Consider the following 121,896-nt stretch of genomic DNA (forward strand, 5'->3'; position numbering starts at 1 on the left):
CCACTGTGTTCTCCCAGTCCCACCACATTCTCCCAGTCCCACCACATTGTCCCAGTCCCACCACATTCTCCCAATCCCACCACGTTCTCCCAGTCCCACCACATTGTCCCAGTCCCACCACGTTCTCCCAGTCCCACCATGTTCTCCCAGTCCCACCACGTTCTCCCAGTCCCATCCTGTTCTCCCAGTCCCATCCTGTTCTCCCAGTCCCACCACGTTCTCCCAGTCCTGCCACGTTCTCCCAGTCCCACCACATTCACCCACTCCCACTGTGTTCTCCCAGTCCCATCCTGTTCTCCCAGTCCCACCACGTTCTCCCAGTCCCACCACGTTCTCCCAGTCCCACCCACGTTCTCCCAGTCCCACCCACGTTCTCCTAATCCCACCACATTCTCCCAGTCCCACCACGTTCTCCCAGTCCCACCACATTCTCCCAATCCCACCACGTTCTCCCAGTCCCACCACGTTCTTCCACTCTCACCATGTTCTCCCAGTCCCACCACGTTCTCCCAGCCCCACCACGTTCTCCCAGTCCCACCACATTCTCCCAATCCCACCACGTTCTCCCAGTCCCATCCTGTTCTCCCAGTCCCACCACGTTCTCCCAGTCCCACCCACGTTCTCCCAGTCCCACCACGTTCTCCCAGTCCCATCCTGTTCTCCCAGTCCCACCACACTCTCCCAGTCCCACCACGTTCTCCCAGTCCCACCACGTTCTCCCAGTCCCACCCACGTTCTCCCAGTCCCACCATGTTCTCCCAGTCCCATCCTGTTCTCCCAGTCCCACCACGTTCCCACCCACGTTCTCCCAGTCCCACCTCGTTCTCCCAGTCCCATCCTGTTCTCCCAGTCCCACCACGTTCTCCCAGTCCCACCATGCAGCCGAGGTACTGCCATGCTCCCAGCCCTGGTGGGGCTTTCCCAACTCTCTCCTGGTCTCCAGGAAGCCCATCCAGGTGCCGAGTGCCCAGCCCTGACCCCCAGGCAGGGTGAGGAGCCTTGTCCCGTGCACAAGTGGGGAATTGCAGTGGGTCAGTCCAGGCAGGAGCGCGGCCGGAGCAGAGCCAGACCCCGCTCCCCACGGACAGCCTGGGAAGGAGAATCCATCACTTCAGCCTGAGGGAGCATCACCAGCTCTCCTCGATGAGGCACTTGATGCAAAGAACATTTGGTGACAGCTCTTTGCACACCAACGTCTCTGTGCGTTTCCCTCCTGGCTGGGCTGGGGTGGAGCTACAGCCCCAGGAAGGCCGGGAACGCAGAGCAGGAAGGAACGAAGCAGGGAAACACAGAGCTGGGAGAGACGGGCAGCACCGGGGCACAAGGGCAGAGTAACCAAAGCAGCACGAGGGGGTTTGGGCCACGTCCTTGACTCGTGGTGTCTGCGTTTGAGCAAAAAGCCAGCAATGGAGTGGTCACCCTGCTAAGAATTTTAAATGCAGCAATCAGAGATATCCACAAGCTCTGCTTTTCCATATAATTTCCTGAATTTGGCCCATTTCTTGCTGTGGGCTGTGCAACACCTGTGGCTGACAGCTCTTAATAGCAGCCTTCTCGTGCCTCCATCGGGATCTTGGGATGCAGCAGTGGGAATGTCCCATCCACCTGCAGTGCTGCTGGAGGTGGTTGGAATACAGCTCCATGTGAACTCACAGCAGCTGGAAAACATCCTCGTCCAACACAGGCTGCCACTCAAAACAAGGCTTAAATACCTTATTTGCAAATATAAAGAACAGGAAGAAAAAGCTCCCAGCTGGAGGGAAGCAGCTCCTGGATAAGAGAAGATGTGTGTCCATTCTGACAATTCCTGCAGGGAAACAATTGTTTTAATGAAATAAATCTGAGAAACCCAGAATGGGCTGGGTTGAAAGAGCTCTTTGCAGAGCCACAGAGCCTCCTCACAAACCCAGCAGGTGTTTTGCAAGTCCCTTCCTGCAGGAAACACTTCAAACCTCCAGCACCTTTCTCTTGTCAGCATCCTGCCCTGGGCTGGGGGCAAGGTCTGACACCAGCAGAAAATGTGCATCCCATTTCCTCAGCTGCTGGAGGGGGAGGGAGGGATGAGGGAATCGTGCCTGGTGGCCCAAGGAGGAGCTGGTGGGAAGACAGCAGTTTTCACACGAACCCGCAGGGGGTTTATTTGCCTCCGCTGAAATCCAGTGAGTAATTAACTGATCTTTGATAACATTTGCCTTGTCAGGATAGAATTCAGATTTTATCTTGTCTGACAGCAGCCTTTATGGTGTTAATGCTGGGAAAGAAAGGGAGATGCTGTAATTGTGGAAACCCTATTTAATTTGAGGATTCTGTTATCTTGTCACCAGGGCTGAGATTTCACTAATAGATTCTGACTCTGGCAAAATTATATGCTCAAATAGATGGGATTTTAACAGACAAGATCCCATTGATATTTCTGTGAAGATACAGCGGTTGCCCTGAGTGTTTAGAGATGCGGTTTTGCTTCGGGAAATCGTGGGAGCGAAAGGGTGGGAGCAGAGCTGGGTGATCCCAGGGTGGGAGCAGAAGGTCCTCAAAGCAGGAGGACACAGACCCCCTCCGGTAAAGTCTCCAAAGCACCAGCTGTGACTTGGTCATCCCAGTCCAAGTCCCCACCCTGGTGTGACCCAGACCCAGCTCCAGGCTGGGTCTATAAACAAAGGTGTATCCCTGGAAGGACAGATACCCACAGAATTTTCAATACCCTTCCCAGCTAATGTGAGATCAATTATTTCTATTTTCCCACTATTTATGGCAAAATCATAAACTCCAGACTCCAGGAACCCATTGCATCTCCATCAAGATTATTGATTATCTTGCAGTTTGCTAACAACCGTTCCTGGGAGATCCCCTCCCTCCAGCCCAGCCTGATTCCAGCTCAAATCCCACAGAACCTCGTCACCGGTGCGTGTTGGGTGTGCATGTGAATGTGCAGGGCTTTGGAAGACCCTGCCTGCACTTGAAGGATATTTGCCTGGAAACCGAAGTGGTGATAAAGCTGCCTGTGCCCGCTATCAGGCAGGAGCGTGGAGCAGGTATCTGCTCCACAACACGGCAACACGCGGCTCCAATAGCATAATCCAGCCATGCTGGATTTACCCAACATTTTTATCTGCCTCGCTGCTTCCCCCCACCCCCGCCTTCCTCTGTGTAAGATAAGAGCAACACTAAAAAAAATAAAAAAAAAATAAAAAAAAAAAAAAAAATAGCCTTGTTAGTAGACATTGGAGGGGTTTTATCACTTTTACTTATTTATTTATAGCTGATTAATTCTTATCGGTGATGCCAGCTGTCAGCAAGACAAATGTGACACCCCATTAACACCTGATTCCCTGGGAACTGCACGGATGAGCGATGTTGTTTTGGTGAGGCACCCGCTGGGTTTGGCTCAGGGCCCCGAGGTCCCGGATATCTTCCTTCGCCAGGAGCATCCCAGAGCAGGGGCGCCGAGGGAGCGGCCCTGCCTCCCTTGCCCTCCCCTGCCCTCCCTTCCCTTTCCCTCCCCTTCCCTTTCCCTCCCTCCCTGCCTCTCTCCCCTGTTTTCCCTCGGGATGTGAGAGCGGTGTGCGCTGTCTGCTCATCCTGTGGGGGATTTGTGCCTCCTGGAGAGAGTTTTAAATAGCCTTGGGCACTGTGGTTATTTCCTTTATTTTCTGATTTGGATGGGACCCGAATCAGGTTCGGCAGCCAGAGCTGGTGAAGGAAGGAGCAGTGATAGCACAGAGAGCTCGGGCAAGAGGAGCTCCCATTTCCCTTGGAAACACATCAACAGCGTGTCAAAACACCCTGCTCAAAACACATAAAACTTCGACTGAAAGCCAAGAAGCTTTCGTTTTCCTGATGAAATATTGGAATTTGCAGCAGGAAGCAGGCAGAACTCATGGGGGGAAAAAAAGATATAAATCATTCTGCCAAAAGCTTAACAAATTCCATCCTTGGTAGGGAAACCTCCTGACCACACTCCCCCCTCCAGTCAGAATCCTAAAAGGGTTTGGGAAAGACCTCAAAAACCATCCTTTTCCAACACAGGGACACCTTCCACTGTCCTGGGTTGCTCCAAGCCCTATCCAGCCTGGCCTGGGACACTTCCAGGGGTCTAGGGGCAGCCACAGCTTCTGTGGGCACAACTTGCCACAGTACACTTTCTAAACTTCCCCTGCCCCATGTCCCCAAGTGCCACATCCACGAGCCTTGTAAACCTCTGCAGGGACTGTGACAGCACCCCTGCCCTGGGCAGCTGTGTCAGAGCTTGACAACCCCTTCCCATGAAGAGATACCTCCGAACATCCAGTGTAAACCTCCCCTAATGCATCTTGGGCAGTTTTCTCTTATCCCATCAATTCTTACCAGGGAATAAAATCCTTTCCTTGGGGAAGAAAAACCTGTTTGTTCAGAGAGTTCCTTCTGATTCCATTGAGACAAAAATTAAACTCCCAGGAGTTTTGCTCCACTTTTTACCGGTTCTCTCTGCAATGGAGTTACTGAGATACTTTTGAAAGCATAGAGTCTTATCTTAACTTCTGCTCTCTTTTTGGAAATGATTCCGTTCAGCTCTCTTATCTGGGCAGAATTAAAGGCCTTACAGGGTTTTTGTACCCTGCTATCCCTCGTCCTAAGCCCTCCAAAAATGCTACAGATTTTAAATTAATTAAAGAAAATTAAGGAAAAAAAAGAACATAGCTGATGGTAAAATATTGTTCTTTTGTGAAGGGGGAGCAGAAAGCAAACAAACCTTCCACGGGTGGCTGCTAAAGAAATGAGGAAGGAAACAAAAGCTGCTCCCGGGGCAGGTCTGCGGGGAAGTCTGTGAAACCCTGCGGTGCGGATTAGCTCTGTTTGGTTTGTGTCGGCTCCATCTCGCCACTGGCGTGGAAGGATGAGGCTTTGCCCCGTGCACAGAGCTCTCTCTTGGCTGGGCTGGTGTGTCCCCAAGCCCTTCTCCTGGGATGCCTCTGTTTGGGACCTTTCCATGGAGGGGTTTTTGCTGCGTGGTTCTGTCGGCTCAGGCATAAACCCGACAGTCAGGCTGAGTTTGGGATCTGCATCTCCTCCCGTTGGTGTTTTTGTGCCTTATCTGTCGGGTCAGCTCTGTTATTGCAGGGTCTGGAGCTTGGAAACACAACCAGAGGACACGGAGCTGTTCCCGGCGCTGCTCCTGCTCCCACCACTCCCAGTTCTGTGGGAACATTGGGTTTGTGGGGCCAAAGGACCCTGTGCTCCCCACCCAGCCCTCACCTGCAGGGTCAGCTCAGGCACTTCTCCTCTCTCCACTCCTTCCAGTTCCACTGAGACAAGAACTGCATTTCTGCCCGGCCTGATGCCCTCTGGCTCCAGGGAGAGCCCTGAGCCTGGTGAGGAGTGTGGAGCACAAATCCCTCGAGGAGCTCAGGGGACATTGCTCATTCCCTTGAACACTCGGGAGCCGGGCTCGGCTTGCAACAGAATGGATTCAGTGTGAATCGAGGCTTTGTTTCCCACACCAGGAATGTTCTCAATCTGGCCCCCAGTCCTCTTGGAACAGCAGAACCAGGACAAGAAGAAGAGGTTTTGTCCTTCCAGGTGGAAAAGCAACCAAGTGTTAATTCCACACATTTGCCAAACACTGGATGAGATTTAGGGAGCGGGGCTGAGTGCGAGCATCCTGCACGAACAGCCCAGCAGGTACCCACTGCTTCACCCGAAATCCTCGTCCTCTCCCTCTGCTCTCTCTTTCCTCACAGCTCCTTGCTGGCAGCAGCATTTTCGTAGAACACAGAGGAGAGTTGTGATCACTGGCTGAGGAGTCACCGCCGTTTGTTTAATAAATACTGATGGCAGGGCGGTGGTGGGTGAGGGGAATTTCACCTTGAAAGCGGCCCCGGGCAGCCCTGCCCCGCTCGGGGCAGCCGCTGATGTGCAGAATGTGTGCGAGAGGAGTTAAACACCAGATGTCGCGGATGCTTGATGGAGTCGTTAGTGGGAGCGCTGGAGTGGGCAGTGCTCGGGGGAATTAATGAAATCGCTCAGCCCTAGCACCGGGAAGAGGGGAGAGGGAGAGGCTGATGTGAGATTTGGAAAGAAATGAGGATTTAATGAGGTGCAAAGAAGACACGACGGAGGTTTCTGCTCTAATGGGGAGAACGTGGGGTGGGAGAAGGGGCCAGGACCCCGCCACAGCCCAGGGGGTGCGAGGGGAGATTTGAAGCAGAGCTGAAGTGCTGGGGGGCACTGGGAGGTGTTTCTGGGGCACAGCACAGGAGCAGAACCCCGGGGAAGTGAAAGAAAAGGGGGGAAAGGCCACACCGAGAGCAAGCAGAACCCATTGCATTAATGCGATCAAATCTGCTTCTACTCGGGATGACTGAGCAAGGCACCCGTGCAGATGGTGAATTATTGGGTTTTTAAAGAACACATCTTCCAAGGCGCACAAAACCACGGACAAAAGTTTGAAGCTTTTTCCTTGAACAGTCCCAGCAATCTGAGTGATGATGAAAAGATGAAGGGCACAAGTCCAGGTGGTAAATCAGTCCGGAGAGTGCAGCACAGTGCTGCAGCCCTGCCCTCCCTTTCCCTCACTGAGCACTTCTACAGCCCAGGCTGAGGGCAGGTGAATTTGCATTTAAACTTTCCTTTCCTCTCCGGGGTGGCACTTTCTGCCTTCTGCTTCTTTGAATCAGGAGATGCAGAATTGCCAAAGGAAAATAAAATAAAATGTCATCTTTTTTATTTAATATTTAACTGCTGCTTAGACTCCTCCAAGAAAAGATCCTGATATTACTGTTTGGATTGAATTACGATGGCTCCACCTGAAAGCTATATATTGCTGGTGCTCCATTATTCATTAATCGTAGCTTTTCCTGTCAAGATCAACATGTACTTCTCAGCTGGTGCCTTGCCTGTGCAGTGCCGCAGATAGGGAGGGAATGTAAAAAAGATGCCTCTTAATTGTTTGGGGATTTCAGACACAGCTTTTAAAATGTCAGTGTTGGCTCCTGAACGATGGCATCCTTTTCCCTGTGAGCTCTGGATTGCCAACAGATGTTAACAGCCCCCAGCTGCACCAGCTCCTTCAGGAGCTGGAGAGGGAATAAACAGCATCAGGGCACAGGCAGCGAGGTCTGGGGATGAGCTCTGTCCTGGGGAGCAGGGACAAAGCCCTGGCACAGGGACTCCGTGCAGCCTAAGCACCACTCGCAGTGCCAAGGCTGGAAGAGGACCTGGCCTTTCACAGTGGTGGAGCTGTCCGGGAAGTTTAGGGGGAAGGAAATAAATGTAGGGAATTTTCTGTCCAGCAGCTTGAGGGTGAGCATTCCTGGGTAGATCCTCCCTCTCTGACAGACCTCACCTGGGTCTGAGGGCACCTCCGTGCTTCAGCTCTGGGGGATGAAGGTCAAGGTTCCATGGGATGAGGCCCTGCTCTGCTGGAGGTGCTGAACACCTGCCCATGGGAAGCAGGGAATTGATCCCGTGGTCTGCTTTGCCTGTGTGTGCAGCTTTCGCTTTCCTGATTAAATTGAATTTATCGCAATCCATGAGCTCTCCAGATTTTACCCTCCCGATTCTGTCCCTGATCCTGCTGTGGGGAGCAAGCGAGAGGCCATGAGGGGCTGCGTCTGAGTGGGGTTAAACCATGGCATTTCTGCAAGCAGGACACTCCCAGTACGTGAGGTGGTGCAGTGGGGAAGGAAAAAACACAGGTTTCACTGGAGCTGGAGTGAGTTAATGACTTCTACTGAGGCAAAATTGTTGCCCAGAGCAGCTGTGGCTGCTCTACCCCTGGAAGTGTCCAAGGCCAGATTGGACAGGGCTTGGAGTCATCTAGGACAGTGGAAGGTGTCCCTGCCATGACAGTTCCAACACAGAACAATCCCATGACAGTCCCCAGAGGCACCCCGGCGTCTGGGGGTGCAGGGTGGGCACCCTCGGGGCACAGGCCAGGAGCAGAGTCTGCCTTGGAAGCAGCTGGGCTGGGAGCTCGGTCCCATGGCCATGGTGCTGCCAGATCTGCCCTGTGCCATCCTCTGCCCCTCTGTGCTGTCCCGGTCCCTGTTCCTGTCCCCATCCCTGTCCCTGTCCCTGTCCTTGTCCCCATCCTTGCCCCATCCCTGTCCCTGTCCCCTACCCTGTCCCTGTCCCCGTCCCTGTCCCCGTCCCCGTCCCTGTCCCCATCCCCATCCCTGTCCCTGTCCCCGTCCCTGTCCCCGTCCCCGTCCCTGTCTCCCTGTCCCTGTCCCCGTCCCCGTTGGCAGCACCAGGAGGGCAGAGTTCAGCTGTGCCCCCTCCCCAAGGGACAGCCAATGTCCCCAAATGTCCCTGGGACACCGGAGCCGTTTCCACAGTCACCGAATGTGTTTATTATGGGGCAGCCAGGATCCCAGGGTGCAGGGACAGCCCTGCTCCCCTCACTTGTCCTTCAGTTTAATGGGATACAGGCATAAATCATAGATCTGATACTGCACATGGGCTCTGCCTATATTTTTTTTATAAAGAACATTTGCTCTGATTTATAGAGCCCTGGGTTTTGAATTAGTCTAGCTTGAAAACTGAATCAAATCTTTCCATCAAGTCTGTTTTTTGCATTATGAATGGCTTAGCTGTTTAGTAATGGAATGCCAATCAGCCATTGCTGCTCTCCATGGGCAGTGCCGAGAGGATCATTTCGGAACATAGACTCTGTGATTACCTGAAATGAACTGTAAAATTGTATTTTGTTTAAAGCTTTCTCTTCTGCTGGGAGGTTCCTGAGCAGATTGTGGAGTCGCCTTGCCGGTGGCGTGATGGGGGTTAAAGCAGGAGGGGGACACCGAGAGAAGAGGCATTCCTTGAGTTTCTCACGTGTGGAACCAGGAGGATCTCTTCCTAAGCCAAAGGAATTCAGCCCAGATCACACCTCTGGCCTAGACACACAGTGGGATAATGGCTTTTTCCTGCTTCCTGCCTGTTCTCCTGCTTGGGGAGGGAGAAGCGTGCAGGAACAGCACTGCCGGCACAGAGGCTGCTGGAGCCATGGATCCAGCCACGAGCCTGGGTCCCCTCAGAAACCTCAGCTGCCCCTGGAGCTGCTCGCTGGCTTTGCAGGCAGGACAAGGTGCAGAAGCTGTGCAAAGGTGCTGGGAATACAGCTCCACATGGGGCTGGGGCAGCTCCTGGCACAGCTGGAGATTCCCGGGGACAGGTAGAAGTTAGAGGACGAGGAAAACCCTGGAGTGCTTGGTTCCCACTCCCCTCAGCATCTCAAAGCTTGGCCTGACACAGAACAGCCTCCCATGGACACGGGGCTGACCCAGGACACTCAGCCAACACTTTGTGCCCCGAGCTCAGACCCTGCGAGCACCCCGAGCTCCCCAGAGCTGCTGCAGCCCCACCAGAGCATGAGAGATGAGAAATACTTAACAATCCTCAGAGTCAGCCAGGCTGACCCTCCCCTGCAAAGCCCACACTCCCTCCAGGCTGAACTTGTCACAAGTCAGCTTTAATGAAGCTGCCTCCACGGAAGGCCCTCGACACCAAGGTGACAGAGCTCCCCACCTTCAGCTCATATTTTCACTTTGTCACATACACAGGAGCATAAAAAATAAGCTGTTTTTCAATCAAACAACCCAAGGTTGTCCAAATCTTTCATATTCAACCCGAGTGAATTATTCAGTGAATTATTTTGCTGTATTTAATGAGTTCCAGTTTGATTTGACGACGTGTAAGTTTACACTCTCTGTCTGCTCCCATCCATCTCAATATGAGAGATTCGCTGAGATATTCCTTTAAAGTCACGTTTAATGGTTTTGGGTTCGGTCTCATTAATACAGAAATGATTTTACTAAAGAGCTCACATGCTAAACCCACTCTGCAGGATACATCAGCAAAAACACTTTAAATGAGCTGAAATAAATAACTTTCTGGAGCTTTCATATGCAGCTCCAGAGCAACTAAGCTGAGATATACTCGAATGGTTACATCAAATCCTTGTTTTGGAGAGAAAACTGATGCAATTCCACGTGAGATCATGTCAGGCCAGGCTCAGGGGGACAGTTCCAGGCTGGCAGTGGGGAGGGAAGGGGTCTCATCTCAGCTGTGCTCACATAAATTTGGGTGCTTTGGCTCATGCCTTAACCCCTTTTCCAGCCTTCCTGCATGGCTTTTGCCTATTGCAGCAGCATCTCCCCTCCACACCCCTTTACACACACAACCACAGGAATTCTGAAAAACCAGGAGGAAAAAAATAATATTAGCATGACTATCTGACTCCAAATTGGCTGTTTGCTGCAGCTTTGGGTCTCATGGGGACTGTGAGTTCTGGTTGAAGCTTTTCCTGCCAGATTCTTGTTAAATCTCGTTTTCCTCCCCCATCCTGTGCCACTGCTCCAACATCTGATGGAGCTTCACTCAGGTCACCCCTGGGGACTTTCTCCTCTGCTCAGCTGACAGAAGGTGGCAGAAGCATCGTGAACCTCAATTTCTCTGTCAGATTTACTGGGAAATAACTAAAACATTCAAAAATGACAGAGGTGGGAGAAAGCAAAGACCCACACCCTCTGCTCTCAGTGTGGAGTTTCTTTAGAGCTCAATTTCCTTCAGAAAGCAGACAAAACACCTGCAGGAAGTTTCCAATTTACAAATTGTGTGCGGGGTCTCACCAGGAGGGTGTGCCAGCGGTCAGTGAGAGGCACAGCAGAGAGTGGGGCTGTCCCTGCCTCAGTTTCCCTGCTGGAAAGCAGGGCTGAAGGTTCGAGATCCTTTTTATTTTAATTCTCTTCGAGGCTGCCACATGAAGAGCTACCCAAGAGCAAAGCAGTCGCTATTGAGCGGTGGATTCTGTACCTGGGAACAATAGGTGCTTGATTGTGCCAGTGCCAGGAGATTGCCTTCCATGGGGGTGTCCCTGGCAGGTGCTGGAGCTGGGATGTCTCCCAGCGGGAGGAGCCGTGAGCTGCGATGTATCGCTGCACTCTGGAAGCAGTTATAGCATGTTCCTCGCAGTGGGCAGCTGCAAAGCAGCTCCTTAAGCTTTTATCACAGCAGGGCAGTATCGACAGCCAATGAACTTCCCCCTCCCGAGCGCTCGCAGAGGGATGAGCGTTAAAATCCTCCACCCGTTCAGCTCCCCGTTGATTTCCGTCCGTGCTGAGCTCGTCACGGGGCTGTGTCTCCCCACACAGGGGTTCTGCTCGAGGACAGAGGGCTCAGCAAACCAGCTCCAGCCACTAGATATCGGGGGGCAGCGCCCTTGGGGTGGGGAGAAATCCCCAGGGATTTTCTACAGCTGGGAAAATTAGTGGGAGCTGCAGGATGACACCCCAGACCCCACTGCAGCCCCTACCCCACACCCTGCCCGCAGCGGGGATTGTCAGGGAGAGTCCCATCCTGGCACAAATTCCATGTGAGATGAGGAAGGGGCCCCCAAGGCAGCCTCACTCCTAGGGACTGACGGGCTTGGCACTGCGTGTGGTGAGGGAGAGGCTTAGAGCACGGAATAAGATAAATCGGGACAAGCACAACATGTTTGATACTTTCCTCTGCTCCACCTGGCTCCTCTTCCCCTTCTCTGTTCTGTCACAGATCTCCAGCCAAGGGTCATTAAGGCAATGAGCAGATTTCCTGGTATCCAGGCGCTCGGGGTCAGGATCCCGTAGTGCCCGGGCAGCGAGCGCAGCCTGCAGCACGTCCCCGTATTCATTAGCGGCATCATCGTTATTGACGTACCGCTCACGATCCCGCCATCGATCCTGGCACACCCGCCGGGGCTCGGGGCTCGGGGCTGCGCTGGAATCGGAGCTCTGCTGCAGCCTCGGGATTGATGGGCAGCGAGCAGAGGCACTTCCCAGAAGCACAGGGGTGGAACGGCGGCTCTGACGGTGATGTGCCAGGATTTTGGTAATTGCAGGGCTCGTGGAAGGGGTCTGGAAGAGGAGAGAAACAAGAGCTGGAGAGCTGTGCCAAGTGGGTGCCTGCTGGAGATGGCCTGGCGCAGCACTCAGGGCCCAGATGTCCCTACATTTGCATCGTGCTTTCAGTTTGGGATCCCTCAGGACAAGAGGGACACAGAAGGGCTGGAGTGTGTCCAGGGCAGGGAATAGAGCTGGGAAAGGGTCTGGAGCCCCAGGAGGAGCTGGGAAGGGGCTGAGCCTGGAGAAAAGGAGGCTCAGGGGGGATCTTGTGGCTCTGCACAGCTCCTGACAGGAGGGGACAGCCGGGGGGGTCGGGCTGTGCTCCCAGGGAACAGGGACAGGAGCAGAGGGAACGGCCTCAGGCTGGGCCAGGGGAGGCTCAGGGTGGATTTTAAGGAAAATTTCTCCAGAGGAAGGATTGTCAGGCACTGGCTCAGCTGCCCAGGGCAGTGATGGAGTCCCCACCCCTCTGGGCATTTTAAAGCTGTGTGCAGGTGACCTTGGCAGTGGTGGGTGGTGGTTGGACTCGATAATCTGAGAGAGCCTTTCCAACCCAAATGATTCTATGATTCAATCCTTCTCCCTAAAAAACTGCTGAACCTGCTGTTCCAAAGCTCCCAGATCACCGTTCCAGGACAGAGCAGGGCTGCCCAAGCCCCAGCAACCCAGCTGAGGTTCTTACAGACGAACTCACCCCCTTGCAGCCAGCTCCTCATCACCTTTGGGTGGCTGCAGACATCTCAGGACACTGCAGGGTCCTGTGTGCCCGTGGGAGGAGTGGGATGCACAGATTCCAGCTGGCCAGCCTGATTCATGTGGCAATTCCAGAGGTTCTGAAATCCAGCGTTATTTACACAGAAAAAGCCAATGCAGTGACTTTCACAATAACTTTCTCTTATCATTCTGTTGAATGATCCTGCATTCAGGCCCCAGGAAAGGGGACATGAGCAGCTGGAAAGGCAAAAAAAAGAAAAGATATTTTTAATTTTAGGGGTTTTTTTCCCTGCTCTGAAATGTTTCACCTCCGAAGGCAGAGCCTGGGCAGGCAGGGAACACAGCAAGGTTATCAGGAGCCCTCGGCATGGCCAGGGCAGAGCTGTGGCCTCACAGGGAGCAGGGCAGGGCTGCTGCAAAAACAGTGCCCTGTCCTTGTCACCCTCCACATGCAGCTTTTGGGGGTAACAGAACCTCTCTCTCTGCACACTGCCCTAAACTCCATCCCTGTCTATCTCCCCGTGGAGACCTCCAGCTCCTCATCTGTGTGCCTCACTAGATGGGACAGAGGCTGAGCTGTAAGGACAGATGGAGATGGATTGGTGGAAAGCTGTCCAGCCATCCATCTGCTCCTGCACCCATCCATCCTGCCTCCTGAGCCCTGCTGCACTGCCCATCGCAGGCAGTGATCTCCTCCCAGATGAAGACTGAGAGGAGATGGATGGATGGTTGAGTGGATCTTTATTTAATGCATCCATCTCTCTCTCTTCTCCCAGACTGACCCATCAGACCATCTCCACATTTTTCCTCTGCCTACTTATGCTCAGAAAGCCTGATCCATCCAGCTCCCAGTTAAGGATTTTACAGCTCCTCTCATCAAAGAGCAAATGCGTTTGACCCCTCTCAGCACCATAAAATTTCTTGCATCACTCCTTGGGTTTGTTATGGTTTTAATGGAGAGGAGCAGAGCCTGAGAAGGAGCAAATACCAGGTGCTGTCCCCAATTAAGTGTCAGGTTAATCATCCCCAGGAAAGCATGAGCAGCATTCCAACAGCCAGGCAGGGTTCGGCAGGGGGTGCATGAGGGACCCAGCCCAAAAAATCCCATAAAAGCCCCATAGCTCCGCTGGCGTGGGTGGGTCGCATCCATTGGGATGGCACCAGCTTATCCACTGCTGGGGAAAGCAACCCCACTGCGGGAGGAGGGGCTGGAGATTTGGGTCTGACATCTGGAGGTGGGGCTGATGGATCCCCCAGCTCCCTCCCCTCTCCAGGCCATGTTGGGTGGCTCAGAACACACATCTGGGAACATTCCCTTTGCTCTTCCCTCCCGGGATCCCTGTTCCCACTCCAGAGAGAAAGGAGCGGAGCGAGGGCTGCTGCCCTGAAAGGGTTGCAGCCAGACTTTATCACACCTGAAAAACCAAGAAAATTAAAGAAGGGGAAAAAAAAAATTGACTTGGAGGCTACTTAAGTCCTCAGCACAAGACTGGGCCTTTAGAAAATGCCTGTTTGGTAAAACTGAACTTCTGCACAGAGAAGGATGCATCCAACTCCCTCCTTTCTGGCTGCCTCTGGGACATTTTTGTCTTTGTTCGTGTTTCAGCCTTGATATTTGCAAAATAAAAGACATTTCTGGTTTGAAATGATTCTGCATTTCACAATGTCGAGCTGATTATCGTGAAATTAATTATTACAAACAGAAAGTTAACACGGTAGAAACGGATACAAAAACCTCCCCAAAATTGCCAAGGGAATTATTTGCACAGATCAAAAGCAATTTACTCTGCCAAGCTTTTATGTTGCAAATGGTTTTTGAGAGCTCCTCTTCCCAGCCCAGCGTGGCTGGCAGGGGAGCTTTGCTGAACCTAAAACATTTGGCAGGGCAGGAAAATTTTCCCTCCTCCCGTGTAAGTAAGGTCAGTCCCTGGAGGTGGAGGGATCACAGGGAGCAAAACAGCCCCAGGAAGGGGCTGAGGCATCCCCCTGTCCCCACATCCACATCTAATGGCAATATTGCAAATTAAAGATGAGGCCGTGAGGGTGGGAGCGCCCGGCTGGATGAGGCAGGAGCCCCGCACATCAAGGGGGATGCCTTGGGAGCAAAATATTCTGGGAAATGCCCTGGCAGCAGGAGGGCCCGGCGGGCGCGGCAGGGCAGGGAAAGGGCAGCTGCCTGTCTGCTCATCTCCTGTCCCAGGCAGTTTGTCCTTCATTTCCTGAGCTACAAATTCACTTGGACACATGTTCTGAATTTAGAAACAAGCACATTCAGTGGAATTCATATTTCATGAAGCTCCTTTTAGGGGCATATTGTAAAAGAAATTACTAAATCTGATTTTTCCATTCTCTTCAATCTCTTAAAACTTCCTAACGAGTGTCAGGGAACATAAAAGGACCTGCTTAGGCTGTGCTGCGAACCAGGAGGTTCAAGAGCCTGTGAACATCTCGGAATGTACCTGTACCAGTGAGACATTTAGAATTAGGATATCGTTTCCCCCACAGCAGCCCAGGAGAGCTTTGTCATTACCTTTGTCATTACCTCAGGCCTGGGGAGGAATCCAGTCAAACATTAGAGAGCTGCAGCTCCAGGAGTGTGTTCCACCCCTGCTGGGTGGTCCTGGACACGGGCTTCCCATCTTCTGCTTTATTCTGCCTTTAATCTCACAAACCGCACACACAGAATCACACCCAAAACAGTGCAGGCTCTAAAGTCCAGCACTCAGACCTCTGAGAGCTCAATTTTGCCATTCTAATCTCACTGACAGAGAGATACATGCTCATCTCTGCACTCCAGCTGTCCACGTAAGTGCTGACAAAATGTCAGGGCCTCACCCCTGCAGGTGTGGCTTGTTGCTTTCCCACAGGATAAACCAGACATAAAATGTGGATGTGCTGCAGGTGCAGGAAGCAGCAAGCCCTCTGCCCTCCCCCAGAAATGGAGGAGAAATGTCAAACCACAGCTGCCTTTGGAAATGAGGCAGGATTTGTGTCTTGGGCTATGTCTGCATTAACGCCAATGTCTTTGGAGTGGCCCCAGCCCTGTCCCATGCTCTGGACATGGCTGGGATGCTCCCAGAGAACCTTCTCATCCAGGAGCTGAACAGCAGCCAGTTCAAGCTCTCCAGGATGGCTCCAGAGTGTGGACAAAACTGAAGGAGATACATCTCAGTGCCAGCTAAAACACCCAGGGAGATGTCCAGGAGGGCCAAGTCCCCACCCCTCACCCCCAGCCAAAGCTCAGAGGTTTGGGAATTCAAATGTGCAAACTTTCTCTCCACCTTCTCCAATCCATAAATCACCCTTCAGACATTTGGGTTGGGGAAATAAATAGTCCCTGCCACAAGCAGCGAGAGATAAAGTTGTAAGCGTTCAAACGTGTGTCTAATCCCTTTAATAGATCTCTTGCTATTAATTTCAGCACTCGCTGTGGCTCTGCCAGGCCCTGTCATCATTCCTGGGATGATATCTGCAGGTGGCCTATCTGCCCCATCCAAACACTTTTCATCTTTCAGACTCTGGGCAGTCTTTGCATTCAGCACAAAGCAGCCAAACACCATGGGAGACACTGAGACATAAATCTGCCACCCATCCCATGGGGAAACAAAGGGCTGGAGGGGACAAGGAAGAGGGCCCAGGGTCATTTGGCAGTGACAACCTCCCACACAAGTCCAGGCTGGCACAATTCTCCTGTTCACTGAACGTTGGAAGGTGCATTTGCTCAGGATCTGTGTGGGACAGTCCTGGGCACAGCACCTCGAGACCTGGAGGGGCTGGAGCATGTCCAGGGCAGGGAATAGAGCTGGGAAAGGTCCCCAGGAGAGGCTGAGGGAGCTGGGAAGGGGCTGAGCCTGGAGAAAAGGAGGCTCAGGGGGCCCTGTGGCTCTGCACAGCTCCTGACAGGAGGGGACAGCCGGGGGGGGTCGGGCTGTGCTCCCAGGGAACAGGGACAGGAGGAGAGGGAACGGCCTCAGGCTGGGCCAGGGGAGGCTCAGGGTGGACAGCAGCAGGAATTTCCCCATGGAAAGGGAGCTCAGGGATTGGCACTGCCCAGGGAGGTTTGGAGTGCCCATCCCTGGAGGTGCCCAAGGAACTCCTGGAGGTGGCACTGAGGGCTCTGGGCTGGGGACAAGGTGGGGATGGGCACAGCTGGGACTGGATGACCTTGGAGGCATTTCCCAACCTCAATGATCCTGTGACAGCTTGGTAAAGAGTAGCACTGACCTGAGAGTCTCCAGAACAAATCTGGTTGGTTTGTGCCCTCATAACCAACCTCCCTGGGCACACTGAAGGTCAAGTGGTGAAGTTTCCTCTCTGCTCTAATCACCACTGGATTTTTAAGAGACAACGGAGAGCAATCGAGGCGCCTCCGTGTCCTTCCCAGAAGTTAACGGGCCCTGACGCCTCATCCTGGTGCCGAGAGAGCTCCGCAGGGGCTCCAGGGCTGAGTCTGCAGCTGCCATGGCCCCGTGGGTGCCCAGGTCAGCACCTTCCCCCCGGGAGGAACACAGCCAGGAGGGATTTACAGCCCCGGATTCTCCCACCTCAGCTGTGCCCAGCAAAGGGCAGTGCTGCCCAAGGAGAGGGCAAAGGAAAGAACACAGCGAGGACATTGGGAGTGCCGCGTCCTCCGAGCGCGTTCCGGCCTGTTTGAACAGCCACGTGTCCTGTGACCAGATGCTTCCAGCAAAAAACTGCTCGGCATTAATTCACAGGCAGCTCGGCTCATAAAGCTGGGCCAGGCACAGGAATTGAGCTCTGCATCCACTTTTCATGTCCCCTGTCCCTCTCTCTGTGCCTTTGTTGGGATGCCAAAGCCAATCAGGAGGTGCTGGACCTCCCTGGCTCATGTTCATTTCTGGTAAATAATGACCATTAGTATTCAGCCCAAAGACCTCGCAGCATTACCCAGCTCAATATTTGCTGCCCTGTAACAAAGACAATCCATTTCACATGCAGAACGTGGGAGCGCAACCTTTTGTTACTCAGGTTTCCTAAATTTTTATCTCAGAAATCAATGAAGGGATTGGAATTCCACATCTCATTTTATGACCCAGAGAAAAGGAGGGAAAATTATGAAAGAGAGGGAAAGTAATGAAAAACAAAACCCAAGCTCATCCAGATATCCTCATAAACCCTTTAACAATTTAATTACTGGACATTCTGTGCTTTGGTTTTAAAGCTCTGAATGAGTGCTGGGGTTATTGTGTTGTGGCTTTTTCCCTCTCCCCAACATAGTCTATAGAATTGCTTGTGGTTTGTAGTTGATCTTCTTGGAGAAAGAAATTATTCTCCACCCAATTAATCTAATTAGAACGTAATCGAGTTGTAGAGATCTGTGCAGCAGTGTGAGTGATTAGGAAAAATTACCTTTCTGCAAAGAGTTTAAATTTAATTTTAGTACCATAATCTGAAGCCCAAATAAAAGAAAGAGTAATTTGCACTGCAGTCCTTCGTGCCATGCTGCCTCTTTCCTGGGAGAGCAAATTCCAGCTGGATCCAAATAAATCCCTCTTGCGTTTCATGGCTCAGTCCATACAAAACCAGTTCCATTTTCCAGAGGGAAATGGGAAGCCAGACTCTGCTCTGGATCACACGAGGGTGGGTGAGAGCTGCGCTGGGGGGGTGGCAGGGTGTGAGTAGGGGGTGCTCCAGGCATGACTTCTGTGAGAAAGTTCTGGAAAATTCCCCAGTGGGGTGGACCCAGCATCAGCTTCCAGCTTATGGGGCCCGAGGGAGCAGCTGGACCTGTGCCAGGGGAGGGTCAGGCGGGGGTCAGGGACAGGTCCTGCCCCCAGATGGTTTTGGGGCAGCGACCAGGCTCCCAGGCAGTGGGCACACGGCCTCACCTTTGCGCTTGAAGGAAAGGGATGAAGGAAAAAGGAAAAAGAGATGGTGGGAAGGGGAGTGAGGGGGGAAATTAATTGCTTAAAACTGCTGTTGCTCTTCATTACTTCCTTCATTACCTCCTGCTTGCTGCGAGTGCCAAGGTTCGTTTCCCAGCTGGCAGGGCCCAGTGCCTCTGTGTGCCAGGGCTGCTGATCCCAGTAACATTCCCTGGAACTGGAAGGGGCTCGGCTGGGGCCGCAGAGACAAATCAGTGTCACCAATGTCCCTCGTGCAGGAGATGTGTAATTGTCCGGTGATGGATGGATGGATGGATGGATGGATGGATGGATGGATGGATGGATGGACGGATGGACTTGGAGTGTCGGCTGGGAGCGGGGACAGAGAGGGAGATGGAACCTGCTGGGACATGGAATCACAGAATCCCAAAATTACGGAGGTTGGAAAAGCCCTCCAAGACCAACCTGCCCCATGCCCACCTTGTCCCCAGCCCAGAGCACTGAGTGCCACCTCCAGTTGTTCCTTGGACACCTCCAGGGGTGGGGACTCCAAACCTCCCTGGGCAGCCCCTTCCAAGGCCTGGCCACCCTTTCCATGGAGAAATTCCTGCTGATGTCCACCCTGACCCTCCCGTGGAACAGTCTGAAAATCAAAGAGAAGATCCCTTGTGCAGAGAGAGCAGGAGGGGATGCTGCAATCAGAAATTGCATGAAAAACTTTCCTTTCTTTGGTGACACCTGGCCAGGTGATGCTGCACCTGAGGGACTCATTTGTCTCGTTTTGTTTTGTTTTGTTTTGGGGGTTTTGGGGTTTTTTTTGTTGTTTGTTTGTGTTGGTTTTGGTTTTGGGTTTTGTTTTTGTTTGTTTGTTTGTTTGTTTGTTTCAATAATAAAAAGCAGGTTTTGCAGAGAATCTTCAGAATTCCTTTAAAATCTGCTGCATCGCTGAACACCCTGTCAGGCTGGGTATGGCCAGAACAGCCAACACCCTGTTCTGAATGAATCCAGCAGTGAGGTGAGACAGTGTGGTCTGAACACAGAGAATATTCTCCTTTTACCCCAGGGAATATTACTTTTTATGGATTTTTCCTGGCATGTATTTGTAGCTTGTTCATGTTCTGTGCTCCGTTCCCACAGGAAGAAACTTGCAGGGCTTTTCCTTTGGGCTCCTCTTGAAAAAATAAGGATTAAAAAAAAAACCAAAAAACTCCAATATTCCAATGAGAAAAGGAGGGTGGGAGCTGCTGGCAGTGATGGAACAGCCTGGGTGTCACAGAGACCCCATTTTTATTGAGTTTGGGTGTTGTGAACTGAGATCATCATCCTGCCAGGAGCTCCCCAGAGCTGGCAAGAGCTCGGCTGGTTTCCCAGCCTCCTGCTCCAGGAGCAGCCCTGGTAGAAATGCACTGGGGTGTCCTGTTTGCAGCCCTCAGGACACATCTCCAGACAGACAGGTTCACTCCTGCCTTGGGATGCATATTTTAGAGAACCAGAATCAACATTTGGGACTTCCATTCACTAAATGTGTGTTTCTTCGGAGCTCGCTGGGAAGGAGGTTGCTTCAGCTGTGGTCTGTGGGTTTCTGACCTCTGCTTTTGAGGAAAACTCTGACTTTTTCATGTTTCTTGCACCCTCCAAGGAAAGGCTCTATGATGTGGTGTCTTTCCTTCCCTAACAGGAGCTGTGCTTACATGTGCATCTCACTCCTAAGGAGTTTTCTGGAAATCCTAAAAATCCACCAAAAATTGGTCCCTACCCCAAAACCCATGAAACCTAAATCCATGAGAAGTTCAGAGAGGGAAGGAGAGACAGGCACAGAGAGGACAGTGATTTATCCAAGGTCACCTGACAAATCAGTGGCAAAGGATGTTCCGACCCCCACAAAAGTCCCTCATAGCACGAAAATATTTTCTTGTAATGCAAAAAATCCTCCTGAAACACATTAGCTCTCCAGGCTCCTTGGACAAAATAATGTTATTAGACCGAATGCCAGTGGAGGCAAAGACGATTTGACATTTCACTGAAAATTGCACCCAGGACTATTAAGGAAGGGGAAGTTATTTGGATGCACTGCAGGCACAAACTCTTCAGATTTACACTTTTCAGTCAGAGCTGCCTGCAACCCTTCTGCAATATCCGAGGAGAATTTCATACTTTTCCCCTCCTCTCCCTCTCTTTACTCTGAGACAAATCTCCAGGAAAATTCATTACATGGTTTAAGTGATGGGATTTATCATTCCATTCAGCTTCCCCAGCTCGCAGCTCTCCTCGCTGTCACACCAGCGAGGTAATTCTAATTTGTTTCTTTCATATTTCACCCGTGATGTGCGGCTCCGGATGACAAGGAGAAAATAGAGACGAGAGCAGGGAATAGCTCGGGGCTGCACGGGACGAATTTCAGCAGCTGCGTCACTGTCTGGGGCTGGGGAGCCTCAGGAACAGGGGAGACGCTCCAGGCCGGTTCATGGGGATCTGGTGCCAACCTCTGAGGGGCTCCTGCACAGCACGGGGACAAACCAGGAGCACAGTGGGGTTGTCACCTGCCACAGAGAAGGTTTGTCACCCTAGAGAAGGGCTCTGGCTCAGCTGTCCTTGGGGGTGCTGTGTTCTCTGACATCTCCACGTGGTCGGAGCCCTTCTTCCCACCGGACATCTCCTCCAGGCAAAGCATCAGCGTGGAAGTAAATCTTTTCACTCCAGGAACACTTCACATCTCTGAGTGATGAGGAATCTCTGCTGGGTGCTCTGTGTCACCAGGACAGTGTCACCAGGGCAGTGTCACCAGGGCAGTGTCACCAGGACAGCGTCCTCCTGAGACAGGAGCCCCAAACTGAGAGGAGATGGGCAATGCCAGCTGCTGGCTTGGCCACAAACACCCTGGAGCATCAGGGAAAAGCCACCAGAGCTTGAGTGGACACAAGACAGCAGCCTGCCCAGGACAGATGCAGCATCCTCATCCTTGTCCCCCATCATGGCCCAGGGGAGGTGACAGTCCCTGCATCCTGTCCCCCCTCCCTCCTTCCCCCAGCACAGGGAAACCTCCACAGGTCACTCTGCAGCTGGGAAAGCCTTGAGTGGGAGGAGCAGCTTTGGACAAGACCCTAAATCTGGCACAGAAGTCCCATTTTCAATAAGCCCTTGGTTTGATTGACCTTTATCCAGTGTAAATAATAAATTGATGGTGTTTCCTATTAGCCTTGTGTAAATGCATCTTCTAAATAACCCCCTTGGCCATACACCCAGAGAGTTTGTTCCTCTCTGTCTGGAGTTATCACCACATAAACAAGAAGCTGCTCCACACGATCACCTAATTGATCCATTTTGCCTGATTCCCAATAAACTATAAAAAGGTACATTTGGTGTGAGGGAAACTAGGGCGTTTATCATCTTCTGCCTCATCTCAAGGGAGGGTGAAAGGAGGAAGCCCACTTTATGTTTGCTAAAATATTTAGAACAAGCTGTGAAAGACAGAAAACATTTTAGAACAGCTGTAAGTTATATTAATACAAGAGCCCATCCTTGAGAATAAACTGCAGTCCCAGGCAGGTAAAAAAGCTATTAAAGAGATAAAGAGATCTTCCTTTGAATTGACACGTATCTGATTTGATTGCAGCACCATTCCCATGCAGCTCCAATGTTCCTTCTCCACTAATACCGAATTAATTCATTTTGATTATTGTTATTATGGCGAACGGCAAACGGAATTAGCGGTGATGAATCAGGCACTTGCTGGGGAGCGCGGGATGTGTTCTCCACCTCCCGCCGGGACACGCCGGGCCCTGCCCGCGCTGTGGGGCCATAAAAATGATGGAGGGGAAGGGAAAGGGAATCATCTGGCAGATTAAAAAGATTCCTCGCAAGGTAACGTCTGCCGGCCTTTGTACAAGACCCGAGATCATCCCTGCGATCTGCAGTGAGAGGCAGAGGAGCTTTTTCCCTGTTGAACTCATTTTGGCTCAAGGGAGGGTGGTGTGGCCGGGCCTGAGCCTGGCCCAGCAGAGCAGCCAAGGGGCAGCTGCTGCACCTGCAGGCCTTGGCATTTGAAAGCAGATTTCAGCAGCAGAAAGGGGAGCAGGTTGGGAAAGCAGCTCCAGAGCCGCTGCATGGCAGGGTCCCCTCCTCTTTCCCAGACCAGGTTTGCAATCAGCTCCTGGATTTCTCTCCTGCTTGACTTGAACAGATTTGAGGGTTTTCCTCCACAGCATTACCAGGGAAAGGGAGAATCACAGAATGATAGAATGATTTGAGTTGGAAGAGACCTTTAAAGACCATCCAAGTCCACCTTCCACCATCCCAGCTGCCTCCCAGCACCTCTACCTTCTGCACCTCCTCCAAGTTTAGTGGTGGTGTCTCTAAACCTGGGTCCTTTGCATGGTCAGGATCAGCTCTGCCCATCCCAGAGCTCCAGAATAAAGGACAACTCTGAGGTGCTGAAATCCCCATGGAGGAGATGCCATGCCTTTCTTTCTTTGTTTGTTCCTTTGCAGAGCTGTTCAGCATTTCCAGTCCTCCTGTGCTGAGCCAGAGAAGCAGAGGAGCCGCGGCTGCCTCTGTTTAACCCAGCAGGAGAGCAGGGAGGGATGCAGAGGTGGATGTGCAGGAGAGAGCACCGGCAGCACAGTCGTGGCTGGAAAAGGACGTGGTCTCCCACGTGCCATGGCCACTGCCTGCTCCCATCCCATATCTGAGCCAAACCAGGGTGCTGAGGTGCAGGGATGTGGGAGGGAGGGAAGGGGGGCAGGGGAAGGTGTATCGCTGATCCCAAGAGTGGTGGTCCTTTGGGGTGAGATCTGGGAGGCACTGATACCTCAGGGGTGTTTTTCACAGCAGCAGCCGTGGCAGAAAAGCAGAGTTTGGGGGTGAGGGAGGGTGTGGCCGCATCTCCCATTTCCCAGGATCTCACCACTCTCAACATCGGCCCAGCTGCTTCAGGAGGGGTTTTCTTGCCATGTTAACCACTGCAGGCTCCAGCATCCCTTCCCTCTGGGTATCCATCTCTTCCCCCCTTTCCCATGTCTGGGGATGCAGCTATTTCTGTATTACAGGGAAGTTTTAGGAGCAGAATCCATTAGGGGCTCATTTACAGCTGTGCCCGAAGGCAGACGCAAACCTCACTTCAGTGAGATGATGGATTCATCCATCAACAGCTCCTCGCTGGCCTGCTCTGTCTGGGAGCAGCTGTACTGAGCACCAGCACCAGCCCACGCCTGTCCTCTCCCTCTCTGGGCAGCCTGGAGTTGCTCCAGCTCTCCCAGAGCCCTGTGAGCAGCAGCTCCCAGAGAAAACCTCCCAGCACCATCCCCACGAGCTGAAGGGAGGAGGCTTCTCCTCCATGCCCTGATCTGCACCCTCTGCAAACTCCTGGGCTGTGCTCTCCCAGCTGTCACAGGTAGAGACTTTGAACCTCTCTGGGACAAGGGGAAAGACCCAAATTGTGTCCAAACCTTGCCTTCCTGCAAAGAGCCAGCAACAAATCAGATCCAGCCTGAATTTCCTCCTGGCTCCCATTTTGATCAATCTCTTATCATTTCTCAGTGGCCATTTGTGATAAGGGTGTAAGAAGAGCTTCCTGGGTCAGATCAAAAGTCCATTGAGGCCAATCTCCTGGAGGGCTGGCACAGGAACAGCACAGGACATAAACCATTCCCAGTCCTGGCCATCTGCAGCTCGGGGCCTTCCTGAGCCAGATGGAGCTGTGAGTAACCTGTGTTTAAAAGCCCTTTATGACCCTTTTCTGGCTTCATTTCTCTAATGACTTTCCAAACCCATCCCTGTTTGCTCTCCCCTGGCCCTGCCATGAGTTTCACAATTGGATCAGGCATTGTCTGAACGTCCTTCCTCCGTAAGGGCAGAGATAAAGTTATCTTGGATTTCATCTGTTGCTGGCACCAGTCTGGACTCTCATCTTTCTTAAATCTCTGCCAGGAAGTGCAAGTCATGCCTGGCCAAAATCTGGTGTGGGGCAGGGCCCAGGTGCCCAAGGGACCCCCAAAAGGATTTCCTGGAGTCATCTCTCTCCATAAGGTACAGCCTATCCCTAAAATCTCCCTAATTCTGAGTAAAGGTGCTCCTATTAGGACCATCCCAAAGGTTTGTATTTTCAGACCTCATAACTTTTCCCATCGCTATCAGGTTCCTGATCTAACAGGATTGAAGAAATTATTTTCTTAAAAAGATGGAGAATCAAAAGGAATTAAATTACATTTTTCAAAGTTGTGCCTCAAGAGAGGAGCTTGTGCTTCCCTAATCAGGCATGAAGAGAAAGCCAACCCTCTCCAGAGGCCAATATCCTTGGTTCATTTTCAGCTGGAGGTGGGACAGCTCTGTCCCATCTGCCTGGATATGGTCTGGCTCTGATTAGATAATGTCAGTCTGGCTTTCCAAAATTTCCATCAGGCCTGGATCAAGTAAAACATAAACCACAGGTTTCTCAAATCCTGTTTTCAGCCTCCATGGTCAGAAATGCTCATTCAAGAACTTTGTGCTGTTCCCCCTGAAAATTTCCAGAGGGGAACTGAGGCCTGGGAAGCCCACATGTGACATCCCCTGCTGATGCAGACCCTGCCACTGTTTGGCCGTGACCAGAGTTTTAGTGCTGAACGGTGACACTTTGGTTTATTGGTGTGCTCTCTCCATACACCCCAGGTGGTGGCAATGTTCCTTCTGGTGTTTTCTGGAGTGAATGACAAGAAAGGAAGGATTGCAAGAAAGCTCCTAAAAACGAAATGGATCAGCACACACCTCGATCTCATTATGTTAAACACTGCTGACACAGGCCCTGCACTGCACAGATCCATAGCTTCCTTTAAATTAGTAATTCCACAGACACAGTAGGAGCTTGCATAAGAATTGTCCATAAAGGGAAGAGAGTCACAATATCAGCCTAGCATGAAACCCTGCTTTCTGCTTTTTAATTAAGATTTCAAGCTTGTTTCTCCCCTGAGGTGCTGCGGGAGGTTTTGCCAGATACAAGAAGCAGCCAGGGTCTCTCTCAGCAAATTGGCTTTCCCAGCCCTGCTCACACACTCTCCCACACCAAACTCCCAGGGCCAAACTTGGGGTGCAGCACTCACAAGAAGGCAAAGGCCCTAAGCTGGGGCCTGGAGCTTTCCCTGCAGGCTCAGGTCCTTTTGTGATTCCCCTTTCCCAGCAGGGTCTCTGTGGAAAGAGTGGGGTTTGGTCCACGTCACTCTCAGTATTGGACAGAAGGGCAGCAACTCCAAGGATGACATTTCCAGTGTGAATACCTTTGTTTGTGTATTTTTTAAACTGTTCTGCACTCTGCTATGTTCTCTCAGCATTCCCTTGGAGCTCCTCTTTCCCTGGCTGCTCCCGCCTGAAGCTGGAAAGGGAAATCAGAGAGACATGAACAATCAAACAAGTTATCATCCAGAATCAAAGGCAGATGCTGGCGTTTCCATTTGTCTTGGTCCATTTCTCCATCACAACCCCATTCCCTCACCTGGAGTCCCAGAGCAGAACACAGTGGATTATAAACACCTCCAAGGCGAAGCAGAGAACCCAGGGCTCCCTGTGGAGTGCCAAAATTACCCCACAGCCACGGGGGTCACAGCCAGAAATCCCTGTCTCCCTCCCTTCTACATCACTGCCCATTTTGGACTCATTCAGGAGGAAGCAGAGGCACCCCAGGCACCCCAGCACGGCTCTCCCCCGGCTCTGGCAGTCGCAGAAGTGTCAGGACTCGTCGCCGTGCACATCCATCACCCCGGGTAATGCCGCCCCTCCAAAGGAAACCTTTCCCGAGCACACAGCGCTCATGGCCGGCAGCCACCATGTCCCTCCCTGCCCCTGGCTGCGTCCCCGCAGGCGGGGCAGGATCCAGCCCACGGTGCCCCAGAGCAGGGATTTGGCTGCATTTGCCCTGAACCGGGTCCCCATCCTCGCCACCTGCAACACAAAGGGAGAGGCGCAGCGCTGGGCCACGGTTCTGGCTGTAACCCCGTGCAGGGGACACCGACAAAGAGTGCCCTGGAAGCACCTCTGAAGGTTCCACAATTACACCCATAAAGAATTTAATGCGCGGTAAAAGCTGTGAGTGAGTTATCGAGGGCTGGTGTGGAGAGGGAAGCGAATGTTTTGCCCTACAGACGTTCATAAAATATTTAGTAACTTTAAAAAGAGGAGGGAAAAATGCAGCTCGATAAAGCACTCTTACAAGCGGGCCCGCTCTGCCAAGCAGCCCTCGGAATGCAGGATTCCTCTCGGACTCATTACCTCCCAGTGCGGCGCTAAAGGGGCTGTGGCCGCTCGTTCCTCTTCCCCCACACCACGCAAACAGCTTTATTTAGAAGCTGAGATTGGAGCCCAGCTCCACCAATAACACCGGCCTGGATGTAATTAGGCATCAGCAGAGCAAAACTCCCCAGTCAAGGGAGGGTGGAAATCCAGGTCAAGGCAGCTCCCTGCCCACAGCTGCCTGCTCCCAGCTGGAACAGAAATGAATTTGGGGAATGTGATGCTGTGCTGTGGCCTTTTCAAGCATCTGTGTTTGACTACGGCCACAGGTAACTGTGTAGAAAGTTCTTTGGAAGAAATGAGTGGGCTGCCTTTGGCAGCGAGCTGGGGGCTTTCACAGAATCACAGGATCCAGGAGTGGTTGGGGTTGGGAGGGATCTTAAAGCCCATCCAGCCATGGGCAGGGACACCTTCCACTGTCCCAGACTGCTCCAAGCCCCATCCAGCCTGGCCTTGGACACTTCCAGGGATCCAGGGGCAGCCACAGCTTCTCCGTGCACACTGTGCCAGGGCCTCCCACCCTCACAGGGAAGAATTTCTCACCTAAACTTCCCCTGTCAGTCCGAACCCATTCCCCCCTGTCCTGCCACTGCAGTTCCTGATGAACAGTCCCTCTCCAGCTTCCCTGGAGCCCCTTCAGATCCTGGAAGGGGCTCTGAGATCTCCACACAACCTTCTCTTCTCCGGGCTGGACAGCCCCCACTTTCCCAGCCTGTGGTCGTGCCCCTGTTGCCATGGGGACGGACCAGTTCGGGCCACAGGAGGAAGATCTGTCCCGTGCTCCATCCCCCTGCCCGCCGGCCTTGCCGTGGGGTTTGCTCGGGCAGTGCCTTCCCCCACTCCCAGCTGTGGCAGAGGCGGGAGCAGGTGCCAGCAGGGCAGCCACAGGCACGCTGGGCTGCCAGCCCTGGGCTGGGAGAATCTTGCAGAGCATCTGCCTTCCATAAACGAGGGAAGAGCAGGTGATTTCCAGGCTGTGTGGAAAAGCCCTCCCGGGAGCAGCGATGCCGTCACTGCCGCGCAGCAGAGCAGAAGCTCCCGATCTGCCGAGCGTGGGTGACACGGGGAGCAAACCACAGCATCCTCACAGTGGCTTGGAGAGAGGCAGGGGCGGATAAAAACCCCAAACTGCTGTTTTGACATTTGCTGATCCCAAACGAGGATGAAAAATTCAAAACACGCACCAAAAAAAAAAAAAACGGGAGGACCAGAATCCTGCGCAATTTCCATTTGGATGTGCCCAAACGAGTTGTTTTGGCACAGCAAGCATCAACCCACCTCTGCCCACACTGCTGGGAGACAGCCACCAAGGCTGGGGGTGGCACCCCAGAAGCCACAGAGGAAAAATGATACAACCTTCCTTGAGGACACGGTGGTTCTGAGCATCTCCCTTGGGGCACACAAACACCTGAGTTCTCATTCGGCTGTAGAAAATTCAAACAATCAGGAAAAAAGCCTTTTGACAGGAATGAAATCTATTCTTTAGGCTGAAAATTTTCTTTCCTGTTAATATGAGTGTGTATTTTGAGTGAAAGGCAATTAAGTGTCTAAAAAAAGAAGTTCTTTGAATTAAGACTCATTTCAATTTAAGGCTGTTGAAAGGCAGAACGCCAGGTGTTGTGCAGAGGTTCCTTTGTTCATTGTCACAATTCAGCGTGGATTTGCAAAATACTTTGACTAAATCTGTTCTGATTTTTCTGCCAGAAACATTTCAGGTGACAATTTTTACCCCAAAAGCTCCACTTGAGGCAACTCAGACAAAACACTTTAACATCAGCCTGGAGGGAAGTATTTTGTTCTTGCTTCTCCGAAGAAATATACACTTCAAACACTTGCAGGGGGAGATAATTTGCAGAAATCTCCACTTTTAGAGAAACCCAGTACAGCAAGGATGTTTGCCTGGAAAAATCTTTGTCCAACCCCGTGGATGCCACGGTCCTTCCCAGACGGCCGCATTTGGTTTAAGGTGTCATCGCTCCAAAATTCAGCACTGAGTGCATAAGAATTCCCAGCTCCAGAGATCCAGAGCTCAGTGCTGGTGCCCAGTCAGGGCCTGGGGAGCTGCAATCCCCAGGCTGTGCCCCTGGGATGGGGCGAGGGTGAATCCCAGCAGCCGAGCAGAGCCCGGCGCTGAGCTCAGCAGCAGCCCTGGCACACCCTGTGCTGCCCCTCGCTCCGTGCCTCGGTGCCTCCAGGAGGGGTGGTTTGCTCGGATGGGATGGGAGGAGGGATGGAAACATCTGTGCACAGCCTCGGGGAGGAGCAGCCTGCAGCGTAACCCGCTGCGAAAGGCTGAGAGCTGATTTCTCACCACCAGCCCCCTCTTCCAGCACAGCCATCCTAACTCATCCCCCCAGAGCAAGGAACTCCTTTTTCTCCTCGAATTCTTCCAAGATGACGACAGTGGCTGCTGGGGCCAGGTGTGTTGCTCTCCTGCAGGACCTCAGGGTAAAGAGACCTGAGGGGTCCAGAGCTCTTAAAGTTCAGGGCTTCCTCTCACACTGCTGGCTTGGTGTATTTAAACTCTTTACTAAAGTTTAGAATTTTTTTTTTCTGCTTCGTTTTTTTTTTTTTTTTCTGTTTTTCATTGGAAAATCTCAGACTTGCCTTGTGATTTTCCCGTGGGTCTGCTTTGGTTCACCTCGTTTCTGGAGGCAGCCCAGGTCTCTGTGGGGTGAGGCATTAAGGGCAATCCCTGCAGCTCAGGCTGCAGGACTTCTCTGAGTCCTTTGTGGAGTTTTCTCCTGGGAAACATGTGCATTTTGGATGGCAAAGCAGGAGCACTTCCAAACTCACTGGTGGAAAAAGGGGGCTGTAGCCAAGTGCTGTAATTCAGAGCAGACCCTCAGCTGGCCTGATTACGGCAGAGCTGCCACCAAACTTGTGCTGGCTCAGGGGTGAGGAGACTTCTGAGGGATCTCTGACAGCACTGGACTCACTGAGCACAGCTCAGCCTGTCCAGGTTTGCAGGATTTCATGCCACATCTTGGTGGAGAGGTCCACCAGTGAAAAATGGGGGCTCCACCTGCTCCAAAAACAGCAATTCTGAATGCAAAAGCAAATGGAAAAGTTAAGGTTGGCTTGTGTTCAGAACACAACCACAGAGCTCGATCCTGGACCACTGGGAGCTGTGGGAGCAAGAGCCAAACTTCCCAGATTGGACTGTGAGCTGGGGGGAACCAAACTGGCCACATACACTCAATGTCTTACCATCATTATTGTTCCTGTTATCAGCCAGAAACCCCCAGCATGGCTTTGAAGCATTGCAATTTAAAAAAAACCCACAAAAATATGAATGGTACTTCCAGAATGGGTTCACATTTTCCTTGGCTAATGGCCCATCCTGCGATTCCGTTTGAGCCAAATCCTAAATTCTAAGAAAAACTCCATCATCTCCCTTCTGTTTGAAGGGAAACTGCCAACATGTCTCACCCATAATCGTCTGGATCTGAGGAGAGATGTTCAGATTTATGACAGGAGGCAGGGAGCCAATTCTCATTGATCTCCAATGGAAATCCCTCAGTGAGAATTCCCTCACTCCCATCGCCGGCGGGGAGAGCCAGGCTTTGCCTGCGTGGCTGGATTTGCTCTCCAGCACCATCCAGTCGGAATTCCTGTTGCTATCCTGTTATTATCTCTCATTGAGGGGGATGGCAGAGGGATTTAAGCCATTCCTGCACTCTTAGGCTTGCAGTGATGTGCCTTTACAAGCCCTTTTTCATTTGTTGTCCTCAAAATGGAGTTTTCTGGGAGAGTTTTCACGGCTGGGGTGAAGTCCCACCCTCCTTTACTCGGCTTTAGGCTCAGGCACAAGTGGGGCAGTGTAATGATTCAATTTCAGTATTTAAAGCCAGCCCAATAAATCCCTAAATGACTTTCTAACGGCGCAGTAAACATAATCAATGCACATTAACAAAGCACTGGGAAGCCAAGAAATTCTTTGGGGGTTAAAACACATGCCATGAATCTTTCCATGTTGTTGTATCAGGCAGGAACCACGGACTCCCTCATTGTGTTTGACAGAGACAGATGGCAAATATTTTCTAATGGCTTTCTAAAGCCATTCCTAGGCCAGCCCAGGTTTTTCAAAGAGGATTTCTTGGAGCAGAAAGATCTAGGCTGATATTTTTAGGTATGAAAATGCTTTAAGATTCAGGTACATACAAAAGGAGTTTTTACAAATGTCAGAGAATATGGGGTTTAAAAATCCTCTGGAGGCCTCTAGCCCTCCTGAGAAGACTTCACTTTAGCCCAGGACCTTGTTCAGACAGCCTCTGAACAGCTCAGGGATGACAGCTCCTCCAGCTCTGCCAGGGCTGCACAGCCTTCCAGGGAAGGGAACTGAACACTGGGAAGATTGAGGAGCTTCCAAACTGCGTGTATTCCTTTTACACCTGGAGGGGGAAATGGGTCCTTCTCTCAGAGCCAGATTCAGGATGAGCTTCACACACCCTGACACAGACACAAGAAAGTCAAACACATTTATACGCTTCCAGCTCTCTCCATAATCCTTATGGAGGAAAAAAAACACAAACAAGTCATTTTATGCTGCACCAGCTTGAAGGGAAACACCAGGCTATGGAAAGGCTTGAACACGACCCAGTCTCAGATCAGGCCACAAAAATCCTGCCCCCGGAGCACCCTAAGCTCCAACCAGCATCTCCAGGGACTCCTGCCCAGCATCTCCAGTGATTCCTGCCCAGCATTTCCAGGGACTCCCGCCCAGCATCCCCAGTGATTCCTGCCCAGCATCTCCACTGACTCCTGCCCAGCATCTCCAGTCACTCCTGCCCAGCATCTCCAGTCATTCCTGCCCAGCATCTCCAGTGATTCCTGCCCAGCAACCCCAGTGACTCCTGCCCAGCATCTCCAGTGACTCCTGCCCAGCATCTCCACTGACTCCTGCCCAGCATCTCCACTGACTCCTGCCCAGCATCTCCAGTGATTCCTGCCCAGCAACCCCAGTGACTCCTGCCCAGCATCTCCAGGGACTCCTGACCCACATCTCCAGTCACTCCTGCCCAGCATCTCCAGTGATTCCTGCCCAGCATCTCCAGTCACTCCTGCCCAGCATCTCCAGTCACTCCTGCCCAGCATCTCCACTGACTCCTGACCCACATCTCCAGTCATTCCTGCCCAGCATCTCCACTGACTCCTGCCAGCATCTCCAGTGACTCCTGCCAGCATCTCCAGTGACTCCTGCCCAGCATCTCCAGTGACTCCTGCCCAGCATCTCCAGTCATTCCTGCCCAGCATCTCCAGTGACTCCTGCCCAGCATCTCCAGTCACTCCTGCCCAGCAACCCCAGTGATTCCTGCCCAGCATCTCCAGTCATTCCTGCCCAGCATCTCCAGTGACTCCTGCCCAGCATCTCCACTGATTCCTGCCCAGCATCTCCAGTGACTCCTGACCCACATCTCCAGTCATTCCTGCCCAGCATCTCCAGTCATTCCTGCCCAGCATCTCCAGTCATTCCTGACCAGGATGTCACAGGATCCAGAGGTGCTGACCAGCTCCAGCCCCTTGTGCTCTGAGCTGCACAGACACATAGCCAAGTCCCTGCCCAAAAAATCCTGCAGTAAAAATAGACAAGATGGAGACAGAGATTTCTGGAAAGAGGCACAGCAGGTCAGGAGCAGAGTTGAAATGAGAGAGCAGGGAAGTAGCAGGTCTGAGATTCCACAATTAAAGTTCTTCTTTGGCACTAAGGCACAAACCATACAGTTCAAAATGCCCTGGCCCAGATGCTCTGGCCACCTTGAATTCAGAGCCCAGAAAGCTGCAAAGCCCGAGTCAGACACAGAGCTGATATGCCCCAAAACAGCTGCAGGCCCAAAGTGCTTCTCCCAAGACCCACAATTCATTCACGCCCCTGTTTTTCAGTCTCCTGAAACAATTTTCTCTGAAGCTGGGCATCCTCTCCAATTCCCACAGATTTCCCTGGGCTCTGACTCATCACCCCAACCCTTTCCCTCAAGATGTTGCCGTTGCATCTTTAGCTGTAATGGCAGATAGCGTTACTGATAGTCACCCTTAATTAGCAGCCCAGCAATCATGCTAACTGTGCTTTGTGTTCCTTACCCCAGCTCTGTGTTTGGGTTCACAGAACACTTACAAATAGTATTAATAGTAATTGCATCAATAATAACCACGGTTGTGAGATGTTTATGCAGCATCCATCTGCTCCGAGATCCATGGTTACAGAGAACGCCGCAGCCATCTGGCCTCGCTGGGTGCGCTTGGCTCCTGCTTGTCAGGATGGCAAATCAGGCAGCCCCGTCTGCAGCTCCCACTGGTTCCGACTTGCCAGCAGCCGTAAATCACCGCCTAAACTGCAGACGCTCCTGGAGAGGAGATGAGAACCCGCAGGCTAAAGTTGGGAGCACCAAGATGTAAAGTGAGAGCTTCTCACTGCACCGAGGAGAGGGGAGTCTGCAAACCCACAGTGAAATGAGGACAGACTCCATTGCAAACGCACAGGAACTCCCAGAGCACTTACAGTCAATTTAAACCACTTTTTAAAGTAACCCTGGCACGGGTGGCTTTGAAGGGGATCTCCCTTGTCCTGGGCCCTGGGTGCGGTGCTGCAGAGGCCCTGGCACAGCAAACACAGCACCACACGGGGTGTATTGAACGCCTGGGACACATCCCATAATGTCACAGCATCAGTGTCACCGCCGAACAAGGGACAGGAACTGTCAATGTATCTGCAGGGAGGGCTCTGGGCAGAGCCCAGACTCTGCTCCAGCAGGACCAGCAATGACACAAGATGGTGACACACAGAGGAGCCAAGTGCCTGCTGGAAATGGCTAAAACACCCCAAAACTGCATCTCTCTTTTTCCCTCCCCCTGTGCCCAAAGCAAGAGCTCCAGGTTCAAAGGAAGAACAGTCCCTGTTCTCCCAGCAAGAGGAACCCACAGGAAGGAAGCGCTGGAAGAAGCCACCAAAGCTGCAGCAGTGACATCCTGCCCCGGGAGCTTTGGCCTTGAGCACTGTGCCCTGAGCAGGATTTCCATCCAACTCTTGCTCAGGAGGTCTCCTAACAGAGCAAGTCTGAAAACCACGGCCCTGAGGAGCAGTCTGGCAAAGGATTAATGCTCATTCCTGCTCCCCACGGAGCCCCGAGTGCCCCTGGATGGGAATTCTGCTGTGGCTGTGCAGAGCTGCAGGAAATGTCCTCCAGAAAAAACGCCACGGGCAGATCTGGGCTCCTCAGGCAGAGGCCCTGCAGGGACAGACAACATGGGAGCCAAACCAACCCCCCAAAGCCTTGGGATCTCCACTTTAGCTTCTACAGAGCCTTGGAAATCTCCAGTTCCTTCCCAACATTTTGATCCTCAATACCCTGATCCCATGCACTGGTTTCCCTGGCTGGAGGCAGGGGAGATGTTTTTGCTGCCAGCACTTGCAATCCCTGCTCTGCCCAGGAAGGCACGGACGCAGCACTCCTCCTTTGGAGCCCTCGCTTTGGCTCGCTGCAGCCGAGGCAGCCCAAACCAGCTGGAGTCCTGCCAGGTCCTGGCAGCTGCAAACACTTCATGGCACACTGGGCATCTCCTCTGGACAATCTTGACCTCCAGAGAGCTGTACCAGAGCAAATCCCCAGCAGAGCTTTCTTGCCAGCTGGAGAGAGACGCTCTCTGAGCCAGGAGCTGCAGGGGATTTGCCCATGAAGAAATCCAAGGCCATGCAGCCCAATTCCAACTTAGACAATGAGCCATTTCTGTGAAAATAGCAGAAATCCTCCCCAGAAAGCTTCTATTTACAAACCTCTCCTGAATTCCTTTTCTACACTCTTTGAGGGAATTTTCAAGTTACAAATTTCAAAGGCTTTCACAAGACTTTCTGGTTTCAGCCAAAAATATCTTTTCTTGTTAGAAACTGCATTTGAAGGTAAAAGTGCTCATTCCAAGATAAATATCTGTCAAATATTCTCATCAAACAAGGAAAAAGGCGGTTTCAGGAAATCTGGCACTTTTCTCTATAGATAAGAACAGTTTTGACCATGCCATCTTTTTTCCAATGGGAATATCCTTCATGTGAAAGTGTGTCCCATTTCCTGAGCCACATTCCTAGCTGCTGCATGTTAAAGAAAAGCAGCAAGATTTGGTTTGCCCGTGCTCCCAGACACACAAAACTCTCCAGCTAAAATGAGGGGAAATAACCACATATGTAAAAAAAGGGGAAAAAGTTTCAAATAAACTCCTCTCTTTTTTTTTTTTTTTTTTCTTTGCTCCTCCTGGCTCAGCTGAAGCTCTTCAAAGTTTCTCCTCTCATCGAGTTGAATCGTTAGTCTTCAGATAAGTGATGCTTGAGCCTTTGATTAAAATGACTGGGGACTGTCTCTGCGTGATTAAAGAGAGATAACACAATAAAAGGAAGAGGACCTTACACCATTATTATAGCAAATAAGCACAATTCCCAAGCAGGGAGCTGCATCAACTTGTCTAATGTAATAAATGCTTCCCCTGCCGGAAACATGTCAAATTAGACTTTGAGATGTCAGCCTCGGGTGTCCAAAGGCCTCGGAGCCTTTGGGGGCACTGTGTGACTGCCAGGCTGAGGTGACACGGAGCCAGAGGTGACACTGCCCCACAGGGCACTGAGGGAGCAGCTGAGAAACACCAGCACAGGGTCTGCCAGCTCCCAGAGGTGGGACAGGGTGCAGTGAGACCCACAGATGGGTGGAGAGAGAGGAAAGAGTTTGGGGAGGCCAAAGGATAAATGGGAATGTGGCACAGGTTGCCCAGAAAAGCTGAGGCTGCCCCTGGATCCCTGGAGGTGTCCAGAGCCAGGTTGGACAGGGCTTGGAGCAGCCTGTGACAGTGGAAGGTGTCCCTGCCATGGGTGGGAGAAGAGCTCTGAGGACCCTTCCAACACAGCCCATCCTGATTCCGTGATCTGGGATCCAGGAGAGGCTGGCTGGGCCCATGCAATGCCCCTGCAGGTCTGCCCAGGTCGGAGCCTCCAGCCGCAGGTCCTTGCAAGGACACTTCCTGGGGCTTGGGCAAACAGCTTTGTTTAGGCAGAAAAAGCATCATCTCCAATCTTAGACAAACTAGAATAGCTGCTCCGAAGGGGGAAAAAAGCCATTTTTTTGTCCAAAGCAAATGCATACCCAAGGATTTAGTCAGACCTACCCAATCTGACTCCCTGATGGAGACCAGCCAGGAGTCTCTGCTCTCTCCTGGAAAAAAGGATCATTCATTCCCTCCCCAGGCACTATGTGGGGCTCCATTCTCTGACTCAAGGAGCTGCTGTAGTGCTGTAGCTTGTAAAAGTGCAGACAGATAGTTCACAGACGCATCCTATTTGTGGCTTAAAATACACCAGTTTATCATGCAAATGATATGTCAACAGAATAGCTGCACTTGGCAATACTTCCCGGAGTAAATTAAGCAGTTAAACATACCATGTGTAATATTAAAGAGGTTATGTGTTACATATAATAAGCACTTGAAGCCAAGTTGTCAGGAAGCCAGGCTTCCTCAGAAATGTGAAATTCAGCTCACAGGAGCCAAGGTGCTCCTTCCCCCTTGATGTTTGGGAAAAATGGGGGCTCTGCCAAAATACCTCGAGGCACCGTGGTCCCAGCTGGGGCCCTGTGGAGGTTTTATCCACGGGATGAATGGTCCAGTCTCAGCTCCCTGGTTGGCATTTCAGGAGCTGGGGCACACTCAGGGCTTGCTCTGTGCATTTTTCACAGCTTGTGCTCTGTGCATCTGGGAACTATTTGCAAGGGCAAAAATATTGCAGGATCCAGTCTTCTCAAGGCTTTGCACTTCCTGGAGGGTGGAAATACCAGGCAGAAAAAAAAATAAAAATTAAAAAGGTCTTGGATTGTTTCAGCTCTGCAAATTGCTCCCTGAGGCAAGTAATTGTTGTAAAAAACAGACACAAATATTCAGATTCAAGTTTAGCCAAATATCAGGACATTGATATTTATTCAAGTGTCAGCAGCCCTCAAGCTTGCCTGCTTATTTCAGGGTCCTCTACATCAGCAAATGTTTTCTGTTTCATAGAAACTCAAAGTCAAACCGGGGTGGGGTCACAGGACCCAAAAGAGTAAAATAAAAATGTTCCTTGTGTGCCCCATGAACCAACTCATTACACTCTGCTCTCCACAGTGGAAACAGCTCCAGTGATTTACGGGGAATCAAAGCTAAAATCCCATTTGTTTCCCAAGGTGATGCCCAGCTCCAGGGAGTTGTTTTAAAGGGATGTAATGGAGTGAGACATGAGAAGTTCCTCAGTCTCACCTTGCCTGGGCTCTGTCCCACCCAGACCCCAGCCCAGAGCTCCCATTCCCAGCACTTCCAGCCTCTCCCAGCTCCCCATAACCACTCTGCACCCAGTGTCTTCCTGGACACCTCACTTTGAAAGGAAAGCTCTTCTCTCTCTCAGGCTCCAAATCTCAAGACTGCTGTGAGCATTTAGGGTAATATTTTTCACACATCCTACAAGCTCATCCCTCCCCCTGCACGCCCATGTGCACATTCCTTATGGTTTGCTTCCCATCAGGGCCCCAAGGGCCTGAAGAGATGATAAAGTTTCTGTAAAGTAGGTGTTTCTCAGGCATATTCCACAGCTCATGACCCTGTTTAAACCCCTGTGAGAAACAAAGAATGATGCATCATAAACCCCTGCAAAAGGATGGGTTTGAGGTAATCGCTCCAGAAGCATGCAGTGATGAGAAATCCAGAAACACAACTAGACAAAAACACCTCTGCTGTTAAAAACACTGCCCTGCTCCCGGGCTGGGCTGTGCTGGCAAAGCCCTCCAGGCGCTGGTGCTCCTGTGCAGCCTCGCCCTGTCAGGATGGGAAGATTTGGGAAAGGACCATTTCTCCCCGCTGCAGCTGTAATGGGGCCATCAGCCTGATACTGCCCTCGCTTTGCTAAATTAAACCATCACACTCCTTGATTTTCCCTCCTAAAGGTGTCGTTTCCTATTCATTAGTGTTCTTCTAGCTCTTGTTTGAATCTGCTCCAAGATTTCCACGCCCTTTAGGAACCAGGGATCCTAAGCCAAGCTCAGGGTTGTCACAAGCCTCTGTGCAGAACCGGCCGGTGGATCACAAGTTGCTCATCAGGGACCTTCTGTCCCCAGGGACTTCCTGAGTCGTGAGTTACCCAGTCCTGCAACGATCCTCCGCGTTCCCTGGCTGCACAGCGGGCATCCTTCCCCAGATTTAGCCACGTGGGAGTTGTGTGAGCTGCTCATCCAAGCTGTGTCAATAGAGAGAAACAGAAACAGGCGTTTTCCAGAGGAAATCCATCCCACTCCCAGGGCTATCTAAGGTCCAGTGAATAACTCCTGCTCTGGAGGTGCCTCCACCCGTCCTAGGACTAGCAGTGGACCTCACGTACCTGACCTTAAGGTGGCCTCAGCTCAGGGAGATGAATTATCTGACATTTGGTTGTATCAAATACGGTGTTTATTTGACCTGAGGCTCGGTGTCATTAATGGGGGCTCTGCGAGAGCCCCTTTTCTTCCCCAGTCTTTGTGCCACTTCAACATTTATCCATGAAGATTTTACAACTTCTCTTTTTTCCCCCTGGCTCCTTCCTGGGGCCGTTAAAATTGATGGGGTCAAGACCAGCCACTTCTGGTCTCCATGAGAAAAAAAAGCTCTTTGCCTGGAATCTCCTTTTAAGACTCCATTTGGAAACCAGTTACAAACCCCATTTATTTGATGTGCACCATGTTGATCTTGGATGGCTTCACTTTATCCATTAAGATTGTCCTATGACATGAAACCAAACGCCTTTGAGAAGTTTGGCTGATGTAAGAACCAGCGTAGAGCTGGCTGACGAGCCTGAGACCGCTGGGCTGGGAGGGCACAAAAGATTGCCACACCCAGGGTTGTGACCCCTGAGCGACACAACTGTAAAATTCCATCCATTAGGCTCCTTCGAAGATCTCAGCTATAAATCTTCCATGCCCAGTCCCTTCTCTGAGAGCTCCCCTGGAAGCAGCAGCTGCTCGGGAAGCTCATTCGGATGTTGGTGGGGACGAGGGAGGGAAGGGTCCGGCTCCAACTGCACTCAGGTCTCTCCTTCCCGTGTTGACCCCGCAGCAAGACTCCCAAAGGGATTCATATTTTCCACGTTGCTAATTTTAGGCTTTAGCTTTCCAACACCCCCAGACTTGGAGACACAGTCCTGCTGCCTCTCTGCAGCTTAAATGCTTCCTAATGGCCTCAACCCCGAGATTTACACTGAGCCAACTCACTTTGAAACCCTCCCATAAAAACGCCTTCTGCAAACAGATTTGTTTCATTATCGTCAGGCCTGAAAGTGCCTGAAGTAACAAACAACTTCAAACTCCTTCAGATTTATTGTGGCACCAGGTTTGCACTTCACTGCAGCCCCGTGTACCTGGGAGCGTGTCTGAGTGGGGACAGGCAGGGGAGGTGGATGGAGAGCCCTGGTGCAATGGATCAGTGATTATGGCGCAATAAATATTGGATGGAGGATCTATGATAACATCTATTACGGCTTTATGAAATATTGATAGTGTCTGAATACATATTGCCTGCTGAACAGCTCGTTCCGGAGAAGTTTAATGAAAGACATCTGTCGTTTTATCCTTGAATCTCCATGCAGGAGAAGGATGGCCCCGGTGAGGGCTTCCAGAGCCGAGAGGAAATGGGCTGAGAGACTCAGGCTCACCTATCCAGAGGCGTGGAGAGACACGGACTGTTTTATGTACACAGAGCCTTTCATTTGGGAATGAATTAACTCCGTGCTCCTCCGAAATCAATCCCTGCACAGACAACTGCCTTTAATGGGGCCAATAAAAAGAATGCACAGACTGCTGTGGAAAGGGGTGGGAGAGACTGAAGACTCCAGAAAAATCAGCTCTTCCTTCAGACTCTTATCCCTGATCCTCCCCCACTGAATCCTGTGTGCAGCACTAAGACACAACAACCCCCTCAGGGAATCCAATCCACAGTACAAATTCACCCCAAATTTGGTTTGGGTTGGAGGCACCTTAAATCTCATCCCAACCCACCCCGGCCCTGGCAGGGACACCTCCCACTGCCCCAGTGTCCAGCCTGGCCTTGGGCACTGCCAGGGATCCAGGGGCAGCCACAGCTGCTCTGGGAATTCCATCCCAGCCCCTGCCCACCCTCCCAGGGAACAATTCCTGATTCCCAATCTCCCACGCAGCGCTGCCCTCTGGCACTGGGAGCCATTCCCTGTGTCCTGTCCCTCCAGGCCTTGTCCCCAGCCCCTCTGCAGCTCTCCTGGAGCCCCTTTAGGCCCTGCCAGGGGCTCGCAGCTCTCCCTGGAGCCTTCTCCTCTCCAGGGGAGCACCCCCAGCTCTCCCAGCCTGGCTCCAGAGCAGAGGGGCTCTGCTCTGTCCAGCTGTTTCCAAACTGAGAAAAGATTGGCTCCATTTTAGAACTTTTACTTTTTGGAAATGAGACAAAGACCTTGTGTTTTCCCCTAAATTGCACCACTTCCTACTTGAGGCTTCAAACCAATTTGGTGAACAGCCTGAAAGCCCTCATATGGACATTTCTTACACTGGTAACTTACATGGGGTATTAAATAGCCCTTTAGCTGAATGAATGGAAGTTTAAGTAGCAGTGTAAAAAAAAATAGATTCATGCCCCTCATGACAATTTACCCCATTCTCAGTTCACTGCCCCAGCCCAGTCCGGGGTGCTCCAGGCTCTCAGCTCACCCAGCTCCAAGGAGGATCAGATGGACATGGCCAAGCACTGCTGTGGATCAGGGCTGGGGTTGAAACTCCCCTCCAAGAGAGCACAGGTCCAGCTTGCCTGTCCCCAGGCTCGGATGGAGGATGCACACCACGGAGCCAGCAGCCAAAGCCGAGCTTTGTCCTTCCCATCCCACCCTTCTTCACCTCCTGCCATCCACGGCAGCGTATTTCTTCTCCCTGCCTCCCCCAACACCCCTTTTCCAACGGCATTTCCCTCCCTGCTGCCAAATGGATGCTGAGGAGCGCGGGGACAGTGACACAGGACTCTGATGTCCCTCGCTGCTGCAGTCTCCTCCCATTACTGGGAGAGCAGCAGCAGGTTAGACGCTGTTAATGGCCTCTCCACTGGTTTATCGCTTCTCTGGCACCATTCCTGGGCTCAGCGCCGCCGCTTTGCTGCCCCTCCGCCCGGAGGACGCGTCCCCTGCAGCAGCGGGACCGTGTCACGCGTGCCACGTGCGGGGCCACCAGCGACAGCACAAACACATCATCAAACACCAGAAACACATCGAACAAAGCCAGCCAGCCTCAGCTTGGGTGGGTGGGGGCTTGGGGGGAAAGGGATTTTTATTTTGTTGTGTGAAGCGAATGAATAATTCATAGGCAAATCATTGACATGATAAATTCCTCCATTTCTCCTCTTTTGTGAATCGACGGCAAACAACTTCCCCGTTCCTCCCCTTTGCATTTTCATTATTCAGAATTATTCACTAAACAATTGCTTGGAATAATTCTGGGGAGCGGCTCCTCTCCCGAGGATGGGCTGACGTCAGTGGAGCAGGAGCTCGGTTCCGAGGCCCCGAACCTCCCAGCACCGGGACCGGCGCTCCGGGTTTGAGCCAGCCCGGCTCGAGGGGGCACAGAGAGGCTGGATGCTCCCGTCTGCCCTCTCAGTACGTGAGCGGAGTTCTGCAGCTCGGGTTTTGCACCATGAAGATGATGTTTACAAGCGGCCAGCGGGAGGAATTGCTGGGATGCGGTGCGAAAATGCCGGGTGTCACATTGGCACCTCCGGCAACACTTCGGCCACCGTGTCTCATCTGCAGCCTGCGGGACCAAGGGACAAAGTGGGATTTCTCCATTTCCATTTCATCTGCTGCAAATGAGCCCTGCCCTTCCCAGGAAGTCTCTGAATGCACTGCCAGGCTCACGAGTGCAGCCCTGCCTTTGATATTCATGGGAAGTGAAAAGAAAACAACCCAAGGTTTGCTTTTTAATTTCATGGGAAATTTTGCAGGTGGCTTTTGCTCGGTTCTGCACTTCATTTATTCATTTACACACTGACCCAAACCCCACATGAACAACTGAACGTCTCCAGAATACCACAGCTCTGACTCAGAAAGTCCTTGATATTTATCTGCCTGCAGTTTCCAATAAGTTAAACCCAGCTGACCTAAAATACCAAATTTCGAGGGAGCTCTTTGGCTGATGACTCCCAGTATCTGACAGCAATTGTCTGGGGTGCATTTTCTGCATTTCTTTATAATAAATGAGACACCTGACACCATGAGATCATAAGCAATTTCCAGCTCTCTCCAAATCACCGGTAGGGTTCCAGTTTGGAGCCTCACAAGATCATCAATTCTGCTGCAAAACTTTTCTGTGCTGATTGCCAGTAATTTGCAAAGTGTAAGCTGGAGGGAGGGAATTGCTTGGAATTCCTTCCAGTTTTCCTCTTCACCTTCTAGAGGAACTCAGCCCGTGTTGAGCAGGCCAACCAGTCTGTTGTGACCACAAACCCCCTGAAAATCTGGAGATCTGATTCTCCTTTGATGGCCAACATGCAAACATCATATCCCTGTTTCCAGTCCTGCCTCAGTGAGGATGCTGACTCCTTTGGTCATTTCTTTGGTTTGGCATCTGCTTTCCTCCCCTGCATCTGGATTTAGGTGAATTCGTGCCGCCACCTTAGACCTATCTATTTACAGATTTGACAAAACAATTTCCCAATGAGAGAACATTTCATAAACTTGATTTCTGCAAAAATCTGCAAAAATCTGCAAAAATCTGCAAAAATCTGCAAAAATCTGCAAAAATCTGCAAAAATCTGCAAAAATCAGGATCTTGCCTTGCTGCCAAAACCCTCTTGTTAAAACTTCTCCCACCATGGCGAGGAGGATCTCCCACCGAGGGAACACAAACGCAGACCAGCGTCTTCCATGGAGCCTCAGATAATTGCCTGAGTGAGCAGGAAGGAACTTCCTGTGCAGCTGAAATCCTCCGACATTTCCTCTTCACCTCTTTAAATCCCTCTTTTGGTGCTTCTGCCCACTCCAGCCTGTGCTGGGGGAGCTGCAGGAGCAGGAACATTCCTGGCAATGAGGAACCCATTCCCTCCTGCGTGGGAGCTCCTCACACCCTGAGGATTCATCCATCCCTCAGGGATGCTGAGCTGGCTCCAGCTGCGGTGCTGCGGAGGCAGATCCCACAGCCAACACACAAATTGAGCATCTCTGGTTTCTGCAGAGATGGGGGCACATCCAGGGGTTCACAGCCTCAATCTCACTCTTGTTAGGATGTGCAGCCCCGTGCTCCGGAGTGTCTCATTTCTCCTGCCCATCATCCTCCTGGCCTGGTCTCTGGGAAATCCCAACTCAAGTCCAAGTCCCCGGCTGGACCATGGACCATCAATGAGCTGATCTAGTCCAAGATGACCCTTCTCACTGCAGGGGTTGGGCTCAGTAACCTTTACTTGTCCCTTCCAACCCAAACCCTTCTACCCAGCAGCTCTCACTGTGTGCTGGGGAATGGTGGGGCCAGAAAGGATTTGACAGCGAGGCCTCAGGCTGAGAGCCAGGGCAGCCAGATGTCCATAAGGGACATCAGATGGTGCTCCAGCTGCCCAAGGGAGTTCTAGGTGGACGAGTTTCTGGATTTTGGCTTTGGCTGAACCCCGTCCTTTTGTTGGTAATTAAAAGCAGTGGGTGCTGCAGCAGAGCGGGGTGACACAGAGCAGAGCCAGTAACCCACCGAGCTTGTGAGACCAATTAATACAGACCCTGATTAGTACTGACCCCAGGCCAAATCCCCATTGCCCCTTTCCTCAGGGCAATTCACACTGCTGCAAAAGCAGGAGTGGGCTCAGCCATAATTTACATTTTATTTGCTCAGCAAACACCAGGCAGGGACCGGTGCCAGGCACCCCTGGGGACAGGGCACAGGGGCTCAGTGTGGGCACTGCCCCAAGCCCGGGGCAGCAACGCTGGCACCGTCAGGAAACACAATCTGTCACTGCAGCGTCCTTTGATTGGGGCTCTAGAGGACATTGTGTCCTTCAAAGAGGCTAAAACGGCAAACAAGATCAGACAGGACCTGGACAAAAACCTCCCCAGCCCCTACTCCCCCACACCATCCTCTGAGACAGAGACCATGAGTCAAACCTCGCTCTTCCTCCTCCCCTCACAACACCCTCGCTCCTCTCAGCTCTAATTAAAAGGAAGTGAGTGCTCGGAGCAGGGAGATGAATCCTGTTGTGAAAAGGGGCTGAGATGAATCATCTCTCGAGGGCATGGTCCTCCTGGGGGCTGGAGGGTCCTTCTGGGACAAGAGGCAGCTCAGCAGCGAGGGACAGCCACGACTGCTCCCAGCCAGCCCTCACTGTGCCCTGGGCCAGCTGGCACAGCTGATGCCGTGGTGCTCTGGAGCATCCTTCTCTCCCCAGGAGAGGCTTTCACTGAGCCCTCGAGCACTGGGAAGTAGAGATGCTCAACTCATCCTGCCCAGCTAATCCATCACAGGGAGGATGGGAAGGGGAACAGCTCGTCCCTGCCTGTCACCCCACAGAGGCTTTGCCCTCCGTTAGTGAGAGCTGATTCATTTCCAGCCAAGCTCAGGCCCCATCGATGCCCCTGTGATGGGAAAGCAGCAGGAAGTTTAGCTCCAGCCTATAAATGACCCACTGTGGGTCAGGCAGCACGGGGGGCACAGAGAGCTTGAATCACACTGTCCACGGGCCTGAGGGCTGATCCATTCCAGGAGGGTTGTAAATCCACAGACTTTCCTTGCCAGGAGCTCTCTCCAGCCTGGGCTGACCATTTCCCATGGGTGAGGGAAGGAGCCACTGCCAGTACCCGGAGCTGGAGTGTTGTTCCCGCTGTGCTCAGGAGGAGGGCTGGCACCACATCTGGGGAGTTTGGGCACCTGGAGATAGAACCAAGCTTGCTGTGGTGACAGTGCCAACACCATGGTGTCGAGATGGGCTCCCAGGCCTGGGGTGGGAGGTGCCAGGTGTCCCCCACCAGCTCCTGCACCCACAGCAGGGCTTTTTCCTGGGATGTCTGGGCTGGGAGCAAGGCACTGAGAGGAAGTGGCAGAGCCTGGCACAGCCCCCACCCCAGACACCCCCACAGGCTTCAGGTGGCCTCTCCCCACTGTCCCCTCCCCGCAGCACAAAGCACCAACCTGCCCTCCGGGGTGCTGCTTTTCCGCCGGTGTTTTGTGAGTCACATCACTGATGTCACCTCCCCGCGTCACCGGAGCTCCGAGATGGATTTAATGAGCCTTTGTTTTCTGCAGCTAAGAAAAACCTCAAAGAGGCTCAGTCTCCTGAGCCAGCAGGTCTCTCTGTCCCCACAGGAGGACAGAGAGCTGCAAAAGGGGCCAGTGGGCTGGCTGAGAGCTTCAGAGACCTAGGGACAATGTCCAAGTCACTCCAGAACCCCTCTGTCCTCACCAGAACCTGCCACGTGCCCTGCTCCTCGCAGGACAAGGCAGGTGCGCCCTGCTGAGCCTTGCACTGCTCTGATTCCATGAGGGAACGAGGGACAGGTGGCAGAGGGGCAGTGCCACCATGCCTGTGACGTGGGACAACATCTCCAAAGGCCTCTACATGAGGAGCTGAGGAGTGTGACATTCCTGGCTGGAATTCACCCCCATGTGCTGGCACTTTCCCACTTAGCATGCTCTGCCCTGCAATTCTGGGGCCACCAAACCCAAGGGACAGAGCTACCCTGGCATCTCCCAGCAGCTTTGGCCACACCTGGGGAGCGAATCCTGATTTACACCAATGTACACAGGGAATTATAAGCTTGTAGGGCTTTAAATCCAGAGTAATAAATCATTGCAAAGCAAAAGGGAACAAAATTCATGATAAAAATTGAGGGAAATGAAGATCACTCTTCTTTCTTCTATGAAGGTCACTAGCAAAGGAAACATCACGTGAGGCCCCTGGGAGCCCAGCAGTGTAAATAGTCAGTGGACAGAGGGCATCTTCTATTAAAGAAAGTGTCTCACTAAAGTACATAGGCATCATATAAATTATTGGATAATGAAATTCCAGTTAATTTGCTGCCTGGTCAGCCACAACGCTCCTGCCACACTCCTGAGCAGAGCCAATAATCTTAAGAAAGAATTACATTGGTATGGAGGCAGCTGGTCCGTGGGATTTGGGAACGAGCAGCTTCTTCAGGATGGGGTGGGGGGACACTGCAGCCCTGGAGCCCCAGTGCCCCACAGCCCAGTCCCCCTTGTCCTGTCCGTCAAGGCCCTTTTCCAAAATCCCTCTACAGCTCTTGGAGCACTTTAGACACTGGAAGGGCTCTAAGATCTGCCTGGATCCTTGTCTTCTCCAGGGGAGTATTTCCATCACCTCCAGCTCCTGGCTGTTCCCATCTCATCTCAGCCAGTCCTGCCCCGAGGAGCAGCCAACAGCGAGGGTCCTGGGAAGGGCTCACAGAGGAGATGACCACACAGGAACACTTCCCAGGAAGTCCCTTCCAGCCCTTTCCCATTTGCAGCTTTGCAGTGACCAGCCCTGGCCAGATCCTTTGCCCAGCTGCTCCTCGTCTCACCTCTGCCCTCAGCTCTCTCCTGGGGCTGCAGACAGGACAGGGATTGTCTCTGTTCACTGGGACCTCAAGGGGTTCAAAGCACCCCTTTGCTCCTGGGGTGCCTTGATTCCATGGGGAGAATAAGACCCAGGAAGGGGAAGGTTGGGAACATTTTCCCCTTCAAAAGAAGAGCTGCAGTGTTTGAAAGCAAGGACAAGGTGCAGGATCAGGTCATGGACCCATGGCCTGGAGGGGATTTCCAGTACAAACCCCATTCTACCTCCTCCCCATTACCCTTTTCCTTCTTCCCTCTGCTGCTCTGAACCTTTGGCACTTCATAGCACCAAATACTCCGCATGTTCCGTGTAATTTTAAAGCCATTATGTCAGCTGCTCTCTCCCCCCAGCTCTTGAGACCCCCAGTTGATGTGTCAGAATGTAATTAGCTTTTGATGGGATGTTAAGATTTCTTGAGCTCCTGTGGAGAGGCAGCGTGGGGAGATGCAAGGCAGCAGATTGTGATTGTCACTCCCCATGGGAAGCACTCGAAGACCCTGGAAGACTCATTTACAAAAATGTAAAATAAATAAATAAATAAATAAATAAATCCAAAAGCAGCAGACTCAGTAGGCTTTGGTTTAATCGACTGAAATCACAAAGATTTTTTTTTACCTCTGTGCTCTTTCCTGCTTGGAGAAGAGATGGGAATTAACTCCCTCGTGACCGAAGGAAAGTGCCGTGAGGAGTCCAGGGCTTTATTCCACACCCAGCTCCTGGGAAGCTGGGAAAGCCCTTCCTCCATCCCTGCATGTGATACGGAGCTGCTGCAAGCTTGGCTCCTTCCCCCAACCCCTGAGCTGCTGCATCCAAACTGGGATCAGCTCCTCCATCCTCACTGGGACCAGCCCCTCCATCCAAACTGGCATCAGCCCCTCCATCCAAACTGGGACCAGCTCCTCCATCCAAACTGGGACCAGCCCCTCCATCCAAACTGGGACCAGCCCCTCCATCCTCACTGGCACCAGCCCCTCCATCCAAACTGGGACCAGCCCCTCCATCCTCACTGGCACCAGCCCCTCCATCCTCACTGGGACCAGCCCCTCCATCCTCACTGGGACCAGCCCCTCCATCCAAACTGGGACCAGCCCCTCCATCCAAACTGGGACCAGCCCCTCCATCCTCACTGGGACCAGCTCCTCCATCCAAACTGGCACCAGTCCCTCCATCCAAACTGGGACCAGCCCCTCCATCCAAACTGGGACCAGCCCCTCCATCCAAACTGGGACCAGCCCCTCCATCCTCACTGGCACCAGCCCCTCCATCCCAACTGGGACCAGCTCCTCCATCCAAACTGGGACCAGCCCCTCCATCCCAACTGGGACCAGCTCCTCCATCCTCACTGGGACCAGCCCCTCCATTCAAACTGGGACCAGCCCCTCCATCCAAACTGGGACCAGCACCTCCATCCACCCCAGAACCAGCCAGGAAACACAAGCACACTTCTCTAAGCACAAACCTGCCCCAAATTCCCTGCAGGCACAGTGCCCTGATGTCGATACAGCCCTGGCTCTGTGTTAGTTGCTAGTGTGAAGCACAGATGTCTCCAATGCAATCCTGAGCCATTCCCATCGAATGCCAGTTCAACTGGATAATGGGCCCTATTGATTGCTGCGAGGGCCACACCAATCTCACTTGTCCTTTCAATGATTATTGTGGCATTCTCTACATTATTGCTGCTCGGCAAAATTAATTCCTCTTTGCCCACCCCATCCCTGTGGGAGTGCATTCCAGTCTCCATTCCCTTGGAGGTGGAAGTTAAGGAGACTTCTGCAAGGACTGGACTTAATTCACTTCTAAACTGTTGTCAGACAATTTGATTTTTTTTTTAAATCTCTAATACTTCCACTGGCATTAGTGGAAAGAAAACAATAGCTGCATCTGGTCACTTTAAGGAGTCATCCTCCCCTTCCACAGCTCTTCTGACATTTCTGTCTCCAGCCTGGACAGTAATGTATTTCATTTTAATTTTAGCAAATGCTTTCTTTATGATCAGAGACATTTTTCATTTGTATGTGTTTGCATCTCTCTTAAAATTCAATATTTCATTTGGGGCTGCCAGGTTATTGCTGCTCCTCAAAATAAAACATTTGTGGCACAAGAGTATTTCAAATTACTTTCTCTGGTTTCCCTCCACTCAAAAGCAGCAATTGCCTTTCCAGCCACTCTGGGAGGAGCAGAGAGGAGTCAGTCCTGGTCCCCGTCCCCACCCTCTGCAGGGTGAATCTGGGGGGAAATGGGGCTGCTTGGGGCTGCCCTGTACAGAATCACCCCAAAAAATCAAGAGGAGAGGCTGAAGGCAATGTTTGCCTTCCTTTGACCATCACACCAAAGCTCCTGGGAAAGACTTCCCAGCAAATACCTTTTCACAGTATAACCATATTTCCCGTGGGGTCCAGCACAAGGTTCCTCGGGTAGGCTGAATCCATCCTGTGCCTGCCTTGAGCCAACAAAACCGAGGGAAAGGTTCTGCCGAGGGTTTGTTTGCAGGAGCCTGTGCCCGCCTGTGCATATCCACCTCGGATAAAATCCCAAAGCATTTGCATGAGGGAGCAGCCCCTGTGCCAATCCCGGGGCTTGCAGGGGGAGGGATGGAGCCGTGCAGGAATTCCTGCGGGATGGAAGTGGCCAGCGCCGGAGTGGTTCTGGGAGCAGGAACTCATCCCTGATCTCCCCTGACAACGGCACAGAACTGAAGGCTCCAGCCCTGCCAAACCCACCTCTGCCATCCCAATGTTCCACAGGGAGCCCTGCAGGAGCTGTGTTTGCACGGCTCAAAGAGAAGAGAGATCATATTTTATATCAGCAATAAATGTCAGCAGCTAAAATCAGGCTTCAGTTCCTAACTGTCGATTTTCCATAAAAATGAAGGCTGGATACGGAGCTGGGTAACCCACAGGCGAGCTGGCAGACCCAGGCAGCTGGGTTTCCTTTAAACACTGTGGTACCTGGGGGTGTGAGAAATCTCACCTCCTCATTACCGAGCAGCCCCTCGTTAAATTCCATTTCCCACCTCTTAACATGCTCTGTCATCTCAGGATACATAGGGAGCAGCTCAAGGTCAGACATCTCGCAGTGCAAGAGCCCTCTTATCCCCAGGCCTCTTGTACCTATGGCATTTCCCCCAGTATTTTCTTTCCTAGCGCTTCTGCCCAGCCCAGGTGTAAATGACTGAAGTAATAAAGCTCCCACCATTTCCCCTGGAAGATTATTCCACGGTCTAACAGATTTTGCCATTATAATTTTTTTTTTTTTCCCTTCCCGAGACCTAAAATTTGATGCAGTTTAATTTCACCCCGTTATATCAATGTAAAGAGAGAAAAGAGAAAAACCACAGGAGTGACAGAGAGAGCAGAAGGATCGAGAAGAGGTCTGGGCAGGATGGAGCTAAGGAGTGACAGATCCCATGACAGCTGTCCCAGCCTGCTGTAGAATGTTGGATAATCTATCTCCATCTCCTCCCCAGTCTCTGGAATATCAACCCCCAAGCTGCTGAGGCTGTACCTGCACTGTAGAAATGCTTCCAGTGCCCACGGGCTGGGCAGGACAGACGCGAACCCACCAAATTCGGCACGAGAACTGAACCCATGGGAGAAAAGCTCAGGGTGTTGCAGCGTTGGCAGAACAGGTTCATCCTTCCCTAATCAGGATGTATTATTGGGGAACAATTAAAGACAAGTCAGGGGTAATTAGAGGTAATCTACGCGCTCTCAGTGGGGAGGGAGGTGCTCGGGGGATGCTGCGGAGCTGCCCTGCAGAGGAGCTGCCCTGCACCCGTTCTGCCCTCTGCGAGGGAGATGAGAATTCCCGGGATGGAGCCACCCTCTGTGCCGGGGTCGGGGCTCCCCCACACCACGCAGGAACCAACCCTCGAGGCCAGGCAAGCTCAAGCTTTTTGGTTTTCCCCTCTGGGACATCTTTCCCGCTGTGAAAGGTGTTTCTGGAGGAGCTGAGGAAGAGCTGGTGGAGCAGCGGGGAGCTCCCAGCCGGACTGTCCCCGAATGTGACAGGATGGGACCTGGGACAACTGAGCGGGCACAGGGTCCAGGAGGGGAATGGAGCAGCTGCTGGGACTGGAAAAATACCGACTGCAAATGAGAGTTCAGCCTGAGGAGCAAAAGCTTTCCCCAAAAGCTAGCAGTGGCTGTCCTGCAGCATTCATCGTCCCTGGATTACTGGGAAAAGCAAATAACTCCTGATTTACTCAGAGTTCCTGCTTACACGTCCGAGGAGCTCCACAAACGCCCGTTTTACACGATTCCCAACCACATCCGAGCGAGCAACAATAGGTGGAGCTCCAAGAACTGCCAGCACCCAGGGAGGAGCGGAGGAGTGTCCCTGGCTGGGACAGGTGCCACTCGAGGCCAGCCTGGGCCATCCCTGAGCTCCGATGGACACGGTCTGGCTGCCAGAATAGCCTGCGTGGGAAAGACCTTTGCTTTGGGAAGAACTCGTGCACTGATGAACTCGGGAGGGATTTAAAAGCTGTGTGGATGTGGCCCTTGGGGACAGGGTCAGGGCTCTGGCAGTGCTGGGGGAAGTGTTGGACTCGATCTCAGAGGGATTTCCCAACCGAAATGATTCTGCGAGGTTATGGCTCTTACTGCAGGTTCTGTGGCCTCACAGCTGGCACTGTCAAACCTGGATTCCAGACCTTGCCCAGTTATTCCAGCAGAGCCACACTTGCAGCTCTCTAATTCCAGTTTAACTCACACCAGCGGTTCACAACCTGCACTGAGCCCCTCTGGGGTCTCTGGAGGGATTGCTCTGCCTGTACAGATGTACACAGAGGGGCTTCAGCCAGACAGACCCTCACACTCTGTCAGGACTTGGTTCCTGCAGCAGGACCCTGTGGATGTGTGCTCCCTCTGCACCACACAGAGAAATTCTGAGAGTTCATGGTCTCAAGACAAGAAAAGCACCCGAGCAGAGTGCCCTGCCTGCAGGACATCAGGCAGCATGGAAATGCAGCAGCCCTGACAACAGCCGTGCGCTGCCCGTGTTTCTGCCGCCCGTGTTTCTGCTGCCCGTGTTTCTGCTGCCCGTGTTTCTGCTGCCCGTGTTTCTGCTGCCCGTGTTTCTGCAGCGCATTTGCCATGCCATGGGAACAAACCCCTGGGCCAGCCCTGCTGCTGCCCACGACGGATCAGAGTGACAAATGGAGGCAGTGATGACAGTCCCCAGGGATCCCGGGGCTGGGTGGCATGGATGTGTCCCCAGGGATCCCGGGGCTGGACAGGATGGATGTGTCCCCAGGGATCCAGGGGCTGGATAACATGGATGTGTCCCCAGGGATCCCGGGGCTGGGTAGCATGGATGTGTCCCCAGGGATCCCAGGGCTGGGTAGCATGGATGTGTCCCCAGGGATCCCGGGGCTGGGTGGCATGGATGTGTCCCCAGGGATCCCGGGGCTGGGTAGCATGGATGTGTCCCCAGGGATCCCAGGGCTGGATAGGATGGATGGGATCCCGGGGCTGGACAGGATGGATGTGTCCCCAGGGATCCCAGGGCTGGGTAGCATGGATGTGTCCCCAGGGCTCCCAGGGCTGGGTAGGATGGATGGGATCCCAGGGCTGGGTAGCATGGATGTGTCCCCAGGCCGGTCCCGGTGTCCGCAGGGCTTTGTGAGGCCCCATCTGGAAGGGGCTGCTGGCACCCCTGAGCTGCAGGGGCTGCTTGGATGGAGCCTCTCCAAATCCCATCTGCCAGTGTGGGCTGGACTGTTTCCAGCCTGGATGAAGCCTGGAAAACCTGAGCGTGTCAGAGGGGCTGGAACTCAAAACTGCCATCTCTGAGCTTTGGACGTGAGGAATGTTGGCTTAAATACCAACATTTCACCTGCAGATCCCAAAGCATCTCGTGAAACTTTCACCTGCTCCATCACAGCAGCAGCACATCCACAACAGCAACACGGACACCAAATTTGGGCTATTCCTACCCAATTTCTGAATCGGGCCCTTCTCTATAGAACTGCTGCCACTTCTGTGGATACTGAGCTGTGCGTCAAAAAAGGGTTAAAAGCCCAAGGTAGCTGCTGATTACATTTTTATATAGTTCAGAAAGGCCAGTGAGGCCCTAGAAGCAAACATTTTCCCTTTTAATGACACCATGATAGAGTAGGAGCGATCTGTCTCCCCAGAAACTTTAAAGCAAGTAGATGGATTACCCTGGTGACCCCAGTGAGGGATGTCCTGTGCGCAGCTGGTGAGGAGACACCAGGGAAACAGCCTGGAAAAGAGGCACAGGAGCTTCAGGAGAAATGTGGCACAGGCAGGTCAGTGCCACTTCCCTCCACTGTCCGTGCTTGTCCCCAAACAGCCACCCTGGGAGTGGAGCCGTGCCAGGAAAAAAGAAATTGGAAAGGGCTTTTGGGGTGAGAGGAGGTGTTATTGCGGATGCTTGGGTTATTGCAGGGTTTTGTGTGAAAGGAGGAGGGAAGGGGAGAGACAGTGGGGGAAAGGAAACATTTATTGAGCTTTAAAAGAAGCAGATGGTGGCAGTGGAAGGGAAAGTGCCTGTGGGATGAGTCCAGTGGGAGTGGGATCAGTCCTGAGCTTGTAAAGGTCTTTAACTGCTCCTGTTCTGGGCCACCACAACATTGTCAGAGCCTCAGGGTGCTCCGACCCAGCCCGGGGGCTCTGGGCCGGGCAGGGTCCTGTGGCTGCCTGGGAGGGGTCCGGGGCTTTGGCAGCATCGTACATCAGCACCCTCAGTGCTTTGCCCGGGCAGGCGCCCAGCCAGGACTCCTGTGCCACCATGCCAGGAGGCCCAGCTGCCCCTGAGCTGTCCCCAGGCCATGAGCCATCCCTGGGGGCACAGTGATCCTCCAGCACTGGCGGGGGGATGCTGCCCCTGCTGGGACTGGCCAGAGGAGCCACTTGCCTGCCACTGGCAGGATGGAAATCTGCCTAATTAGCACCAGTAAAAGCAGCAGCAGCAGCAGGGGCCCGGGCAGCCCCTGCCAAGCAAACATGTTCAAATCAAACTGCAGCTCCTTTGCTCCAAAGTTTACAAGATGTTTCTTTCAAACCCTCATTAAGCCCTTCTGTTGTCCCCCCGTGCCTCGAGTACGATGCCAGCACACGCAGCCCTGCTCCAATCCTGCTCCTGCTGGGCGTGTGCACGTGGGCATTGCTGGCACAAGTGGCATGGAAGGGTCAAGGAGTCTGAGGGATCGGATTCTCCACTGTCCAGGTCACCCTCTAAACACAGCTGCCTCTGTAAAAGGCCCAGGACAGTGTTTGGAAGTGCAACCAGAGACGTTTCCTGGCCAGATCGGCCCCGAGTGCAGCAGGACAGAGCCTGACCTGGTCCTGCTCCCCCCCCGGGCAGGGCACACAGGTCAATCCCTGCCAAGCTGCTCCTTGGCAGCAGCAGAGCGCTCTCATATGGGAACAGCCCGAGCCTTGAACACGATTTTTGGAAATAATTTAATTCCTTGGACTCTAATTAAAGTGCTGGGCACTAAATCCTAGTTCTGAGTGAATGCCTGAGCTGCTTCCCTGCTGCTGGCACAGCCCAAATCTGTCCCTTCACCAGGTCACAGCCCTAAGGAAAGAGCCACACCAAAGCCCCACGCTCCAGAGAGCTTTTGATCCTGAGCTGACACCTGCCATTTATCCCGAGGGTCTGGGAACACCTGCCCAGGGTTTAGGGCCCCCAAACTTTGTGCCAGGGCTTGGCATCCCTTGGCACGTCCAGCCTGGGAGCAGCGAGCGGGGTCACGCACAGGGAGCCCAGCCAGCTCCAGGCACGGGAAAAGCCGGAGCACTCTGCCAGTATTTACTCAGCACTTTGGGCAGTCAGTCCTTTCCTTTTGCTGAGCTCAGGACTGCGCCAAGTGCCACTTACAGGCAGCAAGATGCCCCACAGAGAACCTGAGAGGCGAGGAGGGAAACATCCAGAGGAACATTAGATGGAGAAACTCAGCTGAACCCCAAGCAGAGCGTCCCTCCCGCTGCCCTGAGCACAGCGTGAGCCCAGCGCTGCCCGGCTTTGGCACTTTCCTGCCCTTGGGGTGTCCCCGCAAGCATCACCCCGTGCCTGGGCTTTGCAGAGCCTCTGGCGTGGCCGCCTCCATCACCTGCAAGGAGCAGGGGATAGAAGGAGAAGAGGGAGAGCTGCAGTTCAGTGCTGGCCGTCTGTGGCCTCCCAGCACCGCTCCCAGCCCCTGGCCAGGGCCCCGTGAGCTCAGCCAGAGCCAGGGCAGCTGCAGCAGAGCCTGGCACAGGCAGCGGCTCTGGGTGAAAACAAACGGGAGGTGAGGCAGAGCCGGCACGGCTTGTCCAGCCCAGGGGGAGTAGCACAGAAAGATTTGGAAAAGATGCCTAACGCCATCAAGACCAACCATTAACCCAGCGCTGCCAACCCCTCCTGGCACTTTACCCCAGATTTCCAGAGCTCTCTGTTAACTCCCCGCAGGGATGGCGACTCCAGCACGTCCCTGAGCTGCGGGATGAGCAGCCCAGCCCTGGCACCAGCTGGGAAATGCTGGACTCAGGAAGGGTCCGTGCGCGGGGGCTGGGGTCAGGGGCAGCACAGAAACCAGCCCACAGAGCTCTCCTGGAAATGCACTCTGCAAAACCTGTTTGGGTTTGTGAGGTGGGGGAAGGACGGGAAGAAGCAGGAAACATCAGGTTTCAACACTCACAGGGTTGTGTTATTCCTCTTTTGATGCTACTTTTTATTTTGATTAAAAAATGCTTTGTGGTCTGACACAAACCTCCCTCCTGCCCAAGGAGCCAATGTCAACACAGAGCTCTGTGAGCTCCTCAGAGGGAAACGTTTAGAATTACAGAATGAAAAAAAAAAAAAAAAAAAAAAAAAAAAAAAACCACACAACCTAAAAGCAGCAGCCTGATCATTTCCAAACTTTGCTCCTTCCTTCCCAGGCACATTCAGCATTTTTTCTTTTTTCTCTATGAAACACTGTCATTTTGGGGTCCTAGACCACTCACAGCTGAAGCAAAGCCCAGCTCCCAGGTGGGCAGTGTCCAAACCCCTCTGCTCCCACTCCTGGATATCATCCCAGGGGAAAGACCCTGGCTGGCTTTTCCATGCAAGATCTCTCCCCTTGGAGCCAAGTCAAACACCTTCTCCTCTTGGCATGGTGTGCAGAACCCAGCCAGGCTATCAGCAATTATTTAGTTAATGCTGGAAAAACCTTGGATCAAAAGAAAAACAACATTTTCCCCCAGAAAAATGCACTCTCCAACCTCTTCCTGTGCTCAATTAGAGCAACGACACTAATTAGGCTTTCATCTACCCATCCCACACCCTCTCCTGGGCCAGCAGCTTCCTGCCCACCCTTGTGCAGCCTTTAGCCAGCCTTTCTGCAAATGAAAAAGCCCGTGAAAGGCATGACATTGGGCAAGGACAGGTTTGCAAACAACCTCAGCTTCTGGAGCTTGGCAATATTTGATTTCAGCCGGAGAAACTCAGACCAAGAGGGACCTTTGCCAAATGGTCTGGCACCAGGGCAGCCAGTGCAGGGAATTCAAGGTATTTGTGTCACAGCTTTACGTTTTCTCTTGCTGTGGGAGCAGGGAAGGGGGAATTCTGTACTACCACCTGCATTTTTGTGACTGAGTGGCTCCAGCCAGGCTCGCTCAAGCATCTGCTTGTGTGGACGTTTCAGGTGCACTGGAGGGTGTGAGCCTGTTTATTTGTGTGTGTTTGTGTCTCTGCACTCCGGCTGTTTGTTGGAACAGGATGCACTTCCCCCTGCATATGTCTCTGTGGCTACGTGCCTGACTGCGTGGGAGAGCTTCCCGTGGCTTTTTGGTGCCATTCCCAGGCAGCTCCAACAGCAAAAGGCACACTCTGCAGCAGGAAATTATTAGCGAAGGAAGAAGTGGGGAAGAGCTGAGAAAGGGTTAATTTGCAGAAAATAATCCAAATGGGCAAAGAAGTGCCAAAGAGGGTGTTTTTAGTGGTTCTACCCAGAGAGGTGGAAGAGAGGAGACAGGGGGTTTGGGAAGGGGGAAGGGGAGAGCCACGGGGTTGGAATCACGGTGCAGGTGCCTCACGAGCTTCCAACCTGCATTTTATTCCCTGGGGTTTTAAAGGGATTCTTCCCAATGACCCTTTTCTGGCACCTGAAACAAGAGGCATCGGGAGCAGCAAAGCTTCCTGCCAGCACCTGCCTGGCTCCCAGCAATTCCAGGCCCTTGACACTGGTGTCCCACTAGGCTTTTATCCATGGAAAGGTTCTCCAGTTCCTCCCACAGCAGCTCCACACAGCAGCCTCCGAGATAACCAGCTGGGATAGCCAGCTCTGCAATCCTGACTGGGATAACAAACTGGGATGGCCAGCTCTGCAATCCTGACTGGGATAACAGACTGGGATAACAGACAGGGATGGCCAGCTCTGCAATCCTGACTGGGATAACAGACTGGGATAACAGACTGGGATAGCCAGCTCTGCAGTCCTGACACTGGGATAACAGACTGGGATAACAGACTGGGATAACAGACTGGGATAGCCAGCTCTGCAATCCTGACACTGGGATAACAGACTGGGATGGCCAGCTCTGCAGTCCTGACACTGGGATAACAGACTGGGATGGCCAGCTCTGCAATCCTGACACTGGGATAACAAACTGGGATGGCCAGCTCTGCAATCCTGACTGGGATAACAGACTGAGATAACAGACTGGGATGGCCAGCTCTGCAATCCTGACTGGGATAACAGACTGGGATGGCCAGCTCTGCAATCCTGACTGGGATAACAGACTGGGATGGCCAGCTCTGCAGTCCTGGGGGAACCCAGGGTGTCCTGTCCATTCACAGCCCACCCAGGCCATGGAGCAGCAGCACTGGAGTGACCTCCCAGACCACGGTCCCTGGGGGTCCCCTCCATTACACTCCTATCAATGCCCTCCTCAGTTCATTTCTTTCACAAATCTTCCCTGTGCATCTTGGTGGAAACAGCCCAGAGATAATAACAGTAGATATGGGTTGACCTATGGGATTCCTGGAGTGATCAAACTGTCAGATAACAGAATAAATCTTTCTCGTGGGCTGGGATTAAATCAGAGTGTTGGCTGCTGTGGTTTCTTATTTATTTGTGTTCTCTTAAATTGCATTTCCCTTCCCCCCATGAAGAGCATTGGCTGCCTGCAGCTGTAAATTACTGCAAACCTTCTGGTGAGGATAGATGCTGCACCTCTTAACCTTGCAAACATCTCCTGCTTCCCTTAATGGTCTTTGAGACCTCTCAGGAAAGAGAAAGCAAAATGGAGAACGTGATTTGATGGGAAGTTCATACCTTGGCATTGCCCAGCAGCTTGACCCGCTCTAGAGATCACCTGCAAGCCCTCGGTGTGGAACTCCTGGGTGTTTCATGGATTTGGATGCAGGCAGCATTTCCTCTCTGCTTCCCCAGCCTCCTCCTGGCCCTGGTTTGCAGCACCTGGGGGCTGGGCTGGGTCTGCAGACAGCCCTGGGGAGCTGGGAGCCACAGCCATGGAACCACGGAGACATTCAGGCTGTTAAACACCTGTAAGAAAAGGTGGAACAGCTTGCCCAGAGCAGCTGTGGCTGCCCCTGGAACCCTGGCAGTGCCCAAGGCCAGGTTGAATGAGGCTTGGAACAGCCTGGCACAGTGGGAGATGTCCTTGCCATGGGAGGGGGTGGCACTGGATGGGCTTTAAGGTGCTTCCAATCAAAACCATTCCATGATTTAGGATTCGAAGATCATGGAGTCCAACTTCGAACCTGGCACTGCCAAATCCACCACTAAACCACATCCCTGGAAGGGGCCATGGCCCTGTTCTCCAGCACAAGCACATTCCCAGAGTCCCTGTTTGCTCTGGCAAGAGCAGCACGTGGATAACGGGGCTCAGACAGCATCTCTGGGCTTGGCTGGGAGATCCCCATGACAGCTGCAGAGACAGGAGCCAGGGGCTGGCTCAGGAAGGGTTCTTGGAGAAATGCCCAGAAGGATTTGGTCTCTAGTGACAAGTCAGGAGAAATTTTTGACAGGGTAAAATATGTGCTCCTTTAAAAAAAATTAACACAAAATAAAAAAGAAGAAAAATAGTACAAACCAAACCCAAACCAAATTAAGGTGTGAAATTTGCTGTGAAATGATTCTGGAAAAGTTTCTACACTTCAGTGCTCGAGTCCTAGTTTCAGAGGAGGCTCCTGCCTGACCCCCTGGTGCTCCTCCACCTCCCCAGGGAGGTGCAAGGGAGGCAGAAGGGAGATCCAGGGAAGCTGGGGTGGATGCATGGCAGGACGTCAGTGCAGGCTTACACAGGAAAACCTCTTAACACTTACTAATCCTGCCTTGGAGCAAAAACTCTGAATTCCACCCCAACAGCCCCCATTGCCAGAACCCCAGTGAATTCCCAGGGGTCTGCAGAGCCACCAGCACATCCTCAGGGACAGCTTTCCCCATCCCAGCCCTTCCCACAGCCACTCCAGCCTCCCTGCCATGACCTAGACACTTCTTGATGTAAATCCTGAGGGAAAAAATCAGGCTATGAGACCAAGTTCCCAGCCAGACGTTCCTAATGAATCTAATTTTGTAAAAACAAAAATCCCGGAGACGCCAAGTCAGCCAATCCCTCTTCAAACCTCATTGAGTGTCCCACGGAGCAGGGAGAGACGAGCTGCTCCATATTTCCTTTTTTGTTGCTGTTTTAAACACCATCCATTCCGGAATGGAGAGAGCTGGATCGATGGGCAGCCCCTGAGGTGTTGTGTGCCGGGTCACCGGAGGACGGTGCCTCTGCCAGCACCTGACTCCCCCGTGCCACTGGGACCGGCAGGGACAGGCAGCCACGTCCAGAGCCAGGCTCGGAGCCTCCTCTTTAGAGTCCTGGCAGCTCCAGCTCCCAGCTGGGCCCTCTGCACGGGCAGCAGCAGCCCTTGTGCCCTGAGTCCTGCCTCGCTGGCACCGCGCTGGCCTTGTCCCGGAGCTCTGCCAGAGCCAGGCAGCGCAGCGCAGGGCAGGGCAGAGGGTGCAGCATCCTTGTCCCTAGGGTGACAGCGAGTGATGGGACGTGCCTGGCACAGGGGCTGCCCTCAGCCCGTCCCCAGGATGCCACAGCCAGGGGAGCAGCCCGAGAGCTCCAGCTCAGATGAAGTCAGGCTGGGTTTCAGAAGGGAGAGGTGAAGCACTGAGGGATCTGGATGTGCACATCGAACTGCTGGCAAACTTCACTCCTGTCTTACCTGGAGGACCATCCTCCAGCCCACCAGCAAACAGGCATTTCTCAATCCACTGGCTCCACCAAGGCAGGTTTTTTGGGATTGAAGGTCCTCCCATCGCCCTCTTCACCTCCTGTGAGCCTGGAAAGAAATTGTCACGTGGCCATTGACCCTGAAATGCAGAGGGTCTGGCACATGGAGATGCGGGTCCATCCATGGAGGCCTGGGAGCAGAGCCATTAATGTGGAAGGGCTGACTGAGCCCCCACCACGTCCATCAGAGATCCCCTCTGGACTCCAAGGGCCCCAGGCTGTTCAGGAAGGGGGAGATCAATTCCCTGCTGCTGTTAATCTGCAGAGACACCTGAGACCACAGATAAATCACAGGTTAAAGCTCTTCCACCTCTTCCAGAAGGAACACCTTCCCTGTCCCGTGAGCCTCAAAGACATGACACTAAGAGAAAAGTGAAATGATTAATTTGTTTTTCAAAACCACGTCCTGAAAAAAATATCAATTTTTTTAGCCAGAGGAAAATTGTTTTGGCAGCCCAGGCCTCCAGAATCTGTTTGGGAGTTCATTTTAGTTGACTGAGTGTGCTCACACATCTGTGATTAGACACTCACTCTACAGACATTTTTTGTTAAACTCCTTATTTAAAATTCTCCCCAAACTTCCCGAGCAGGATTTTCTTGTCCAAGCATTTGTGTTTTGTATCCGTGCTGAAACACTGCATTATAAATAGCAAGAGCTTTATCTTGACTCTAACCAACAACCTCAACTTAAAGCTAAATGCATAATTTACTGCAAATTAAACTTAATGGGACTGGAATAATTATGTTGACTTTTGGAAGCACTTAAAGATAAATACATGATTAGATATTTTGCACACCGTGAGGAGATATTTATTTCAAAATACAAATTCTTCCCATTGAGCCTTTGGATGGAACATTTAGAGGTGACACGAGCAGCATAGAGATTATAGCCCAGTTAAGGCTGCTTAAATAAATTCTCCCACAGCACTAAGAACGCTGCAGAGGTGGGAAGCCTCTGAAGAGCACAGTGCCTGTGCTGCCGGATCACGGTCCATCCATGGGCTCTTCAGCCTCTGCTCCCTGTGCCCACCGTGGATGGAGAGCCCCGGGCATCCCCAGGCTGCCCGTGGGAACAAGGTCTCCCAGGCCTCCCCACACTTGTGCCTGAAAAACAAACCGAGCAAGGATGGTCTGGCACCCGGGGCTGGGCGTGGGACAGGTTTGTGGCACCATGGATGCTCCAAAGGTCTCTGCAGGACAGGGATCAGAGAGGGGATGGAGAGGATGAGCCCAGCCTGAGCCACGACAGCTCTTGGCCTCGCAGGGACATCCCAGGTGATAAATGGGCCGCTGGAATTAATTGAATTAGGTTTTGTTTTAATGAATTAATCTGCCGAGGTTAATCAGGAGGGTTTAAGGCAGCCTCCCCCAGCCCTGCCTCCGCTCTGCCCCTTGGCTCGAGGCAGCTTCCAAAAGGCCACAGCAAAAGGAACAAGCCCAAACCTCCCAAACCTCAGAGGGCTGAAGCGCCATGGGCTGTTGGGAGGGACGGGGATGGGGGCTCCAGGTGGGATCGCTACACTGGGAATGGTTTCTCCTGAAGCACTGAAGGAGGAGAGGAAGAGAAATCCCCGCCCACCATCCCTTTGGCAGCCTCGGTCATGGCCCTCAGTACCTGGGTGGGTGAGGTCTGGGCACCCTCCTGACAACACTCCCCGTGTCCTGCAGAGGTCTGGGCGCTGTGGGCTCTCCAGGGGCTGCATGGCCACGGTGGGGCTGGTGAGGGTGAAGCTGAGCATCCACTGGGAGCACCGGCCCCTCTGGGCAGATAGAGAGGGGTGGGACAGGGGTCCCCACCTGCCACCTCTGCAGCAACTGCTGGACACCCTCTGAGCTGCAGCTGAACTCCCAACACTTCCAGTGCTGTCTGCCAGCCAGGATTAGGGAACAAGCCTGTGGATGGAAGGAGAATATCCAGGTCATCTCCAACAATACCATGACATCGGCTTAAGGAAATTATTACCAGCTCTACCAGGCATGTGTGCTGCAGATAACAGCACAAAGGAGGTGTGGAGTTGGCAAGCAGCTCCCAAGAGCTGGGCACTAGACATGTATTTGGATTAGTTACTGACATGCAAAGTGCTCCCTTTAAGTGGCTCTGGCCTGGCAGAGCAGCAGCAGGACCCGAGTGCCTCCAGCCATGCCCATGCCAAGCTCTCCCGGCTCTGCACAAGGAAAGAGGGATCCCATCCCATCCCATCCCCAACAGGTTACTCACCAGGACACACTGATGAATCTGAGGTGGGACAGAAGCACATCTCCACAGGAGGAGCACCTGGACTTCTGCTCCTGTCCTGGCTCTGAGGCCCTCTGGCTCTCTGCGCTGTCCACGCCTCTTCCAGAAGTTGCAGGAATGAAGTGAGGAAGGACACTGATGCCACCCACGCCCCTGAGCTCCCGGGGCCTCTGAGAGCCACCAAACGCAGTGGTCACCACCCTTGTCCCCAGAGAACTGCTCCCTTTTTCACCTTAACAAGCCCCAGGGACAGCCCTGCCAGGGCTGACCCCACACACGCAGAGCCCGTCCCAAGGGCAGGACTTGGCTTTAATTTACACGATCCCCCTTTTTATTATTTATCAGTAAAGTGTAATTACTGCTTCCTTCACGAGCCTTAATTAAAGATGAAAAACAATCCTGACAAGTCAATTAGATTTTTTTCCTCGGTCTCCATTAAATTAAGACTCAAGTGTTACTGGAAGCGTTTCATATCACAACACATTTAACTGAAGGCTGCTTCGTAATAAATAAATCACTGAAGACAATGCAGCGACTTTTCCTGAAGGCTCTTCTTACAACAGGATTTCATTTTCCAGCTGGGAAATGCCCTGGGGCTGTTTTTCCTCCACACCCCCTCTTCCATCCGAAGCCGTGGGCAGCCGGGAAAGCCCCATCCAAGATCTCCAGGAAGGCACCAACAGCAACGCCCTGGAAGCACAGGGTGACCCCATCTCGTGTGCCATGAGGGCTTCGTAGGAACCTGGCCCTGCAAATCTACTCCCACAAATACCCTCTAAAAGACAGGGCTGAGAGAGAGGCTTTTCTGCACCTCAGGGCTCCCCACATCACAGCTCCCAGCTCAGAGCCAGGAAAGAACTCCAGAGGCCATCACAAATTTGGAACATTTATTTACGCAACTGATTTTCTTAAAAGGAAAGAAAGCCAAAAACAATATAACAAAATAATAATAATAATAATAATAATAAAAAAAACCAGTTAACAACAGCTGGATGTGCGTGGTACAATCCACATCAGACGTGTCCCTCCCTCGGTCCCACTGCTCCATCCTCCTCCATGGTGGAGCTGCCTCATGGCCCCAAATCCCTTTGGCACCAGCTCTGGGATGCTGCCAGCTTTTAGGATCACTTTGACTGCATACAGACGAAACTGTTCCAATTTGGTGGTTTTCTTGGGTTTTAATTTTTTCCTTTTTTTTGTCATTTTCTTTTATTTAAAAAAAAAAAAAGCACCACTCCAATCTGTAATACCAATAAACATTATCCATCTTAAGAACAGTATTTATATTTTTATATATAGATTTCTATATATATATTCCTATGTACAGGATGTCCTTGCCTCATGTCAGAGGAGCATCTCAGTAGGAGTTGGAGATGGGTTGGGTTTTATAGCACTTGGATTTCAAAATCTGCTCTTCACCAGAGATGTCCGAAAAATCCAAAGACACACAGCAAGGAGGTATCAAAATAAAATAACAAGGAAAAAAAATCCTGATTTTAAAACATATATACAACTCCTCCAGTCTCTTATCTCTGTAGGACTAACTGGGGTTTCAACTCTCCTCCTTTTCCTCTCTCTGGCAATACTTTACCTGCAGAGCCCTGTGGGATGCTCCCTCCCTCTGGACCACAGGGAGGATGTGGGTGGCACAGGCAGCAGCATCCCTCCAGCTCCCAGGGCTGGACAGCCCCCAAACAATCCCGTTCCCAGGGATTTCAGAGGCTCAGCTCAGCCGTTTTCATACAAAATCCAACAATTTCTGCACTCAGCGTGCAGCACCTTCCCTAGGACAGCACAGACAGGTCTATGGAGAGATATGGACTGGGAAAAGGATGCTAATTTATCCCAGTGCGAGTTCTGGTGTAGCCAGGTACTGGTGTTACCGGACCATTTGGGGGTAAAAAAGACCTCTTGGTGACGAGACAGAATGGGCACATGGCAGGTGAGACAGCAGGATGGAAAGAAGGAAGGAATGATGTCATATAGCCCTTGGAATAAGTTATTGTCAGGCTGTGAATTCCTCTGGGAGAAGGTGAGAGAGCCAAGGGTCTGGGACGCTGAAATCCCCATCACCACAGCGGTGGCATTGTCCAAGGGGAGAGAGGGCAGGGATGGCTCCTCCTGCTCTCCTTCACCCTTGGAAGATGGATGGAAACATCTGGGTTTGCTCCTCCAGCACACAGCCATTTCAGCTGTGCAGCCACCGTGATTCCGTAGGGAGAATTCCCTGGCAAAGGGCTCGCCAGCCCCCAGCAAGCAGGGTGGGGAAGCTGCCCCTGCCATGAGAGGTGGGGCTGGAGGATGGGGGAACACGGATGTGGGGTGAAGGATGGCAGAGGAAGGACAGGGTTGCCCACGTGAAACCTCCAGCATCTGTAGGACAGTTTCTCATCTGCTCTGCTCCATCCCCCCCAGAAACTGATGGTGAAGGGTTCTGCCGGGCCCTCAGGACAGAACCAACCTCCCCTCAGTTCCCCAGGCAGACCCCAGACCTAGATCCCTCTGGCTGCACCTTCCCAAGGCTGTTTATTTTATTACAACCAGGCTGAGAGCAGAGTCGCTGTAAATACCACAACATCAGATGGAAGAAGTGCTATTTCACATCCACGTGCAGCAGGATGGAGCTAAAAAGCATCAGCTACCTTCAGGTGGCACAGGAGTGTGGGGACCTTCCCCTGTCCAGCCCTAACGCAGCCACAGCTTTGGCACAGCTCAGCCCAAGCTAACACCACCCCAAAACTGATCCTCGCACCCCACCAGGCCCAGCAACAGCCAAGAGCATCAACAGGCAACTGCCCAGGGGGGGGCATCCAAGAAGTATTTGGGATGGACCCAAATGTTGAGGATTTTGCTTCAAATGCAGTGATGCACAAGGGGAGGGTTAAGAACAGACCCATGGGCCAGTGCCTGTGGGACATCAGGAGAAGTTCACTGTTACAGATGGAGAGGAAGCTGTGGAGATGCTGGGGGAACCATTCCCTCAAAAGCTTTTGCAAAAGCACCAGGAGGGTCCAAGTCGATCCCTGCAGAGGGACATTGCATGGCCAGTGTCCCCCACCCTTTCCATCCCTCCTCCCTGTCTGTCCAGGGCTGGAACTCACAGAACTACAACAGGATCAAACTCGTGGTACCAATGGGCAGAAACTCAAGAGCTCCTGGGGTGTCTTTGCTCCGGCTCAGAGCGAGTCCCACCGAGGGGAAACATCCAGCAATTTCCAGGCTCCTTGAGGAGCAGCTTCAATTGCACACACAAAAGAGCAACAACTCCCAGTATCCATCCTTCCTTCCCTGCTGGGAAACAGCCTCAGCTCCTTCTGGCCTCCTCTTCCTTCCCTCCCTGGCCTCCTCTCCAGCAGCTTCAGAGACCCACCAGCAGGGCAGGGCTGCATCCTGCACACAGCAACCCCAGGCTGTGATTCCAAGGAACAGGATGAGATGTGGGATCCACCCACTCAGACACACCCAGGGCAGGGACGAAAGATGGAGAGCGGCCAACACATCTCCACCTCCTTTCGTTTTCTGGATCCAAAGAGTTTCCTGGTGGGTCCTTTGCTGTTTCCCTCCCCACCCCAAGCAGGGACACAGTGTCCAGCTGGGAAGCACGGTTGGCATGGCCCCTGCACAAGCCCTTGCTGCCCCTCTCATGGCCAGGTGCTATCTGGTCTCCAGGGACTCCAGGTATTCCAGTGCTATGTCGTAGCAGAAATGGTACTGCTCCTGTTCAGAGAGAGAAGAGAGGGTGTCACCATCTTAAGGGAACTATTTCCCAAAGTTATCCCTATCTCAGGAAAAACACGTGTCGGCAGCCCTAAGGAAACGCCTGTCAGCCTGTCGGGGCCCCCGACAGTTGTGCTGAGCCACAGCTAGGAAAAACTCCCCTCTTGGCAAATGACACCCACTGGGGCAGGGGCATGGTGCCCAGGTCCAACAGCTCCCCATGCACTGAAAACCAGCATTTTGGGGACACACGGCACCTCCACCTGCCCCGAGGCAGAGACCAGGACTGCAACATCCCCTCACTGTGAAATTACCTTCATTCACCACCTCAGACACAACCAGCACTGGGGGTTCAGCAAGCACATCACCTCAGTGACTGACATGTGTCAATCAAATGGTGGCAGAGACATGGGAACGATGGAATCTGGGGTCAGAGGTGTCCATAATAAAACCTTAGGCAGGAAATTGAGTTTTTGTTTCTGAGTTCAGCAGAGGCTGGACAAAGGGAGAGCACCCAGGGAAATATCCATGGTTGGAGTGGATGGAGATGCCCTTCCCTGGCTGCCAGGACATTCCTTTACCACAAATTCTCTTGCTCTCCCATCTTTTTCTGACGCACCCAGGGACAGTGTCAGCATTCTCCCACCTTCACTCCCCATCAGCTGCACAAAGGGAAAACCCAGGGTGGCTGACCCCTGGTTTTACAACAAAAATCCCTGAGCTGGGCAGACTCAACCATTCCTGTCCTTTCCATGACCTGTTCCCATGCTCTCCCACCCTTGTACAACTCACAGCACAAAAACCTCGGGAGAGCCACAACCATGGCAGTGCCCATCCCAGGAGATGTTGCTCCAGTGAGCAAAATCAGCCAGAGTGGGGGGAAAAAGCCCAAACAAACCAGGATTTTGGTGCTGCTACAAGCACTGGGACATCAGGTGGGAGCGCTCTGGGTGTGACAGCAGCGAGGGGAGAGCTCATCTCCCCAGATCCTGGCCGCAGGAGAGGGATTGGAGCCTGAGCACCGGCAGGAAAATCCTGTTATCCCACACAGGTGGGCAGCCACAGGATCCCAGGTGGGAGCGGGCAGAGGGGAAGGAGGACTTCAAAGCAAGGAGGCTGTGGCAGCCCAGATTAAAAGCACATAACGCTTTTTGGATTAAGGAATGGGATTGTTTCCATTTATCATCATATAAAAATAACCTCCGGGGCAAACAGAGGGGGAAGCGGCGCAGGGAGCGGGAAGCGCTCTCTGCCAGGCTGAGCTCCTTACACCAGGCATGGATCCGGCCTCCCGGTGACTCTGGGAGATTGAGATTCCCAGAATAGCCAGTTCAGGTTCATTTGAGGCGGGAGGAGGCTTGTGTCCTGATGGGAAACGTCGCCTTTTTTTAATACCTTTGCAATTTAGCCCAATGGGTCTGGTGGCTTCATGCTTGTCGCATCATCTTTCCATTATCTGCATCCCTCCCCCCTCCCTCACCTTCTCCTCAGCTTTTAATTCCTAATGCAAATAACATCCCCTCCTCAAAACCATTTCATTTTGCAACTTAGGGATTTTATAATCCCAGCAGGGTAAACATTTCCAGCTGACTTGCTTTTAAAACATCGTGAGGCACCTGGATCCCTCCAGCACGGAGATGGACACGCGCTCACTCCCTCCCCTCCTCCATCATCAGGGGCCTGAATTAGGGCAGGGGCCTTTTGCCCTGACCCGCTGCCAGCTCCAGCCTCCTCCTCGGGACACATCACTGCATTACTGCTCCCAGCAGCTTGTCCACCTACTCATTTCACTCCAAGTGCTCATTCCCTTTTACATTTCCAACAGGAATGTATCTGACTCCACACCAGCACTACTCCCAACACCACAAACCTTCCAAAGAACCACAGTTGCATCCTGTGGGTTAATGTGACTTTGCCTTATGACTCCTGGGGAGGATTTCCAACAATCCCATCAATGACTCCGAGGCCATGCTGGCACAGCAGCACAAAAACAAGCCCAAGGCAGCTCTGAGGGGCTGCCTCACTTCCCAGCCCAACCCAGCACAGTGCTGGCATTAGGATGGCCAGGATGCTCATCAGGATTTGGGGTGGAAAAGGCAGTGTTTTGGGAGGTGAGCATCCCCATCCATGCCAAGATTGGCAGCCAGAGTGGACAGGGAGGGTCTGGTGCTTACCAAGGTCTCCACCATATTTGGTTTGTAGTTGCGGAGCGTCTTGGCAGCAAAGAAAACATCTGCCATGTTGTGACACTTGATCATCTCCAGGATCATGGTGGAGGCACAGAAGGTGCCACTCCGGCCACCTCCATTCCTGGTGGGACAAACACACACGTTAGTGGCATCAGCACCTTCCTGCTCCCTCCAAGTCTCCCTTTCTCTATCCAACCCTACGTCCCAGGGGATGTTCCAGAGAGGGGACTGTACCTGTACCAGGGGACCTGAACCTGCTCCATGGGGTGGCAGAACAATGATCCTGCCCTCCAACCTTCACAAGAGCATGAAAACACCTTTTTGGATCAAGGCTGGATCTTGGTCATTTGGGCTCAGGTCCCAGCCCTGCCATGGATCAACTCCTTGTGACCTTGGGGAAGCTGCCGTGTCCCTCCTGCCCCGCACAGGGTGACCCTGGGTTGGTGACACGGTGGTGCTGCTGCCTGGAGGAACCACCCCACATTCCACACAGGACACTGGGAACCTCCCCAAATCCTGGGCTGAACCCCTGTTCCCAAACCACCACACCTGAAGCCTGACAGCAATGGGAACAGGGGAGAGGAAGAGAGAACACAATGCCAGAGCTTTATAAAGCATGCTCTCAAATTATCCTTCAGCTAACAAAGATGGACAAGGCTGTAATTAGTTTCTGATTAAAGGCTCGCCTGCTGTCTCTCCCCATCAGTGAACGTGCTGGGTCCCATCCGAGGGGAACACACACAGTGTTTGTGAGCCAGTCTCACTGGGAGCACGGGGTGGAGACCATCTCCAGGCTGGACAGGCCTTGGAGCAATCTGAGGTGTCTCTCCCACTGGAATGAGACGAGCTTTAAGGTCCCTTCCCAGCCAAATCACTCCATGATTCTCTGTTCCTCCCCACCAATGAGCAGCAGGTGGTGGGAGTGGCACAGCTCCTGCCACGTCCCTTCAGAGCCTGTTACACACACCTGATGTGGGGACAGGGCTGGGACCTCTGCCAGGGGTGGCACAAAGCACAAAGGGCAGGCTGGTGTCACCCCTGCTGAGCATCCATCTCATGGAGGAGATGACCACAGGGTGCCTCACCCAAAACTCATGTGGCAGAGCTGGCCCCATGTGGGGACAAAGTCACCCCAGTGAGGGCTTTGTGGAGGATCTCCAGGGAGAGCTGTGGACATGGAATCTGGAGGTATCTCTCCCCCAGCAGAGCCTGCTCCTCCCCAGCTGACACTCACAAGCAGTGCACCACAGTCCTGCCATCACCACTTTCCTTCTGCCACCTCTCCACCTGGGCCAGGAGGTGCAGGAAAGACTTCTTGGAGTCAGGGGTGTCTCGATAGGCTGACCAGCGCAGGTACTGGAAATGCCGGACCATCAGGTGCCCCTCCTGCAACTGGAAAAGCAAAACTCATCAGCTGGAACCCATGGCTGCCCGCATTTACATCCACTGGAGGTCTGACAGAGGGCAGGAGGGGTTTGCCACGCATGGACAGTAGAGGCTGAGAGGAAAATCCTGTCCTGCTGCTTTTGCATGGATGGTTCAGCCCTTGCCTCCAGCTCACACTCATTCCACCACTCCATCCCACCCAGGAGAACTCCACTGACTTAGTTTATCTGACCTGACAGACCGTGGGCTGTGCATCCCCCAAAACCTGTTCCCAGGCCCCTGAGCCTCCCCGAGGCTTCTCCATCACGTCCTTCTCTTTGCATGCCAAAGATCCATGGGATGTGCTTCTGCCATGCTCGCTGTAAACCAGGAGGCTGCTGAGAGGCTGCCACGGAGGCGGGAGCTTAATACCTGATAATCTGGTTAGTTTGGAAACCTAATCTGGTTAGCTGGATCCAGGAGGAGGATTACATCCACGGAGCTCAGCCGGCTTCAGCTGGGCACATGTGGGACTCCTGCTCAGGAGCACCCAGAGTATGGGATGGGATGAGACCACGGTCACCCCCTCCAGACACAGCCTGGGGCTCGCAGCACATGTGTGGGGAGCACGTGGAGGAGAAAGGGGGGTCAGGCACAGATGGGGGACACTCAGCTCTGGAGGGCTCCCTTCACCCCGTTTTGGGTGCCTGCTGCATGGGATGAGCACCAGACCTTCTCCTCCGCCCAGCAGGACCAGGTGTTCCTGTGGGGGAATTGGTATTCCTGGGGACTGGGAGTTGGGGGCTTTTGGTGCCCACTCCAAACTGCACGTTTCAAACAGGGTCTTTTCTGAACCTTTCTGGGAGCTCTGATGTGAGCTGGTGATGTGCCTGTGATGGACTGGCCACCCCAGGCTCCAGTTTTTGCTTCCAGCTGGAAGCCAGGAAGGCAGAGGAAGAAAAGGAAACAAATAAATGGAGTTAAAACAGAAGAAAACTCCTTTGACAGCTTGGGAAGGCAAATTTTGGGATCTGCTTTGAAGAGAGGTGAAAGCTTTGGAGCACTTGTGACAGCCCCAATGCCTATCTCCATTCCAGCAAGGCTTGGCACAAAGTGGCACCATGTATTTCCCAGCCCTGCTCCAGCAATCTGCTCCCTGGAGGAATCTCTTCATCCATCCAGAGATTTCCATCACGCTGCATTTTAATTTAGCCCAGAGTATATTCTACCACCTGAGAGCTGAGCATATTTGGTGTAGGATTTTGTGCTGACACCCAGGAAATGCCAGATGCTCCCTCGGGGAGTGTGAACCAAAACCCTCCTTGTGTTAAGAGTTCAGATAATCAGGATTTATCTCCTCTGGCCCTGGCCACCCTGCTGAAGCACCTTCCCAGCTGGGCTGTTAGCCAAGCCACACGTTCCCTTCCAAGCTCCCTAATTCCCATCTGCCCAGTGACCTTCACAAGGGCACTGGCCTCAGCCTCTTGGCAACCATGAGGACTTTAAAGACCTCAGGGATGCCACCTCCTCCCAGCTGGCATCTGTAGGTAAATTGGCTTCTTTCCATGTACGGTTCTGCACACCACATCCATTCCCTGCTGCCCTGCACTTCTCTTCTTTCAAGGCAAGCTTAACCAGCCATGCAACACTGTCAAAGGGCAAAAATCTGTGTCAATCTTCTCACCCTGCAGGGAAAGGGCTCTGCTGGTGCCAGTGGAGTGTCCATCCTGTGCTATGTATGTGGCAGCGCAGAGATGGACCTTCGGGCAGGAGGAAAAAGGTCTTCCTGCAGTTTTCTAACACCTTTCAAGGAGCTGTGAACTCCAGAAAGGTAGGATGGAACAACGGCAATTTTACAGGTTCCCCTCTGGCAGGAGGAGAGCTGGGGCTGCCTCCTCTGCAGAAGCTGAGTTAGACCCCAGCAGTCAGGAAGGATTCTACTGCTCTCAACAACTCCCTGAAATGTTGAAGCCAGGTGGGGGTTGTCTCTTCTTCCAGGTAACAAGTGATAAAAAAGAGAAAACAGCCTCAAGCTGCATCATGGGAAGTTTAGATGGGGTATTAGGGGAATATTTCTCCACCAGAAGAGCTGTCAAGCCCTGGCACAGGGTGCCCAGAGAAACTGTGGCTGCCCCTGGCTCCCTGGAAGTGTCCAAGGTCAGGTTAGACAGGGCTTGGAGCAACCTGGGACAGTGGAAGGTTTCCCTGCCCATGGAAGGAACAACACGGTTTTGAAGTTCTCTTCCAACCCAAAACATCCTGGGATTCTGTAATTCCTATAAAGCAGCTCACCCGTGTGATGTTCTGGACTCGGAAGAGCCGGGACACGATGTCCTCATCCGCCACTCCTGAAATGTATTCCACCTCTATGGGGCCATACTGCTGGAGCCCTGGCTCAGGCCAGTACTGCAGGCAGGGCTGTGGAGAGAAGCACAGCTCACAGGGACTGGGAATGCAGGCTGGGACACAGGGAAGGGCAGCAGGAACCGCCCATGAAGGGAGTGGCTGGTGCTGGACCCCGGGAGCTGCTGGGTGGGGTGCTGGACCACGATGCCGCTTCTCACTCAGCACATCAATGGCTGGAGGATCTCCCAGGTTATTGAGGGATCAGGGATGGAAGGTCAGGCTCACCCCCATCACCCACACACCCCTCTCGCCCTGCACAGCTGACACTGCCAGGAATGGACACTGCTGTTCCAGGAGGATGCACAATGGGCTGTGCCTCAGTTCCAGCGCAGACCCGATCCTGCACAATGACAGAGCAGGGCTGGGCTGCTCCCGGTTGGCTCTCAAGCCCTGTTGGCTTTAGGAGCCACTCAGCCACCAGCAGTGACAGCAACGTGGGATGTCAGAGCTCCTCATCCCATGGCCAGGACATCCTACCCAGCCAAAGCAATCCCAGCCTGCATCTCTGGGGAGCAAGTCCCCCTCCCTGTGCCCGTCATGGCACTGATGGATAGCTCAGTCCCTGGAGCATGGGTGAGATTGTTTTCACAGTGTGACAGCTGGGAAACCAGCACCGACACAAAATATATGATGTTTGTCACCACACTTTCACAGGGCATTTAGCAACGCAGGTCAGCCACAGCCTGGGCCCAACTGCACGGCAAACGTGTCTCAGGAATAATTGGTTATTAATAGGGGCTATAAATCTCCGAGATCTCTGAGCCTTCCAGACTCAGAACTATAATTTGGATATTAAAACTTCCCTTGGCAAGGCATAGTTCAAGTGAGGGCTGTACCCTCAAAGTCACCTTTCAGAGCTGCCTGCTGGAAAGGTTGATTTATTACCTGTTGGTCTTACACCAGTAAACATTTAGGATCCAGCTAAATATTGTAACCCAGACATCCCTGAAGAACAGACTCAAGCAGGGCTGAGTAATGAGGAAAAATGGCAGAGGGAAGGGAACAGATTCTGTCCCTCTGCCCTGCTCAGGTGAGACCCCACCTGCAGAGCTCCTCCAGCTTGGGGGACATGGACCTGTTGGAGCAACGTCAACACCAATGCAACACCAATGCCAATTTAATGCCAATGCCAACTCAAAGCCAAGGCAACATCACCGCAATACCACTGCAATGTCAACACCAATGCAACGCCAACACAACGCCAATGGCAATTTAATGCCAACGCTACACCAACACCAATGCAATGCCAACACAATACCAGTGCCAGCACTATGCCAACGCAACCTCAGTGCAACACCAACGCCATGCACCCAGGCTGGGTTGCTGCTCAATGCCTCTTTGGCTCCAACTGGCTGGCCTTGTGCTTACAGGGCACAAATCCTGAGTGCTGCAGACAGTCCCAAGTCCCTTGCAGAGGAGAAATGCTGAGTGAGCAAGGCAAGGGGCCGCAGCGCTTTCAGGGCTGTGGGGACAGAGCAGGACAACGCCAGCTGTGGGGCAGCAGCACTCACCCAGGCAGAGTTGGACTGGTTGAGCTGGTTGAGCATGACGATGGAGGTGCAGCCGTAGTCGTACACCAGCCGCCAGAAGTCGGTGGTGGTGTTCTGCAGCGGGTGCAGGGTGACGATGAAGGCAGCGCTCTTGGTGTAGCTCTGCAGAGAGGAAAGATGAGCACCAGTAAGGACACGGTGGTGACACTGGAGCCATGGTTGCCACACTCCAAACCAGAAGAGTGGGACCAAAACCACGCCTGAGCAGAGCTGGTCTCCCTGGCAAGCCTCAGTCCCCCGTGCCCTGGTGATGAGGAGATCCAAGTGATCCCTGCCCTTAGGCAGCATGAAAACACCTACAATTTCCTCTCACAGGAAGGAGTATTTTGCATAAATAATTAGGGAAAAGATGCCACCTTTGAGCTAAGAACAAGCAGAAGCTGTGGCTCCCAGAAGACCCCAAACCCCAGCTCTGCACCCTGGCCCTGACTGGAAGCATCACCCCACCAGCAGGCACTGGGAGCAGCACCACTGACTTGGGCTCAATTTTTTCTTTTGTGGGGAGAAAAGAAAACCCCAACAAAAATAATCCACAGACTGCAAGAAGGAAGTGGGAGAGAAGGAAATTACTGTATCTTTGGTTTGTGCTTTGAACAAGATCCATCCCCTTGGTCATCCTGCTGCTGGTTTGCCAAGGGACAGCTGAGCTCAACACTGCATCAGGCACACTCACATTAACACAGTTTGGCTCAAGCCTCAGACACAGGATCAGCGCAGCTCTTTGCTAATGGGGGTTGCTCTGCCTGCTGCAGAACCTCCTGACTGAGCTCACAGAAATGCCCTTATTGAACCATTCCCCTGTGCACGGGCAGCAGCGAGACCCCAGCACTCAGCAAGAGCTTTCCACCCTCAAGGAGGGGCATGAGAGCAGAAGGGGGAAGAGATTTCCCCAGGTGCTGCCCAACCTTGCCTTGGCACTCTCCTCTTTGGCACAGGTGTAAGTGACAGCAGGGTGTGGAGCAGGGTATGGCTCCACTGGCACCAGCACCGGTGATGGGTGGCACAGGCCAAGCTGGTCTGACAGATGGACAGACTGACTGAGCAAACCACTTTGGCACTTAAAGAGAATGAGACTTTTTTTTTTTTTTAACCCAAAGAGGGAAATAGGTTTTATCCCTTCAGCAAGAATTTCATCCAAAGGGCTTTGTCTGTCTATAAAAAAATATTTCATTCACTGACCCTTTAGCAGAGATTAAGGGAGGCTCAGTGATGCATAAAGATAAAATGGATATGCAAACAGCAAGCAAGCTGGAAACAAAATTCCCATCCCACTGCAGAGCTATGAGAGCCACTCCGCACCACCAGCAGCCCACTGCATTACAAACTGCTTTTTCTGTGGAGCAGGAATTAGGGAGATGGGATCTGCACAGAGATTCAGCGGGATAAATCACCCACAGCATGGAAAACATAAGGCTCAGCCTGGTGCCAGCGCCCAGCTGTGACCAGGACGGTCTGGGGAAGATGCCTGAGGCGTGGGGGGCTCCGTGCTGCCCATGCAAAGCATTTCAAGGCAAGGGAAGTGGGGCTGGTGATGAATGACCCCATCCGAGAGCGTGGGCTTGGAGCCTGCGGCATCCTCTGCTCTGCTTTGTGATCATCAGCCACTAGGAGATAGCTTTGTCACCACGGGGTCCTTTCTGACTGCACCAGGGGGATGCATTGCAGCTCTGGGAGCAGTTCAGAGCACCCCCAGTTGCATCAGGAGGAGGGGTAGGAGGATCACAGGGGGGCTGGCAGCACAAGGGGGGGTTAATGCTACCAACCCCCCTAAAAGCTTCCTTTTCCCTCCCCTGCTCTACCGTCACTGTAAAATCCTGAAGTCCCTCAGTGCCTGGCTCTTGCAGGGTGCTACCAAACAACAGAAGGGTGCAGGACTCCAGTACACCAGTCCCAATCCTTCCCTCCCCTGCACACAGCTGCTGTGAGCCTTCCTGCCCTTGTGCAAAACGAGACCATAAATCCAAACCCAGCCGAGTTTTGCCACGAAAAGTCGCCCAAGCCCACAGGAAGCAGCTCCTTCCCTCCCCACGGAGCACTCACGTCAGTTAAGGCCGCGTTGATGTAGTTGTTGCTGTCTCCATCCACAGAGATGAGGAAGGGAAGGCATCGGTCGGGCGGCAGGACGTCCATGCTGCGGTTGCGCTCCCGGTTGCGGGGCAGGAGCGCGATGCTGCACTCCTCCACGTCCAGGTGTGGGGTCACCGAGTTCAGCGTCTGCGGGTACACGGGTCCCCCTCAAAGCCCTGCCTGGTCCCAGCAGGGCTGGGCACCGGGAGGGTGAGGACAAGGAGGAGCTGCAGAGGTTTTGGGACACTCACCTGGAACTCCTCCCGCAGCTGCGAGGAGTTGCTCTGTGGCTCTATCCTTACCATCTCCTTGTAGGTGGGCTTGAACTCGCTGGCGGGGATGCTGGTCTCCCCACACAGACAGGCCTCCAGGATGGCGTCATGGATGAAGATGTACTGCTCCTTTGGGGAGGACAGGGGCCAGGGCTGAGCCTCCAGAGCTGGCTGGCGACAGCAGTCCCACGCGTGTCCGGCTGTGCCCGACGCCCACTCACCTCCGTCTGTATCATGTTGATCCTCCGTGAGCAGAGGGTCTTCACGCAGTTGTAGATGTCCACGACGCCCTCACACTCGGCCATGTCCAACATCACATCCAGGACGATGTAACAGCCAGTCCTCCCCGTGCCAGCGCTGGGGACGGAGGGGAAAAGAGCAAACACATTACCAGTGTGGGCCAACATCCACACACAGCCCGAAAGGCTGCTGGGCACCGAGCAAGGTCTCCGTGGGCAAGGGCTCAACACACAGATCCTGTACCAGGCAACCCCGCAGGGCTGGCCCCCACGCACCTCCAGAGCCTGGTTTAGCCTCAAACCTGCCCAAACACCCCTGCTGCAGCCCCAGGGCTGTGCAATGGTCAGGCTGTGAGTGAGCACCCCTGTATGAAGTTAGTTTTTGATTTAAGACAGCAGAACACACAGTTTTTGCAACAAAACTGTCAACTAAACCGTTTAAGTGCAACAGTCCTCTGGGATCCCAGCCCGAAAGCATCAAGGAGGGCTCAGCTCTGAGCTCTGGGAGAGCAGGGAGGCTCCCCTGGCATGAGCAGGTCTGAATGCCCCAGGGAAGAGCTTCAGGGTAAGGCTGAGCCCAGCAGGATGCTCAGAGCCAGCCCTGCGGTGGTGACATCCCAGGCCCTGGCACGGCTGGAATCATACTGAAAGACCTACCGTGCCCTGACCACCCCCACGATGTGTCAGGAACAGAACCACACCCCTGCCCCTTTCCTATAGAGTCTTTTCCAGTGAAATACTAGTTTCTTGGGCTGATGAATCACTTGTCGTGATTATCAGTGATTACAGGCTATGGGCACTAATCACACTGGCTGGTGAATGAACGCTGATGAGGGAGAAATCAAATGAAAAATAAAAGAAGCCCTCCCACTCATCAGCTTCTCCTGGTTTGCCCAGTGGAGGAAAAGCCATTAGCCCATCATGTGAGAATGCCTGCTCAGGGCACAGAGAGCCACCAAAGCTGCTCAGATGTGTCACTCGTGTCCTCCCAGCTCCAGTGGCCAAGCCCTGCAGGGACAGCCCTGTGGGTAACCCTGGGAATGGGGCTGTCCTGCTGGCCCCCCGTCTCTCCCTTCAGCCAGACCCCATCTCCTGACCATCAGCAGCGGTCAAGCTGCCCACTGCCATTTCATCCTTGCCTATTGGGACAGAGCTGTGTCACCAGTAACCGGCTGGGGCAGCCCCAAAACTGTGCTGCTCCCTGCTTGTCCCCCTGGACCAGCCCCAGCCCCCTCCTCCCTGCTGCCACCAGCCCACTGGTGACATTGCAGACAGATGCCATCGCAGAGGGATGCCAAGGCCAGGTTGGACAGGGCTTGGAGGAATCGGGACTAGTGGAAGATGTCCCTGCCCGTGGCAGAGGGATGAGCTTTAACGTCCCCTGCACCCCAGCGGTTCCACGAGCCCTGCGCGCACCTGCAGTGGATGACGATGGGGCCGGCGTCGGGCGGCGTGGATGCCTTCACCCTGCGGATGAAGGCCAGCAGCCCTGTGGCGTGGTAGGGGACACCGTGCTCGGGCCACGACATGAAATGGAACTGCTTCACCTCGTGCCGGGCCGAGTAACCCCGCTGCAAGGGAAGGATGAGAGGGAAAGGTCACTCAAACAGTTGGTACTTTCAGGAATCCATGATTATGCCAGCTCAGTATCCAGGCAGATGGACCACACAGCAGCCACACACTTGGGCGGCCCCATAGCTCTCCCCTCTTGGCTGCAAGAGGGTTAAAAACCACAAGGAGAAAAAGGAGGAGGCTGCACAGACTCAGGTCTCCCTGCCCCATAACCAGACAGTAATTTGACATTCCTGCAGATTAAGGGGTAAATTGCGCTGGCTCCATCTCCAGTTACCGTGCTGCAGAGTGATGGCTACACCTCCAGCCCAGAGGAGAGGAATGCATCCCTCACCCCCACCACACTCACACGAAAATTAAACACTCATTCACTGTCCAGACGTAGGTGGGACTGAGCCACTTGCCCAGCACAGGGTGCAGAGCCAGGGAAAAGGCAAAAGAAGGAGCGACTGGTGACCCCATACTGGGCTAAATAAACAGGATACTCCTAAATGCCAAGCTGTGGAGAGTGAGAAGTGCCCGAGGGGGGCCTCTCCCTGAGGCAGGGTTGGGCAGGGGCAGGGCCGTACCCTCTCGAGGGCGAAGGTGCGCACAGCGTACTCAGCCAATGTCTCTGACTCCACCAGGGTGATCTTGATGTCCCCATACATCTCAGAGTCATCTGGCCAGTACTTGGAGCATTTCACCTGCAAGGAGAGCACAGGATGGGGGTTGGGATCTGTGGAGGTGGCTTCCAGCAGAGCTGGAGCCCAGAGGGATGGGATGGGGATGGGATGCTTACCCGGCCCACCTCCACCAGCTTGGTGATCATCACGATGCTGGAACAGTGTTCCTGCCACACCATGCGCCAGAAGTCATACACCATCTCCTGCTTGGGCCCTGTGGGACACGGTAAAAGCCCCCATGGATGGATGGGCACCACAAGCATTACCCAGCCCTGGCAGTGGTCCGATGTCACCATCTCCCCCCTCCTGTCTCTGAGGCACAAACACCTCAGAGCCCTTTTCCCCAGGGCTGTGCAGTGCCAAGGGGAGGCAGGAGGGGTGGGAGCTGCTCCACATTGGCCCCGTCCCTTCCTTTCCTGCTCCTGCAAGGTTTAATCCCACCAGGAACAAAACCTTTCTGCTACATCACGAGCTGAGGAACCACTGGCTGAGAGGGCAGGGCACGACTCACCTTGTGTGGCTATGAAGTGGTTGGACCTGTGGTAGCCCTGCAAGGGAATCAGAGACATCAGTCCCAAGCTGGGGCACAGACCCTTAGACATTTCCCAGTGATCCAACTGGTAGAAATTCCCCACAGCCACTGGGCCAGGTTCTGCAATCCACTGCAGGAGGAGGAGGAAGTTCAGCAGCCATCCTGCACTCAGTACACCCTGTCCTGGGAAGGCGCATCTCCTGAACCCCACAAGAGGCTCATGTAATGCCAAACCTGCACCCCTGGTCTGCACCAAAATCCTTTATCAGCACCTTAAGGGATCCGCGAGCTCCACTCCAGCTGCCACCACAGCACTGCCAGGAGAGCCCCATTAGTGACCCCCCGACTCCGGAGCAGCCGCCCAGTGCTGAGACAGCCCCACTCCCCTCCTTCATCCCAGCTGCTCAGCCCTTAACAGGGACATGCCAAAGAGCACATTGCAGCCAGGCTTCTGCCAGAGGGACTGTGAGCCTGGTGTCTCACACCCTGGCCGTGGGTCCAGCAGAGTTAAACCACACCACACGCATGGGAGGTGACAGTGGCTTCTCCATCCCCCATGGGTCTTTTCACAGGGGATTTTTGTGGGTCAAATTCAACCCCTTCTCTGAGCACACAGGCCCTGCTTTCCATGCCCCAGCGCCACACAGACCTTGCTTTCCCATTCCCAAGTTCATGGACACATTTTCCCAGCCTGCCTCTCCCTGATGGTATTTAGACCACACTCCCCAGGGCAAGGCCTAGCAGGAGGTGGGAGCAGAGAAGGGAGGAGAGGAGCAACAGTCTACTTACTTCTCGGTTAATCCGAATCTTAACGATCCCGTTGGGACACAGGTTTGAGAGAAAAAGATCAGAGATATTAGTGAGGCACAGAGCAGAGAGGGGTTAGAGCGCCCGCCCCAGAGCAGGCCATGGAGAGACAGGGCAGAAGGGACACTGAGGGACACTGCTTGGGCACGGGGATCAGGCCATCACTGACAGACAACACCCGCTGGGCAGGAGGGAAGGGAGGGATTTGCTGCTGCTTCCTTTCTGCACCTGCCTCGGTCTCAGCATCACTGGAGCTGACAGGGGACATTGCTCTTGAGGATACTGCTCTCAGAGGACTCCAAGGCTGGGCTCTGGCCAGATTCACACACACCAGCAGGATCGAGGGGTACCCCAGTGTGAGCCCCAGATGGTCCCTTGGTCCTCTCAACCTCTGCATCCCCCACCCAGGGAGAGGGAGATCCACAGCCACACAAGCAGGTGAGGGGGAAGAGGAGAAAAAAGCAGTGAGGGAATGAGAAAGAAGAGACAGAGCAGAGCAGGAAGAGATGCAATGAGTAGAAACTACTGATGAACACAAATCAGGCAGTGTGTTCCACGGATGCACTGACCAGCCCACCTTGGGCTGTGCAAACTCCTTCAAATGCTGCTGGACAGACCCTGAGATTCCACAGGAAGCTCCTGCTGCAGCCCAGAGCCCCAAGGACACAGGCCCTGTCCCCACTTACGTCGATGTAGTTGGCGTTGATGTAGTCGGAGTTGGGGTCCCCCAGCAGCGGGTGCAGCTTGACGCGGTGACGGTCATCTGGGGAAAGGGAACACAGAACCATCACTGCCTGGTCACCCACCAGGGCATCCCAGGCACTTCCTCTGGCCCAGGAATCTGCAGAATGCAGGATTCTGAAGCTGTTTGAGGTGTCTAAGCTTTTGCTAAAGGCACTCACATGTGGACACATGATCCTGTCTCCCTTTGGTCTTGTCTTTCTTCTTCGAAGCATCCCAGCCTTCAAAGAAACTCTGTAAGGAAAGGATGGACATCTCCAGCTGAGGGCAGACTGTGGGGGCCCCCCAACCCCAAAAGCTCCCTGGGGAGCATGACAGACAGGATGGTCCCTCCACCCCAACACCTGGCTCCTGCAGCCCCAACTCCACCTCCACACTCTGCCAGCCACACACTCCTGTCGCATCCACAAAATGGTCCATTTGCCAGCAAATTACAGACTGCCTGGTTTTTTTTCCCCAGGGTTGGTTGTAGCTTTTTTTTTTCCTAAACCTCCCCAGCTCCTTTCTCTCCCTAGCACAGAACAGGTTTGTGTGTAATAACACTGACATTCATAGATTGGCGTAAGAGGGGGAAAGTGGAAGGAAATTACATGTTTTCTCCCCTCCCATAATATCAGAGTGCTTTCAAATGACTAGTTCTAAGAACATACAGCAGCTTTTCAAGGAGCACTAATGCTTATTGCAAGCCCTGGTTTGTCCAATGTGTGAAAGGCGGGGAGAGCTCCTGTTTCTGGAACAGCTGAGCATTAAACAGTAATTTCACTGGGAAATTTCAATCTCTAGACCTGTGGGACACCAAGGAGTTAGGAAATGACCCCACTGGCTGTGCTGAGGCAGAGGCTTGTGAAACAACCTGCTCTGTTACGAGTGCTCTGACCCGGCCAGCTGGGATGGACATGATGCTGCCAACAACTCTTGGGAACGAAAACTCCCTCCTCTGCATCAACCTCCCCAGCATCCTCTCCCCAGAGTCTTCATGGTCTTGGAGCTGCCAGATTGCAGAGGATTTGCTTGTCCTTGGGCTATGGCCATGCTTTTCACAGGCCAAGTGTGCTTGAGAGCAGAAGGTGACATGGTGGTGCCCAGGGGAGAGAAAGGGAAAGGAGGAGCAGCCCTGGCCCTTGCAGGTGAGCTTGGATGATGCACTGCAGACAGGGCTCGCCGGGCTGGTTTGGCCAATCTCGGGGATCTGCTCAAGCTGACAAATAATCCAGAGCTGCCTGCAGCAGCCATTCAATCCAGACTCAGGGAATCCCCCCACGCTGACGCCAGCCCAGAGCGTGAGCTCCAGCTCCCATCCACAGCTCCAGACCCGGAGCATCTTCTCCTTGCACACAAATCCCACCCACCTCCCCCTCTTCATCCGACCTCCCGCTCGCCCTGAGACACTGGCACAAGCTGTCCTCACCTCGTATTCCTGCTTGAAGCCGTAGCCCTCCGCTGTCTTCATCTGGTTGATGTGCTGCAGGAGGTCGGCCACGCGCACGGCCGGGTGCAGCTGCCCGGTGTGGTACGGGGAGCCCTTGCGGCCGCACTGGCGCCGCGGGGAGCCCCCCAGGAGGCTGCTGGACTCATTCACCACGCTGCTGCGCTGGTCACCTGCACAAGGGACGGACAACCAGAGCCCATCAGGGCAGCAAAACCTGGGGCTGCGTCTCCATCACCTCCTCACGTCCGCAGAGGGGTGTGGGAAACATCCCCAGGAGATGCTGGTGCTGCAGGCCCTCTCTGGGGACCACCAGAGGACTGGTCCCACTCCCACCCCTCGTGCTCTCTGCAGCTCTTCCTACACCACAAAGCCAAAATGCCCAGCACAGCCTTTTAGGACCCCAGCAGATCCATTAGAAATCAGGAGGCAAGGCTGTGAGGGGGTAATAACCTCATTTCCCCTTAGCTGGAACAATGAGCTCTCATGCAGACAAGCAAGAACTCCATGCCCAAATATGCACACAAGATCCTGAGCTGAAAAATCACCTTGCCAAAGTCTCCAGCACAGTTTATCAGTTCATTTTCCTCACTGCTAAGAGACCGGCACTGGATTCCCCACGCTGCCACAAATGGAGCTCGCTGCTGTTTGATGGAGTTTGTGCAGTATTTACCTGGTTTATGCCTTTGCTGTGTCCTTACCAGCAGAGCCAGGCTAAGATCTCACCTGTCTTTGTCAGGGAAAGCTCCCACACCAGATCCCAAAATCTGGGTTTGTACAAACCCTGATGTTCTGCACTACTCCCAGAGATGGGCACGCAGAGACCCATGGAATGGTTTGGGTTGGAAGGAACCTTAAAGTCCATCCAGTGCCACCCCATGCCATGAGCAGGGACACCATCCACTGTCCCCAGGCTGCTCTCTGCCCTGTCCAACCTGGCCTTGGGCACTTTCAGGGATCCAGGGGCAGCCACAGCTGCTCTGGGCATCCTGTGCCAGGGCCTCAGCCCCTCCCCAACAGGGAATTCCTTCCCAATATCCCATCTAACCCTGCCCTCTGGCAACAGGAACCAACAGGACAACACAGGAGAGTGCCTCCACACCCCATGTCCTGACCAATGGGCTTATCAGCTGCTGGGATTAATGAGAAATTAATCAATTGCTAATCAAATTGCTGGCATTTGCTAAGTGCTGTCACAGCCACACGCTGAGGAATCACTTGGGTTTCCATGAGGATTTGTGACTTTCTTTTAAATGCACAGAAACTGAAGCATGGGCGGGAACAGCCACCAACCAGTCACCAAGTCATTCATTTCCTTTTGTTAATTAAGAATGTTTGCAGGCAATGGAGACTCTCCCAGCCATGGCAGGCAGCCCGAGCTCCCCAGCTCAGCCTCCCCAGCCTTTGAGTTTCAAGCACAGCAACCAAAGAAAAAATACACCTAACCTAACTCTGTGTATTCAGAGGAGGAAAAGTTTGCCCTCTGGGCTTTAATGATCCATGAGACAATGGCAGGAAGCACATTAATCCCACAGCCGGTGCGGAAGAGCAGCGTGCAGGCAGCATCTTGCAGTTACTGTAACAGATGTTATTAGCATATGGCTGAAACTGGGGCATCCAAAGAGTTATTTTACAACTAAATCAGCATGGAGATACATCCTCCAGTGGGTGTGAAGTTATCAGTCTCCCTCTGATGTGAGTGCAGGGGCTCTTTAACCCTTCTAAGCCCAGGCTGTGTGGGAAAGGCTGGGGGAAAGCTTCCAACCTCAGTGTAAGCCAGGAGGTGGGATTCACCGTTCCAGGGGGCTGCAGCTGGATCCTGAGCCCACAAATGGCCTCAGCCTGCCCAGCCACAAGCACAGATCTCCATGAGAAGATAGAGACCCAGCTCCCCACAAGAGCTTCCCATTCAGCACAGCCTGCATGGCAGCAAATGCTCCAACACCAATGGATGCCCTTGGAGATTTACAGAGGGCAGGGAAGAGCCTGCTACTCCACACATGTCAGTCTAAAGTAGCTGTAACACTAAGCCTTCAACAGAATCACAGAATACCCTGAGTTGGAAGGGACCCACAGGGACTGACTCCAACTCCTGGCCCTGCACAGACACCCTAACAATCTCACCCTGTGCCTGGGAGCGTTGTCCAAACGCTCCTTGAGCTCTGGCAGGCTGTTCCTGTGATATTTTGGAGTTATTGGGCACCTTTGCTGTGGCTGGAAGGAAGCAGGGAGATGCCAGGGTCCCCATCCTTACCTTGGTTGCCACAGCTGTGGGATGGGAACAGGGGGTTGCTGGGTTAGCGGCCTCACCTCTGTTTCCACAGCTGTGGAAGGAGAACAGGAGATGCCAGGGTCCCCACCCTCACCTCTGTTTCCGTAGCCGTGGGTGTCCATGAAGGACAGCCCCAGGCGCTCGTCCTCCTGCAGGGTGCTCTGGTCGGTGAAGCTCCTGTCGATGGCGCTCATCATCTGCGTCTTCTCGTGCCGGTAGTTTATGGTGGCTTTGGTCATATTCACCGGTTTCCTGCAGCGGGGAGGAGCAGAAGTGGGCAGGGCTCACCATCAGGTGCTCGAAGGTCCCCTCAAAGCTCCTGGGTGTGGATTATTCCAGGGAGCAGGATGGATTATTTGCAGCAGTGAGGTCATCATGCTTTGGTGCTCTGCTGTCCCAAGCTGGTCACAGCCACATGTGCAGCATCCCTCACTGGCTGCAGCAACTCCAGCTGCTCACCCTCGATGTCCCCTGCTGTCCCCTGCCCTAGGACAGCCAGGAGCGCTCCGTGTGCAAAGGCTCTCTCCAGCCATCTCCCATGGCATGGATCTGCCCCAGCCCTATCCAGCCCCACTCCTCCAGCCATGACCCCCGGTCTCATGGAAGGAGCCCCTGCCCATGGCAAGGGTTGGAATAAGATCAGCTTTAAGGACCCTTCCAAGCCAAACCATTCTGTGATTTTAAAGCCATGTCAGGGGCCAAATCCATCCCAAGGGATGGGCTGGACCTCCCAGAGTAAACCTGTGCTCAGCATCCACTGCAGAGGCTTTTCCCACCATGCAGGGTCTCTTTAGGCACCTAATGAAGATGCTGGGAACTCCCAGTGAGAACTGGGACAGAACCTCACACCCCAAATTCAAATCCTTTAGGCAAAGAAACCTGAAGGAATGTTTTTGAGAGGCAACATCAGGCTCTGAAGTCAGAGCAGTGATTAAACCAGAAAGATGAACAGGAGATCTGAGCCCATGTCAGCATCGTGGTGGGGCTGGAACACTGCAAGGAACCGCTAAAATCCAGAATTCAACTCAGAGTCGCTGACCCTTCCCCTTTACACTGCCTTCTGTCTCTAACAAGCTTGGCAGCATTATTTTCCCTGATCCAAACAGACCCTTAAAATGCACTTGGCAGAGATAAGGACTTGTTGGAGCAGCAGGGTGAAGGGGGCGGCCAGGAGGAGGGAAGAGCAGGAGAATGACAATTACTTACGGGTAATAGGAGTAAGAATAGTAGTTCCTCCTGGCAAGCGTGCAAAGAGAACGGCAGAAATTGCATAAGCACCTCTTCTCCAGCATTGGGAAGGGAGGTTACAGGGCAAGTCAGCTGCCAGAAAATTCAATGCACCATAAAGGAATCAGGCTCCCCTGTGGCACCCACAGGTTACTTACTCTGGGCAGGAGCCAGCATCCCAATAGGAGAGCACAAGCACCAGCTCTCAGCGTGACCACACTTGTGGTGGGTGTCCACAGCACCGCTGCCCAAGGGATTATTCCATATTTTTTAAGAGTGAACAACAAGGATGTCCCAAATGTAGGGATTTCCCCCAGGCTGCTGGTTGGGGCCCAGAGGGGGAGATGGGGTTGGAATGTCACATTCCCAGTGTGCCATTTACTAGAGATAAAATGTATTCCAAGGCTGCATTTCCATTCCACCACATCAGTGTTTCTCCAATGGCAAAGCACACCGGAGAAGATTTGTTAGCTCATCCCAGCTTCTCAACAGCCCCAAATTCAGGGCTCTCAGCACCAGATCTAATTTGTGGCTCTGGTTTATCCGTCAACAGGTTCATCCTGGGATGCTGCTCCTCCTCCTCCTGTTCCCGCAGCACTGGCAATGGGAATGCAGCAGCCACACTCACAACATCCCACCCACAGCACCACTCCCCAAAACACATCAGCATTGCTGTCATTTGCTCCATCAGGGAAGGTTCCAATGGAGCCACAAGCCAGCCCTACACCTTGAAGTGTGCAGGGATGCTGCAGCCCCCCTCTTCCAGCAGCATAAATCTGCAAGGATCCTTCCAGGGCACACAGAGCCATAAAGAGCTTTGCAGATTTACAGGGCCGAGGCTCTGCCCTGCTGTTTTTCTCTCCCTCTGGCTGTTCACCTACTTTGCTCCATCCTCCCAAGCCCCGTGTTTAATTGCTGTCCTTTATCCCAGTTCTGAGAGCCGCCCCCCCCCCAGCCCAGCACTGCCTCGAGCCCTGCACGGAAGAAGCCACTTTTCCAGGGCATTGCATCCATGTGAAAAGCAGCAGCCGCTTCCTCAGTGCTCCCAGGGATGAGTGTCCCAAAAAGCCCTCACCGCCCTCCCTCTCACCCCCTGAGCTCCCCCAGCAAAAGCCCACCATGACTGCCACGGCCACATCCATGCTGGATGTGCTCATGCTGGCCTGGCCAAGGCAACAGGGAAGCCCAGAGGCAACATCTCAGTGTAGATTAAGCTGATTTTTGTAATTTTGGGCTGGGGGCGCAGGGCTGCACACCCTGGGGTCCTGTGGCTGCTGCTGGCAGGGAAGAGCTGGGCTCAGCACCGGTGCAGGGCTGGGGCACAGGCCAGAAGCGTTTCCAGCCGTGCAGGATCACCAAAGCAGCACAAAGCCAAGAAGCAGCAGGAAAAGAGGCAAAAGACCAAAAAATATGGGGAAGAGGGACAGTGGAACCAAGCTGCAGAGGGGAAAGGGACATCCCCAGAACTTCGCTGCTTGGTTCCCAGTGTCCCTTGCCATGCCTGGTGTCATGGAGCACAGCGGCTCTGTGTCCAGTGGGATGCACAGGCACACAGAGACACAGCTCGAGGGAGCATCTGGAGCCTGCCCAGCACAGCTGAATCCCCACCAGTGACCAGTTAGTGCTGGGGTGGTGGAGAAGCGCTGAGCAGGGAAGGAGGGAGGGAGGCAGGGAGGGATGAAGCACCAGCCAGCAGCCCAGGTGCCCTTACCCTTTCCGAATGGCGATGATGATGGCTCCCAGCAGGATAATCAGGACGATGAGCCCCCCAGCACAGATCCCCAGGATCAGGCCCATCTCCTCCGAGTGCTGTGACACCTCCAGGGGACGCTTGCTCTCTTTGCAGGCAGCTGCCAGGGGACAAGGACAGGCAGGAGGGGTGGGTGCACAAGGGTACTGTGAGCACCCACCACACTCTGCTCCAGGGGGATTGGCAGCATCAGACATGAAAACACTGGGATTCATCCCATGGGATGCTTATTTCACCACGAACACACATAATTCCACCAAGATGCTACAGGGCTCTGCAGTGCCACACTATGACTGTAGACAAGTCCCTCTTCCTAATTCCAAGGGCTGAGACAGTCCCTTTGTGCACCTTTCATCACACTCCACATAAGATCATCCATCTCTGGATTCAGCATCCAGCACCACCACAGTAACAGCATTAAGAATGAAAATTCAATCAAGGGAAAAACCCCACATGCCAAAGAGAGTGGGAAACAAAAGAGTGTGGGGTGGGGCTGGAATAACCCATCACACACTGGTCCCAACCCACCAGCATGGCCCTGACTGCCAGAGCAGCTGTAGGGCCAAAGCCACAGCCTCGGGGGCTCAGGGGAAGGGAGGGCTCACCTTTGCGAGCGATCCGGACACAGTTCAGCCGCGTTTCCTACAGAGGTAAAAAGGGGGGTCAGTGCTGGATGAGCATCCCAGCAGCTCTGCTCCCCACTCCTGCCCAAGCGAGACTGGGTGGGCACAGAGCTGCTCCACTCGTGCTTCAGCCCCCAAACTGAGGGAGCCTGCAGGTGATTTGTGCCGTAGAGCCCAAAGAGCTCCTGGAGACCCCACAGCCCAAGAGATGTCGCTGAATGATCTGTCCTCAGCTTTCCTAGGTTTAGCCAGAGCCACTGCTACTGGCACAGAGGGGATGGCAAAGCTCAAGAGCATGGGAGGACTCAGCAGATGCAGCCAAGTCATATGTCACCAATCTGCCACCAGCTACAGCTAAAATTCCCAAGCTGTCACGGAGAGCTTCATGGGTTTGTCTTCCATCAGTCAGTTTCAAGCCCCAGTCCTGGTGCTCTGCACCTGCTGCCAAGGTTGCCATGACGTTCCAGCTCAAGTCTCCAACAGTCTTAACATTTGCAATTTAGGGATGGGTTCAGATAAAATATTCCAGTTTTCCACGCATCCAACTTCTGTTGCAAAATAAAAAGCACCATTTGGCAGTATCTTCTCCAAGCACCCTCCAGTCTCTCTGGACACCAGGCACCAATGCTGCTCCATCCACCCTCGGCCCAAGACCTGCCCATGCCACATGCCCAGGCCAGGGGCAGCTACAGCACTGCTCCCTCTGGGATCTCCAGCTTTTCCTCCTCCTGCTTCTTGCTTCATCTGGCACAAAAACCATGAAAAACCCCAGCTACGATGCAGCGTTTTTCCAACATCTGATGGCAGCTGGGATAAATCCATTGCCTCCCAGCAGGAAAGATGTAACACAGCATCAGCCACCGATTATTATCCAGCGGTGCCAAGCGAGCCAGAGCCAGGATCCTCCCTGTCCCTTTCGGCTCAAATTACAACTCAGCGAGGTGCGAACGACCCGGAGCAAAGAAAAGGACTCCACTTTCCAGCAGGACAGAGATGGGCAGGATGAGGATGCCCCCGCGGGTGGAACAGCAGCTGCGGAGCAGGCGATGCCGAGAAGGGTCCCCAGAGGCTCCGGGGGGTCCTGCCGGTGACTTGGAGGGATCAGGCCAGGGGATGCAGCTCCGCAGAGGGAACTGGCAGCAGCACAGAGGGAAGGGCAGCCAGGGAGCTCCCAGCAGTTCTCCGGAGCTGGGACTGGCCAACCTGCCAGCACCGGGTTCCAGCAAGGACACACAGCTCTGGCTGCCCAAACAGACCTTCTCCAAGCCAGGAACAGCCCCAGGAATGGGGTCTCCCCTGCACTGATGCTTCTTGGTGTCCTGGCCAGAACTGCAGCGGGTGGGGGAAATTAGGCTCCTCCACCCCCAGCATCACCACAGAGACGAGGACAGGCCACCAAGTAACCTCCCAGGGTAAGGGGAAACTGAGGCATGAGCAGTTTTACCCAGGGCAAAGCATCAACCAGTGGTGTAATGTGAATTATTGCAAATAAAGAAAAGAACCTCTCCAGGGAGCTGAGAGAGGACCCCTGGGTGTGCACAAGGGAGGTTACCAGGTGGTAACCACCCAGGGATGCTGGAACAGGACACCCACCCATCATCTCAACATGCCATAAGGGTGGCCTGGAGCACTAACTGCCCCCCAGCAGGACATCAAGTGTGAACCCAGAGGGTGACCTAAAAGTAGTCCCATTTTTACCAATCCTCAGACCCCAGGCCTGCCTTTACCTGGTCCAACCCCTGGCTGGAGCAGGGGGCCAGGGCTACTCACCCCTTTGAGGTTGCTCATGGCCTGGAAGTAGATGAGATAGGCCTTCTTGGGCTCCAGGGGTGGGTTCCAGTAGCCGCTGTAGGTCTGGTTGTCCCCCACGGTGAAGGGCTTGGCCTCGGTGAGGCTGCTGGCAGGCAGCTCTGCCCCGAAGTAGTGCACGGAGCCGCGGGACACGGCATCGTCGAAGGTGAGCGGCACTGGGAAGCACTCCTGCCCCCCCAGCTCCCGCTTCAGCTTCTTGGGCCGGTCCTCCTCCACAATCACCTGATAGGTGCTGGGGAGAGCCAGACACAGGTCAGCTTTGAGATGAACGGTCGTGCCCTTCCTTGGGCCTCGCTGTGCCAGCCCGTTTTGGGGTCTCACCCTCCCGCAGCCCCGACCTACCTGATGGGAGCCCCTCTGCCCTGCGCCGGCCGCAGCAGTACCGTGATGGTGCTCTCCGACTCGCTCAGCGGAGATGGCATGTCCCCATAGTCAAAGGTGGGAGCTGCAACAGGAGATGGGGTGAGTCCCGGGGCTCCCCTGGGTAAGGGGAAACTGAGGCATGAGCAGTTTTGCCCAGGGCAAAGCATCAACCGGTGGTGTAATGTGAATTATCGCAAATAAAGAAAAGAACCTCTCCAGGGAGTTGAGAGAGGACCCCTGGGTGTGCACAAGGGAGGTTACCAACACCAGTCTGGCAGAGGGGAAGAAACCAAGAGTGGGATCCAACCCTGGCAGGACCCGGATGCGCCAGTCTTGAGATGTGCCCAAGAACAACACCACCCAGAATCATTGGCACAGTGTGAGCTTCCCCCGCCACAGGGCAGAAGCACACCTGAGCCAGCCCAGCCGCACCCCCAGACCAAGGTGGGGGACCCCCCTCATGCCTGGCATAGCCCTGTGATCCCCAAACCAACTCTGGCAGCCACTGGGATCCAGCTAGAGCTGCTTTGTTCCAGTGCCCCCATTCATGCTCAGCCCATTTGCTGCAGTTAATACAGTGCCATGGACATGACCAAAGAGTCTGAGTACTGCACGGCTTATTAACAAAGGCAGATTAATTCCTCGCTCTGAGAGCTCAGACAGCAGCACTGGGCTGGCCAGACTCCCCAGACAGGGACCCACCAGTCTGGGCACTGCCTGGGGGCTCACAGCACAGCTGCCACCACCAGGAGCATCTTTCTATGGCAGCATCCAGCCATCAAAACACTCCCAGTCACCAAAACTACGGCAGTGAGCCAGAGGCTTCACCACCCTAGGACACCTGAGTGGAGGACAAGCCCCAGCAGCAGGAATGGAGTTGGGGCACCTACCAGAGATGTTGGTGGTGATCTCGGTGAGTGCCGTCTGGCCAAAGCCCTTGCCAGTGCGGGCCCGCACCGAGAACAGGTAGGTGGTGCCGGGGTGGAGGTTGGAGAACACGTGGTAGGTCTCGTTACGCAGCTTGGACACGGTGCGCCGCGGGCCCGGCACGTTCACCGCAGGGTCTGAGGACTCAATGCTCTGGTAGCTGATCTGCGGGGACAGGGCACAGCATCACCCATAGGGGAGGGGACAGAGCCCGGATTTGGGGAGAGAAGGGATTAAAGTGATTAATTCGGAGTGGGGGACAGTCATGCGGCAGCCTGGAAGCAGCCAGGGACTTTTTGAGGTGAAACAAAAGCAGAGGTTCACTGGAAAAGCCAAAGGGCTCAGGGGTAGCAGCAGCTGCCTCTAATCCCCATGGCCAACAGCAGAGGTTGTTCCAGATCCCTCCAACACACCCCTCAACGGGACCCTCCCACATCCCCCAGGTGCCGCACTGCCAGGACGTACCTCATACTGCGTGATGAGGCCATTGGGCTCCACTGGTTCCTCCCACTTCAGGAATATCATGTCCTCCAGCGGGGTGAAGGTGAGGGACTCAGAGGCGATGCCGCCAGGCACTAGGGAAGGAGAGGAGATGTGCTTGGATGCAGCTGGAAACCAGGCTGTAAGGAGAAATCCTCCAGGAAACCTCTCTGGGTGGCTGTGGCAGCTGTGCCCAGTGATCAAGCCACCACCCTCCTCCCTTTGCCGTGTCATCTGTCTCCAGCACATGCCACCAGGCAGGGCTGGTGGCTCCCCAAGGAGACACCCAAGGCATTGATGCTCCTGGACCCACTTTGCCATGGGAGGGAAAAGTCCCCACAGCAGCACAAACCCCACAAGTACTGCTTCCAGCACCTCAGCCCAGGCTCCGGCACAGGTGGCCGAGTTTTCCCAGCATGACGAAAAGAAATAAATTCCCTTTTCTGCCCTGGAGTCATTAGCATCCTGTGGAGACAGTGCCAGAGAGCAGCAACATCCTCACATGCAGACGGGCTCGACATTGCCCGGCCTCCCCTCTAATTAACAGTGCCACAATAATAACTGTAATCACTGACGGCAATCAGCGGCGCCAGGATCAATATCCGCTCCTCTATGATGGATTTCTCCACCCGAGGCGGTCAGCAAGGAAAGGCAAGGAGATGGCTTGGGAATGCACCGGCAGCATCCCCCACTCCCAAACCTCGCAGGGGACAGAGCTCCTCTCTCTGATTGGCTTTTTTCACAGCTTTTGTTCGGGTGTAATTACGGACCGGGAGAAAGGGATCACTTCCCGCACTTCCCACCGTGCAAACGCGCCGTTTCCACCTGATTTACAAGTTAATTTAATCAGAGGCACTGTGTCCTACACGTGTACACAAGGCACTTATTAAATTCGGGAAGAATTACAGAAACCTGTAGGGCAGCAAAGTGTGTACCTACAGAGACTGGTTTTTAACATACAGAACCTACACCATATATAATTATGTGCTATTTTCTATTATTATATATTGCCTGCATTATATAGACAATTACAGCTTATTTTCTGTTATTGTATGTTGTATCATTGTTATTGTCTATAGGTTAATTTATATATTATCTTAATATTATAATACCTATATATTCACGTATGTAAGTACAGGTATCGTGCTTCCACCTCAGGATGAGAGAAGCAGAGGATGCACACAACAACTCCCAGGTGTGCACATGCCCCTCTGCTACACATATTTGCACACACATATTTATGGAATTATATACATTTATCCTGGCTTGCATCACATGCACCCTTGCCTGCATGGGGAGAACTGGCTTCCTGCAGCACCATCACACTGCAGGGATATTTCCACAGGTCCCTGGGATTGAGTTTCATCATTTCATGCACACACAGAATGAAGTCTCTAGCTGTGGGTCACCTGGATTCATAGGAGGCACCAAAACACCAGCTCGACAACCTATGGATGCAGCACAGTTTCCTCAGTGTCCTGCCCACACACCCAGCACAGCTTTGCCCAGGATTCAAGAGGGATGCTGTAAACAACAGCCTTGGCTGGGCCCAGTACTTGGGTTTTCCAGCCCAAAACCAGGGTTTACCACTCAGGATGGGGACTTGCATCTTTGCAGCCCACCAACAGCAGCCCCAAGGGATGCTGCTGCAAAAACTGGCCTCGTGCCAAAATAAACCACAATTAAGGATCTTATCATTAATGAGCCTTTGGCACCTTGGTTTACTTGCATGGGCAGCTGCTCATCCTGCAGTTCTAGGAGCTCAAACCCCCATCATCCTCCCAGGCAGGCTGGGCCAGGCACTTGAGGAGTATCTGCCACATATCCACAGGAGCACGTCCATAAATCCATCTCCATGAGACCAAACGTATACACAGCCTCAAGTTCAATCCAAGGGGGAAGCCACCAGCTCCAGTTAATTGAGGCACGGGAAAAGCAGCTGGAGTGATTATAGTATAGCAAAAAGACATCTGGAGCTCCTGTATTAATATTCCATAAGCAAACAACTGGAGCAGTCACAGCCCAGTGAGAACAACTGGAGTAATTATAGCTGGAAAATAAACCACTGGCAGGGTGGAGCTGGGTGCCCCTGCTGGGGCAGGCTCAGGGCTGGGGATGTGGAAAGTGCTGGTGTGCAGAAGAAGGTGCTGGATTTAGGCTTTGAAGATGAAAAAGGACCTGGAGACACTTTCAGCTCTACTCCAGCTCTTCAGGTTTTGCTTTCCAGCCTGGGAGATAGGAGTGAGCATTGCACACATAACAGCAAGTCCTGTGTAGCAGAATTCTGTGGCAGGCTTCTCCTCAGGGGTCCTTCAGGGCTCTGGAGCCAGATCAGTCCTTTGCAATTACCAGTTCCTTCACTTTAATTGCTGATTCTTGATGCTAAAAAGTGCTTTGGAGATTAATTTCGTTCTTGCTTAACAGATGACTCCGTGAGAGCCAGGGATGCTGCAGCCACACTCAGCCCACAGCAGTTGGAGGCGGGAGAGACCAGCCCTGGATGTGGCCTGTCACTGATGGGTGGCACTGGACACACAGAGCCAGCTCTGTCCTGTAGCTCCTGCCATATCCACTGGATCTCCAGAGCCCAGAGTGACACAGGCACTGCTGATGGCAAGCTGCAGTCAGGGTGAGGGGCAGGTGAGGCCACACCTGGGAGACCTCTCCAGCAGCCTCAGCATGAGCAGATCCTCAGGAAGGGCTTGACAGAGTAAGAGATTCCAAGACCAAGAAGTCTTGGAGCAATGCTGGAGTGTCCATCAAGGATGTCCTCCCACTCAGGTGACAGGGAACCCAGAAGAGGGCAGGAAACAGGAGCAAAGCTGCTGCCAGAAACTGGGGCCTTATCACTGCAGAACTCTGTGCACAAACTCGAACCCACTGAGAGCAAACTTCACTGGGGAAGAGCACCAGGGGAGCCAAGAAAAGCTGCACCTGCCCTGGTGAACAGCACTTCCTTTAGAAATGCAGCAGTGCTAAATCCATCAGCAACCAAGCAGATAAAAGATGCTACCTGAGTGCAAAGCATTAATTGTTTTAATTGCTGTTATTATGGCCGCTGGGCTTTGGTTCCCAATAACGGGTGAGTGAGGACAACTCAGGCTGAGAGAAGCTGAGTATGAGCCAACTCTCACACCCTCCATTGGACCAGCCATGGGTAAAATTCCACTCCAAGGGCGAGGGCAGCATGTCCACAGTGACATCCCCATCCCCTGAGCCTCCCAGGCCCCCAGGCATCGTTTCCCTTCCCCAAACACCATCACTGTCCCTTTCTCACCCCCTGTAGCACAGCTCTGGGGCTGCAAAATCCTTTTCGCTTCCCTGTTGGCTCAGGAGATATTCCCACATGCCCATGGGCCAGGAGCCAGGGATGCCCACATGCCACAGGAAACGCCCCAGCAGCTCACCAGCTACAGAGTTCCAATTTTGGGGAGGACGCACCTCCCCGAGCAGACTCACCATCCTCATCTGTCTGGAATATCACCTCCTTGCCCTCCTTGCGCCCCTCAGGGTTGGAGAGGATGAGCTTGACGTGGATGTTTTTGTAGGGCAGCAGGTTTTTGATGGTGTAGCGGTGGGCATTCCGCTCCATCTTCACACACTCCTGGAAGGTCTGGTTGTGGCCGCTGCCCACGAAGTAGCGGTAGCACAGGGACATGGTGTACGTGTGGCAGCGGGTCAGGTTGTAGCCCAGCGGCTCCCACTGCAACGTCAGCTGCCTGGACTGGATCTCAGAGAAAGCCAGGCCTTTGGGGGCTCGCATGGGCTCTGTGGGGAACGAGAGATGAGGAGAGGTGAGCGAGGAGGCAAACATCCCATGGATTTATGTGTCTTATCAGGGTAAACCCTTCTACAGCATAGGAACAAAAGGGACGAGTGCAGAGAGCAACCCCAACTGCAAAATGGGAACCAGCCCCGGCACAGGATGCTGCTGCCCTGCAGACGCTGGGGACATCTCTCAGCCACCAACCCTGCAGGGACAGCAGCCCCCACAGGTTCATCCTTCCCTGTGGAGGTGAAGCAGGATACCAGCCCCACAAGCAGCCCCAGACACCCAGAGAAAGGTGCCTGTGCCACAGGAGCCCTCGTGGAGTCATCAAGCCCAAGTGAGGCTCTTGAGACAAGAGGGACCAAGTGCCATCAGTGGGAGGGAGTTTAATCAGCTCTAATTGGAATGAATGGAGAAGTTAATGAGGGGATGGCTCTGCCAACAGCACATACAGACAAACACAGGTGGCCTTGGGTTAGCTCCTCTCCTCACCACAGGAAGGGGGGCTCGGCGTGCCAGGAGAGCTCTCCCATGGGACCCACCTGCGCACTTGGTGCGGCTGATGAGGGGCGGCCCCGGTTTGCCGGTGCCCCCCTCGCCGGGCCGGGTGAGCAGGACGCTGATCTCGTACTCTGTGTCAGGGTCCAGGTGCCAGAGCTTGTAGGTCTGCATGTTGACAGCGTGGACCTCTGACCAGGGCCCCGAGGTCATGCGGTACTCGATCTCCTTGCGCACGATGGGGCCGTCGCCGATGATGGAGTTGGTGTTGAGCTGGATGATGAGGTAGGTGGAGCCGGCCCGGAGCAGCTGGGGGGGGGCGATAGGGGTGGGGGGCTCTGGAAGAGAGTGCAGAAGGGGCAGGTGGAACATCCCCAGAGCCAGGCCACTGCTGGCACAAGCACAGGTACCACGGTTTCATTTTCTTGTTTACAGGCTGCGGTCAACGCATTTCCAGTGTCTCTTCCCACAGCAACCCACCATACTCAGGCTGGAGAAAAGAACCTTTGGAGTGACCTAACTGTGGCCTTCCAGTATCTGAAGGGCCTACAAAAGAGATGGAGAGGGACTTTTTCCAAGAGCATGTAGTGACAGAACAAGGGGGAATAGCTTCACACTGAGAGTATGTTTAGATTAGGTATCAGGAAAGGGTGATTCCCTGTGAGGGTGGGGAGGCCCTGGCACAGGTTGCCCAGAAAAGCTGTGGCTGGAAGTGGCCAAGGCCAGGCTGGAGAGGGCTCTGAGCAACCTGGTCTAGTGGAAGGTGTCCCTGCCCATGGCATGAGTTTTAAGGTCCCTTTAAGGTCCCATCCAACCCAAACCATTCTGGGATTTGTACTGCAGAGCACAGAACAAACTCAGATTGCCAGCCAGAGGACCTGGGAGTTACCCAAGTAGAGGAAGGCACCACCCAGTCTTTAAACTTCAGTCTGTGCCCTCCATCACTTTCAGAAGGCTTTTACAGCTGCAACAGGATTTCATCTGATCAAACCTTAATTATCTTTATAAGTCACACAGCCCAGCGTGGTGCTGCACAGTTTCACCATAATTAATTAATTCCCACCTACTGCAATCAAAAATAAATTATCTAAGGCCACCAGGAAAGGGAGTTTCTGGTTTTATGCCGTACAGTCCACATTTAGCAACTTGCCCACAGTGAGAAACTTCAATCCCAGCATCCCGGGCATCCCACACAGCGGAGCAGGAGCGGCCCATCCATGACCAGAGCAGGCAAGGGCAGCTCACCCACCTTTGACGATGAGCTCAGCGAAGTTGGAAACGCCGGCGCCGCGCGCGGACTGGGTGACGCAGCGGTACAGGTCCTGCTCCGCCTTGGACACCGCATCCAGCTGGAACGTGGCCAGGAAGCGCCGGTGGCTGATGTGCTTCACTGAGGCAGCCGGGACCAGTTCACCACTCTGCCTCTGCCCAAGGGACACGCACGGTGTCACGAGGGGCACCGCGCCACCTCCAGAGCCACCAGGGGTGTCCCCAAAGATGTCTGCTTAAAAGCAGGGGGGTGGCCCCTTTCCTGCTGTGTCCAGCAGGGTTTTCTCCCGCAGGAAAGCTGTGTGTGGGGCTGGCTGCGGCAGTCTCACCACCGCCATTCCTCACCTGCATGAGGAAGCGCTCAGCCTCGGCAGCCTTGCCAGCTGCCACACACTGGAAGGTGGCGTTTTGTCCCGCATTCACCTCCACGTCACCAAGGCGGGAGAAATGGGGCGCTTTCGCTGCCGAGGGACAAAGCGAGAGGTGAGGAAGGACCTCAGCTCCAAGGAGACCCACTGCTGCAAAAAATCCCCCCACACCCATAAACCCATCCAGGATGTTGGAGTTGAGCCGAGCTCTGGACAGGCCCAGTGCCTGGCTCCAAGTGAGGCGTGTGTTCCTGTCCCCACAGAAGGAGCCAGTGTCCCAGGGAGGGATGAGCCTTCCTCTCCAGCACACAGCAGTGCTGGTGTCAGATGCACAGTATGGGAATGATAGAGGGGGCAGCCTAGAAGAAATAGGGGGTGACCCCAAGAGTCTATGTGCTGGGATTGTCTAGGATTTTGGGTCCCCACTAGCCCAGCTGGGGACACTCCGGCCTTGTGTTCAGGCTGTGCTTTTCCAAGATTTTAGAAAAACTAAAGCAGTGTTGAGGCTGGTGGGGATAGGGATGGAGATGCAAAAAAGGAGCCTCAGAGGTGCCCAGGAGATGGAGCTCCACCAGCCCAGGTAACATCAGGACACCCCAATGCCACCAGGCTGCACCTGGCATTAGGCCCTCTACTCTCCCCAGGACCATCCCAACGGACACCAGCTCCAAGCCCTGCTGCCCAGCCCAGCCCAGCAGCATCCCCCGCTCAGCTCCCATCCCACGGCACTCACAGCATGGATAATTCAGGAGCAAAATGTCATCCAGGCCCAGGTACCCCCTGCGCTCGCTGGAAACCACCGCCTCGAAGAGCACCTGCGGCACCAAACAGGGGTCACCCGTGGCCGTGGTCCAGGCTGGGGTGAGGGGGGGCTGCTGGGCCTCACCTGATACTCGCTGGGCCAGAAGAGGCTGACTGCCAGCTCTGCCTGGTGCCACTGGCGGCCGTGCGAGCCGGACGCGTTCCACACGGCGCTGCCCACCAGGCCCCCGGTGACCCGCACGTAGGCGCTGAGGGTGCCGGGGCTGTGGCCGTCCCGGCTGAACATGAAGTAGCTGAACTGGAGACAGTGGGTGTCATTCTCACTCAGGGCCTGGAAGAGCAGGTGAGCTTTCTGGCCTGGGGTGTGCTGAGAGGAGTTCACCATCAGGTAGGAGCCTGTGGCGGGGGGGAGAAGCGGGAGAGACTGGAGTAACTATGAGAATGGTGAAGGGTCTGGAGGGGCCATAGGGGGGTGGCTGAGGGCTCTTGGAGTGTGCAGCTGGAGCAGAGCACGCTGAGGGCAGAGCTCAGGGATCTGCAGCTCCTCCCAAGGGGCAGCTCCCAGCTCTGCTCTGGGACAGGGACAGCAGCCAGGGCACGGCTGGAGCTGGGCCAGGGCAGGCTCAGGCTGCAGAGCAGGGAAAGGTTCTTCCCCCAGAGGTGCTGGCACTGCCCAGGCTCCCCAGGGAATGGGCACGGCCCCGAGGCTGCCAGAGCTCCAGGAGCCTTGGGACAGCGCTCCAGGGATGCACAGGCTGGGGTTTTTGGGGGCTCTGGGCAGGGACAGGAACAGGGGTTGGACTCAGTGATCCCTACAGGTCCCTCCCAACTAAGGAGACTCTGATTCTAATCTCCCTGTTCCACCTCTCCTGAGCTTTGCCAGCAGGGATAGAGAAGGTGGAGGATGTGGGACCACAAAGATGCCCATGTCCCCCAGGGCACTGGTCCATGACAGCCCATGAGGATGTGCAGGACAGAAGGGACCTGGGATGGAGTCAGGCAGATGCCTTTTGGGCAGCAGCAGGACACTGCAGTGGGACCTGGCTGCTGGATGAGGAAGGGAGGATCAGAGCTGCTGTCTCCCCCGGGCACCAGGGACAGGAAAGGCTCTGATGTCACCCTCCCTTAACTCTCACAGCTTTGGCTGCATCAATCCCCCTCGCCAGCGGGGCCCCAGCTGTTTAACTCCATTCCAGCTCCTTGTATCATTTACCACACAGTTGTCACCACATTTAAACTGTGCTCAGCAGGTACTCGCAGGGGGAAAAACCTCATTGGCTTAACGAGCAGCAACAGCGTCCTAACTCTCAGGGATGCCTGGGATGTCATTCCCAGAGCTGTCTCACCACCAGCAGCTGTTGGGATCCCACCTCCCACTACCCAACGTCACCAAGCAGCAAAACCAAGAGCCCCAGCACGGCCTTGAAGCCATACTTATAGGGCAGGCAGGATGACAATCCCAAAGGGGATCCCAAAGGCGGCATTCCTGTTCCTGTCCTGCATGCTCCAACCCAGGCAGTCTGGAGGCAGGAGGGGGATGCAGGAATTCCAGCCCTTCATGGCAGCTCCTAGAGCTGTCCATCACAGCCGTGGGGCTGGCATACAGGATGGATGGGATACAGGATGGATGGGAAGCTGCCCCATCAAATCCTCCCCCTCACCAAAGGCAAGGGGATTATTAATCTCCATTTTAATACCAGCAGAAGCTGTAAGTAACAAAGCTGGGCCATTTATTCAAGCCTACCATTGTTTTCCTGACAGTCAGTGCTTTGTTATTAATTAATTCTAAACTCAGGCGCTTTCCTCCCATCGACTCCCACTGAGCAGCTCCAAGAAAAGCCTAAGGAAGGTGAAGGGGAATTGAAGGGGGCACCCATCCATCTCCCCACAACACTTGGGATTGCAGGGAGCACCCATCCATGCCCATGCAGCATTTGGGGTCACAGGGGGCACCTATCTACTGCCCCAGAGTTTGAGACCTGCACCTGCAGGGACCCCAAAACACCCTGGGGGTCACAGCACCAGTTGGGGAGACACAGTGTCAGCACTACATGCATCTCCCAGTGCATCCTTCAGGGATGGGAGATGGAGCATGGGTAAGAAATCCCTTAAAGGGAAATTTTCACCACAGCGCTGACCCGTGTGGCTGCCTGGCACTGCCAGGCCCTTGGGGTGGCTATTCAGGGTGAAATAAAATGATAACAATTTATTTCCTCCGAGTCCAGCACAGCTCGTTTCACCCACTGAGGGGAAGCCGCTATGTCCATGCTCCTTTTTTCCTCCTCTCATTTCCCCCAGCAAAATTACTTCTGCTCTAATGAGATCAGCCCCCATTTGGTCCAGGCAACAGCAGAGTGGAAAAAGAGACCATTGACCCACCCCATGCCAGGGGACATCTCCCAAAAGCCACCTCATTAATGAATGGGCTCTCGTTAACAAACACAGGCCCTTCCCCTGCCCTCCCTTTACAAACAAAAAGCCACAGGACCAAAATAAAGAGGCCAAGACTAAAATTAAACCACTCATGAGTTATTTTAAAAGACAGAGAATGCCCATAAGGTACCTGGCAGCAGGGATGCACCTGAGCATCCCTCATTGGGCAGGGCTTCCCACACACACTATTTTCCTCTCGTAATTTTCTTCCTGGTGTTGCAGCATTGGAAAACGCAGGTTCCAACCCCTCGCTTTTGTGTTATTTTTATCCTCCTCTGCTGTAAATATCTGTCATTAGCCTGAAGCCCAAGGTGTGGGTTGGGTTTCTTTTACAAATGTAAGAGAAGCAGAGGTACTTCAAACTGCCAGAGAGCAGGGTCACATGGGACATTTGGAAGGGACTGCTCCCTGTGAGGGTGGGGAGAGCCTGCACAGGGAGCCCCGAGAAGCCGTGGCTGCCCCACCCCTGAGGTGCTCAGGGCCCCTTGAAGCCCTGCTTGCCCACAGGGAAGGGGCAGCTCTTCCCATTGTACTGCCCATCCCAAGGGTCCTGCCTGTCACTGCATGTCTCAGGAAAAACCCAAACAGCCCTGCAAGAAGAGGAGGGAAGAACCCACGCTCCCCACTTCCCTGTCTCGACGAGTTTTTCCTCCTACAAAATCACCGAGAGACAAAAATAAATAAAGAAAACCTTCCAACAGCTATGAGAAGGCAGGGAAGGCAGGCGGGGTGACACGGAGAGGGCAGCACTGCCAGACAAGAGGTGCCAGGGGACCAGGTCTGAGCACTGCAGCATCTGTCTCCAGGAAATCCCACTGGAAGACAAAGCTGACTTCTGCCAGATCCTTCTCCGTGTCAGAGCCGGCACAGGAATCAGGGAATCACTCCCCACTTCTGTGCTAAGCATCTCCCAAAGCAGCCCCAGCACCAAGGGCTGATCTCCCACCACCACGGGGTCCTTGGACACACTGCAGCAACTCCCATGGGAGCAATCAGGCTTTGCTGTTCAAGGGTTTTATGGATGTGCAGCAGGAGCTGATTGGGAAGTGGTGCTGGAGCTGAGAGCTGAAGGAGTAATTCCTTGGATGGGATGGGAAGACATCAGAGCTCTTCAGAGTGGGGACAACAGCTCAGTCGCCCCCAGCACAGGGACACAGCAACTCCATGCAGCAAGAAGCTCCAGTGCTCAGAGGGTTTCCTAATGTCAGTGAGTTTGGAAGGAAAATCTAGGAAAAAGCATGTTTGAGGAACAAACCCACCCAAAAATATGTTGTTTTAGTATTTTGAGTGAGGGACCTTAGAGCCCCTTTAAGTGCCAAAAGAGACCCCAGGAAAGCTGCAGAGGGACTGGGGACAAGGCCTGGAGGGACGGGACACAGGGAACGGCTTCCAGTGCCAGAGGCCAGCACTGGATGGGAGATTGGGAAGGAATTGTTCCCTGGGAGGGTGGGGAGGCCCTGGCACAGGGTGCCCAGAGAAGCTGTGGCTGCCTCTGAATCTCTGGGAGTGTCCAAGGCCAGGCTGGATGGGGCTTGCAGCACCCTGGGACAGCAGAAGGTGTCCCTGCCTGTGGCAGGGAATGGAACTGGAGGAGTTTTAAGGTCCTTTCCAACCCAAGCCAGTCTGGGATTGCAGGCTCACACCTGCCTTACCCAACTCCCTGCAGCTGCTCCTTTAAAAAAGAAACAATAAAGAGATGAGGGAAAAAAAAAAAATAAACCACGACTGCAACGTGGGAGAGACGCATCCGTCATCTTTAGGTGAAAGACAGACAAGTCAAGAGAAGGGATGTTTGGTCCAAACCAAACAAGAAAGCAAGAGGAGAGTGGGATGGAAAGGTAGCAGCAGGTGGCCAGCAGCCAGCACCTGCTCCAATAAATCCTACACTCCTTGAAACTGGCTGATGTCCAATAAAAACTCATTTTAATCGGAGACCACGAGACTCCTTTGGGAAGTGCTCCCTGGAGAGGCCCTGGCACTGTGAAATCCCTTTGATCCCCTGAGCTGCTGCAAGGACCGAGGGGGTGATGGGGCTGCAGGAGCCTCATGCACAGCTCACCACCCAAAACGGGGTAAAACCACCTAAGGTGGTGCAGGGGCCCTGCACACCCCTGGTGCCACAAGAACATGAGCAAACAGCATCTATGTGTTCTCAGGGGAGCTACAGGGAGAAGCGTGCTCTTCCCAGGGTGACACCGCAACGTTCACACCACCCAGCCTGAGATGTCACACGCACTTCCCCATCAGTCCTGCAGTTTATTCCTTAAACCCTCTGCCTTCCTTTAAGGCCCCATCTCCGGCTGACCCACGTTTATTTCCCCAAGCAGGGAGAGAAGCCCCATTCCACCCAAACCTCCAGACCTCTGCAAGCCCTCAGGCTTTAAACTCGGGGAGTTCCCCGCAGATTTGAAATTACAGCTGAATATTGGGCAGAAAACTCAATTAATCACAGGCTTCAGACTCTCCATTACGAGCCACCTCAACCCCCAGCTCCGCTTTCCCCAGGAAATGCCCGCTGGACACACACCAATTAGGAGAGCTCAGTTTAAAGCTAATACTTGGAAAAATCATCAAGGGAGGAACAAGGATCTGTCAGCAGAACCCTGAGGTTTGTTTGCCCTCACCCAGCACACAGGACAGGGCAGGATGGAAGGAAAAGGTGATGGGGAAAGATAATGGCAGAGAAGAGTTAGCGAAGGGGAAAAGCCAAATCAAGCCCCGGCATGAACAAGGGGCAAGATAAACAGCTGAGGGCAGGTTGATGGAACAGTAAGGAGTCTCCTATAAAGCAGATTTTATTTTAATGAACAGAAAAGGTTATTTTTACTGATGAGCTCCTGTCTTTCTGCTCACCCTCAGTACAGGACTTGGCCTTCAGGATCAGGCAGGAGCCAGCAGTCCCAAAAACAAGGAGCATCCCAAGTCCAGTGAACCTCACTGAGCAAATGTGTTCAGGGACGACTCAAGGGGGTCACAGCACGACAGACTTCAGAGCAGGGAGCGAGCAAAGCCCCCAAATGCAGCTGGGCACGGTGCCCACACCATCCTCATGGAGAGGGGGCTCCTCACAGCTGCCTGGCAGCTCTGCTCCCCCAGCCTGGCCACCAGAGAGGACATGGACCCAGAAAATAACAAAAAACAGCTCAAAACCAGTGAGATTTTTTTAAATAGTCCGTTTTCATTTTCTCCCTTACCGTTCCCAGGACTTTGGAGATGCCTCCAACTCACAAGCCCTTCCCCACACTTAAAGCCAGAAACGTGGATTTTTTCCCATTTCCCACACAACTAGGGGGAAGCTAAGCCTAAAACACCGCATGAATTAAACCAGGAGGAGCCACATAGTCCAGCCCTGGGGTACAGGCCACAGAGGCGGGGTAGGGACAGAGGCTCCCAGGGACTCACCGTGAGGCAGGTCAGGCGTCAGGTGAGGCATCAGATAACTGCGGATGAGCTCCCAGTCGAAGTCATCATCCTCACCCTGGCTGTACTCGCACTGGTTGGGGTCACTGTCCTCTTCGAAGGTGCAGCCAGCTGTGGGGACAGACCCATCAGCCCCTGAGACCCCAGAGTTGCTGCTCCCTCCCCAAAGGCCCACCAGGACAGTGACAGCCCTGGAATGCTGGGGGACCCCAGGCATTCCCCAAGGGCACCGTGAGCAGGGGGCTGATCCTGGATGCTGCCAGGGCCCCACAGCTCCTGAGCAGCTCCACCAGAGACACGAGCTGGCAGGTCTCAGGTGCCAGGGAGGCCCCAGGATGCAGCTCCCAGCTTCGCTTCTCGAAACACAAGAAACAGCACTTGGCTGCAGTGGCCACCCAAAATTCCTTTGACCCCAACTTTCCACCTGCGGATTGGGCTCTTGGGGGTGGTCTCTCCATGGCCTGATGAATGTGGCAGTTCTGAGCCAGGACCTCCAAGCCCAATGAACACAGCCCTGAGCCCCGCCTTGGCACTGCTGAGGCTTTGTGGCAGTCATATTTTATTACAGATTTATCTCCTGGGGTCTGAGGGTGTTTACACAGCACCTCCCTGGTCCACAGCATGCTCAACTGAGCACGGAGAAGTGGAGCAAATGCCAAAAGGCCACTTGTTCTCATGGGAGGTGACAGAGAGAGCATCCAGCCCCCTCCCATCATCCCACATTCCAGTCCTCCCCCATTTTCCAGCTCCCCCATCACCCCACATCCATCCAACCCTGGAGCTCGGGCTGGCTTTGCCGTGGGGCCGCTGGGGGCTGCTCGGTTCACACTGCCCCATTGTCCCATTAAATCCACGATTACAGGGACCAGGGCACAGCCCTAATTAACAGGGCCTGGGCTGACAAGGGGCCCCGGGAAGCCCTGAGCAAGCGGAATGAACAAAGGCAAATATCCCCTAATGGGCTGGCAGGAAAACAGAGCTGGGGCTAGGGATTATTTCCACTGTTTTCTTCCTATTTTATCCCAAATTACATCAGTAATTCCCCCCACCACCCAGGGATTTGGCAGTTAATGGCCTCGCTGCCAGCACGGGTTGTGCTTCCCTGTGCTCAGGAATGCCTGGATGCAACACTTAGTCAAACATGAGTCCAAACACCGGGAAAAAAGCCCATAAGATGCCCAGGAAATTTCAACTCCCAACTCTTTCATATATAAGAAGACATTTGTGGCTTTTTTCGCCCCTTTGCACTCATTTTTTTAAAGCACGAAGGCATATTCCAGCTCCATCACCAACTGTTTTTTCCTCTCAGAGCCATAAGAAACTTCTTTTTAAAAACCGAAAGCCAATTCTCTCCTATTCATATGTCTGGAGGCACTGAGACATCACAGCTTTCTTAAAGCCCTTCCCGAAATGGAGCGTCTGCCCAGCCCACGTGCGGATGCGCCCCCGCACCACAGCCCCTGGTCCTCAGCTCTCACCACGAGACGTGTCGGATTTTAGAGTCTGGAACTTGGCTGCACTTTCTAACGGGAGGAAAAGCACAAATCTGTCAAAATTTTCCAGGAAGGAAGGAAAATAAAGTAAATTTCAAAATAAAACAGTGTCGGAGAATAAGTGCCAAGTGATTTAAAAGAAAAAAAAAGCCCAAGCGTTTCTTTCCAAGATCTGCTGAGCAGGATATTCTGGGAGGCAGAAATTTGTTCTTGGGGGATTATTTTTTGGCCTGAGAAACCAGTGCAGAGACCAACAATGTTTCAGGCTGGCAAAGCCCCATTTCCCAGGGAAAAGTGATTCCTTCACTCCCAATAAATTATTCCCAGCTGATGAAAACATCAGGAGATACGGATCCTCTTCCTGGACTGCAGCCCCCCACCCAAATCCCACTGCCATTAACCCACAGCTCCATCACCCCACAACTGCATCCTCAGCCACCCACAAGACGATGCCTGGGCTCCAGAAGTTTAAAATGCAATTACAGAGCAGATATTGTGTTGGCCGAGCTGATCCATCTCCCTCCTCGGACAGGTTTATTGCCATGGCTTTTCCCAGCACGAGCCTTCCCTCCCACCCATGGCACAAAACGAAGGCAGTTCCACTGGCCACTCCATTTCCCTGACTAATTTGTCCATGATTTGTACACACGGGGAAAAAAGCCAAAGGGTTTTACAGAGCCTTGGTTTCCATGAGTTATGGGATGCTTCTGGCACCATCTCTCCCCAGCCAAGGACAGGGCTGGGAGAAGCTCGACCTCCAGCAGGTTCTCCCTCCTCATCACAAGATTAAGAGCGTAAAATAAACACCTGAGCCAACAGCCCATCTCCACAGGGGGTGGCTGGAGGTGCTCCAGCAGCTGTGGAAAGTCAGAGAGAGACCAGAGCTACCTGCAAAATATTAATGTTTCATCACAACATTTGCAAGGAGGGCAGGGAGGCTGCAACCCAAAATATCCGCCCGCAGCAGTGGGAGGGTTATTCCATCCCAAGGGCAGCGGGACAGGCACTGTAGGAGTTGGGTGAGACTGCTCCGGGTATGGATACACCCTAAAAACAAACCAAGGAGGCCCCGGTTCCCTGAGCTGGCTCCAGGCCAGGGTGACAGCAGCTCCGGGCGCGGAGGTGAAGGCAGCGAGCGCAGGAGGTGTGATCCCAACATGACAGCAGCTAAAAATACTGCAGGGAGCCGGGGGTCTGCCCCGGGGGTGGCGTGTGCCCGAGACAGCCTCAACACCCCAAAGGTGCCTCATCACCCCGAACACAGAGCTTGCCCCATGCACGAGGAGCCTGTGCCAAGGATGAGATGTGCCCCATTAAACACCCACACAAAAACCCCGCAGCATCGCAGTGTTCCTGGGCAGAGGGGAGAGACGGATAAGCACCAACACGGGGCTTTAACACCAGATGGACCAGAATTTTTTTAAGAAGAAAGAAAAAAGAGATAGTTTGAGAGATTTGCTAAGGAGATGGGGATCAGCGCTGCTCAGCCTCCTCCAGGTACTGCTGCCACCTCCATAGATCCAGCACATGCCCAGGTGGAAGGGAGCAGAGAGAGAGGGGCACCAATGTAGAGTTTAAACACCAGATGAAGCCCAGGTGGAAGGGAGCAGAGAGAGAGGGGCACCAACGTAGAGTTTAAACACCAGATGAAGCAAAATTGTTTGAAGGAGAGCAAAAAAAAGCTGGCTTGAGGGGTTTGTCAGGGAGCCTGTTAGCAGGCTTAGCATCCCCACAGGTACCACTGCAGCACCAGGGCATGCTGAGAGAGCACAGGCATGGACACCAACATGAGGGTTAAACACCAGATGGACTAAATTTTCTTCAAAAGAAAGAAAAGTAGGTGGCTTAATGGATTCACCAAGGAGAAGGGCACCACTGCCACCCAGCATCCCCCTCTACAGGGATGGAGAGGAGGAAATCTGGGGAGGGCCAAGTGATTCACAAAGAAGAGAGAGGAAAAGAAAGACCAAACAGTCAAGTACAAAGGACAGCATCTAATTAATTCTCCGTGGCCACCGAGGAACGTGGCCGCCTGCCCACAGCCCACCCCACTCTCTCTCATCCACAGAGTCTATGCTGCTCTCGCTTCAAAGTTAATTGCACACTTAAACCTCTCCTGTTTAACCTCCTGCACCGTGGGACATGATCCATGGCTTCTCTTGCCTTTTACTGAGCAGCCTCGAGAAGGCTCCTGTGCCAAAGGGCAGCCCAGCACCAACCGGGATTGGGATCACAGCCCAGCACCATCTGGGATTGCAGGATTGGGATCACAGCCTGGCACCATCCGGGATTGCAGGATTGGGATCACAGCCCAGCACTATCCAGGATTGGGATCACAGCCTGGCACCATCCGGGATTGCAGGATTGGGATCACAGCCTGGCACCATCCGGGATTGCAGGATTGGGATCACAGCCCAGCACCATCCGGGATTGGGATCACAGCCCAGCACCATCTGGGATTGCAGGATTGGGATCACAGCCCAGCACTATCCAGGATTGGGATCACAGCCCAGCACCAACCGGGATTGGGATCACAGCCCAGCACCAACCGGGATTGCAGGATTGGGATCACAGCCTGGCACCATCCGGGATTGCAGGATTGGGATCACAGCCTGGCACCATCCAGGAGTGCAGGATTGGGATCACAGCCTGGCACCAACCAGGATCGGGATCACAGCCCGGCACCAACCGGGATTGCAGGATTGGGATCACAGCCTGGCACGATCCAGGAGTGCAGAATTGGGATCACAGCCCAGAACCATCTGGGATTGCAGGATTGGGATCACAGCCTGGCACCAGCCAGGAGTGCAGGATTGGGGTCACAGCCCAGAACCAGCCAGGATTGCTGGATTGGGATCACAGCCTGGCACCATCCGGGATCACAGCCTGCACCAGCCAGGAGTGCAGGATTGGGATCACAGCCTGGCACCATCTGGGATTGGGAGGATTGTGCTCTCCCCCACCCAAGACCCTGTAGGGTATCATCTGATGGCAACAATACACCAGTAATGTCCCAAAATGGGGATAGGCTTTATGAAAAATGGGTTCATACCAAAACTTTAGGAAGTGCTGCTTCCCCAGAGATAAAAAATACAGTGCAGCCACCCAGGGGACCCAGTCCTGATGGGAAAAAGCCCATTTTGCTCCTACCCTGGCTTAGCCAGGACTGGATCAGCCCTATGGTCATCTCTGGGGTGCAGCATCTTGGGAGCACAAGCCACAGCACCCCAAGGCACAGGCACCAGCCAGGGGAGATAACACTGGTCATCTTTCAGAGTGAAGATAATTTTTTTATTCTGGGCCTTTTCCAGCAGCTCCAGTCATTCACCCGAAGTAATTCTCAGCAGGAAATGGGGAGCATTCAGGTACCCACAGGACACATGACACACTGCCCTGGTGGCCAAGCAGAAACCCCCTGCAGAGTGAAACCATCATCTGACCACACCGAGATGTGGCAGGGGTGAACAGAGCTCTCCTGCCATCAAATCCAGAGTTTTCACTGCCTCCCAGGAGAAGGGACAGAGGCAGAGGCTTCGCAGTTTGCACGCCCCCAAACTCTCACACCCAAGACCTCTCCTCTTAAACACACGTGAGGAAGATGCTCTTTGTCTGCACCAAAGGATGAAGCTCTTTACACAGAATAAATGATCAATCAGCTGCTGCAAATGGGGAAACCAAGGCATAGAGGGGATGTGGTGAAATCCCAGAACACTGGCAGCCCAGGATCACCCCAAGGATGGCAGAAAGCCCAGGGAGCTGTGTTTGCTGGGACACAGGAGCATAGCTCCAGCAGATCCCGGCAAGGTGCCATCCCTTCCCCAGCACCCCTGAGCAGAGCCAGCCTTCCACCTCCCTGATCCCAGCTGCTATTTCAAGGTGCTTTCCTTGGCACACTCCTACGGGAACGTGCCCCAGGAAGGAAACGCTGGGAGTTGCTTCCCTCCGGGTGCCGGCAGACATGGGGGACAGGGAGCACCTTCTGCAACTCATCTAAAATTAGATGCACTTCTCAGCCAGTGAGATCCTGTACACAGCACCCCACAGGCTGCTGGGCAAAGTGAAGGGATCCAGGATCACTTCCATCTGCAGGGGGCTCAGGTTTCCAGGAGTGGGGTGTTACAGGGGCTGGGGCTGTTTGGCACTGAGGAATGCAGCCCAGTGGGAAAACCCAGACAGGGAGAGGGTCCTGTGTGCCAGCAGCCCAGTATCTCACACTGACAGGGACCCCCACCACACCAGGTACAACAGCAGCTCCATAGCCAAGCCCAAACACCCTTGGATTTCACTGGGAAAACCTCTTCCAGCCCCAAGGGGAGCTGAATCCTTCCATAGCTGCACTTGGCATACCCAGAGGGCTGAAAGTGTTCCTGTGCGTCACACCCAGGAGATGACAAGGAACCCCTGCCCTGCTCCCCACTTCTGCCAAAGAGAAACTTTCAAGAGAAACATCACTGATTTCTCAGCCCAAATAAAAGCTGATTGGAAGAATATGGAAAGCAGCACCATTAGAATTCTCACCAGTAGTTTGTTTTGGTTCTCCAAATCATTTTAAATATTGTATTTAATACAAAAATAATTTGCTCAGCTGTAAGAAACATCAGTTTTCAACTTGAAGCCTTGTATATTAGCCAGAGAAACTAATGTGTAAACATTAGCAGCTCCAGGAGCGTGTGGGGTTTGGCCAATTCAATTCCAGGGAGAGAGCAGCCAGATATTAAGAAGGAGGATTTGCATAATAAGTCACTTATGCCTGATAACCCCAGTGTTTGGAACATGCAGGAGTAGAGAACAATATCCATCTGCTAGCAACTACAGAAGACATAAATCTCCTTTTTCCTTTTTTTTTTTTTTTCTTTTTTTGACTGCTAAAGACAGTCTAAGACTCTAAGACTTTTACCTGAAGGTCCCCAAGGAGTTGTCAAATCTCCTGCAGCGAGTACCAAGCCCCAGCAGCCTCCAAGGAACCCCAGGGATGGGAGAGAATTGGCAAATCTGGATTCATTAGAGACATTTCAAAGCAAATACAACTGGGAAAATACAACTCCGAAGACTTTGCAATGCCACAGGGATGGCTTGTGCTCTGGCAAGGACCAAGTGTGCCATACATCACTGTGTGGTGAAAATGCATTTTTAAGCAAAGGGAGTACAATATATCTTGCCAGAATCCTTCCTTGAGGCAAATCCAGCTGCCAAGTGCAGCACCACACGCTCTTAGCTCCAGGGGGATTAGCACTCCTGGTGCTGCATCACCCTGCTGCAGGTGGCACCAGGAATGCCTCCCTGCAGTGCACCGCCCTGGCTGCTCTGGAGATGCTGGGGAACACAAGCCAGGAGGTTTTAGCTCCATGCCCAGAGGGGATGTGGGGATTTAACATCCCATCCAAGGGCCGTTTGTGCCCTGCACCTGGATCCAGACAGTGCTGCTCCCAAGGAAGCACCAGCACGGCTCCATTACTGAAACCCTGCTCAAGAGAGGTCCTGCAGCACAAAAACACCCTCGAGCTGCACAGCCAGGAGGCCTCTAACCTGCAGCACAAGTGCTTTAATAATGAACCATCACTTCATTAACATTGTCATTGCTGCCTTTTGGACTCCATGGGAAGAAAAACAAGGCAGGAAACCTTTGGAAGCCTCCATCCTGCTGCTATCGATCGCTCCCTGTGCAATTACAGCTCACGGGCTGCGGAGCTGTGCGACACCTTGGGGAAAAAAAATGGGAACAAATTAAAATAAACTGCAAAAGGCAGGGGGAATAATGCTCATTTCTCCCCCTGGCTCCTTTATTACTATCAGGTCTCCCAGGTCCCTGCTGAGGACCCCACATGCTCAGAGACCCAGAGAGACCAGGACCATGAGCCCCAAGCAGCACACACTGCTTTCAGGGGTTGCCCGAGGACACGGAGATGCTCCCTTGGCATGAATTCAGGCAGGAAAAGCAGCTGCCCCAGGACTCAGCAGCACCACCAAAGCCCGGAGGGACTCCAACACCAGCAGCAGAAATCATGGGAAAGACTTTCAAACCAACCCCATTCTGCAGGGGATAAAAAGTGGAGAACCCTCAGTCTCCCCTCCCACAGGAGGTCCCGCATCTCTACAGGGATGGATGTGGGAATGCCGTACTGGGAGGCTCATCCTCCCAGGATGGAGGATGTGCCAGCGCTGGGAGGGCCTTGGGAGGCAGCTCCAAGGGTCATTGATGGCCTTTCAGGGCAGACAATGGAGCTGGAGAACCCTCAGCCCCCACCCAGGGATGGGGCCGCAGCATCCCCACTGTGCCCAGCATGCCAGCCAGCCCCGGGGGCATAAAGGGTGAGAAAAGGAATAAGGCTCAGTGCCATGCAAAATCCAGGTCACCCTCCTCCTCTCGTGCCACCAGCAGAGCCAAGAACAGCAGTGTGGGCTGACTGACGTGGGGCTGGAAGGTGACAACGTGTGACATGGGCACATCCATCACCAGTGCCAGGGCTCAGCTGAACCTCTGCTGTGGAGAGGGAAGTTAAAGGCAGGAGCCCTCACGGGAGGAATTAAAAGGAGCCCTGTGCCCAGCAGGTCTGTAATAGCTCTGGGGAACACACTGGACCATGCCAGGCACCCTTCAGCGCGGCAAAGGGAATGAAATGGCAAGCCAAGCCCACAAGAAACAGCTTTGTTTTTACCAGTCCATGAATTTGGCTCAGCCACCTCAGTAAGCACTGGTTGGGCATCCATCCATCCTGACCTGCAGCCCTCAACCCATTCCAGCAAAAACTCTGGGATTACACTAAGTGAGCAGGAATAACCGAGGAGTCCCTGCAGTGCCAGCAGTGCACCCAACACCCTGCAAACCCATGGGACAACCAGGGCACCCCAATGCCCAGCACCTTCCACCTCCTCCCTGCACACATCCTGCCCCAGACAGATGCCAGCTCCCATTCCCCACCAGCTGCAGCCACCATTCCATGGGAAGGAAGGCAGGAGAGACAGCCTCTTGCATGGAGAGATGTCATTCAGAGCCAGCAGCTCCCCAGACAGGAGCCTGGGTGAGAGACCAAATAAAAAGTTCAGCTGATATAAAGAGAAATAGCCCAACACGGAGATGCTCTGCTTTAGTTTAATATTGTTATAATCCAGGGAAAGCATGCTGGTTGCTGGCTGCAGAAAATCAATGGGATATTATCACTCAGCAGACAGATGAAAATACAGTAAAAATAAGTAGAAATAATAACAGAAATAAGAGAGTCCTTCGGAAGAACCCCAGAAGGGCAGTGGCTGAACCTGAACCACAGGGAGAGTTCAGAGCCTGCCCTGGCACTGGGGGGGCTTCCAAAGTCACTCCCAAGCTGCTCCTTCCCCAAAAACCACACTGGAAAGCTCCAGCACCCATCTGCACAGGGTGCAGAGGCAGGTGCCCCACTGACACCGAAACCATAGAACCAGATGTCCCAGTGAGGACTTTGAGGTGCCAGGGGGTGCCCAGGATCACCCTCCTGTGCTAATTCAATTAACACTGAAGCACCAGGTAATTAGGAAAGAGCATTTATGCAGCTAATTACCCAGGGTGTCAGTGCACCCCTGCTAAAAGGCAGGATGTGCTGGCAGGGGATGAGGACCTGGCACCCAAGGGTGTGTGGGGCTGTGACAGGTCCTCGTCCCCACAGGTGGGCTGCCAGCAGCAGGGAAAGACTTTGGAGGACACATCACCCTTGAGTGGATCTGCCTGGACCTCCTGACCAGGCTTGAAAATTGCTGCTGTTGAACCCTCCAGCTTTTTGGAGGAACCCAAGGCTCCAGGGTCACACAGCACAGGACAGAGCTGCATCGTGAGGAGCCCTCCAGAGCACCCCCAAAACCACACCAGCTCCACACCATCCAAATCCATCCAAGCAAGGGAATGCAGTTTGCTGTAGTCCATCCCTCCACCTGCTCTTGCCTTCATACGTGAGTGGCTGCAATGTTCCATTCCCTCTGGAGAAAAGCCATTCCCACATCTCCTGTCAGGACACAGCAGGAAGATCCCCGGGCAGTGCCCCAAAGCCAAGCCCCCCTCTCTGGGAGAGCAGCTGGGCCACAGCAAGTGATTAATCTCCTCTTCTAGACTGGCCACCACTCGCCCCTGGTGACATCCTGCTCTGAGAGGAGCTGGCGTGTCCAGCGGCTGAGGGGCTGATTGCTGCACCAGAGCCAAATGCGCTCCTTGGCTCAGCTAATTGGGCTAATTGGGCTGAAGACCTCCAGCACAAAGCAGCACACAAGCTCAAATGAGCAGGGGTCACCAGGGCTTGTGTCTCGAACAGGGCTGTGGGGACAGTGGCCTCGTTAAGACTCATCAGGTCATCAACATCCTTGTCCCTCACGCTCAGAGCATCTCCTGCTGCCCCATCCCAGCCACAATCCTGATCAACTTAACGATGTCAGGACAGGTTGGATCCACATGGAGACTCCAGAGAGCCAAAGCAATTATTGGTTAATTCAGGGCTCCCCAGCACAGCCCTGGAATAGGGAAGAATGGACCCTCTGGCAGTCCAGGAAGGCTGCAGGGAGCTGGGGATGGGGGCTGTGCCAGCACAGCCACCCTGTCATGGGTGATTTGCCAGTATTTTTCAAGCCCAATTTTAAAAAAGGCATCAAAAAATTGTGTACGACAAAAATATTCAGGAAGTTGCTCCAGCTGCAACATACTCCCACCCCCCAGCTGCAGTGCAACACTCTGCTCCCACTGCATCCCTGCCAGGGATGGGGGCTTTCCAAACTTCCAGTCAGGGTGCCCCGGGTGGGCAGTGGGGTCCCCAGGCAACGGGAGGCAGGGCAGGCACATTCCCTGCCCTGGGGTCAGCCAAGGGCCAAAGGGCACCCTCCCTTACCCTCCCCCTGTTCCTCAACTTCTGGAGCACTTTGGGAGGCAGGAAGGTCAGGAAATAACAAATTTATGGCCAAAGCAAGTCAAGAGGCTCCTTCCAGCTGTGAATCTGTCACACAGTCAAGGTCACACACCGAGATCCCACTGAGCCCCCAACTGCAGGAGCATTGCATTCCTGGCATTGCCACTGCAGCCCAGCCTCCTCTCTGGAGCAAGCAGCATCCCAGTGGCCAGGCACCCACAGGAACAGCCCCTGCACCCCCTGGTACCCCACAGCACAGGGGGAGCTCTGCTGTCCCACTCCTGCAGCGAGCAGAGCAACAGCACCCAGATTCGGGGTCGGGCAGAGGCATCCAGGGATAGGAAACAGGGACAGTCCCAGCCTGACTCACCACAATCCACACTTGGATTCACTCCAGCTGGGAGAAACTGGGGTGCAAGGCATGGGCCCCTTAAACACGCAGTAAACACGTTCCCCCTGCCAGGGCCCAGGCAGGAGCTGCAGACCCGGGCTGTGACACCCAGGCAGGACCTGGAGCAGCACACAAGCAGCCACAAACGAGCTGCAGCCAACAAACACCCAGCAAGCAGGAACAACACTCCTGATTTAAAAAAAATACATAAAATACCAGCTGCAAAGGGCAGCTGACATGTGAGCTCCCAGTGCTGGAAGGGGGAAAAGGCTGCTCCACAGGCAAGGGCTCCTCTGCCTTTGCCTTCCAGCAGCTCCAAGAGCTGGACTTTGGCTTTTGATCCAGGCACAAGGTGCAGAACCTGTCGCTCCCAGAGCCAGGAAAGCAACAGCTCAGGAACACACAGGAAAGTCCCTCTGGCACCTGCCAGCTGCACAGCCACTCCCCAGAGACACCCTTCAGCCGGCAAAGAGGAGCAGATCCTACGTCCCCAGGACGACTCCAGCCAGGCAGCCGCAGGCTGGCACCCCCTCCCCACGCCGCCACCCACCCACAGCCATCCCAGCACGGGCAAAAGCAGCAGCAGCTCCTGCCAGGCCACCTGCAGCGGAAGGGAAAAGCTCCATCTCCAAGACCTATTTATTTTGAGGCTGCCGACGAGGAGGCAATTAGCTCCAGGGGAATAATTGTTGGGAATCCTTGTGCAGAGGGGAAAGCCTCGGTTTCACCAAGTACAAGGATGAGTCTCCAGGCTGGAATGGGAGAGCAGGATCCAAGGAAAGCTGCAAAGCAAATCCCAAGTTGTCACAGGGGAGAATAGGTTTGGGAACCTTGACATTTAATCACGCAGTAACTAAAGCTTCCCAGACACATCTAATAAGACAATTATAGTGCATGTTAATAATAGATTATTAAAAAGCTTATTTATGGAGGTTTAAGCAGGCTGATGGCAGGGCCATGCCGATAAAGCTCTCCAGAGCCTGTGCTACCTCCCAGCTCCCAGGAATGCGGCAGGGATTTGCCTTCCTCTGCCTCCAGCCCCTTGTGCTTAACCCTCGAACGACTGCCCAAAGCAAAGCAGCAAATCCCTGCAGAGGGACTGCGGGCAGGAGAAGATTGTTATGGGGCATTTTCGGTTGCTCCCAGCCCCTCTGCAGAGTAAGGATTGTGTGATGAAGTGATGGAAAAGCTCCATTTGAGGTGCAGTCAAGGGAAAAACCATCAGCAGGCAGCAAGGAGGTTGTCACAGGCAGGACAGGGGTTAAAGCCACCAACAAGCACCTGTTTTGGTCTTCCATGGGGCGTTCCTCCTCCCCCAGGGCCGTGATCCCGTAGGCTTTATTCTGGGAAAGCTCCCAGGGAAGCTGGAATAGGGCTGGTTTTTCTTAGTTTAGATAACAAAAGGAAAAATGTGCATTGTGGGCCAGGAGGTGACTCACCAGCATCCCTGTTCCCGGGGCCAGGGCAGGTCCAGGCACCCAGAGGAAAAACATGAAACAGTTTTGGAACAAGAAGAAAAGGGTAAAAATGAAACAAATGCAACTGCAAGTCTTGATGGGGGAGAAAAAAAAACATGCACTGCCAGGCTCCACCATGGAGCTGCAGATACAAAGCCAGAGGGAAAAGTCCATTCAGGAGCATCAGCATCACTCAGAGCCTCCCTAAATTGCGCTTCTCCCTCATGGATAGTGAAAATCCACCACATTCCAGTGTCCCTGTGCACACACTGGAAAGCCAAGGACTGAGGAGCCACAAACCTCTGCCCTGGGCACATGCTGGGCATGTCAACAGGATTTTCCAGAGCATCCCAATGCAGGAGCCTCAAGGGTGTTTGCAATGTCTGGGTGCTCTGGGAAAGGGCATGGCATTCCCAGGGCAGTAAAAACACACGTAGAAGCAAACAAGGAAAAGAGCTTCTTCCCTGGCACGGCAGAACAGGCAAGAGGAAAAAAAAAAAAAAAAAACCACGAAGCTTGAAACAAGCTGACAAGGAAAATGTAACATTCTCGCATATTTTATGTGCTTGGTGAAGGCGGGGTGGGGAGAATAAAAATGCCTTGGCATGTGAGAGCCCATGGACAGCCAGGTGGAGGGAAACAAACACCGGGAAAAGCGCTGGAAGAGCAGCATCAGGCAGGAACCTGAGCACCCGCAGGGCACGAGACCCTGACCCCCAGCAGCAGCCGGGGACATCCCTGCTCCGGACCCCCCTTCCCCGAGCATCCCCTGCTGATCCCTGCTCCCGACCCCCCTTCCCCGAGCATCCCCTGCTGATCCCTGCTCCCGACCCCCCTTCCCCGAGCATCCCCTGCTGATCCCTGCTCCCGACCCCCCTTCCCCGAGCATCCCCTGCTGATCCCTGCTCCCGACCCCCCTTCCCCGAGCATCCCCTGCTGATCCCTGCTCCCGACCCCCCTTCCCCGAGCATCCCCTGCTGATCCCGACCCCCCTTCCCCGAGCATCCCCTGCTGATCCCTGCTCCCGGCACCTCCCGAGCCCCCGTGACCGTTAGCAGGCGGCGGCTGCCCCGCTCCCGGCCCCAATCCCAGCCCCGGGAACGGCGTCTGTTCGGCTGTTCCCATTCACCCGACCGAGACAGCAGCACCGCGGCGGGGTCAGGGTCACCCGTGCCACCTCCTGCCAGCGCTGTCCCGCGGGGACAGCGACGCTTGGGGGGCAGCGTCCCCCCCGTCTGACGCCAGCCGGTCACCACAGCCGGTCACCACGTCCTCCAGCCCTCCCCGGCAGTCTGAGCGCCTCCGGAGACACCAGCGGCCCCAGCCCAGCGCTCCCTGGCAATCCCAACCTCCCAAGTGGAAGATGCAAACCCAAATATTTTATTTGCTTAATTGCTGCTAGCGGAGTTGGAGCCGAGCGCAAACAGCTCCCGCATAATTCCGGCAGCAGCGCCACGCAGCACCGCGGCTGTGTCCCCATCGCCGGAAAAGAACCCGGGAGCACGGGGGACACGGGCTGGCATCCCTGAGCAGCTCACTGCTCAATTCTTGGGGGGCAACACAGAGAAGCAGAGGCCCACCTCACCACGGAATCATTTGGGTTGGGAAACATCACTGAGTCCAATCACGCCCCCAACACGTCCCCAAGCGCCCGGCAGAGCGAGGCAAAAAGCGGAGGGAAATACCGAGCCTGCACAACCTGCTGCCCCCGGGCCCAGCGCGGAGTCCTGCGAGCCAGGCGGCTCCTGGCCACGGTCTTCCGGCAGGGAAAGGCTCCGTGAGCTGCTCAAAGAGCTCAGGGAGGAGAGATGGGGCTGGCAAAGGCCAAGCACAGGTGCCGGTCCCAGCCCGCTGACACCACACGAGGCCCCGCACCGCTCAGCTCGGGGGTCAGCCACAACGGGCCGGCAATGACAGCTCCGTCACTGCGAAACCTTCAGGAACTACAAAAAGTTTGAAGGCTGCAGGAAGGAGCAAAGAACACCCTAAGGCTGTGGGGTGTGACCCACTTCCTCCCTGTGCCTCACTCTCCCCACCTATAGAAGGGACCACACTGCTCCCCTTCTCTGCAAAGGCACAGACAAAAAAAACATCTTCTGAAAACATCCACCGAGACAAGCAGCTGGTCCTCCCCAGCAGCCCAAAGCACTTGTAAATGACTTAAATATATTTTTTTTTCCCCAGCCCTGTTGACTGTGCAGCCCCAGGGACGAGCCAGGCAAGCTCCCCACAGCCAGCCAAGCCACATCAGCAGGAGCAAACAGCAGATCCAGCTGAAAAGCTGCCTGCAGTGGAGGAGGGGGGCTGGCAGGAGACCCCTCACCTCCAGCCGAATCCGGTCCCCTCGGCTCCACCGCGGAGCTGAGCCCGCTCTGCACCTACGAGGGAAATGGAGCAAACACGCTCCTGATTTACACCGGCAGCGGGCTCGATCCTGCCCTTCGCCAATGCCGACCTCCAGGGAAGGGAACCCACCGAGTGAAAAGGGTTTGATCAGGAGGGGACCCTCCCCACAAAGCTCCCCCGTCCCCAGTGCTCCCCAGCACTGCCTCTCCAGCCCCTCACGGGCTGCGGCAGCTCAGCCCTGAGAGCCACCAGAGCATCACACACCAGGGCTGGGGAGCAAACCCCAAACTGCTCCACTGAAACCGGGGGGACAGAGGCCCCTTACTCCAGCAGAGCACTGAGCCCCAGCAGCTCCGTGCCTCAGTTTCCCCATCACCCCCTGCTCAGCCCCGAAGCTCAGAGCAGCAGCTTCCCCAGCACACAGCCTCCCCCCCAAAATACAAACCCATTCCCTCCCCATTTCCCCCACCCTGCGTAAGTCGGGGGAGCCTCAACAGCTTCACATCCCGCCACCCATGGCGTCTCCATCCCCCACCGCACGGGTCAGCCGCCGCTTGTTTTCTGCTGATGGGTGTCACTACTTGTAATCTTTGGAGAAATGCCACTACCCAAAAACACAAAATCAATGCACCACCGTAAGGACTGCATGAAGGTGAGCAGCTTGGATTTAAAGGTAAAAAACCAAAGAACTAGGCAAAAATACACTTTAATGTGATCAGCATTACCTAGGAGACGGGGTGACAGCACCAGGGACCCCTTGGAGTGAGGCACCAACTCCCCGTTCCACCAAAAAGCCCGCGGTAGCACCTCAGGAGCCCCAAATTCCCATTCCCCGCAGCAACCAAGCCCGTTCCAGCTTCCCGAAGGGATCGGAGCGAGCCGTCGTCCCCCCGCACTAGGTCTTCCCCAGCCCCTACCTGGGGGGTCCCGGGGTGCTCAGGAGGAGGAAAAAGTATGTAAATTAATCAAATTAATCGATCGACGGTATTTCGGTACAACTGCCTCGGTACCCCCGCAGCACAACGAGAGCCGGGAGGCTGCGACCGGAGCCGCCGCGGCCGCCACCTGTTCCTACCGGAGGGTCCCCAGCTTCCCGTCGGGGCCCCCAGCGAAACCACCGGGATCCCTCCGGCCCCCGGGCACCGGCATGAGGGCTCCTCTCCCCTGTGGGAAGTTTTCCCTCCCGGGCCGCGGCGGGAGCAGGGGGGAGCCTCGGACGGCGGCCCCGGTACCACGAGCGAGCGGGAGCCGCGGGCGCTCGGCGGAGCGTCCGGCGGTGCTCGGAGGGGAGGGAGGCGGGATCCCGGTGGTTCCGCGGAAGACGGGGGTCCCGAGGCGGTTCGGGGACCCTCCGCTGGGAACAGGTGGCGGCGGGACGGACGGGACCTTCCGCGCACCGGGGGCGGCGGGGCCCCGGAAGCGTACCGAGCGAGCGGGACCCCCTCTCCCCGGCGCGCACACCGCGCTCCGTTCCTACCGGCGGGCGTCTCGGTGTCCAGAGCGTAGACCCGCAGGGCGAGAGCGAGCAGCAGCGCCCGGGCGCTCCGCATGGTGCGGCCGGTGCCGGGGACCGGGCGGGGGGCGGCGGGGCCGTGGCCGCCGCCGCCGCTGCGCGCCCGCGGTTCCGGCGCGGCGGGGGCGCAGCGGGGCCCCGCGCCCGCCCCGCGCCTCAAATACCGGCGGCGGCGGCTCGCGCCCGCCGTGACGTCACCGCCGCCCGGGGTAGGGGGGGGGGGGCACCGGTACCGGGAACGGCAACGGCGGGCGGGGCGGCGGCGCCCCCTGGCGGACACGAGCGGTGGTGCCGCGGGGAAGTTTGAGGGCAGCGAGGGGGGGGGGCGGTCCCGGGAGTTCCGGGGAATTGGGGAGGGGGCGGGGGGGATTCTCCGGTACCGGGAGACAGGAGAGGTGGGGACAGGTCTCGGGAGCTGGGGGCGGAGGGCGGCGCTCGGTTAAGGGAGGAGGTTCTTTCTTCCGTACCGGAGGGTTCGGGGAGAGGGGCGGTACCGGGAATTACGGGGTGGGGGGGGGGTCTCCTGTATCGGGGGGCTCGAGGAGGGGGATATCCGGTACCAGGAGAGAGGGGGAGGAAGTCCCCGGGGCGGAGGGAAGTGGAGGTCCCGGGAGTTAGGGGACTGCGGGCGGTGCACGGTTTACCGAGGGGAGCTCTCCGGTGTCGGGGGACAGGGGCCTGGGCTGCCCGGGAGTGCCTCTCGCTTGCGGGGTGGGGCAGGAGGGGGCTCCGCAAGGGTGTGGGAGAAAGCACGGGGGTCCCCGGCTGCTGGGAGCTCCGTTGCGCCGAGAGCCCCTGTTGCTGCGGTCTTCTGATGCAGCGGGGCCGAAGAGGGGTTCCCTGCGTGGGGGAGGCTGCCAGGCTTTGGGGGTCCCTGGTTTTCTGGGTGTGCAGGGATGGAGGGATAGTCCACAGCTTAGGGGGGGTGGGGGCTGGCTCTAGAAGGGTCCCCACGACCTCCTAAATGCAAGGGGGTGACCTCAGGGGTCCAGTTGTAGGGTCCCCACCAAGCTGAAATGAATCCTAGAGGGTTTCCAGCTGCAGGGCTGGTCCTCGGAGAAGGCTGGGACAGAGGGAGGTGATGGTGGCACCCACTCTGCGGTGAGTGTCCCCAGCCCCTCGAGTGCCCCCCATCACCCCTGGGCTGTGCCCGAGGCTGTAGCTGGGCACTGCGGACAGAGCCTCCTGCTCATCCCGGGGTATCCTTGGACCCTGAAACCCCCCTGGTCCTCCACCCCACAGGCTGGATGTCCTTGAGGGACAGGGACAGGATGCTTTGCTCCACAGGATGGTGGCAGGGAAAGCTGCACAAAGCTGTATGGGAGTGGCAGTGGCACCTGAGGTCTCGGTGACACCCAGCAAAGTCACCATTCCCCGGGGTGGGAAGAGGATGACAGAGGGAGCTGCAAGATCTAACTCAGAGTGGGCAGAAGGGAGAAAAACCCAGAAGGATGTAAAAGTAGGAAAATCTCTGTCCCTTTCCCAGCTGAGTGCACAGGATCAGGCACAGAGCGCTGGCAGCCCCGGTGTCCCTGCCGGCAGTGCCAGCGGGGATGAAAGGCCCCTTGTTCGTTGACATCCTCTCCAGCCCTATTTCTGGAAGAAAATGTTTTCCCAAAGGTTTGGGGTGAGGAGGAGGGGAACTTTGCATCAGCTTTCCGGCGTGATCCGTGCTTGGGTCATCTAGCCCTGGCTGCAACTCCAGGGTGGGAAACTGCCTGGGCACAGGAAAACCTGGAAAGCAGAGGGAACAATGCTGGAAATATTGAGACTTCTTGCCCCAAATCACACAGGGAGAGTCTTTGCCATTGGCATCACCCTGCAATGATTCAGCCTTGTCCTGAAAGACAGCACCCAGTTGCCAGCACCCAGCAGGGTGACAGAGGGACAGGGGACAGTACCTGGGTGTTGCTGAGGCCAGTGAACCCACTGGGAAGCTCCCAGCCCTGGAAGTAGGACAACACTGCCCGCCAGCTTCATCCAAGTTCAGCTCATCCCTAGGGATGCTACTGTGCTGCTTCTCTGTGTTGGGCTGGCTTCATTATCTGGGGACACCGCACAGCCCTGGGGACACTGCATTGACACAGGGCACTGCACAGCCCTGGGGACACTGCACAGTCTTGGGGACACTGCACTGAGAGCCCCCTCCTGGCCCTCTCCTCCCTGGGACAGGGGTTCAGCACATCTGGGGTCACCTCAGAGCTGCCAGCCCCAAATACTCCTCCTGGCAGTGTCCCCAGTGTCAACCTTCCCTGTGCCATGTGGGTACAAAACGTTTATCTTCCATTCCCAGTTTCCCCCAGTTGCTCTCCAAGCAGTTAGCACCATGGTGACACTTCTTGCAGGGATGCATCAGTCCCCATGGATCTGGGGACAAACCATGCCAGTTTCGTGTGTCCCCCAGCCAGGACAGCACATCTGGGCTGAGGACAGAGGGTGATGGATGGTTGTCTCCACATTGCCCCACACTGAGCATGGAGTGATCCTAACAAATCCTCTCCCCAGCGACACTAAAAGCCTGTTAAAATAATGCCTGATAAGGGAATTAAGATGCTTAGATATGTGGCAGCAAAGGCGGGAGAGGGCTGGCACAGTGC

At 54.0% G+C, this 121,896-nt stretch overlaps 1 protein-coding gene across 4 annotated transcripts; it reads right to left on the reverse strand.

Annotated features, from left to right (window-relative positions):
* Window positions 1–62,619: 62,619 nt before the first annotated feature.
* Window positions 62,620–119,373, reverse strand: PTPRU (protein tyrosine phosphatase receptor type U). Of its 4 annotated transcripts, XM_040086047.2 has the most exons (32): window positions 119,264–119,373; window positions 103,224–103,352; window positions 97,513–97,784; window positions 97,360–97,441; window positions 96,604–96,719; window positions 96,239–96,413; window positions 95,034–95,327; window positions 94,182–94,490; window positions 90,708–90,817; window positions 90,206–90,407; window positions 89,295–89,397; window positions 88,911–89,184; window positions 87,123–87,159; window positions 86,479–86,617; window positions 84,747–84,776; window positions 83,635–83,792; window positions 81,251–81,441; window positions 80,004–80,076; window positions 79,788–79,864; window positions 79,084–79,101; window positions 78,274–78,310; window positions 77,879–77,976; window positions 77,667–77,783; window positions 76,942–77,096; window positions 75,508–75,643; window positions 75,266–75,415; window positions 74,988–75,161; window positions 72,909–73,049; window positions 71,284–71,409; window positions 68,861–69,018; window positions 67,612–67,747; window positions 62,620–65,437 (listed from the first exon to the last, which is right to left on the reverse strand). In XM_040086047.2, the coding sequence occupies exons 1-32, from the start codon at window positions 119,334–119,336 to the stop codon at window positions 65,375–65,377; spliced, it is 4,353 nt and encodes a 1,450-aa protein (XP_039941981.1). In that variant the 5' UTR covers window positions 119,337–119,373; the 3' UTR covers window positions 62,620–65,374. The 4 variants fall into 4 exon arrangements, with proteins under 4 accessions (XP_039941981.1, XP_039941983.1, XP_039941982.1 ...); XM_040086049.2 differs by lacking the exon at window positions 84,747–84,776 and having other exon boundaries at window positions 119,264–119,356; XM_040086048.2 differs by lacking the exon at window positions 79,084–79,101 and having other exon boundaries at window positions 119,264–119,356.
* Between the last annotated feature and the right edge of the window lie 2,523 nt (window positions 119,374–121,896).

Source organism: Hirundo rustica, chromosome 25, assembly GCF_015227805.2.
Source record: "Hirundo rustica isolate bHirRus1 chromosome 25, bHirRus1.pri.v3, whole genome shotgun sequence".
NCBI lineage: Eukaryota > Metazoa > Chordata > Aves > Passeriformes > Hirundinidae > Hirundo > Hirundo rustica.

Bases quoted from the DNA above. Each gene is read 5' to 3' on its own strand.
- PTPRU (XM_040086047.2), bottom strand. From the start codon at position 119,336: ATGCGGAGCGCCCGGGCGCTGCTGCTCGCTCTCGCCCTGCGGGTCTAC. The intron at 87,160-88,910 runs GTGAGTAGCCCT...TTACCTCTGTAG, and splicing joins CCATGAGCAACCTCAAAGGG to GAAACGCGGCTGAACTGTGT. The intron at 75,162-75,265 runs GTGAGTGTCCCA...GTGTACCCGCAG, and splicing joins AGCTGCGGGAGGAGTTCCAG to ACGCTGAACTCGGTGACCCC.